A 144179-nucleotide genomic window follows, 5' to 3' on the forward strand; every position below is an offset into this window, starting at 1 on the left:
GACAACTTGGGATCTATCGATCACAGGATGATCACTTTCTGAAGAAATGATAGGAAAATGAGGCATGAGGTTAGTACATGATATAAAAGTGAGGTCAGATCACATTGGCCCCATAAATGGGGATGAGGGGAACTTGGTTACAGATGACAAAGAGAAGGCAACTGTACTAAATGCTTTCTTCTCCTCAGTTTTTACACAGGAAAAGGAAGTGTATAACAATCATGACTATTGTTAGTAACACATCACAGGATGTAACCTTGTGGCTTACAGAAGTCAGTGTCTAGAAAAGACTAGAAAAACTTAACCCAAACAAATCACTAGGACCTGAGAGTCCTCAAGGAATGCAATCAGGTTAGAGCCAGGCCGCTATTCCTAATACTAACAGTAATGGTACCAGATGATTGGCAAAGAGCCCATGTGATACCCATATTCAAAAAAGGGCAGAGGTATATTCCTTGTAACAACAGGCCTGTCAGTTTAACATCAATAGTATGTAAACTATTTGAGGGGATGATAAGGGACTATATCCAAGAATTTGCTGTTGAAAACAGTATCATTAGTAGTAAATCAGCATGGTTTTATGAAAGGGCGTTCTTGTCAAACCAACCTGTTAACCTTCTATGAGAAAGTGAGCTGCCACCTGGACAAAGGTATACCTGTGGAAGAGGTGTATCTGGATTTTGCAAAAGCATTCAATACAGTGCTTCACAAATGTTTAATCTACAAATGGAGGTATGTAGGCATGGACCATAGGGTTTGCTCTTGGATAGAAAACTGGCTACAGGGGCGCATCCAAAGGATGGTGTTAAATAACGTGTGCTCAGAATTGTCTAGCGTGGTAAGTAGGGTACCCCAAGGCTCTGTCCTGGGACCAATTCTGTTTAATTTATTTATAAATGATATAAAAGATGGGATAAATAGGTGAATCTTAGTGTTTGTCGACAACACAAAAATGAGTAGGGCAATAACATCACAGCAGGATGCAAAAACCTTACAAGAAGACCTCAACAAATAAATAGACTGGGCAACTAGGTGGTAAATGAGGTGTAACATTGAAGAATGTAAAGTAATGCAATTGGGGGTTAAAAATATAAATGCAGGTTACTTACTAGGGGGATAAGCTCTGGGGTATTCCAGGATGGGGAAGGATCTGGGGGTCCTGGTAGATGACAGACAAGAATAACATGCATTGTCAAGCTGCGGCAAACAAAGCCAGCAGAATATTAGCATGCATTAAAAAGGGAATTTACTCCAGCGTTAAAACGATAATTCTTCCAATTTAAAAAACTCTGGTTCGACCACATCTGGAGTATTCCGTCCAGTTCTGGTGACCAATCCTCAGAAAGGATGTGCTAGAGCTGGAAAGATTTCCGAGAAGGGCAATAAAATGAATAAGGGGGCTGGAGGACTTCTAATACAAGGAATGACTACAAGCGCTAAATTTATTCTCCCTGGAGAAGAGATGCTTGAGAGGAGATATGATAGTGATATACAAATATCTCAATGGTAATCCCTGTGTAGGTAGGTAATTATTTAGTTTCAGGGAGTGTAATAGGACATGGGGCCACACGATGGGACTGAATGGGAAGCCGTTTAACCCTAAGCTGCGCAGGGGATTTTTCACTATCAGGGCGGTAAGGATGTGGAACTCTCTTCCACAATCTGTGGTGTCAACAGGAAGAATTGATAGTTTCAAAAGACTCTTGGACGTGCATCTTACAGAACACAATATACATGGATTTGATCAAAGATTGTATGGCTCAGAGCAGTGGGCATCAAAGTCTTACTTTGGAAGTTTGCAGTCAGGGTGTCCGAGCTGAGGTCCCCCCCCACACACCAATAGACAAACGGTCATCGAATAAAAGAAGCAGCTGACAACTCCATAACATGAAGCGCATTTATTTTAAAGCCTTCACAGTGAGTACAGTCAGCAGAAGACTAGTTTTGGCGATAAGCCTCGGTCACAGCACTGAAAGTGCTACATTTTTCTGAAACTAAATGTCAGTTTAGTAACAGAAGTGGAATAGCTTATATATGAGCCTTGCCAAAACAAAATAACTTTTTTTACTTGCTTTTATATACTGTATCATATTGATCAACAATCTAAAACTACCAAATGCACATTGCATCAGAGATTGTACTCTAAGCAGTGCCTTTGTTCTCATGCATTACTGTCCAAATAATGGATTCCATCTTCTGATCTGAAGACTTCTGATCTTAAGATTACCCGCTATGATAAAAAAAGAATCCATGTAAGTATCTGTCAGGGCTGGGCTCAGCCCTTCCTTCTCTGAGCTGGCCGCTCAGCTGTTGGCTAATTGCCAGCTCCTATCTCTCCACAGTGACTCACCTGTTGATATCCTGCTCATCAGTCCTGCCTACTTAAGCCATCCAGCCCAGATAACCTCTGCCTTCACCTTGGTCACATCTCTAGAGATGCTCTCCTGTGTTCCTGTTAAAGACTTGTTTGGATGACATTCCTTCTGGCTCCAGTTCCTGCTTGCTGTTCTACTACGCTCATCTCTGGCTCCCTGATGTTTTGGCTTGTCTGACTATCTGTTCCAATTCCTGCCTGTGTTTTGACTACGTTTACTCTGTTTACATTTTTTATTATTATTAAACAAGTGAGATTTAACTTTACTTCTGTCTCAGTCTGAATCATGGTTTCTGAGAGTGGACACAGGCCATGAATTCAGAAGATTCAGACAATACACTTGTTGGTAATATTTTTTCCAGATTGGATGATCAGGATCATCACATGGATCAGTTTGCACAGCTCACCTGGTTACTCCCACTGGGGCTGCTCCGGTACAACCTGTGTTGCAGGCTGTCCCTGCTGCTGCTCCAGTCTCTGTGCAGGCACCCACCTCGAGTATTACCTCTATAAGAGGTATGTCTGGTTCTGCTCCGCTTCCCCAGCAATTTGGGGACTATCCAGTTCAATGCAGAGGGTTTCTAAACCAGGTTGGGATATACTTTGAGATGCTGCCCCAGGCGTTTCCTACGGATAGACGCAAAGTAGGTTTCGTGATATCTTTGCTTTCTGAGAGAGCCTTGCCCTTGGCAAACCCTCTATGGGAGACACAAAAACCTGTTGTCTTGAGTTACCCTGAGTTTGTGGCTTCCTCTTTAAAAGGGTATTTGATGTTCCCACATGCTCCGTTTCTGCTGCCAAGTGCCTCATGTCCATCAAACAGAGCACGAGAGCTGTTGCCGATTACACCATTGAATTCTGTACTCTGGTAACAGAGGTTGCTTGGAACAATGAGGCCCTCGTGTCTGTTTTTTCTCATGGTCTCTCAGCTACCATCAAGGATGAGATTTCAGCCTGAGATATACCCACTGAGTTGGAGAAGTTGATCAAGTTTGCCATCCTCATTGACTCCAGACTCAGGGAAAGACTCTCTTTTAAGGAGCGCTTGAAGAAGCTGAATGTATATTTGTCTCTGAGCTTTGCAGTCCCACTCCTGCCTCCCTCTCCTGCCATGTATCCTGGTACCAAGTCGGTCAGTGAAGATGAATCAATGCACTTGGGTTTCATACATCACTCTGCGAATGAGAGAACCCTTAGGAGGAAGGAGAGATTGTGCCTTTATTATGACCAGGCAGGTCACTTTTTATATTCTTGTCCTACTCGTCCAGGGAACACCTGAACCTTGAGGTCCTGTCACAGACAGACCTTAGATGACGTTGTTTCATCCCCAGTTATGCAGAAGGATAAGCCCTTGGTTTCGGTAACCTCTTCTTGGGCTGAGTCATCCGTCGAGATACAGGCTCTAATCGACTCAGGGGCTGCAGGCCTGTTCATTTATGCTGCCTTTGTATTGAAGCACTCAATTTAGCTGCAGCTGCGTGACACTCCACTTGCCATTAAGGCTCTTGACGGGAGACCTCTACAGCCTGTGACTAATGAGACTGTTCCATTGTCCATGGGCGTAGGGGCTCTTCACCATGAGATAATCCATTTCCAAGTTATTTCCTCACCTAATTTTCCACTGGTTATTAGTTATCCTTGGTTACAGAGGCACAATCCCTCTTTTGATTGGCTCCGTGCTGAGGTTCTCTTCTAGTCACAATGCAGTAAGACATGCTTCCAGAAGGTAGCCAAGGTCCTGTGCACTTCTTCTCTCTCCTCCCTGCCAGAAGAGTACCGCAATTTTAGTAATCTCTTTTACAAAGGTCAAGCCGGTAGTTTGCCTCCACACTGGTTGCATGATTGCGCAATTGACCTTCAACCTGGTGTCATACCCCTCGTGCCCAGGAGTATGTTGCAGACGCACTTTCTCGAGGTTTCATCTGCAAATCCTCGGCTCCTGCTGGTGCTGGTTTCTTCTTTGTGAAGAAAAAGAGTGGTGAACTGAGACCTTGTATTGATTGCAGGGGCCTCAATTGTTTCACAATTAAGAATGCCTAACCGATTCCATTGATTACGGAATTATTTGACTGCCTCAAGGGAGCAACGGTTTTCACAAAGCTTGATTTGAGAGGGGCAAACAATCTCATGATGATTAAGGAGGGCAACAAGTGGAAAACTGCATTTAATACCAGAACAGGGCACTATGAGTACCTAGTAATGCCTTTTGGCCTTTGTAATGCCCTGGCAGTTTTCCAGGAATTTATTAACCATGTCCTCTGAGATTTGTTGCAGTTATGTGTAGTGGTTTATCTTGATGATATCCTCATATTTTTCAAGTCTCTGGAGAGCCATCACACAGATGTCTGTCGTGTGCTTCAGAAACGAAGAGAGAGCTATCTCTATTGTAAATTGGAGACATGCAAATTCCATCGTGAACAGGTTAAATTCCTGGGTTATGTCATTTCCACTGCTGGTTTTTCGATGGACCCAGAGAAACTTTAAGCAGACCTACAGTGGCCCCGACCCGCAGTGTTTTCTTGGCTTTGCCAACTATTATCGGAAGTTTATTCCTCCCTGAGGTTGATGCTTCTGAGACTGAAGTTGGCTCCCTTCTGTCTCAACGTCCTACCTCTGAAAGTGCTATGCATCCTTGTGGACAATTTTCCAAGAAATTGTTACCTGCGGAGTGCAATTACGAGATTGGTGACAGAGAGCTGTTAGTGATCATTTTAGCCCTGAAATAATGGAGACATCTCCTCGAAGGTACCACTGTGCGTGTTCTCATTCTTACTGACCATAACAAAATCCCATTCTTGTCTGAGGCTAAATGCCTCTCTCCCAGAAGGGAGAGATAGGCTCTTTTCTTGTCTAGTTTCAATTACATTGTTTCATTCTTACCTGGTACTAAGAATGTAAGGGCTGACACTTTGTTTCCTCTACTTCCAAGATGGAGTCGGTTCAGGGTTCTGTAATTCCTCCTTCGTACCAGTCTCACTTCTACTTTGGGTGACAAAATTATTGCTGCTCAGGTTCATGCTCCTCCTGAGAAATCCCTGTGACCGCCGATTTGTCCCAGAGAGTCTCCGTACTGCCATGCTCCAGACTTATCATTCTCCCAAGGCTGCTGGCCACCCTGGGAAGAATCAACTCTTTTGGGCCATTCCCAAACAATTCTGGTGGCCTAGTCTACATGCTGATATAACTGCCTTCGTAGCTGCCTGTCCTGTGTGTGCTCAGAGTAAGACTCCACAACACCCTCTGGTGGGCCTCCTACAACCCATACCCAATGGAGAGAGGCCCTGGGCCCCCCACCTGCCTATGGATTTCATTGTGGAGTTACCTGACTCCCAGGGCAACACAGTTATCCTTATGGTGGTTGACCGGTTCTCGAAAATGTATCATTGTATTCCCCAGTTGCCCACTTCTAAGGAACTGGCTTCCATTTTCGCTTACATGGGCTACCCAAGGTGATTGTGGCAAAATGAGCCAATCAGTCCTTGGAGCAATTCCTACATTGCTATATTTCTGATCAGACCTCTTACCGTGGGCAGAGTTTGCTCACAATAGTGCTTTGAATTCTGCCAAGACACTCCTACAACATCTCTAGATCTAGATGGGGCTCAGGTAAGTATTAGGGGGGCTGCTGCACACAGAAGGCTTTTTATCTTAATGCATAGAATGCATTATGATCACAAAAACTTCTGCCTTTACAAGGACCAATAGCTGCAGCATATTTTAACTAATAAGACTGCATTACAGAAAATGCTGTTTGCACGTAACTGTCGGCACTGGCGCATAGCTGTGCATGCATATGGATACATTTTTAAAAATGTTCGTTATGAAAAATACACAGATATGCATGTGTAAACCCATGCTGGTCCAGACAGTTATGCAAGGACAGTGCTTTCCCAGGTGCAACAACAACAAATAGATTTTGCTCTGTATGCCCATATGCTCAACATTACAGCTGTCTACAACAGGCCTGAAAGTGTTACTAAGCCCACAACAGTAAAATCAGTTTGCATATGCAATAAAGCATGCTTGTTATTCTCACTGTGGAGCCTAAGTGGTTAGTCCTCTACATTGTATAAAAAGGCTGTTTGATCCTGTCTTGTCTGATCCTCCCCTTCTTCCACTGTCCCTATTCCAACTTCTGACAGAACAGAGGCTTGGGGGCACTCTGCACATGCTCAGTTTGGTGTGTATTGCTAGAGAGTTTTCTTGGGAGGGTGCATTTGATCCACACAGGGCCAATCAGCAATGTCCAGACAGAGGGTCAGGGGTCATGCAGCCTCATAGGACAGTCAGAGGAGAAAGAAAACTCATCCTACAAGCTGTAATCACACACTAATAAAAGTCACAAGACTGCTATATACTGCGGATGAGAAAAAAAGATATTTAGCAGTTTAAATTTACTAAAATAATTGCATTTCTATGTTTTGTGCACTGTAGAAGACCAGATATAGTGAATGCAGGGTCCTGGGTTTAGTAACACTTTAAAGTGCAAAAATTTTTATGCAAAGCAAACCACAAGTAACACCATGCTTATGTTTTGTATAAAATTGTTTATTTAATGCTTATGAAAAATACAGACAAATCCAAGTATTTAGTATGGCTAGACATCTCAGATCATTCATAACTATTGTGCTGCCCTTCAAATACTTTTTTTTAGCCGTTCTCACTTTTTGTACACCAATATATTATGAAACATATTTACAAGCAGTGAATGTCACAGTCACCAAAAATTCACTGCAGGTGAATCGATCACTGTAAAAAAATGTAGCAGGTAGATTCATCTGCAGTGAATGTTACAAACACTGCTTTAAGTTTAATTGTAATATACAGTACAAAATAGTTTTCTACATTTAAGACAAGGTCATTTTTTTCTCGGGCTCTCCTTGCAAAGCATGAATTCAGGATCATTACATGCGTTGCTTAGTAACGTGTATCTTGGTAAAGCTGTAAAAATGCATCATTTAAAAAATATTAAGATCCAGTTTACACTGGAATGCACATTCCAGTGCTGTCTGTCATTTATCTGAATGGGTTGCAAAATGCATTGGAAAGCAGAAAAAGTATGTAAGCATCAAGTTTTCCAAATGCACAGCACCAAACCGCATAGTATTGTGGTACCGTGGGATTTAGTGCCTGCAAACGTGCTGCATTTGCAAGATGCATTTGAGGAGCCATTAAAAATCAATAAGGCTGGATTCACACCTATGCAATTTTAGTGCTTTCTGCATTTTGCAGATTTGCACAAAAGAACGTATTCCATAGGAAACCATGGTGAATGGAATGTAGTAGAAATCTGCAAAATGCAAAAAGCACTAAAAATGCATAGGTGTGAATCCAGCCTTAGCACCCGCACACGTCACGCAAGGGCAGCGTGTTCCCCTGCGGTGCATTGATTGTGCCTTTCCCACACTGCATTTTAGTGTGAAGAGACCTTGAGGGCCAGTTCATACCAGATGCAGTTCCGTGCGCTTTTTTTCTGCACTAAAAATGCATGCACAGTGTTTTCCATGTATTCCAATGGCTCTAGTTCACACAATGCAGTCAGTGGTCAGTTTTCCGGTCGGTTTCTGCAGACTATATTGGTGCAGAAAACACGGAACTGCATGGAACTGCATGTGGTGTGAACTGGCCCTTAGAGTTTTTTTTTTTTATACCTTATAAGTTTAACTAATAATTAGGGACCAGTTTCATGCATTATTTAACATAATGCAAGCTCCTTACTCAACCCAGAATCACCAACTCTGGTTGTATAATTTGTTTTCAATTTAACTGTTTGCCAACCAGTCGCCATCACTATACTGTGGCAGGTTGGCACGGCTGCACGAATCGCCATAGGAGAGCTCTAGGGGGCAACGCCGGAGCCGATGTGTGTGTCTGGAGGCCGCGTTTGTTCGCCGGTGACCCACGACCGCTTCCCAGAGAGCCAAAATAGGGATCTGTTAATGTAAATAGACAGATCCCAGTTCTGTCAGGAAAGTAGAGAGAGATCTGATATTCCTAGTAATCAGGAACAGCGATCTCTCTCTACTTCTAGTCAGTCCCCTCCCCTCCAGTTAGAAACACCTCCCTAGGGAACACTTTACCCCTTGATTGCCCCTAGTGTTAACCCCTTCCCTGCCAGTATACAGTAATCAGTGGTTATTTTTAGCTCTGATCGCTGTATAAATGTCAATGGTCCCAAAAAAGTGTCAAAAGTGTCGTATCTGTCCGCCGAAATGTTGCAGTCCCGCTAAAAATCACTGATCACCGCCATTGCGTATTTTGCGCAAACCAATCAATATATACTTATTGCAAAACATTTTTTACCAAAAATGTGTAGAATACATATTGGCATAAACTGATAAAGAAATTTGTTTTGTTTGTTTTTTTGGATATTTATTATAGCAAAAAGTAAAAAATATTGGATTTTTTTCAAAACTGTAATTATTTTTATAGCACAAAAAATAAAATCCACAGAGGTGATCAAATACCACCAAAAGAAAGCTCTATTTGTGGGAAAAAAAAATCACATCAATTTTGTTTGGGTACAACATCGCATGACCATGTAATTGTCAGTTAAAACAACGCAGTGCAGTATTCCAAAAAATGGCCTGGTCAGGAAGTGGGTAAATCCTTCCAGGGCTGAAGTGGTTAATGACAATTTAAAGCATAACTCCACTTTTGTAGAGAAAAAAAAACATTCCCCTGTGGGTGATCTATGTACATTAAAGGATTCTAACAATTTTTTTTGCAAATTCCTACATTTTGTTATTCTGAAGAACTGTTTGTTCCTCTGTGCCCCTTGTGTTAAGTGAGTCTAATGGGAGTGGTTTCATAATTATCAACCAGCTGCTGCAGAATCAGGATCCTAATGAGGAAAGTGATAGGATCTGCATCCCTTTAGATGTGATTTCCTATTGGGAGTATCTTACCAAAAGTGACATTTCTGTTGCAGGGGAATGCAAAAAAATCTGATTTGTATCTTAGTGTAGACTTCTGGGAAAATCAGTGAGCCAATCTCACACGCAGGAAATTATGTTTCTGGGGGGTGTTCTGTACACATTATTTGTACAGAACACCTCCAGGTAGCTATATTGCATTGCACTTCTACTACAGAAAATGATAGCGTTGCAGAGTGAAATGGAAAGGTCGTTTTTAATAACATTCAACTACAATATGACTCGTGTCGCAATTCTATATGCTATATTATTTTTGCTTTATTTGCTATTTTTTTTCCCCCTCCATGAAAGTGGCGTTACCCTTTGAAGCTGAACAGCAGATATAGAAGACACATTAATTTGGCTATGAGCACATGTGTATACATATACCCATATACAGGATAAAGATCTTTCAGTATATAATCATTTTATCAACAAATGCTAGAGACCAGTGCCTCTTTAAATACTGTTTGTAGGAAAAAAATTACAAATTTGTGTATCTTTGTATTTATTATTATACACTTTAATGTACGTTGTTTTACATTCACACAGCATAAGTACCTGAATGTTCCCCAGTATCAGCTGTTTGCAATCCCCTGTACAGCAGAGCTCAGACTTGGAGAAGCAAGGCAAGGACCTATTCAGTTATGCTGCAGTGCTTGTGTGCTAATGAGTGAAAAGCTGATAGGAGGAGAGAGCAAAGTGATAGAGGGATCAGCTGATTAGTCTTCTAATTATCTGCTTACTGTCAAATAACAGATTGTAGGAGGAACAAGTCCCTTCCAGGCAGGATTGTGCTGGGTGGATGTTTGGAAAATGGTTCCTGTATAGATATATTTCATCTGTGTATTTATCTGCTTTCAGTTCAGCTTTTGCAGATGTTCCTATTTTCATGTTGCAATAAAGTTGCAGCTCTGCAGTTAGGGCTTTCCTTATGCAAGTAGCTAACAAGACATTTTGAATAAGAGCAGCATTTAAGTTAAAAAAAATAAAAATAAATCAAATACGGAAGAGTTCAAAAAATAAAAAATAAATATGTTACTAAAGGTATAGTTGCTATGAGATTGCTAAATATCACCGTTCATGAAATCATATTTTAAATATTAGATTTATTGCTAAATTTGCCATTGCCTTAGATAAAGAGGACAAACCCAAGACATTACCCTACGAAATCAAATACAAAAATAATATCTGTTTAACAGTAGTTTCATCTTTCTTTTTATAATGAAGTTTTTCACAAGATTGACTTATGTTCAGTTTTACACTCGCAGTGTCTCTGATAAAATTTGAGTGGAGCAATAGCACTCACACTAAGTGAAATAAAATATTTAAAGCAGTCAAAATCTACTGACAATCACATCTGTCTGGTTGGGTCATAGATCTATAATGCAAATGAAAGTCATTAGTGGAATCTTTTGTACAATCTATCTTTACAAAGTGAATGATTAGTGTGCTGTTCCATCATATTAGCTTCTAGGACAATGGGTGGCTAGTAAGAGCAGGTGTTTCGCACACACTGATCACCGGGTAGCAACTTTCACAGTTCTCCCCCATTGACAAGGGGCAGTTCAGTTTGGACCTTTTGGTGGAATGTAAGGAGTTTTTGTAAGACAGAAGCTTAGGTATTGATGTTGGAGAGCTATCAGAAAAGGAGAAACTAAACAGTGAAACCATCCTGTTGTGGTATATGCTTTTCATCTGTTTGGCTGACCGATAAAGGTCTCCCACAAAACAATAACAAATTGGATTGAGGCTGGAGTTGGTGAGTCCAAGCCACTGAGCAAAGGGTCTCAGCTGAAGGATCCATGGTGATGGAGTATCATCTTGGGTTGGTTTTGGGATGCTAAAATCAATCCATATGTCCATCATATAGACAGGAAGCCATGAAATGGCAAAAAGTGACACCAAAGCAACCACCATTTTGGCAATCTTCTTTCTGATCTTAAGTCGGGAAACTGGCAAAGATTGGTTCCTGGAGTCACAGTCCTTAAAATTTCCAGAAGAGCTCCACAGTTTACGTATTGTGAAGAAACAAATAAACAAGTTGAAAAGGACAGGTAAGCAGTACAAGCAGCAGAACAAAAGGAAGTTGTAGGCCTGTTTGAACATAACATGTGGCCAGATCTCTCTACAGATTGGGAACACCAAAGAAGGCAAAGCTGGATCTATCTCAATATCTTCCTTTTTATTCATGAATATGAGAGGCAAGCAAATACTGGAGGATAGAACCCACACCACACCAATGGTGCCATATATTTTCCTTTGGGTAAAAAATGATCTGGCATTCAGTGGATTGTGTACATTATAATACCTGTTTACGCTTATAACTGTGAGACTAAGCACACTGGCTGACACAGATACTGCCTGAATGAAGGGTACTGCTCTACAGAGGAAGTCACCATATACCCAGGCTTTGTAGATCAAGTTCCCAACTGTAATGGGCATGCAGATGCAAACCACCATGAGGTCACAAATCGCCAGATTAATCAGAAGGCTTCTAGTGGCACTCAGACTGGATGTCCTACCAGTTCTTTTCCTAGTCAGCACTTTAATAGACATTATATTTCCAATAATGCCCACCACAAAGGATAGGACATACATGGCAGTAAGGCTGATGGTTACAGGTTCTTTAACAAAGAGGAACAGCATTTTCTCCAATTCATCCATATCAAGCTCTTTGCTGTCATTTCCAAACATTGGCATGGACAGATTAGCCTTTATAAAGAAGTCTAGTGTGGAATAGTTATACACTGGAGAGCCAGTAGAGGAATTCATTGTTTGCTCTAGGCGGAAAAACGACACACTGATAATTTTAGCTGTAGGTTTAATTGGGACAGTTTGGCATCCCCTCTTGCAATTCTACTGTCTTTTCCTGGTTTGTATTGGCTTTGCATGATGCGAGTGAAAATGTCCAACTCTGAAAAAGAAAATGCAATAAACATAGATTAGAAGAGATTTCTTCCCTAAATAAATGAGCAAGAATATATGTACAAGATACATCAAAATAAACTATTTAAGTTACTTGTGTTGTTCATTTACAATGAGTTTAGGCAAATCACATAATGGTCTCTTGTTGGCAAGAGCAACAAAATACTATGCTGGGAGCTATAGATTTAAAAAACGGTGTTTACTTAGCCGAACTCTGGTTAAACCAGCAACCATGATAGTTTTATTTTGCTGGCATCCTATTTCAAGATTCTTGAAATCAGGACTATATGTTTCCCATAAGAGCTAGGATATAGGTAAGAAAAAGATATGTAAATCAGAGCACTTACTATTTTTAACTCTTCCTATGTGCCTGTTGGCTGCATGAAAACACCAGTAACAGTGTTTTCACACACATAGTTGTAAACCTGAAACTCCATTGGGGTAATGTTATGTGGTCACCTTACTGTAGATCCAAAATGTGTTCAGTTCCTTATTTAATAAGGACAAGGTCAGTACAATACAGTTTAGTAACCCAAAGTAACCAATTAGTAAGTCCGGCCATACATGGGTTGAATCCCAAAAGAATATTCTTTCGAAAATCTTATCTAAGAATTTTCGTTTGAATTTCTCACCATTAGTGGGCCTCAGCAACGGATGATTTTTGTGCGGCCATCAAATTTGAGTTATCAGGCATGTTGGAAATTTTTTGACAAACAAACGATTTTATAATCAATGATGGGAGAATCGTGTGAGAAATATAATTCAAAAAGAAATGCACATGAATGCAAGAAAAGAAAATTCCCAGAAAGAAAAGAAGATTCCCGGCCTCAAAAAAAAATTCTGTAGCAACATGAGGTGTAATTGAAGACTTGGTTGGTTACATTTTGAAATCAATAGTGGCACCATCGGATCACAAAACACATAAAATGTCTGATTTTTGAAAGAAAATTAGTTTGGATTCGACTCATGTGTGACCTGCATAACTATTTTTCTTTCTCTGAATGCTCAAATGATCACAGTTAAAATGAGATGAGTTTTTTCTGACCTGTTTAACTTTGTACATTATCATTACTCCCTACCTTATCAAAGTCCAACTGAAGCCATTTTTAACATTTGTATTATGCAGTTAGGCTGCAGAACAAATAAAGAATATGTGTTTCCTTGTACGTGCTAAAAGTGATTTCAAGATATATTAAACTGCCCTGACCTGGCAGCATGCTGGAGGCTCTCTGGCACAGTTCTCCAATCTCCAAACAACAACCCTCTTGTTCCCTGAAATGTGTGGTTGATTGGAGCATCCTGCAGGGGGCATGTTAAACTGCTGGAGGCCTAAACTGTTGTGCTTTGTGTAAGAGTAGCAGTCTGGAAATTCAATGTGCTGTTACCGAAGGCCAGTATAATATAACTTGAAAGCACTTTGAACACAAAAAACACATATTCTTTACTTGTTAAGCAGCCTGACTGCATAACAAAAAAAATAGCTTAAATTGGGCATTATGTTCATTCAAGTGCATCTGAAGCCATCCCTGTAAGCAATTTTTACAATTGTACAATTATCGTTGGGCTTGAAGGATATGAAGGAGCTTGTACATGGATATGTGAATAGGATATGTGAATAGGATATGTGAATAGGATATGTGAATAGGATATGTGAATAGGATATGTGAATAGGATATGTGAATAGGATATGTGAATAGGATATGTACTAAACACTGATTACAGTGTTGATTATTCTCTGTTCCCACCACACAATATAAAATTTGTCATAAAGATAACCAAAGGTGAATTTGAAAACAAAACATTGAAACTCCCCAGCATTCTCCTAGATACACAGAATAATTATTATTGCGGTATGGTCCACATGGATACAACACCCTTCATTACCAACAGTAAACTATACCTCCCTGTAGGTCGCGCACCTTGGAGGGGCACATGCAGATAGGCCCTTGTGTCCTTACCCCCTTTTCCTATGCCCCCAACCTCCCTGCCTTTTCTCTCGCAACTGTCCCACTTATCCCCTCTCCCTACCCCCCCTTTGTAACCGTTCTACTGCATTCTCCTCTTTATTTTCTTGTTGATGGGGGATTTTTTCCTATTCTACTCTTTTTGAAATGGAACTCATTAATTTTCCCTTAACTCACATCGCCACTGGCATTTTGCCAGAAGCCAAACACCCCCTCAAGACACAAAATGTGTGATGTTTTCTTACTAATGCGAAATTACATTTCACCTTTAACTTGGGTGTGACATACTTTGTTAACACTTTTATACCCAGACCCAAATGCTGCATCCGGGGCATATTACTGACTTTATGCAACCTTATTTTGTTTTTACTTTTTAAGTATTTGAATGTGGCCCTGTATTGTTCACTATTGGCATTGACCATTACTTGTATAACCACCCATTCTATTACAAAAGTTGATGTTCTTAAAACCCTTTAAAAATCTATTGAAAGTGAAAAACAAAAACTTGTGTATATTTTGTTAGCCATCTGTGGCCTACAAATGTATCATTAATAGTTAGATTAATTCACTGTGTGGCTCTTGTTATTAAGGCCAATGCTGAAATGCACCAAGATGACATACTGAAGCAATGGAACCCTTTTAGTATGCATACAGTAGCAGTAATTGACCTATTTGACTGGCTGTGTGGCAGCTTGTTGGTGTCTGTTAAATGCTACCCAGGACTTTGAGGGATTCAGAACCCCATATAGTACTCTGATACCTGTAACTCTGTGACATTTTTCAATGTGAAATAAAATATTAAATGAATATAAATACATATTCAGTGATTTGGAACATTGTAATTACTTTTGCAATTAACCACAATACACGTTCATACAGAACTCTATTTACTAATATGTGACTGGAATATGTTTCACATGAATGAAGGAAAAAGTGAAAAGAGAAATGATGAAAACTTTCTGAATTTTCATTGAAAAAAAACTACATTGAAAAGAGGCATAAGGAGCCTCAGCCATGAGGAGAGATTAGCTGAACTCAATTTATTCTCCCCTGAAAAGAAGTGATTAAGGGTGGATGTGATCACTATAAATGGTCCATGTAGTGAACTTGGTGCTATGTTATTTACTTTAAGGTCAAGGAAGCACTCTTTGAGACTAGAGGAAAAGAGGTTTAACCACATATGGAAAGGTTTCCTTCAGGAACTAGTTCGAGCCAGCTCAGTAGAATGATACTCAAGGCATTCCTGAATGCACAGACTATAATTGCCCATTAACATTTTCAAGAAATAATACCAGATATTTTTGTTCTAGGGAATATCCAGTTGCCTCAGGGCATGGGGAAGGAATTGATTTACCCTGATGGAGTAAATTGGACCATGGTTTAAGTTTTTTTCCTTCCTTTGGTACAACTGTGGGCATAGGGTTCTGTATAAGGAGGTATTAAATGTATTTATTATTTTATTCTTTTGTCTGAACCAGATGGACTTGTGTCTTTTTTCAACTTGACCAATTATGTAACTAACTATGTAACATCTATTTAACTTGTATAGATGTATTTTTATTTGCTCCTTTTTCACTTGATTTTCAAGGTGCAATGGAATGTAAACATTTTTTAAGACAGTACAGTACATCCTATAACATAGCCACCCCCTGGCATTCCTATCTATGCATGTTATGGAATTCTGCCTTACTGGGTCAGGAATTATATTTCTGGTTAAATGTAATACTTTAGTCCCTTAGAAGAAGCATTTATAATGCTTTCTTTAGTGCTAAACTCCATCCCATCTAGAAGCTCCTCATCACATCAGCACAAATCCTTTACACGGTAGAGAAGAAGGAATCAAACTGGCTAAGTGTCCAGTAAGATGGGTGAGCAGAAGTGACATTACAAATGTGTCACAGAGATCCTACTGCTTACAGGGGTCCTTTATCATCAAATACACTAGAAAGCTCCCATTTACATGGCTGATGCTGAACCTCATTTCATGTCACTTCTGTTAAATGTAACTTTTTTTCAATAGGCAGGATACTTCCCAAACTGTTAACTCATTGAGAACAAGAGAATCATTCTGGCGGAGGCTGTCTTCGGGATGCATAGGTATTTAATAGTAGCCACTCTTCTGTTCTAGCGCACAAAACCGTTTCACCCTGGACAGGCATTGAAGAGCATCATTTTTCTGTGGGATTGTGTATTGATCAGAAATAGTTCTCCAGTTAAGTGTTCTGTGGTCGATACACATCCTCAGGAAGCCATTCTTCTTCCTCACTACCATTATGAGAAAGGCATAAGGACTTTGTAACTCATGAATGACGCCTGTTTGCTTCAGCTATGCAAATTATTCATGCAGGTCTTCCAGATCAACCAACTTGTTTATGCACATCCTACATCAAATTCATTTTTAAAGATAATCTGGATTAATGTGTTTGATCAGCATTCAGCCCCATAACCTCAATAGAGAGTTAGTAATGTTGCAAACACTGACAGGAATCTTCCCATGACTTTGTTGCAAGGTCCTAGTCGACTACTACAACTTCATTCAGGTATCAAGTCCACCCCTGTGTCCTTTCCCCAAGAATCAGCTTCAAGGACAACAAAGGGCCCTGCTTGATCCCAGTTGAACTTGACTGAAGCTTGTAGACATGCCATTTTCCCTGACTGCAGTATCTTCTCATCGCTTGTCTAGCCACCACAACTTCCGCATTCCTTACGCTGGTGCTTTCTGTTCTTGAACCAAGGATACACTGGATAGTAGTGGATACACTTACCGTAGTATGGGGTTTACACACAGTGGTGTGTCATGCTTGAAGACAAGGGGAGTGAGTAGTCTTCTGATGAGATCAGTGCTTGTTCCTGCTAACAGGGAACTCTCATTGGCTCCAGGTGGACAAGGGCACACAACGGCTTATGTACCAAATGTCTCTGATTGCCCAGCCAAAGAGGGGTCGAAGGTCAACTTGATTGGAAGGTGTCAATCTTAGGGGAAATTTTGAGTTCCAACTTTCCAGCTCTTCCAACTTCAGTATGGGCAGGTGCTTTAGATGTCTGTCATAGAAGTTCTGTCACAGCAGTGTCCCCTGTGTATCCAGAAGGGCCTTTGTGTAGATGCCTTCTACACAATATGAGAAGTTTCAGGAGGTTTGTGTAGACTGATTTTGTGAGGTTGTATGGTGGAAGTCAAGGAGAGCGAATTAGACATTCTCTCAGAAACAGCAGGTGAGCCCTTTGGGCCTCCACTGTAATTTCTTTCTTTCTTTAGAATTGGAGATTTCGATTGGAATGTGGACACTCGGTTCAGTCTTGGTGCTGGCTTTCAGACCTCTGTGGGCTTGTTTAAACTTGTCTGTAGTGTCCCACTCCCCTGCAGTTGAAACAAATTGCTTGGCTTGCCAGCTTTTCAGCAGGAACAGCCTTAGAGTTTGAAGACTGATTGGGCCCTGGAACACTCTTGCCAGGCGATGTGAAAATTGTAATCACCAGCAGAGTCATCATCTCCATTTGATAAGCCATCTGGATTATAAAAAGCTCCATCTCTGAGTTGCAATTGACTGCACTAATCACCCTGACTCCAGCAACAGCTTCTGATCATGTACTCTTTATTATATTTTCCAGAATGGCTTTCTTGTCTCAAACAGTCCTGAATAATTCAGTGTACTTCAAGTTTCCACTATCCACTAAAGTTTTCAGCTGGAAAAATTATAGAGTCTTAGGGTTGAGTTCCCCTAAAACCTGTCACGTCGGGAAACTTCATCTTTTGATCCGGAGGCTATAACTTTCTTCAGCAATAACTAAAGCATTATCTTGTCAAGACTAGCCACGTATTTGGACAGCTTCTCCCCATCATTCTGGTATGTATCTTCAAAAAGGTACACGAGGTCAGATGCCTTCTCCTAGAACACACCTTGAAGGATACTAATGTAATCATAGGCAATACCATGTTTGCTGAGATTCAGGTTGTGAAAAGCTTCTGAGGCAGGTCCTCTTAAGCTCACAGTGATTCTCAGTTTTTTGGTCCTCAAGGATGTCCCATTTAAGGCTTACACTCCTCAAAACTAGTGGCGTTACTGTTTATTGGATCTGCCCTTCAGTTCAGTGGTTGGCAGGTATGTTGACGACCATGCTTGACTCTAGTCAACCATTTTGTTCTTGGTACCACTCAGTGACCGTAGTAGGGTCCATGTTGACTGTCTATGGTTGTTGTCTTGGTTGTCTACACTCAGAACAAAGCTATTGAACACAGAGGAAAAATGGCAATGTTTTAGGAATATATAATAAAAAATGTATCACCGAGTGCATTCCAAGGGGTAATAAATATAGAACAAAGATTAAACCTGGGTGGCTGAACCAAGAAGTAAAATGTCATATGAAGGACAAAAAAATGGCCTTTAAAAAGTACAAAGCGTAAAGGGAAGGTGGTTACAGATGACAAGGAGAAGGCAGCTGTGCTAAATACATTCTTCTCCTCGGTTTTCACACAGGAAAATGAGGGGTATATCGACCAAGACAGTATTGTTAGCAACACACTACAGGATCTACCCTTGTGGCTAACAGAAGCCAGAATCCGGAAAGGATTAGAGAAGCTTAACATAAATAAATCACTGGGACCAGATGGCTTAAAGAACTCAGTCAGAAATAGCCTGACCGCTATTCCTAATCTTCATGGATAGCATACTGACAGGATTAGTACCAGCTGATAAGCGAAAAGCCCATGTGGTACCAATATTCAAAAAAAGACAGAGATCTATTCCTGGGAACTATAGGCCTGTCAGTCTAACTTCAGTAGTTTGTAAACTATTTGAGGGGAGGATGAGGGACCATATCCAAGAATTTGCTCATGAAAACAGTATAATTATCAGTAATCAGCACATATTTACAAAAGGTCGTTCTTGCCAAACCCACCTATTAACATTCTACGAGGAAGTGAGCTGCCATCTGGACAAAGGTAAGCGAGTGGATGTGATATATCTGGATTTTTGCAAAAGCATTTGATACAGTCCCCCACAAACACTTAATCTACAAGCTGAGGTCTGTAAGCATGGACCATAGGGTATGTACCTGGATAGAAAACTGGCTACGGGGGCGTGTCCAAAGGGTTGTGATAAATAACGTATACTCAGAATGGTCTAGGGTGGTTAGTGTTTAATTTATTTGTAAATGATATAGAGGAAGGGATAAATTGATCGATTTCAGTGTTTGCAGATGACACAAAATATGCAGGACAATAACAACACAGCAGGATATAGAAACTTTACAAGAGGATCTGAATAAATTAACGGAGTGGGCTACTACATGGCAAATTAAGTTTAACATTGAAAAATGTACTGCAATGCACTTGGGGGGTAAAAATATAAATGCAAGTTACTCATTAGGGGAAGAATCCCTAGGGGAAGGATCTAGGGGTCCTAGTAGATTAGAAGACAAACTAAGCAATAGCATGCAGTGTCAAGCTATGGCTACCAAAGCCCGCAGAATATTAGCATGCATTAAAAATGAAATTTCCTCACTAAGGATGTGCAGGAGCTGGAGAGAGTCCAGAGGAGGGCAATTAAATTAATATGGGCACCGGAGGACCTCGATTATGAGGAACAACTGCAAGAGACAAATTTATTCTGCCCGGAGAGGAGATGCTTGAGAGGAGATATGATTGCGATATACAGATATCTCAACGGTGATTCCAGCATAAGTATAAAACTTTTCAGTCCCAGGGAGTGTAAGAAGACATGGAGTCATAGGATGAGAGTGGCAGAGAAGCGGTTTAACCTTAAGCTGTGTAGGAGGTTTTTCACTGTCAGGGCCTTAAGGATGTTGAACTCTTTTCCACAATCGGTGGTGTTGGCAGGAAGTATGGATAGTTTTAAAAGACTCTTGGAAGTACATCTTATCTATACACATACACCTACACAGATTGAACTGAATGGACTGTTGTCTTTATTCAACCTTACCAACTATGTAACTATGTAGCTATATCCCTGAATGATGCCCCCACAGGAGCCATTTGGTAGATTCTCTGTTCTTCTGCCTCGACTATGAGAACAACCTCAGCCCCACCAATGCACCAGGTTAAGCAAGTGGATACTGCACTGCAACTGGGAGCACAAATATACCTGTAGATACCCTGCACACAACCAAGGTTCAGGATCAAATACAAACATCAGACTGGTGAGCGGTGAATAAATCCAATATATTGTCACGGGCTGCAGTAAATAGAAGTAGGCACATAAATGAATAAGAAAATGAATAAGTCAATCACAGTTCAATAGACAATATGTTCACTAGGCTAAAGCAGCATAGCATGGCGTTTTATGCAGCTAAATTATAGTAAGCTTTGTAATCCTCAAAATCAGCAATACATAATGGCATTAGAAATACTGCGATAGGTCCTCTGTGAACAGTAGGCTATGTCCACTTTTGAGTGCACAGTATATGAATGGCAGCAATGAAATGTCAGACTTTCTAAAGTGGTACCTCTTACTATGAACAACAGGCAATGCTCTTGTGAAGCAGCTATATGAGTGAGCAATCTTTAGCCTTATTTCTTCAGCCAGTTATTGTTGGTGCCCAGTTTTTTTATGGTGGTGCACATGAGTACATTCCTAGTAAAGTCTGCATGCAGTAAATAATGCTGCTAGTTAGAGGGCCAGTCTCTATGTGGTCAGTCTCTGATAGCAGCAACAGGTTAATGGCAGCAATGTCCTCTCACTAGTCCCAGCGATACAGAAACAGTGGTCCTGTTGTTCAGATGTCACCTCACTTCTGGATCTGCCTGAAGCAACTCCAGTCCTCACTAAACGGCCACAGACTAGTAGCAGGTTGATGTACACACAGGAGCATTGATGTGCACACCTCAGTCTTCTTGAAACAAATAGGAAATCCCTTAGTATTCACCCTGTGAAAATACAACTCTCTCTTTATACCCGGCTCACATTGTAGTCCAGTAGTTCAATAACTGCCATAGTAGGGTTTCTTTCTGGAACTTCATCTCCAATGATTCAAGGCTGCCAACCATCAAGTCAGAGCTTCCACTCATTTCAGATCTACCCCTTAGATTTAGAACGACTGCACTTCCAAGTGCACTTTCAAGTGCACTTGCAGTGCAAAGTGGATTTGGCTTTCGTAAATAACCTCCTTTGTCTCTAGTCAAGCACCTGACTACACATACATATTTTCTAAAATTATCCGAGCAAAATATTAGATTTGAGTCAACTTTGTAATTATGTCTTTAAGGTTATACACTTTAAACTGTTCTGGGAATATTAAAGATAGGCAACTCCTATCATCAAATTTGATCAGTGGTTCGAAATTAATAACTATTGCAGTAAGGAACAGACACAAAAAAAATACATTCAGCATCTTTCCAAATCACTGTTCTGTTTATTTGGTGGAATAGAAGTGTTCTTTTATGCAGATACTTATGTAGGTATCACATTAATATTACAATTGTACTTTTACAATAAGAGGCGTTACTTAGGCAGGCTAATTTCTTACTAGGACTCAAAAGAATGCAAATATGTAATAAAAACATGATAGTGTACATGACAATGAGTGCAGTGTCCAGTGTGCAGTACATAAGCAAAGCATAACAGAATACATTTAAATGAAAATTTACAATTTCTTTCATATGGTTATATCAATTTTTCTTTTTAATTATTAAAGTGGTAGCAAACCTAAGCCTTTAAAAAAAAAAATCCACTGCAAGGCAATGGTATAATGTGCTAGTATGCATCGCATACTAGCACATTGTTAAATGCTTACATTAGAACAAAGCCCTCCAGCGGCATGCTGTCACCACTGACAGGGCTTCCATCTTCACTGAGTCTTCCTTCCAGGTTCGAATGCTCCGGCGTCTGATTGGCTGAGCTGCAATGACATCACTCCTGCGCCAACGATATCACCTACTGCATGCAGTGCGAATATCTCCTAAACAGTATGAGTTTAGGAGATATTCACTGTACCTACAGGTAAGCCTTATTATTGGGTTATGACTAAGGCCTTATAGGCTGAAATGCATCAACTGACTTAATCTGCATTTGTTCACTGTGGCTATTCAATAAAATGAAGAAATTTTAAGAGCAACAACTAGAGCGCAGATCATTTTTTCTACACTACTCTACTCAGCCGACTTAACCGTGGATCGAGCACCTGGGAGCTCTGCTATCTATGTGGTGTATACTTAAGGCTTATTATTGGCTTATCTGTAGGTACAAGTTTAAAAAAAGACTTTGTCACCACTTTAATATAAAATATTTATTTAACAAATAAACACTTATTACTAATTTCCCTTTCCTCTAATTGAAAATTGGGAAGTGCTGAGAGTCACTGTCCTGGCTCCTTTACTTCTGTTTGTAAATGCCAGCATTAGCTACTAAGCATGTGAATAGCAGGCTTCTCTTAGCAGATGAGCAAAGGCTTGACAGGTAAATTTAAAAAGCAGACTATTTTTGTTGATGGATATAAACATAGCTAACATTCATATGTAATATTTAGGATTTATCTGGCAGAAATATAGAAAAGATAAAAAGTAAAAACAGAAATATTTATTAATAATTACAGCATATATTTATATTTAACCACTTCAGCCCTGGAAGTTTTGGCTGCTGAATGACCGGGCCACTTTTTGCGATTCAGCACTGTGTCGCTTTAACTGACAATTGTGCGGTCGTACAGCACTGCAGCCAAACAAAATTCCCACAAATAGAGCTTTCTTTTGGTGGTATTTTGGTGGTATTTGATCGCCTCTGAGTTATTTAATTTTTTTGCGCTATAAACAAAAAAAGAGTGAAAAAAACACAATACTTTATGCTATAATAAATATCTCCATTTTTAAAAAAAAAAAGCAAATTTTTTCTCAGCTTAGGCTGACATGTATTCTTTCATATATTTTTGGTAAAATAAAATCGCAATAAGCCTATATTGATAGGTTTGTTATAGCGTCTACAAAATAGGGGACAGATTTATAGCATTTTTATTATTATTTTTGTTGTTACTAGTAATGGCAGCGATATGCGATTTTTATCAGGATTGAGACATTATGGCGGACACATCGGACACTTTTGACACATTTTTGGGACCATTTGCATTTATACAGCAATCAGTGTTATGAAATGCACTGATTACTGTAAAAATGTCACTGGCAGTGAAGGGGTTAACAGTGTTCCCTGTTTGTGTTTCTAACGGTAGGAGGAGGGGACTGACCCAGAGGAAATGACAGACAGTGGTTCCTAGCTATTAGGAACGCACGATCTGTCACTCCTCACAGAAAAGAACATGGATTTTTTTGTTCTGCCTCTTATGCCAGTGATCGCTCGTGGCCCGACGGTCATCATGACCGTTGGCCACGAGCATCGGCACCCCCGCTGTGCATCGGCGCACGCGACTGCTATCCCAATCCCTCCGGCCAACGTATAGCTACGACGGCTCGCGGGATCGTGCTGACCTGCCACAATATAATGATGGCAGCTGGTCAACAAGCGGTTAAATATTTAAAAAATATATTTTTACCGCTGAGAATCATACAAAAGCATGCAAAACCGCCATGCAAAAACTCTTTGTTTCACTAGCCAGTTATTGTAGCTTAATTGTATTAAACTAAACAAATAAACACACACAAACATTAAAAATAATAAACCAGACAACTAATAGCATCATATAATACAAAAGCAAAACATTTAAAAAGTTCCAGGAGGCAAATTACACTGTTTCTGAAACCCCTGCTCTGAAAGTTTGAAAGCTCCTAAACCCCAGGCAAAGGCTGACAAAGGCTGACAAACTGGAAACATTTTGATGATATTTACTTTGGCACCAAACCATGCAAAGGCACAGTCTGTGAAGTATACAAATCATTCATAAAGTGTCTACATCTGGGGTATCTCTGATATTACACAAAGCTGCTGTTCAGACACTGAAGTATTATTCCTGATACGGAGCAACAAATGCTATTCAAATGCTATTCAATTAGTTCAAGCACAACTAGAAAAATAAATAAATTAACCAAGCAAAGTATAAAAAATAATAAGATTTGTAAATCACCATCTGGTTCTTGATAGAAAAATAAGAGATATGAGAATGAAGAGAATGTAAAAGGGTGGCACAATTATTTTGGGCACACCTTCATGGAATTGCCTCTGCCTTTCCCCAGTTGTTTAAACTAGTCAGAATGGCTTCTAATATGAAATGTATTTTAAGGGACGATGGCCCTTTAAATATTCCTGCTTTCCTGAGGGCAGGTAGGAATGGTCCAATGAGATTTGGTGGAATTCTCTGGAAGCAGTGGTTCTCATTATATAAAGTCCTATATAAAGTCCTAGAATTCTTACTTCCAGTTAAAGGTTCGGATTAAGAAAATAAATAATACCGCATACCTTGTGACATGGAGATGCTCATCAGGCAACTTTTGGAGACGGCAACAGCCAGCAGTAGAGAGAAATGGCTGAGGCGTTGTTTGGAAGAAGCAACGGAAGGCTCCCAGCAGGTTGCTGTGGCAGAAAAGGTCAGCGTATCTGTGACTGTCCCCCAGCCATCCAGGCAACAGCGGAGAGCGGTGACAGCAGCAAGGGGACAACGCCAGTCTCATAGGTTAAAGCGCAGCTGGCCCCCGGAGGGAGAAAGAGCAGCGGGTACAGTGTCGGTATCTGTGGGCAGAGCGGAGGAGCATGGTGTGCGTGACACTCCAGAGAATGGCGCAGTCGGCGCTGAAGAGCTTGGTGCAGTTGGGACTGAAGAGCATGGCCGCCAGGACAAGAGAAGAACCCCATCTCCATCTCCCATCCAAAGCGGCATCAGCAGGCCTGGGGTGAGTGACACTCCACTGGAAAACCGGGCCCTGCGCCCTGGAGCCGAATACACTTCGGCCCCTCTGAGAAGCCAAGCAGGGAGACGCCAGGCACCTGAAGATCTTAATAGGCGGATAGCCAGTTCTCCTGGTTCCCCTGCTGGCTCTATGGGAATCCAGCCTCAGCAGACTGCCAATTAGGGATGGCCTTGCGGTTCGTGGCGAATTTTGCATGTTCGCGATTCGCCAAAAAGGGCGGACTTCTGGCACCGTTTACGCGGCGGACATATGCGTTTACATTGTGAAAGAACTTTGACCCATGATGACACATCCATCATGGGGTACAGGACAGCCAATTGAGACATTTCAGCACATGGACAATTGGACATTCCCCCTACCTTATAAATAGACCTGATCTGACGGGCCATTTTACATTCTGTCTTTTGTCCGTGTAGGGAGAGGTTGCTGTGTGGAGCAGGGACAAACTGTAGTGACACAAATCACTAGCTATTAGGTCCACAAAAGTCCTTTTAAGGACTGGTATAGATGTACACTAGTATATAGGGTTCTGGTGTACTGCTGCTGACTGCTGTGCTGGTGATTGCTGAGTGCACTGCTGACTGATTCTGCAGCTATCTTTTGTCAGTGTAGGGACAGGACGCTGTGTGGAGCAGGGACAGTCAGTTTAAGCACTTGCTATTACTATCAGGTCCACAAAAGTCCTTTTAAGGACTGGTGTAGGTGTACAATATATAGGGTTGTACACGTACAATATACTTTCTTTCAAATATAGAAAGCCTATTATACTTGACTGCTGACCGATTCTGCAGCTGTCTTTTATCAGTGTAGGGACTCTCTCTATCTCGGTGCTGGTGTGGTGTCAGTGCTCTCTATCTTGGTGCTGGTGTGGTTTCAGTGCTCTCTATCATGGTGCTGGTGTCAGAGCTCTCTATCACGGTGCTGGTGTCAGTGTTCTCTCTCTATCTCGGTGCTGGTGCGGTGCCAGTGCTCTCTATCTCGGTGATGGTGTGGTCTCAGTGCTCTCTATCTCGGTGCTGGTGTGAAAATATGACCTGTAGGTTTTTAAGGTTCGCCCTGCCATTAAAGTCAATGGGGTCCGCTGCGAACTTTGCGGTTCGTGAACTTTTGGCCACGTTTGCGGTTCGCGTTCACAAAACTTCCAATCGGAAGTTCGTCCATCACTACTGCCAATGCTACTCTGATGCCAACTGCTGGAGCTCCTAGTGAATTACATATGCTTACCACCTTGTTATCATCTTTATCTAATCTAGCTAGGATTTGTGTGTCAACTAATGGGAATGCTGCTGCTCCTGCTTCTGTATGGTCTGTATGCTGCGGGAGTTAACCCTTTGGCACCTGGGTGTTCCTCAGTAATGTCAATGGGTTCCCTTAACTGCTTGCTGCCCACCCACTTTCAAATGATGGCACCCCTGTGGGGGCACGCAGCACGGCGATCATTGCCGTACTGCATAGCTAGGACACGGTGCAACCCTGTTCTGTGTAAAGAGCCGCATCTATGGCTCTTTAACCATGTGATTGGCTGTGTTCAATCACAGTCGGTCATATGTAAACAAGGAGATGCCGATAATCGTCTCTCCTCGCCTTACACTGACAGAGTGTGAGGAGAGGAGAGCCGATCAGCGGCATCTCCCCACAGAGGGGCATCTAGGGATGTAATCAGGGCCCTGATCATCAGTGCCCTAATTACAATATAGCCATACAGTGTCTCAAAACAGTGCCAACCAATGCCAGCATATAGTGCCCACCAGTGGCAGCAATCAGTGCCCCACCACCGCTCTCAAGTGCCACCACCAGTGCCCATTAGCGATGCAAAAAACATTATTATTTTTTTCAAAATTTTTGGTCTTTTTGTAAAAAATAAAAAACCCAGCAGTGATTAAATACCACCAAAAGAAAGCTCTATTTGTGTGAAGAAAATGATAAAAAAATTGTTTGTGTACAGTGTAGCTTGACAGCGCAATTATCATTCAAAGTGCAACAGCGCTGAAAGCTGAAAGATGGCTTGGGCAGAAAGGGGGTTGTAAGTGCCTGGTAGGCAAATGGTTAATATACCTTCTAATGTTAATTCTTTTTTGAATGTACAGAATTCTGGACCTATTGCTGAATCTCTTGCACATGTTGTGGTTAACCCTACGGTGTTCGAGACCTGTTTTAAGGAAGCATTACCATGCGAGTTATCTCTACTGGGCTTCCATTTATACATGAATGTGAAAGAGAAAATATGGAAAGGCAATTTTTTGTATATATTGTCCCTCTTACCTTCTTCTAAGGAATTTTGAACAAAGAGGGATAGAAAAGCTGAGGACAAGAGGGAAGAGGATAGGCGCAGGCCCATTTTAAGATCATTCAATAATTGGTTACAGGCATACTGTACTGTTTCTAATATTGTAGGGGAAAAGCATTCAGAAAAGTGTAGTGGGCTGTTCCAGCATTTAGAGAATGTGTTGGTTGGTATCAATTCTATGAGTCTTTCAGGCAGAAAATGTCCATTTATCCCAATTTAAAATGGGGCATGAAAGACGTAGGCCTCTGGCTAAATTTAATTGTGCCCCAGAAACCCCCCTTCTCTAAACAGCAGCATTCTGTTAGCAATGTTTCCCCCTACAGAAAAAGTGTATGCTATGCGTTCAATGAAAACTAGTGCAAGTAGGGCGCATTGTGTAAATATAGGCACGAGTGCTCCTTTTTCTCTGGTCCTCACTCAGTTCAGAAATGCTTCAAAAGGACCGATCTGTCAGGTCAACAGCGGGATAGTTTTCAAGCCAAAGGCGTTCACACCAGTGAGGCTAACAAATATGGTTCCATGGTTGGACCATTACCCAGATTGGAGTATAGCGCAGATCTTGATTGAGGGGTTTACCTATGGATTTTAGCTGCCTACATTTTCTGGATTAGGTTGCAAGGTAGTTGACAGTTTGAAATCAGCTGATGAATGCCCAGAAGTGGTTAGGGAAAAAGTGCAGAAGGAAATCTCGGAAGGCATTGAGGGACCTTTCCCACTTCACCCTTTAGAAAAAATATTTTACCTTTAGGAGTGGTTCCTAAAAAGGAACTGAATTTGTTTTAAATCATCCATCATCTGTCATATCCTAAGGGATCCTGCCTTAATGATGAAATTGATGATTCATTCACTTTGGTTTCTTATTCCTCCTTTGAGGAAGTGCTAGTCAAAATCAGGTCCTTTGGCTAGGGGGGTTTTAATTGCAAAGGCTGATATTAAGTCTGCGTTTAGACTACTTCCAGTTTCCCACAGATCTTATAGTTCCTTGGGTTTTTTCTTTGAAATATTTTTCTTTTACAATATGTGTTTGCCAATACGTTGTTCTCATTTTGAAAAATTCTCAAAATTTTTGCACTGGGTGGTTCGTTTTGGAATCAGGTTTTGACAATTTTGTACACTATTTAGATGATTGTTTAATTGGGCTGGCTGATTCCTCAGTTTGTTTTTACTCCTTGAAACCTTTTTCGCTCATTATGAGCCATTTTAGGGATCCCCTGGCAGAGGAGAAGACCGTTTTTTCTTCCACTTCATTGCAATTCTGAGGAATTCACAGGCGAAAACTTTGATATATATTTTTATTAAGAAATGGAAGGTCTTACTGAAATAAATTCAGTCTTTGATAGGGGTTCTAGCTTTTGCGTGTCGCATTATGCCAGTTGGAAGAATTTTTTCTAGGAGAGTTTATTTAGCAACATCAGGTTTAAAGTTGCCCTTTTCCCATATAGGGCTGAATAATGACCTTAAAGCAGATTTGTTGATTTGGTTGAAATTTTTGGATACATATAATGGGAGGTCTTTCTTTCAGGAGGAATTCATAGATGCAGCTGATTTCGAAATTGTTTACGGATTCATCAGGTTTCAGAGGTCTTGCAGAAGTTTGGCATAGCCATTGGTGCTGCAGCAAGTGGCCTCCCTCTTGGATACTTATTAGGGCTATTAAGAACATTAGTTATACACGTAAAGCCGCGCCTATGGAATAGGTCTTGATCAGCAGGAATATGTATAGGTATTGATTTATACCTGTGCCCTTGTGTTATATATAGTTTTTTATTGGTTTACAATTCTTCTATCTAATTTTTGTCTTATTAAAAGATTAAGTATGAACTTTCTTTATTTTATGAGGTTGCTGCCACCCTAATATGCAAAGGCTGCACAAAACAACCTGCATAAATGGAATAATTCTTGATTAAAGGTTATTGGCGCTACCTCCACCCAGTTAGTTCCAATAGCACTCTTTGCTTACTCAAACCTTTTATGTCTATCTATCACCTTAACGTGTCCCCAGGGACTATGTGCATTAAACCCGTGTTCCGTATTTTATCTCAAGAACACCCCATATATCCAACACCTAAAACTCAAGGCAAAAACTGATTGCACCCCACTTTATATCACCTAAGTGAAATAGTGCTACTATAGTTTCATCAGAAAGATATACATACAAGAAAAAAATAAAATAAAATAAATTAAAATAAAAAGTGATTGGTAGAGGCCTCAGCCGTGGAAAAACCTAACTTCAAACAAAAAGCCAAAAAATACAGAAAAAAACACAGAAAAAAACACAGAAAAAAAGGGGGAGAAAAGAACCCCCAACAGTTTTAGTGTTTACCAGTGCCAAACCTCTTCCTAATTGGGGAAGAGAACTATCATATACATTCTTTGTGCTAGTTATTACATATTAAATTCACCAGATCTCCTTATATTAATAAGTGTAAAAGGAGGAAGCACAAGGTTTCCTCATGCAATAATATCCCAAAAAAATTATTATTTTTTTATGCAGTAAACAAAAAATGAAAAAAGACAAAATATGTGAAAAAGTCCAATTATATCCAGTGGTCTATACACCAATCCACAAGCATGTGAGAGTGTAAAAGGGTCAGGTGCGCCCAATATATGTCAAAAATAAGCAGTATAAATATCAGTCCACATTGAGTCTTCTATAACCGTATCAATGCAATTACTCCTCTTCAGAATACAGGAAAGGTGACTTTCGTGAGATTGCCTGCGCTTTATTAGTGACTTTCGTGCTCGTTCCCCCTCAAGGATCCCCACTCACCAGATCCATTCACCCCCTAGGGGGTTAAACGTCTGTAATCTGTATCCTGTTTGTCCGAAGATTCCACCATCCGGTTATATCTCCAATAGGTCCTTCTCAAGGTCTTTTAAAGAGATGCAGGTAAGTCCTTGTATCCAATAGTAATTTCCTCAAATAGAAGAGAATACCCTCATGGTGTAGTATTTTTGATTATAATTGGGAAAGAAGGGATAACAATCTGATATTCTTCTTTAAAAAGCAGGTATTTTTAGTTATGTAGAAATTTTAGGAGGCTAATTTCCACAAAAATATTTTATTACAAAAATATTTTATTACAAAAAACTTTATACAACACTCTGTGCAGAAAAAAAGGGGTTTTTTTTATGCAAGATGCAGTCTAACAATCCATACATCAGCATACACCGTATATAACTTGTGTTATACGGCTCAAAAAGATGTAATATAACAACCCTTTTTTCCGCAAAAACAAGGAGCCAATATAAAATATAAAAAATAATAAAAAGTGAAACAGAACAGATGCAATATAAAGCACTGATTCCGGAATGCAAAAAAAGGTTTTAAAAAGTTCACCAATTATGAAAAAAATATAGAAATAAAAATCAAAAATGAAAAACAGAATCTCCTACGGTCCTTTGCATAAGTCTGCAGAGTATCTGCACTTATTCCCAAAAAACCCTATTCCCCCAGTGCTACAGTCCCCTTACTACCGTGGGGTTAAATGATGGTCTCCTCTGGGGGCCGTATAACAGGCTTAGTTTGGGTTAGGAATGGAGCTCCGTATGTTAGAAAACCAAAAACGAAAAAACGTTAATGTTAAAAGAAATTTTCAGAACGTTTATCGGGCTTGTTCCCACTAATTACAGCCCAGATATTTAACTCGCCGGTCCGTCGTAGAGACAATTCCCCTGAACGCGCGGCGTGCGTTCCAGGCTGCGTTCCAGCGGATCCAGGCGCACCGGAAGTGACGTGTGTGCGTAATGACGCTGTACGCGTTTCGTCAGAGACGTCCTCAGCAGCGATACCACGCACACTCCCACCTCCGTCCTTAAAGGTGGCCACTCCTCCCATTCACAGGTCTCAGCCAATAGCTGATCTGGATGGGGATTACACGTCTGTTTGTTTATTTTCTATCTACGTACACTTTACCATTCTTATAAATAAAATTTATACTCCAACCACCTCAACCAATAGGCTTCACTGTGTGGTGATATACATTATTTTATTCAAAGAGCTTTTTAGAAATCTTTTTAGAAATGAAGGGGAAACCGGAACTTTTTATCCAATACTCCTGGTTCTGGGATGCTTTGTATTAAACCTATAGCGTTGCAAAGACACACATATTTTTATTTTTATTTAAAGTTTAAGCTCATACAGTTCCACAGACCTCAGAGGTCTGTTTCAAGGACAGTTTAGACGTCCCGCACAGATAGTATTTTACTTATTTACCTCTGTCTGATATCTATCAGGCAGAACTAAATTGCACATACCAGATATTATCTTGTAAAATTATCTCCGGATTTTTTTCTTTTAAACCAGTATATTTATTTTAGAGGATTGTTTTACCCAGGCGTTTGGGATCTTACCACGGCCTCAAGTTATGTCCTCCCCGCCTTTCCTAACAGATATTATCATGTAAAACTACCGATAGGAAAAACCTTTATTTTGCCAAGGCCGAAAGTGCAAAATTAAATAATTTTATCTTATTATGGAGGTTGCTTAAATACCTTCCTTAGATGCTACTCAAAAAATGCTCCCTTTGCAAAATTTCTTAAAGAATCAGATATCAGCTTCTCTACCTTTAATTAGAATTGATCAAATCTTAGGGTTGTGTTTGACTACACCCCAGCCAAATCCTATTTATTTCCCAACTGACCATATTCTGCCTTTTTCGGTTTATTTTCTCATGTAAATAAAATTTCTATCCACATCTATATATCCATTTTCAGATTTCTTCCCAAACTTTACGTCCATACTCATACATGCATACATCTAGGGTTAGAAAGCTTATCTAGTTGTTATCTATCGAAATTGGACTTAGTCAATATACAGGCCCAGATGTTACCTCATAGGTTGGACTTAGTCAATATGCAAACCCAGATGTTACCTCGTAAAGGTGATCTGCTAGTAGGAAAAGAATTTTTTCTCTTTTTTTATCTATCATCTGGAGTCTAAAACCCCCCCATGCATGTATATGGGGATCCCACAGGTCTTTTAATTGAAAGATTCTAGATCTATTTACCCTCATTTTTATGGATTTGCTATAAAGCAGTTAAGGTCTATGTCAATATTAAGCCCTTTAGGGGCCAAAGTGTTTAGTCTATATATCCAGCTAGTCTCGTTCTGTGATATAAGAGTTATCATATTTCCTCCTCTCCAATTCGCCTTTATATGGTCAATTCCATAAAAAGTCATTTTGGAGGGATCTCTTTGGTGGAACAGATCGAAATGTCTGGATACATTATGATTAGGGAACCCCTTCTTGATATTATTGACATGCTCTCGTATTCTGACATGTAGTGGTCTGGTGGTCCTGCCCACATACTGCAAATTGCAAGGGCATTCCAGCACGTATGTGACGTATGTGCTCCGGCATGTAATCAATTCTCTAATATTGTATTCTACATGGTCTGTTTTCGATCTAAATGTCTGTCTTCTTCGAGGTTGGGGTTTACTAGCCCTACATCCCATACATTTGTTACACTTGTAGAATCCTTTCAGTTCCTCCAAGAAAGTGCTGTTCTTAGGACCATCAATCACATTGTGTGCTAGCATGTTACGTAGTGTAGGCGCTCTTTTGTAGATGAATTTTGGTTTCTTTGGAAGGATTGTTGCTAAGATTTTGTCCTCCTGGAGGATGGGCCAGTATCTTTTCACTATCTTCTCCACTTCATAATACTGTGCATTATACCCAGTGATGAAAGCTAAATCAAATTTCTGTTTTTCTTTTCTCGATTTCTTAATCAGGGTATTTCTATCTATTTTAGCGACTTCATTTTTTATTTTTGTCAGGTTTTCATATTTATATCCCTTTTCTATGAATTGTGTAACCAGTTTGTCTGCTTGGGAAGAGAAATCTTCCATTGAATTGCAGTTCCTCCTAATTCTTAGAAGCTGTCCTTTAGGGATGTTGGCTTTCCATTTGGGGTGATGACAGCTAGAGGTGGGGATGTAGCTGTTTCTATCTGTTTCTTTGAAAAAAGTTTTCGTATGGAGGCCATCATTATTTTTGAAGATTTCCAAATCCAGGAACTCTATCTTGTGTTTGTCCCATTTGCCACTGAACGTTAGTCCATATTTATTGCTATTTAAATTTCCTAGAAAACTCTCAAATTCTTCCGGAGTGCCATCCCATAGGATCACCAGATCATCAATATACCGCCGGAATAGTTTTATCTGAGATAAATTCCTCGAGTATATATACTCCTCCTCCCACATGTTCATAAGAAGGTTTCAGGAAAGTGTCTAGGTACTCTCCTAGCCTCAAGAACACAGAGTCCATACCACTGATAATTGGTCTTCCTGGTGGTTTGTTTAATCTTTTATGTATTTTCGGATTATAATACATAACAGGAGTTCTCGTAGAATTTGACACAAGGTATGCAGCTTCTTTTTGATTGAGAATGCCCATTTCCTGTCCTCTTTTTACATAGGCTTTCAGCTGGTCAACCTTCTTATGAACATGTGGGAGGAGGAGTATATATACTCGAGGAATTTATCTCAGATAAAACTATTCCGGCGGTATATTGATGATCTGGTGATCCTATGGGATGGCACTCCGGAAGAATTTGAGAGTTTTCTAGGAAATTTAAATAGCAATAAATATGGACTAACGTTCAGTGGCAAATGGGACAAACACAAGATAGAGTTCCTGGATTTGGAAATCTTCAAAAATAATGATGGCCTCCATACGAAAACTTTTTTCAAAGAAACAGATAGAAACAGCTACATCCCCACCTCTAGCTGTCATCACCCCAAATGGAAAGCCAACATCCCTAAAGGACAGCTTCTAAGAATTAGGAGGAACTGCAATTCAATGGAAGATTTCTCTTCCCAAGCAGACAAACTGGTTACACAATTCATAGAAAAGGGATATAAATATGAAAACCTGACAAAAATAAAAAATGAAGTCGCTAAAATAGATAGAAATACCCTGATTAAGAAATCGAGAAAAGAAAAACAGAAATTTGATTTAGCTTTCATCACTGGGTATAATGCACAGTATTATGAAGTGGAGAAGATAGTGAAAAGATACTGGCCCATCCTCCAGGAGGACAAAATCTTAGCAACAATCCTTCCAAAGAAACCAAAATTCATCTACAAAAGAGCGCCTACACTACGTAACATGCTAGCACACAATGTGATTGATGGTCCTAAGAACAGCACTTTCTTGGAGGAACTGAAAGGATTCTACAAGTGTAACAAATGTATGGGATGTAGGGCTAGTAAACCCCAACCTCGAAGAAGACAGACATTTAGATCGAAAACAGACCATGTAGAATACAATATTAGAGAATTGATTACATGCCGGAGCACATACGTCACATACGTGCTGGAATGCCCTTGCAATTTGCAGTATGTGGGCAGGACCACCAGACCACTACATGTCAGAATACGAGAGCATGTCAATAATATCAAGAAGGGGTTCCCTAATCATAATGTATCCAGACATTTCGATCTGTTCCACCAAAGAGATCCCTCCAAAATGACTTTTTATGGAATTGACCATATAAAGGCGAATTGGAGAGGAGGAAATATGATAACTCTTATATCACAGAACGAGACTAGCTGGATATATAGACTAAACACTTTGGCCCCTAAAGGGCTTAATATTGACGCAGACCTTAACTGCTTTATAGCAAATCCATAAAAATGAGGGTAAATAGATCTAGAATCTTTCAATTAAAAGACCTGTGGGATCCCCATATACATGCATGGGGGGGTTTTAGACTCCAGATGATAGATAAAAAAAGAGAAAAAATTCTTTTCCTACTAGCAGATCACCTTTACGAGGTAACATCTGGGTTTGCATATTGACTAAGTCCAACCTATGAGGTAACATCTGGGCCTGTATATTGACTAAGTCCAATTTCGATAGATAACAACTAGATAAGCTTTCTAACCCTAGATGTATGCATGTATGAGTATGGACGTAAAGTTTGGGAAGAAATCTGAAAATGGATATATAGATGTGGATAGAAATTTTATTTACATGAGAAAATAAACCGAAAAAGGCAGAATATGGTCAGTTGGGAAATAAATAGGATTTGGCTGGGGTGTAGTCAAACACAACCCTAAGATTTGATCAATTCTAATTAAAGGTAGAGAAGCTGATATCTGATTCTTTAAGAAATTTTGCAAAGGGAGCATTTTTTGAGTAGCATCTAAGGAAGGTATTTAAGCAACCTCCATAATAAGATAAAATTATTTAATTTTGCACTTCGGCCTTGGCAAAATAAAGGTTTTTCCTATCGGTAGTTTTACATGATAATATCTGTTAGGAAAGGCGGGGAGGACATAACTTGAGGCCGTGGTAAGATCCCAAACGCCTGGGTAAAACAATCCTCTAAAATAAATATACTGGTTTAAAAGAAAAAAATCCGGAGATAATTTTACAAGATAATATCTGGTATGTGCAATTTAGTTCTGCCTGATAGATATCAGACAGAGGTAAATAAGTAAAATACTATCTGTGCGGGACGTCTAAACTGTCCTTGAAACAGACCTCTGAGGTCTGTGGAACTGTATGAGCTTAAACTTTAAATAAAAATAAAAATATGTGTGTCTTTGCAACGCTATAGGTTTAATACAAAGCATCCCAGAACCAGGAGTATTGGATAAAAAGTTCCGGTTTCCCCTTCATTTCTAAAAAGATTTCTAAAAAGCTCTTTGAATAAAATAATGTATATCACCACACAGTGAAGCCTATTGGTTGAGGTGGTTGGAGTATAAATTTTATTTATAAGAATGGTAAAGTGTACGTAGATAGAAAATAAACAAACAGACGTGTAATCCCCATCCAGATCAGCTATTGGCTGAGACCTGTGAATGGGAGGAGTGGCCACCTTTAAGGACGGAGGTGGGAGTGTGCGTGGTATCGCTGCTGAGGACGTCTCTGACGAAACGCGTACAGCGTCATTACGCACACACGTCACTTCCGGTGCGCCTGGATCCGCTGGAACGCAGCCTGGAACGCACGCCGCGCGTTCAGGGGAATTGTCTCTACGACGGACCGGCGAGTTAAATATCTGGGCTGTAATTAGTGGGAACAAGCCCGATAAACGTTCTGAAAATTTCTTTTAACATTAACGTTTTTTCGTTTTTGGTTTTCTAACATACGGAGCTCCATTCCTAACCCAAACTAAGCCTGTTATACGGCCCCCAGAGGAGACCATCATTTAACCCCACGGTAGTAAGGGGACTGTAGCACTGGGGGAATAGGGTTTTTTGGGAATAAGTGCAGATACTCTGCAGACTTATGCAAAGGACCGTAGGAGATTCTGTTTTTCATTTTTGATTTTTATTTCTATATTTTTTTCATAATTGGTGAACTTTTTAAAACCTTTTTTTGCATTCCGGAATCAGTGCTTTATATTGCATCTGTTCTGTTTCACTTTTTATTATTTTTTATATTTTATATTGGCTCCTTGTTTTTGCGGAAAAAAGGGTTGTTATATTACATCTTTTTGAGCCGTATAACACAAGTTATATACGGTGTATGCTGATGTATGGATTGTTAGACTGCATCTTGCATAAAAAAAAACCCTTTTTTTCTGCACAGAGTGTTGTATAAAGTTTTTTGTAATAAAATATTTTTGTAATAAAATATTTTTGTGGAAATTAGCCTCCTAAAATTTCTACATAACTAAAAATACCTGCTTTTTAAAGAAGAATATCAGATTGTTATCCCTTCTTTCCCAATTATAATCAAAAATACTACACCATGAGGGTATTCTCTTCTATTTGAGGAAATTACTATTGGATACAAGGACTTACCTGCATCTCTTTAAAAGACCTTGAGAAGGACCTATTGGAGATATAACCGGATGGTGGAATCTTCGGACAAACAGGATACAGATTACAGGCGTTTAACCCCCTAGGGGGTGAATGGATCTGGTGAGTGGGGATCCTTGAGGGGGAACGAGCACGAAAGTCACTAATAAAGCGCAGGCAATCTCACGAAAGTCACCTTTCCTGTATTCTGAAGAGGAGTAATTGCATTGATACGGTTATAGAAGACTCAATGTGGACTGATATTTATACTGCTTATTTTTGACATATATTGGGCGCACCTGACCCTTTTACACTCTCACATGCTTGTGGATTGGTGTATAGACCACTGGATATAATTGGACTTTTTCACATATTTTGTCTTTTTTGATTTTTTGTTTACTGCATAAAAAAATAATAATTTTTTTTGGATATTATTGCATGAGGAAACCTTGTGCTTCCTCCTTTTACACTTATTAATATAAGGAGATCTGGTGAATTTAATATGTAATAACTAGCACAAAGAATGTATATGATAGTTCTCTTCCCCAATTAGGAAGAGGTTTGGCACTGGTAAACACTAAAACTGTTGGGGGTTCTTTTCTCCCCCTTTTTTTCTGTGTTTTTTTCTGTGTTTTTTTCTGTATTTTTTGGCTTTTTGTTTGAAGTTAGGTTTTTCCACGGCTGAGGCCTCTACCAATCACTTTTTATTTTAATTTATTTTATTTTATTTTTTTCTTGTATGTATATCTTTCTGATGAAACTATAGTAGCACTATTTCACTTAGGTGATATAAAGTGGGGTGCAATCAGTTTTTGCCTTGAGTTTTAGGTGTTGGATATATGGGGTGTTCTTGAGATAAAATACGGAACACGGGTTTAATGCACATAGTCCCTGGGGACACGTTAAGGTGATAGATAGACATAAAAGGTTTGAGTAAGCAAAGAGTGCTATTGGAACTAACTGGGTGGAGGTAGCGCCAATAACCTTTAATCAAGAATTATTCTATTAAGAACATTGTTCTTCTGTAACTTTTTCCAGTCATTGTGGCGCTGGAAATCGGGTGAATTTTTCATTAATAAGCGCATTGTTATTCAATCAGATAATAAAGGGGTACTTTTCACAATTAACTACCTTTCCTCTAAATCCCCTCCTGTTATTAAACTCCTGCGGTATATTGTGTCTTTATGTTTGCGTTTAAATATTTGGGTTAAAGCAAGTTATGTACCTGGGTCCCATAATGTTATCACAGATGCTGTCACGAAAGGTTTCACCTGCTGACAGCACTGTCAGATCTATGGGCTGCAGTACTGGTGTCCAGCAGCGGGTGTTTCCTGGCAGTCTGGAGCCAACATCATCTCCAGCAGTAAGGCATCACCTGAGACTGATCGAAGGAGTTGTATATACATCCGGCAAATGCTGCACACATTTGCCTTGGTATTGTTCCTTGAGCCCTGACCTGAGTTTGCAAGCCTGTGACCCTGTATCCTGATCCTGACCCTGTATCCTGTTAACCTGCTATCCTGTGACCCTGTATTAGTTCCTGGACCCCTGCCCTGCAGCCTGATCCCTTCCTAATGTTCCCGCTGTCTCATGTTACCCTCTCCCTGTCCTGTCTTGTTCCCAGCCCAATCTGCTTTATCTCCCGTGTATGACCCTGGCTTGTTTACATTTACGATTGACTCTCACTCCTGTATATGCTTTTAGTTTAGGCAGTTATTTATTGTGTGTCACTGGGGTTGGTTGCTGGTTAGTCACTGTTTGTCATACTGGAGGTGTGTTTACTTTTGTTTATTTTCTTTTCTTATAATAAATTATATTTTTTACTGTACACATGTTTGGTTCACTCTGTTGCAGTCCACACAGTTCTGATCGCACCGGTTCATGACATAATATCAAGGCCATCTGTGACCACATGTGGCTGCACAGAAGAACCATCTTGGTTCTGATGGTTTAGCTAAGATGCATCCAGAGGAAGTTATTTATTATTCTCTGCTGGTGACAAGGACTGCTGCCATATATTAAAAAGAATGGACCAGTGACCAGCTACTAGAATGTATCCGACTGGCTCATTCCCTAGTTGATCAGGGCCAATGGCTGTTTGGGGATATTCAGCCTCTGATTCAGGTGTGTGCAGAGCTAGCTGTGTCCAGTACTCCAAAAGGCAGTGATGATTTTTCTCCCTCAATTAGTTTTAATCAGGTTGAGTCTCTGGTGTGGTTATTGGAGGATGATCGGTTTATTTCTTTGAGCATTATTCCTCATGTTTTCAGCAGGTGTTGTCAGAGTGTATTAACGCAGTGCAGTCCCTGGTTAGACAGGCAGTATGTGAGCCAAATTTTGTTCAACCTTTACTACAGCCATGGTCAGATCTATTACACTCAGCCTGATTGCAACAGCCCATTCCTGCTGCCAGAGACCTGCTTGCTGTCAGAAACCATGGACCAGACCGAGACAGAAGTACAATTAAATCACACTTGTTTATTAATAAAAAATAAAAAGGTAAATAGAGTAAGCGTAGTCAAAGCATAGCCAGAGTCCAGTAACCGGATCGAGTAGTCAGCCAGGCCAGAGTTCAGTAACCAAATCGGGTATTCAGCCAAGCCAGAAGTCAGGGATCCAAGTAGAGGAACAGCAACCAGGATAAGCAGCCAGAAGGAATGTGAGCAAGCCAGTCTTTAAACAGGAATGCAGGAGATGGTTTCTTGTGATGTGATCAAGGTGAAGGCAGAGATGAAGTGAGCTGGACGGCAACCACAGTCACAGGCCAATATACCCTGCTACCAACTAAATATCAGTATCCTGTTTCCACTTACTGCACCTATCCTGCCTTTAACCCAGATGCCTCCTCTCTGCTGCCTGCAGAAATTCCACAGAGATCCCCCTTAGTAACTGCTCCCTTTTCACCCCATACTTACAGCCCTGCAGTCACTTCAGTGGCTAAACCAAAGAAGAAATGGAAGTTTTTCCCAACCTATTCAATCTTGCCATTATCCCAGCCTGCCTCCATGCCAGCCAATCTGCTCCAGCCGGCTTCCACGCAAACCAATCTGCTCCAGCCTGCCTATACGCCAACCAATCTGCTCCAGCCTGCCTCCATGCCTGCTGATCAGCTCCAGCCTGTCTCCACCGTAGCCGATCTGCTCCAGCCTGCCTCCATGCCAGCCGATCTGCTCCAGCCTGCCTCCATGGCAGCTGATATGCTCCAGCCTGCCTCCACACCAGCCGATCTGCTCCAGCCTGCCTCTACGTCAACCATTCTGCTCCAGTCTGCCTCCACGCCAGTCAAACTGCTCCAGCCTGCCTCCACACCAGCCGATCTGCTCCAGTCTGCCTCCACGCCATCCGATCTGCTCCAGTCTGCCTCCATGCCAGCCGATCTGCTCCAGTCTGCCTCCACACCAGCTGAACCGCTCCAACCTACCTCCATGATTGCCAATGGGGTTAGACTAGCCTCTGATGGTCCTGAACCTGATGACCCACCTAACCCTGCCAACCTTCTGCCAGCCTGATGCTCCAGTATTCTCTGTTCAGCCTAATGTTCTGGTGCCCACGGTCCGGCCTGATGTTCCAGTGCCCACAGTCCAGCCTGATGTTCCAGTTCCCATGGTCCAGTCTGACGTTCCAGTGCCCATGGTCCAGCCTGATGTTCCGGTGCCCACTGTCCAGTCTGACGTTCTGGTGCCGACGGTTCAGCCTTATGTTCTGTGCCCGCGGTCCAGCCTGATGTTTCGGTGCTCACGGTTCAGCCTGAAATTCCGGTGCCCACGGTCCAGCCTGAAGTTCCGGTGCCTGTTTTTCAGCCTGTTAAGCCAGTGCCCGTTTCCCAGCCTGATGTGCTGGTGCCTGTTACCCAGCCTGCTGATACGGTGCTTGCTAAATCAGTTCCTGATGCCCAGCTCTCTGCTGGCGCTGCCCAGCCTGTTGTTCCAGTGCCCACTGTTAAGCCTGTCGCTCCAGTGCCTGCTTCCCGGCCTGATGTTCCAGGGCCTGTTGTCCAGTTTGATGATTCAAAGCCCGATATCCAGCTTGATTATCCAGTTCCTAATGCCCGGCTTGATGTTCCAATGCCCTCTGTCCAGCCTGATGTTCCAGTGCCCTCTGTCCAGCCTGATGTTCCAGTGCTCATTGTCCGACCTGGTGTTCCAGTGTCTGCTGTCCAGTCGGATGACCCGATGCCCGATGTCCAGCTCAATGATCCAATTCCTGATGCCCGGCCTGATGTTCTAGTGTCCGCTATCTGGCCTGATGTTCCAATGGCCGTTGTCCGGCCTGATCTTCCAATGCCCATTGTCCGGCCTGATGTTCCAGTGCCCACTGTCCAGACTGTTGTTCCAGTGCCTGCTCTCCAGTCTGATGATCCAATGCCCGATGTCTAGCTTGATGTGCCTCTGCCTGCTGCCCACCTTAATGTGCCTTTACCCGCTACCCAGCTTGATCTGCCTCTACCTGCTGCCCAGCTTGATTTGCCTCTGCCCACTGCACAGCTTGATGTGCCCCTACTCGCTGCATAGCTTGATATGCCTGTGTTCCAGCCCACTTCTGATGACCCTTTAACTAAAGATCTGCTTTATGTCATGGACTTTTTGCAGCTACGAGTAGTTGGAGTGTCCAGAAGTTGCTCCTTCAAGGAAGGGTACTGTCAGGAAAGGTTTCACCTGCTGGTGGCACTGACAGATCTATGGGCTTCAGTACTGGTGTCCACCAGTGGGTGTCTCCCGGCAGTTTTGAGCCGACATCATCTCCTGCAGTCAAGTGTCACCTGAGACTGATTGCAGGAGGTGTATATATACCAGGCAGATGCTGCACACATTGTCTTAGCATTGTTCCTTGAGTCCTGACCTGTGTTTGCAAGCCTGTGACCCTGTATCCTGAATCCTGTTATCCTGCTATCCTGTTATCCTGTGACCCTGTATCCATTCCTGGACCCCTGCCCTGCAGCCTGATCCCTTCTGCCTGTTCCCCCATCTCCTGTTACCCTCTCCCTGTCCTGTCTTGTTTCCAGCCCAATCTGCTTGATCTCCCGTGTAAGACCCTGGCTTGTTTATGATTACAATTACCCCTCACGCCTGTATATGCTTTTGGTTTAGGCAGTTATTTATTGTGTGTCACTGGGGTTAGTTGCTGGTTAATCACTGTTTGTCATACAGGAGGTGCGTTTTACTTTTGTCTATTTACTTTTCGTATAATAAATGATATTATTTTTCACTGTTTGGTGCACTCTGTGAACACAGTTCTGGTTGCACCAGTTCATGACAGATGCTCTGTCTTGGTTCCAGATGCAAGGGAGGGCAGATCTAGCTGGCATACTTGTCCGGACCATCTGTGGACTTTGATTTGAGCCCCATTAATATGGCTGTTCAGAATTCTGTCACCCCAAAAACAAGGACTGAATATACAGCTGCATGGAGGAGATGGAGATTTTTCAACAATACTTTGGGTTTTTGTTATGAGGTACCTTCTGATAGAACTATTTTAGTGTTTTTATGTGGTTTGAGGAAGCTATATCTCACAGCCAGATATCTAAAATATTAGTGGGTATTTATTTTTTCTTTAAAGTGATGTAGTAGTTTCTTATTGGTACAGCAGGCCATTAAAGGGTATAGATATGGTTTTGGATGACCGTAGGCCCGTTGCATGTTTAAGGCTTCACGACGGGAACCCTACTGCGCATGCGCGAGGCTCCGCTCCTCTCTCCTACTGGCCCGGTGGCCGGTGATAGCAATACCAGCGGCTGAGGCTCCTGGAAGTGGGAACAGGATACCTGTTTTAGACAGGTATCCTGTCCCCCCCAAAAGGTGCCAAATGCGGCACCAGAGGGGGGGAGGAGTACAACGAGCGGAAATTCCACTTTTGGTTGGAACTCCGCTTTAATATTCTAAATTTGATATAAAAAATACCAATAGAACATTGATGGATATATACCTATTCTTTTGTGTAAAACACACACACAGTTACTTCTGTACAAATAATATATTTGGAAAAATCAGTGCTAACTAACTAGGTATGCATCTACCGGAAGCCATATTGATATGCACAGTATACTTTTCCAAAACGAAATGATAAACATAATATATTTAATAAAATATACTGGTAAGTTAAATGTTTTTGCTATCCAATACAAATACTTTCTTGTGCATATGTATATATATATATATATATATATACATATTTTATGCAGGCATGCAATAATCACTCTTTCGCTTTTCACTTTTTTGTCCTCACACAGGCTTCTCGGATGGTTTCCTGTTTTGGTGATGTGAGTGGGGTTTTCTCTTTCTGCCTCCTGGCATGGAAGGGGGAGGGAGGACTCTAGGGTCTGTCTCTCCCATCTCATCTCTGGCATTTGCTGGGGATTCCCTTCCATGTCAGTGGCATTCCATGGCTGACTCCAGACGCCGATGTCTGTCCTGCACATGCGCGGCCACTGCGCGGTCACAGTGTTGGACAGGTTTCCATGGAGTCAGCGGCTATTGCTGGTGTTTCCTCACATATGGCGACCCATCACATTTGGCTACCCACTGGACTGCGCATGCACGACTCTGCCATATGCGTTCCAACACTGGTGATCTGCGCTTGTGCAGAATTTTGTGGCCACACCTCTGAGTCCAGGTTCAAGCTCCGCCTCCCAAGTGAACATAGAGTTAGACTATAATCATGCCAAGTGAAGCAAGGCCATGCCTGAAGTGTGGTGAGCGAAGCGAGGCCATGCCCGAAGCGTGGTGAGCGAAGCGGGCCCGCGAGGGGCCCTGTGGCAAAGTGATCTTACAACAGTGTTGGAACGCATATGGGGGCATTGCACATGCGCACTTTAGCGGGTAGCAAAATGTGATGGGTAGCTGAATGTGACGTGACACTGGGACCCTCCCAGAGCACCGAGGAGGCCACACAGCTGGCCTTTGATTATGTCATGTCTAGGGAGCATGTTATGGACAGGCATGTACTGGCCATTAGGACTATAGGGAGTTTCCCGGTGGGCCGATGGCTCAGTGGGCCGGTTTCAATGACAAAGTAATGGATGCGCGGCTCGCCCTCAACTTCACACAGTGATGTGAGAAGGATGAGAAAAATACAGAGGAGAATAAGTGAAATAATAAAAGAGGTTAGTGAGGACTCCTTATGTTATGCTGCTTATGTTTTTTTGCACAATTGCGTATAGTTTTATATACTGTTTTTGTGCTTGTTTGCAAAATTAAAGTGGGCCGATCTGGATGAAGTCCAGGGCCAAATTTTTGTCCCAGTCCAGCCCTGGTTATGGAGGATGGGGAGGTGAGACAGGTCAGGATAATCAGTAGATTTCAATTGCTTTTTTACACATATTGCAATATGGTTTGTTGATCCTTGGGCCTGTGACAGATGTCCCAGCCCTCTTGATAAAATCCCACCAATCTTGTGATGAACACACAACCTGACATTTGTTTTGATATACTGGATAGACCGATACATCTTACCTGAGACCTACATATGGTCAAACAAGGTAACTACATTTATGGAATACAGCTTTTTCTAAATAGATATATGCTATTAACCCCTATGAGCATGAATATAGACACAAGTACACACTTGTTGGAAATTTATACCCTCCAGGTGATGTATTGAATACTAATATAATGGACAAGGTTTAAAAAACAGCCAAATAGATGTAGCTCAATTTGTTCATTTTTAGATAATATACACTATATGCGCACCTGTGCCTCCCTCCACCACCCTCACATGCTTAATCTCCCTGAAGAAGATTGAATACAATATTAGGATTGAAACGCATTGGGAATATCCTTAACGGCAGCATTCACATATATATTGTTTGTGTATTGTTTAAAGTCGTATTGGACATCTATCATGAAAAATTTTGTTCATCTTTTTTCATGTATTCCCTTTTTTGATATTGCTGTTTTATTTTGACGATAATTTTTTATATCAATTTAAAAGAAAAATATTTTAATACAAAACAAGTACATTTATTACTTGTAAGCTGCGTATAGGCCCCTGGGAGTATTTTTGTTTCTTTTCATATATACTTCACGGCTACTTCATATATAATTCACGGCTAGCAGCACTTTGTCCACAACCAGGGTAGGTGGGTCCCATTTTTTGTTCAATAAATAATTTGCCATTTAAAATATAGACGAGGATGGGCATTGGATTGATCACAAGTTTAACAAAATGAGTGGAACTCCGCTTTAACCAATTTTCTTTCCTTCAACAAAAGCAGGGAGAGAGAACAATTATATTTTTAATAGAAAGCAGCACATAATACACACATTACACTTTTTAGGCACACACTTAACCCCTTGTTTACGCCAAGATGGTAATCCCTTCCCAGTCATTAGTACAGTGACAGTGTATGTATTATCACTAATTTTATTAGTGTCACTGATAGTCAATTCCCACCCAGTGCCAGATTGTCCGCCACACTATTACTGTCTCACTAAAAGTAGCTGATCACCTCCATTACTAGTATAAAAAAAATGATAATTTTTTATTATAATTTAGTATAATAGTTTGTAGACACTACAACTTTCATGCAAACCAATCAATATACACTTATTGGGATTTTTTTTTTTACCAAAGACATGCAGCAGGACTTGGGGGGAAGGGACTGACTGGGATTGACATGGTGTGAGCTCACTCCTCCTGGTCCAGGTGATCACCTGCAGCTTCTTCCAATGATTTTATCCTTTCTGACTTCCCCTACAATGTACTGCAGACCTTTCTGAAGTGGCGCCTGTCGGTAGTGTTGGACGAGCCGGGGAGCAGAATGTTGTGTACAATCGTACCCTGCTAAAATGACTTAGTGTGCCGGGACAGCTGCCTAGTGATCCTTTGGGAATTCTCTGAGTGGAGCAGTGTGAGACATCAGCGAGCAGCCACGATTGGAGACCTGCTGAGAACATACAGACAGAGCCGAGTCCCGCTGGAGTCGAGAGTGGCTGAGATATCCCGGATTCCCCAGAATGCCGGCACTTAGACCTGTGGAGAGTCGAAACCCTGGCGAGATCCACGTGGGAGACAGCAACTTATTGGTCAAGACTGAGGTATCCACAGGCGGACCCAAAGAGGCTCAATTCTCGCTGAGCATTGGGGGGACCGGATAACCCCCTTTTTTCTGTATACCAGAGAGCCATATAAAGGGGAGATATCATAGAGTGCCCTCGGTAAGAAATTTAACAGGAGGAACCGGATCCCCACCGTGCGATAAGTTAATCGACTGGCTGAAGCTATTTTTGATTTGTTTTAAAAAATGTGGCAAGATTCTTGACAAGTACAAACTTTTGGTGGCCAAAGATCAAAGGACAATCTTGGTTCAATGCAAAGTAGGAAGATCCTGATAAATATATTGGGTTAATTCACATTATAATATCAAAAAGTATCAACGGACGGCGTATTAGTGGTTCATAAAGATTTAAGAATATAGGTGAGAGCTATATTTCCTTACTCGAAATATTCTGAACACAATATGCCACCCAAAAGCACCACACTCAAAAAACAAAAAGGGGATCAACAGGGGGCACAGATAAAAATCTGCACAAAAGGCGGACATTAGTTTTTTTTTTTAAACACTCGCAGTCACCACCCCAACAAGAAGGCATGATAACGGCTGAATTGAATTTTTCCTCCCCTAATAGAGATGTAGAGCCTATACTAAAAAGCAGCCCTTGGGGGAACATGCAGGCATACATAAAAGCACTACCGACAAGAGAGGACATGGAAAAATATGTATATAAGCTGGAAACCACATATAAGGTGGAAATACAGGCATTGAAAACATCTTTACTTGATACTCAAAACAAAATTGATGTCATTGATTCTAAAATGACGGTTATCGACGGTTATCGATCAAAAAATGCTAATATTAGAAGAAAAAACTCAGGAACATGATTGATATTTAAAATATATAATTAATGCAACGGACGATCTTGAAAATAGAAGAAGAGGAAATAATATAAGAGTAATGCCCTGTACACATGGTCGAACATTCGACGACAACATTTTGATTTTGATTTTGGCCTAAACTTGTCTTGCATACACATGGTCGCACAAAGTTGTCAGAAAATCTGATCGTTCAGAACACGGTGACGTAGAACACGTACGACTGGACTATAAAGAGGGCAGTAGCCAATAGCTTTCGTCTCGTAATTTATTCTGAGCATGCGTGGAGAAAAGAATGCTGCTTTTTGTTTTTTTGGTAATGTGCTATATGCAAAATGAAAAATAAGAGGAAAATCGATTTAAGTGGTATAATGTGAAAATGCATATGGTAGCAAAAGAAGAATTGTTATTTACATAATATTGCACAATTGAGGTTAAATGGAAAATAGAATGACACAGGGTTTTTCGTTTTTTTTCTCTCTCTATATATATAAATGAATGCCATATAAATGTATGATCTTGATTTATCGAAAGGTTAAAAAAATTAGATGCTATAAAAAAGTGGCATAATGTGAAACTTGAAGAAGCAACACGTGATATCTGTGTTGTATATATTATAACACATTTCTCAGGATTTCACAAGGGTATGGTTTTTGAAAATGGTTTGATGGGGCAATAGGGGGGTGCTTGGGTCTTCCTTTTTATTTATTTTAAATTTTTTGGGGATAGAACAATATTTCACTTATAAACACATGTTTGTTACATTTAAGAGAAAAAGGGGGAACAAGAAGAAAAGAGAGAAAAAGAAAAATCAAAGGTGAATTGAATCAGTGAAATAGTATGACAAGGCATAATGCACTATGGGGGACTTAGGGACTTATTTCACATAGCACAATTAAGAGTAATTGGAAAATAAGATGCTACACGGGTGGGATTGATGAGAGGCCTTTTTCTTCTGGGATAGTACAGTATTTTATTTATAAACACGTTTGTTATATTCACAAAAGAAAACCAAAGGTAAATTGAATTAGTGCAATAGTATGAAAGGGTATAATGCACCATGGCGGACCCAGCACACATTCCACATAGCACAAATAAGAGTAAATGAAAAATAGGATGTTGCATGGGTGGGATTGCTGGGAGTCTTTTTTTTGGGGGGGGGGGGATAGAACAATATTTCATGTATAAATGTGAGTCTGATATATTTAGGAAAGAAAACCAGAAGTAAACTGAAGTAGTTGAACAATATGAAAATGTATAATGTACCACTGGGGATGTATCCTACGCAACACAATTAAGATTTAATGATAAATAACACGTTATATGGGTTGGATTAATGTGCACCTTTGCTTAGGATAACCTCCGCCCGTTAACCCCGCAAATAAAAGGCGCTCAGCATCAAAGAGTATGCTTTCTACCTGGGAGCTGTGGAATTTAAGCAGCTGTTCTAAAAGGTATTAAATCAATAAAACCACTAGAAAACATTAAACAAAAATCTGCGAGGTGAATGGATAAATCAATTCACCCGTAGAAAAAACAGCGCGTAATACTCAATAGAAAAAAAGAAATTATATGTGATTTGTGCTAGTGCGAACTATTGTTCTATGGAAAAAACATGTAAATCTTCCCAAATGTAGTCATACAAACTAGGTATTGTCCATGAACACTGTCCATATATCCAAATTATACTGAGTAATTAGGATAGTTTCAGGAAAAAAAGTTGAAACGGGATATCTATTTCAGTCCATCAACAGAAAACAAAATTAAAAGGCAAAACTGAAACAAAGTGTCCTGGTGCAAATCATAAGGAGTGTACGATGCAATCCTTCCTTAACATGATTAGACTTCCAACAGTAAAATGCAGTGATCCCGAATTTGCTGGGGTGCAATCTCAAGAATGAGGTGACCCCCCTTAGTAATATTCTTACCAGATGTGCCTGGTTACATAGGCTCTCAGATATTACTCCTCATCGGCTCGATCTCATCCGCTTCATAAACGCCAGGTAATACACGATCGGATGTGCTTGGTTACACGGGCTCTCAGATATTACTCATCGGCTGGATCTCATCCACTTCATAAGTGCCGGGTGATTCAAGATCTCCGAAAGAAGCAATTACGGGAAACACACATAGCGTAATACTGTCTTATAAAAACTCAATTTATTTAAATAAAATATTGCACTCACACAAAAATAATTCTTTAAAGCATTGGTTCACTCAGCATGCATAGTTCTTAATCACAGTCTCGGGAGAAGTAATAGCATCAGCCGCTAATGGCCGTCACCACTTAGTAGCTCACGGTTAAAGCTGTGCGTCTCTTCCTCCCTCCTGTCAGTTCCTCTATGCTGCAAACATGTGCTACCACCCTGACGCGTTTCGTCGTATTGACATCATCTCAGATCTTTTCTCTCCCTTTCTTCTTCTCTCATTTTTCTTTCTTTTTTTCTTCTCTCTTTCTCTCTTCTCATTTTGGAAGAATTTTTATATAAATAAATAAACTTGGGCTAAGCATGTCCTATCCAAAGGAGGTCCCTGTACATTACCTTTTTTTTCCTTTCGTCTCTCTCTTCTTCTTTTCTCTCCCTTTCTTCTTCTCTCATTTTTCTTTCTTTTCTTTTCTTCTCTCTTCTTATTTTGGAAGAATTTTTATATAAATAAATAAACCTGGGCTAAGCATGTCCTATCCAAAGGAGGTCCAACGTAGGGAACTTACATAGTAAGGTTAGACTCAAAGGAGTCGAGTAGGGTGTGATTGAATAGAGAAGTGTGTTAGGTTTGTTTGGCTGGGTGAGTGCATAAGGGTGGATTAAGGTTTTTTTTTTCTTTCCCCTTTCTTTTGCCCCATGGGTACTATAAAAATCTGCTCTTTTAACATTAGAGGGTTAGATATAGCAGCAAAAAGATAGCAAGTCCTACACTCTCTTCATAAACAAAATGTTGGCATTGTTCTCTTTTAGGAGACGCATTTTCGTGCTGATCATATACCAAATATACAAAACAGCCATTATTCAGTCTGGTATTATGATACTTATGCCTATTCAAAATCTAGAGGAGTCTCTATAGTAATTCATAAGTCAGTACCCCATCAGGTTGTAGAAAAATGGACGAATCGAGACGGTAGGGCACTACTAGTAAAAAAAATTATATATGGTAGAAAATATACATTTATTGATATATATTTACCTAACTTGGATCAGATTAAAATAGGCACTCAGCTACTAATAGATCTTATGGAAAGAGCCGAGGTGGGATAGTAGTAGAGGGAGATTTCAATTTTGTCTTTAACCGAGATATGGATACTATGGCACCATCAGGGCCCCAGATGAGTAGTGATAAAAGGACATTTAAGGAAATACTAGATAGATACCATTTAGTTGATATATGGAGAGCCTTTCACCCATTGGAGAAAGATTATACATTCCACTCAAAAGTTCATGGTACATACCATAGATTAGACTATTTGTTGATAAATCAATTGGGAGTGGCTATGATCTCCTCAGAGATAGGTAACTTCCTCTGGTCAGATCACACCCCTATATTTCTGGTGATGGACACCCCAAGCAGTAAGAGGCACATGGAAAGGAAATGACAATTTATTATATGATGAGGCATGTATTTCAGAGATTGGGTCAGCAATATTGAATTTTACACAGGATCATGTAAACGATAGTACTTCCCTATCCAACCAATGGGAAACATTGAAATGTATAATGAGGGGTCTCTTTATAAAACATGGAGTTAGGTTAATAAATGCAAAAGGAAATAGATAAGTACAGCTTTTACAAGAAATTGTTCATTTGGAAAAGCAACACAAACAAAACTCAGCACGGGAGATATTAATGGAATGAACAGAAAAGCGACTAGAATTACGAACCTTATTAAATGAACAAACATAAGGATTAGAGATAAAAATGGCACCTTATAATATCAACAAGGAAACAAACCCAGTAAACTATTCGCTAGAGCATTACGCCAGCGAATAAACACTACATCTATTGTTAAGGTTAAGACAGAAACAGGTGATATTGTATAGTTCTAAAAGCGATTTTGAAAGCATTCCATACTTTCTATTCCCGACTGTATAATATACCTAATCAACTAGCAGAGCAGGATCCTGAAATATTTCAGCAGAATATATGACAATATATAAGGGATACTGCTGTACTGACTTTAACACTAGTAGACGTAGAGCAATTAGAAAAATAATTTTCAGAGATCGAAATTCAGAAGGTAATTGATTCATTAATACCAGGTAAAAGTCCTGGCCCGGATGGTTTTACTCCAAGGTTTTATAAGTCATTTAAAGATTTGCTAACTCCAATCATGAAGCTGACCTTTAATTCAGTCTCTTGCTCTCAACCATTTGTTCCACAGGGTATACAGGCATATATATTCACTTATACCCAAAGCAGAGAAGGATCATACACTCTGTGGAAACTGCCGACCAATCTCGCTGACAAATGTCGATCTTCGACTATACTCGAAGATCATAGCCAAGACTTACACCGAAATTGCCGATATATATTAACTTAGATCAAGTGGGGTTCATAGAGGGACGAGAAGCGAGGCACAATACCCTGAAAACATTGACATTAATAGAATATGCTCAGAAACACGCCATCCCATCCTGCCTCCTGGCAATTGATGCAGAGAAGACTTTTGATAGGGTTGGATGGCGATTTTTTGAAGAGACATTAAGACAATGGGGAGTAGGCCCATTTCCTTTTTGAAAAAATAATGGTTCTATATCAGAGTCCAACCGCCAGAATACGGGCAAATGGAGATGTATCTGACATAGTTAATATAGCGAATGGAACTTGACAGGGATGTCCCCTGTCTCCATTGCTATATGTATGAGCCATGGAACATCCGACGATGGCAATTCGAAATAATAAAGACATACAAGGAATAAAAGTGAGAAATTAGGAATATAAAATGTCGGTATACGCAGACAATCTGTTAATATATATCACAAATCTAACAGTGACAATACCAAATTTGATTAAGGAATTAAAATTTTTCACTGAATTGAGTAATTTCAAAGTAAATTATAATAAATTTGAAGCTTTGAATGTTACACTCCCTACGAATACTGTTGAACTCCTTAAAAATAATTTTCCTTTTAAATGACAGAAAAATGCAATCAAATACCTTGGAACACTCATACCTAGGGAATTGGAGAAGCTCCAGGAATATAACTATCTCCCAATAATGCAAAAAATCATTAAGATGCTTCAGCAATACGACAAGGGGATTTTCTCTTGGACAGGCCTAATAAATATCATAAAAATTGATATACTGCCAAAAATACTCTATATTTTCCAGACTATTCCAATATTTCCCTCAACGAATATTTTGAATCTCCTACGAAAGGCCATTGGGAGTTTGATTTGGGCAGGGAAGCCTGCCAGAATCAGCAGAGAATTTTTAACTAGGCTAAAAAAGGATGGGGGCCTGGCTCTCCCAGACTTGTTGGTTTACCTTAGAGCGGTATTTGTCGCTAGGATTGTGGACTGGTTTCATAACGCAGAATACAAACAGTGGGTGAAATTAGAGGAGGAGATTGCGGCCATAAAATTGAAATCATTGCCATGGATAAAGAGGGAAAATAGGCCCCCTAGGGAGGAGATGCCGTTTTTGGTTGTATCAATATTGGAAAGTTTCGGATGGATTGGTAAAGAGGGGATTAGGGTCCACATATGTGGGCCCAATGACACCCCTCCTCAGCAATCCCAAATTTCCACCAGCAAGGGAGACTACGACCTTCCTAAAATGGCAGAAAAGGGATGATATAAGGATAGTACAGACAATGGAGGGAAACACACTTCCTCGGTTGGAAGCTCTAGGAAGGGAACATGAGATGAAATGTATGCAAAACTGGCAACTTCAAAAATATATAACTTCTCTCAGGAAAGAGGGGACATTGGATAGATCACTGACAGCATTTGAATTATTATTTCTACAAGAGCAGAAACCAACACACAGTTTATCTAATGTATACAAATACTCAATTTCGAACAATAAAGAACAAGAGATAAGCTATATAAAAAAAATGGGAGGAAGAGCTGGGGATGGTCATCTCCAGGGCTAAATGGGAGAAAGCAATTACATTAACACACAAGATCTCGATTACAAATAGGCATCAAGAAATTATAAAGTACTAGCCAGATGATACAAATGCCTGATAGATATGCATAGAATTAATCCAGATAATGAAGACACCTTCTGGAGATGTTGGGGGGCAAAAGGCACAATGTCACATATTTGGTATTTCTGTCCAGGGGTCCAGACATTTTGTAATAAAATATATAAAATATATCGGGCTGTGACAGGTGTCAATTTACAACCTGACATTAGTATCTGTATTGTCAATGATTCTGGGATCGGTGAAAACTATAAAAAAAGGTATTACATTTTTTTTTTAACAGCAGCAAGAACAGTTATAGCTAGAAAATGGAAAAATAAGGCGCCTTCTATGATGGGGGGATAGCTGAGATGAGCGAAATGCGTTCCCTGAAAGAGAGGATGACGATCAAAAAAGGTTTAAAAAAACAAATAATAGCAGCATTGCAAGTGTGGGAAGAATTTAGAGTAACTTCGTCCTTACTGTTAGAAATATAGGAGGATAACCCAAACAGAGACAGGAGGGAGAAGAATGGGGGGAAGGATGGGGGTGGGCTTAATTATTTTATTTTTATTTTGTTTATTTATGTATGGTAATGGTGCGTGAATGTTGAGCAAGAAGGGTAAGAATATGGGAGTGGGGGGGGGGGGGGGGTATGAATGAGTAGGAGGTATAGGTTGGCAGGGTAATCCGAATGTATTGTTGGACAAAGAATGGTTTTGCAAATGTTGGATAAGAATAATTGTAAAAAAAGTGTTTTGTTAAATAAAGATCATAAAAAAAAAAAGACATGTAGCAGAATACATATTGGTCTAAATTTATGAAGACTTTTTTTGTATTTGAAACTTTTTTGTGTTTTACAGCAGAAAGTAAAAAAACATTTTTTTTTTAAATGTTCAGTATTTTTACATTTATATAATAAAAAATAAACAACCCAGTGGTGACCAAATACCACCAAAATAAAACTCTATTTGTGCAAATTTTTTTGCAGCCCTAAATAGCAAAAAACGGCCTGGTCACGAAGGGTTTAAAACTTTCCGGAGCTGAGGTAGTTAAAGAATTTCCATAAACATAGTAAGATGATGTCCCTGGGTCCTCTTTATCTTCTTCCTGTAACAGTGGTGTTTAGTTCTAAATGTTGCAGAGAACAGCAGTGCAAGGGTAGGAAGGGAAATTAGTAATAAATGCTTATTTGTTAAAGAAATATTTTAAATTAAAGTGGTAGTGAAGTCTTTTTTTTTAAACATGTATCTACAGATAAGCCTACAATAAGGCTTGCCTATAGGTACAATGAATATCTCCCAAACGTGCACTGCTTAGGAGATATTCACTGCGTGTAGCAAATATAAATATATGCTGTAATTATTAACGAATATTTGTCTTTTTAGCCAGGTAAATTATATCAATGTTGCCTATGTTTATATCCAACCAACAAAAAGAATCTGCTTCCCAATTTTCAATTAGAGGAAAGGGAAATTAGTAATAAATGTATATTTGTTAAAGCGTAAAGCCCCGTACACACGAGCGGACTTTTCAACATCCAAAGTCCGACGTACTGATTCCGTCAGACTATTCGATCGTGTGTGGGCTGCAACGGACTTTTGACTCTTTAGAATATGGAAATCCCCGTACACACGAGAGGACTTATGTCCGACAGACTTCCGAAGGAGTTCTGTCGGAGTTCTGCCGGAGTTCCGACAGAGTTCTGACGGACTTTTCGGCTGAGCACACACAATCACACTAAACTCCGACGGATTCGAACGTGATGACGTACGACTGGATTCGAATAAGGAAGTTCATAGCCAGTAGCTGCCCTAGCGTCGGTTTTAGTCCGTCGGAATAGCATACACACGAGCGAATTTTTCGAAGGGACCGGGTCCGGCGGAGTTCCTTCGGAAAAATTTGAAGCATGTTCCATATTCTAAAGTCCTTCAGACTTTGGCGAGTCAAAAGTCCGTTGCAGCCCACACACGATCGAATAGTTTGACGGAATCAGTCCATCGGACTTTGGATGTTGAAAAGTCCGCTCGTGTGTACGGGGCTGAACATGCTTCAAATTTTTCCGAAGGAACTCCGCCGGACCCGGTCCCTTCGAAAAATTTGCTCGTGTGTATGCTATTCCGACGGAATAAAACCGACGCTAGGGCAGCTATTGGCTACTGGCTATGAACTTCCTTATTCGAATCCAGTTGTACGTCATCACGTTCGAATCCGTCGGAGTTTAGTGTGATTGTGTGTGGCCAAGTCCGCTCAGCCGAAAAGTCCGTCAGAACTCTGTCGGAACTCCGGTAGAACTCCGACGGAACTCCTTCGGAAGTCTGTCGGACATAAGTCCTCTCGTGTGTATGGGGCTTAGCTCCACTTTTTTTGAGAAAAAAACATTCCCCTATGGGCAGGGCCGATCCTAGGGTTACAAGCGCTCGGGTGCAGAAATATTTCTGGCGTCCTCACATGGGCGTGGTCATCTTACTAACCCCTCCCCTTTGGCGGGGGTCACAGTGGCACTATTTGATGGGCACAGTGACAGCATTTGAGGTGGCACTATTAGATGGGCACAGTGAAAGCATTTGATAGGGCACTATTTGATGGGCACAGTGACAGCATTTGATGTGGCACTATTTGGTGGCCACAGTGGCAGCATTTGATAGGGCACAGTGGCAGCGTTTGATGGGCACAGTGGCAGTGTTTCATAGGGCACAGTGGCAGCATTTGATGGGGCACAGTGGCTGCGTTTGATGGCACAGTGGCAGCATTTGATGGGCACAGTGGCTGTATTTGATGGCACAGTGGCTTTATTTGATGGCACAGCGGCTGCATTTATGGGCACAGTGGCTGAATTTGATGGCACAGTGGCTGTGTTTGATGGGATCAATGTCTGCATTTGATGGCACAGTAGCAGCATTTGATGGGCACAGTGGTTGCTTTTGATGGGCACAGTTGCTGCGTTTGATGGCACAGTGGCAGCGTTTGATGGGCACAGTGGCTGCATTCAATAGCACAGTGGTGCAGTGCAGTTTGAAAAGGAAAGGTCATTTTTAATAACATTCATTTACAATATGACTTGTGTCGCAATTGTGAATGCTATATTATTTTTTCTTTATTTGCTATTTTTGTTCCCATAAAAGTGAAGTTACCCTTTGAAGAAATATTTTATATTAAAGTGGTAGTAAAGTCTTTTTTTTAAACCTGTATCTACAGATAAGCCTATAATAAGGCTTACCTGTAGTTACATTGAATATCTCCTAAACTTGCACTTTTTAGGAGATATTCACACTGCATATAGCCGCCAATGTCACCGGCGCATGTTCTCTGAAGGGACGAAATATCTGTGCCATCCCCTCAGAACTCTGTGCCACAACCGTGACTTCAGCATGCGAGTGATGTTATCACTGCTTGTCCAATCAGAGGGCCAGAGCATGTGAACCCGGAAGGAAGACCAGGTGAAGATGGAAGCCCTGTCAGTGGTAACAGCACACCACTGGAGGGATTTGTTCTAAGGTAAGCTTTCATAATGTGCTAGTATGCAATGCATACTAGCACATTATGCCATTGCTTTGCAGGGGATTCTTTTTTTTTTTTTGGTGGAGGTTTGCTACCACTTTAGTAATAAAAAATACTGATATAAACATTGGTTTTATGAAGGAAATTGTACATTTTGTACATAACTCATCATTTTAACCGCTTAAAGACCGCCTCACACCGATGTACGTCAGCAGAATGGCACAGCTGGGTACAAGCACGTACAGGTACGTTGTCCTTTAAGTGCCCAGCCATGGGTCGCGAGCACGCCGCCAGCGGCACACTCCGTGACCGTGGCCGTGGGACCCGATCGCCACCGGTGTCCCGCAATTGGGTCACAGAGCTGAAGAACGAGGAGAGGTCTGTGTAAACAAACCTCTCCTCATGCTTCCTACTGAGGCTGTCACTGATCGTCTGTTCCCTGTTATAGGGAAAGATGATCAGTGACGTCAGACATCAAGCCACGTCCCCCTACAGTTAAAAAAACACACACATACACACACACTTAACCCCTACACTGCCCCCTAGTGGTTAACCCCTTCACTGCCAGTGACATTTTTACAGTAATCAATGCATTTTTAATTGCACCGATTGCTGCATTAATGCCAATGGTCCCAAAAATGTTTAAAAATTGCCAAACATGTCCGCCATAATGTCGCAGTCACAATAAAAATCGCTGATCGCCGCTAATTACTAGTAAAAAAAAATTATTAATAAAAATGCCATAAAACTATCCCCTATTTTGTAGACGCTATAACTTTTGCGCAAACCAATCAATAAACGCTTATTGCTATTTTTTTACCAAAAATATGTAGAAGAATACATATCGGCCTAAACTGAGGAAAATAAATGTTTTTTTATATATTTTTGGGAGATATTTATTATAGGAAAATGTAAAAAAAAAAATAGTTTTTTTCAAAATTGGCGCTCTTTTTTTGTTTATAGCGCAAAAAATAAAAAACGCAGGGGTGATCAAATACCACCAAAAGAAAGCTCTATTTGTGGGAAAAAAAGGACGTCAATTTTGTTTCGGAGCCAGGTCGCACAACCGCGCAATTGTCAGTTAAAGTGATGCAGTGCCGAAACGCAAAAAGGGGCTTGGTCCTTTAGCTGGAAAATGGTCCTGGGCTTAAGTGGTTAATGAACATATAGGAATTCTGGGAGTAATTAATTTTATCTGGTTGTAGAACAGGTGTCAGATTTATGGTTGGTTACATTGACGTAGATCTTAGCGACTGATCATATCTAGGACAGATGGCTGAGATAGGCTTGTAAAAGGGTATGTAAATGCAAGCTCTACAATTGTTAGTCAGACAAGTCAGATAGGAGCTCATAAAGCTGAACTCTGTGTATGCTGCCCTATTGCAAGGGTCATAGAGGTCAGAACCAATGGGCAAATATCTGTTCGTAACTTGTTTCCTCATACGAGTCAGAGAAGACTTCTTAACTGGTTCCAGAGTGTGGTCTCAGGTGAATTTCCCCCACGAACTTGGTTCAAGCTGGAACCCAGAACTCTGTGAGGGGACCAGACCACTGGTCGATCGACTGGTCCCGATCAGGTGACGGGTTCCCAAGAATTGGTAGAAAAGACCCATTCTGGTTCAAGGTGAGAACAATTCACAATTGTTTCAATTTGGTTGGAGGATAAGAATATCTATATCCAATATGCTTGCATTGTAAGAAACTGTATAAATTAGACCTGTATCTTGTAATACTTTGAACATAAACCTGTATGTTACCAGCTGTTAATAAACCTGCATTGCTTAAGTTCTGCCTGGTTCGAAACTTCACTATTCTACTTCAGGGTTTAAGGGTTTAACCCTCTGCCCCTTATTTTTTATTTCAGCATCTACTCCCAATGTCAGACTGAATTCAGATTTAATTTACAATGCAATGATGATTAAAGATTTAAATAAAAATTCCTAATACAAAGTGTGGTTTATAAACGTACTGGTTCAGTAAATATACAGTACATCTGGAATAAATGGGAATTGTTTCTTAATTTTGAATTTGCCTTGGTGTCTTTAAATATTAAAGAGCTCCTGTCACCTCTACGCACCAAGGTCATGCATTATTGTTAGTTGAATCAACATCCCAACTATCAGTTCATTAGCTGTCCTAAACAACATGAGATACTTTGAAAAAGTGCTGTCAATTTAATTGCATTTTCTAAACTCCTGGTTTGGCCTACAGATTGCTGAGTCTGTTGCATATGGGTAGAAGGATGACAGTATTGGATTTCTGAAATAACAGTTATAATTTGGATAAAAAATTACTACTTTACTAGTCATTTTCTAGAACAGGGATATGCAATTAGCAGACCTCCAGCTGTTGCAGAACAACAAGTTCCATGAGGCAAAGCAAGACTCTGACAGCCGCGAACATGACACCCGGAGGTAGAGGCATGATGGGACTTGTAGTTTTGCATCAGCTGGTGGTCCGCTAATTGCACAGTGAACCACGGAGCACAGTGGGGTATGAGAGCCTGCAGGGTTCGCTTGGCTGAAGGTGATGTCCACTTGGCAGTGACAGGAACAGGCTCGGAGCAGCAGGCCGATGCGCCCAGATGCAGGACTGTAGGCAGGTGCGGCAGTAGGCAGGTTCGCACGGATGCAGGACTGTAGGCAAATGCACACAAGCGCAAGGCAGCAGGCAGAAGCAGGGTCAGTCAAGTCAGGTCATAACAGCGGATCAGACAGGAGCGGCAGGCAAAGAATAGTCAAGTCCAGGCCGGTTCGGCAACAGATGATCAGACAAGCAGGTACACAGAGCAAGTCAAAGGCAAGCCAAGGGGTCAAGATTGGAGATAGCAGCAAGATCAGGAGAGCGGGTAAACACTTGAGCAGATGCGGGTTCAGGATCAGGTTACAGGATGAGCTGCAGATCAGACAGCAAGGGTGCATTCTGAAGAGGCCCCTTTTAAAGGTCATCGGGCGCCAAAGCCGCGTTACTGTGCACGTGTGCGCGTGTACGCATGTGTGCGCTCATACGCATTCGCACACGTCTATTCACCACTGGATGCCTGTGAGCTGGAACACATCTCGATGAACCCATGTGCCTGTGACCAGTGGCAGCGTTATGCGCAGTGCGTCCATGACAGCGGGAGTCTCCCTGATGTCAGAACACAATGGCTCAGTGGGAGTAATTCCCCATCTACCTTGAATGTGTGGATGGGGGAATTGTGCCCTTTTTATTTAATTTGACCTGCTGGTTGAATGAAAAAAAAAAATGACACGTATGGCTGCTTAACCACTTTCAGACCGGACCATTTTGCTGGTAAATGACGAGAGGTCTTTTTACAATTTGGCACTGCGCTGCTTTAACTGGTAATTGCGCGGTCATGCAATGTTGTACCCAAACAAAATTTGCGTCCTTTTCTTCCCACAAATAGAGCTTTCTTTTGATGGTATTTGATTGCCTCTGCGATTTTTATTTTTTGCGATATAAACGTAAAAAGACCGCAAATTTTGAAAAAAAATGATATTTTCTACTTTTTGTTATTAGAAAAATCCAATATACTCAATTTTAGTCATACATTTAGGCCAAAATGTATTCAGCCACATGTCTTTGGTAAAAAAAAAGTCAATAATTGTATATTTATTGGTTTGCGCAAAAGTTGTCACATCTACAAACTAAGGTACGTTTTCTGGAATTTACGCAGCTTTTAGTTTACGACTGCCTATCTCATTTCTTGAGGTGCTAAAATGGCAGGGCAGTACAAAACCCCCCCAAATGACCCCATTTTGGAAAGTAGACCCCCTAAGGAAATTGATAAGTGGCATGTTGAGCCCATTGAATATTTATTTTTATTTTTTTACACAAAGTTGTCACTAAATGATATATTGCTCACGCATGCCATGGGCATATGTGAAATGACACCCCAAAATAAATTCTGCTGCTTCTCCTGAGTACGGGGATACCACATATGTGGGACTTTTTGGGAGCCTAGCCGCGTACGGGGCCCCGAAAACCAAGCACCGCCTTCAGGCTTTCTAAGGGCGTAAATTTTTGATTTCACTTCTCACTACCTATTACAGTTTTGAAGGCCATAAAATGCCAAGATGGCACAAACCCCCCACAAATGACCCCATTTTAGAAAGTAGACACCCCAAGCTATTTGCTGAGAGGCATGTTGAGTCCATGGAATATTTTATATTTTGCCACAAGTTGCGGAAAAATTACAAACTTTAATTTATTTATTTTTTTTCACAAAGTTGTCACTAAATGATATATTGCTCACACATGCTATGGGCATATGTGAAATGACACCCCAAAATAAATTCTGCTGCTTCTCCTGAGTACGGGGATACCACATGTGTGGGATTTTTTGGGAGCCTAGCCGCGTACGGGGCCCCCGAAAACCAAGAACCGCCTTCAGGTTTTCTAAGGGCGTAAATATTTGACTTCACTCCTCACTACCTATTACAGTTTTGAAGGCCATAAAATGCCAAGATGGCACAAAACCCCCACAAATGACCCCATTTTAGAAAGTAGACACCCCAAGCTATGTGCTGAGAGGCATGTTGAGTCCATGGAATATTTTATATTTTGCCACAAGTTGCGGGAAAATTACAAACTTTTTTTTTTTTTTTTTTTTTTCACAAAGTTGTCACTAAATGATATATTGCTCACGCATGCCATGGGCATATGTGAAATGACACCCCAAAATAAATTCTGCTGCTTCTCCTGAGTACGGGGATACCACATATGTGGGACTTTTTGGGAGCCTAGCCGCGTACGGGGCCCCGAAAACCAAGCACCGCCTTCAGGCTTTCTAAGGGCGTTACAGTTTTGAAGGCCATAAAATGCCAAGATGGCACAAACCCCCCCCAAATGACCCCATTTTGGAAAGTAGACACCCCTAAATTTAGGGGTACACTAGTGAGACTAGGTAATAAATGGCGGGTGCCCTGAAACTATAAAAAAATAACTAACCAACCAGCGTCACCTGTAACAGTTATATGGTGATCACTGGTGAAAGGGTTAACTAGGGGGCAATCAGGGGGCTTTATGCGGTAGTATATGGGGGTCCCTGGCGCTATAAAAAGCTGCGGCGAACCTAAATACCTACCTGCCTAACTAGCGTCACCTGTGACACTAATACAGCGATCAGAAAAATTATCGCTTATTAGGCTGGGTTCACACTGGAGCGATGTGGGAACGCCACGAATGCGCGGCGGGTTCCCGCATTGCATGCCTCCCGGCGGCAGTTCACACTGCCCTATGCGAACTGCTGGGAGGGTCAGTGAAATGTTAATGACACCCCCAGATCAGTTCGCATATCGCAGTGCGATCTGCAAACTCGGATCGCATGGTGTGAACACCCATGCGATCCGATTCTGCTGCGGACCAAAAAAAGGGTCCCGTGCGAGTTTGCGGCGGGTGCGGCGGGTGCGACATGAATTCAGCCATACTATCTGTATGGCTGAACTCGAATCGCACAGAGATCGGATGTGATTTGCACTGCAGTGCGGTGCGAATCACATCCGTTCTCATAAACCGCTGCAATGTGAACCCAGCCTTAGTGACACTGGCGACGGGGGGTGATCACGGGGTTAAACCTTTATTGGGGTGGTTAGGGGGGTACCTTAGAACTAAAGGGGGCTAACCCTAACTGCCCTAACAGTTATTACAGTCACAAATGACACCCGCTGGGTGATCAGGGGGTTAAACCTTTATTAGGTAATAAATGGCGGGTGCCCTGAAACTATAAAAAAATAACTAACCAACCAGCGTCACCTGTAACAGTTATATGGTGATCACTGGTGAAAGGGTTAACTAGGGGGCAATCAGGGGGCTTTATGCGGTAGTATATGGGGGTCCCTGGCGCTATAAAAAGCTGCGGCGAACCTAAATACCTACCTGCCTAACTAGCGTCACGTGTGACACTAATACAGCGATCAGAAAAACGATCGCTTATTAGACTGGGTTCACACTGGAGTTATGCGGGAACGCCACGAATCCACGGCGGGTTCCCGCATCGCATGCCTCCCGGCGGCAGTTCACACTGCCCTATGCGAACTGCTGGGAGTGTCAGTGAAATGTTAATGACACCCCCAGATCAGTTCGCATATCGCAGTGCGATCTGCAAACTCGGATCGCATGGTGTGAACACCCATGCGATCCGATTCTGCTACGGACCAAAAAAAGGGTCCAGTGCGAATTTGCGGCGGGTGCGGCGGGTGTGGCGGGTGCGGCGAATGGCTGAACTCGAATCGCACAGAGATCGGATGTGATTTGCACTGCAGTGCGGTGCGAATCACATTCGTTCTCATAAACCGCTGCAATGTGAACCCAGCCTTAGTGACACTGGCGACGGGGGGTGATCACGGGGTTAAACCTTTATTGGGGGGGTTAGGGGGGTACATTAGAACTAAAGGGGGCTAACCCTAACTGCCCTAACAGTTATTACAGTCACAAATGACACCAATGCAAAAAAAAAAAAAAAAAAATGACATTGGTGTCACTGTGACTGGGGGGCAGGGGTAATTGGGGGGGTGATCGGGGGGGGGTGAGTGTGCCTGGCATGTTCTACTGTGTAGTGTCGTGTTGGTGCAACTCACCGATCCTCTCTCCTCGGTGTCGGAACGAAAAATACCGACACGGAGGAGAGATTACATCACTTCCTCTCCTGTGTTTACATTACAGGAGAGGAAGTGATGTCACGGAGCATTTTCATTCGTCGGGAGCGATCGCGAGGGGGTGGCCATGAATGAATGGCCGTCCCCTCGTCCGGGATCGCTCCCGAACGAATACCGACCGCCGCGGGCACCGGGCGGGGGCCCGATCGGGCCCCCGACCCGCGGGAAGGCAGGGACGTACATGTACGCCAATATGCCTGCCCGTGCCATTCTGTCGACGTACATCGTCGTGCGGCGGTCGGGAAGTGGTTAAATGCAAAAATTATCCTATGGGTGGCCAGTGGGTACTGAACCTATACATACAATACAGACAACATTGCTAATGTGTTCATTGGATAGACGACATGCGGTAAACACATTGGGGTTGATTTACTAAAACTGGAGAGTGCAAAATTTGGTGCAGCTTTGCATAGAAAACAATCAACTTCCAGTTCTTTTTTTGTCAAAGCTTAATTGAGCAAGCTGAAGTTAGAAACTGATTGGCTACCATGCACAGCTGCACCAGATTTTGCACTCTGCAGTTTCAGTAAATCAACACCTATGTTTGCTAAAGCGTTGTGTATTATAAACACTTACCAAGCCTTTTTTTCATAAAATAGCATTTTTACCTTTTTTATGCATCTTTGTATCTTTGCAAAACTTCTCTTAGGGCCAGTTCGCACCATGTGCAGTCCAGTATGTTTTTCTTTTTTATGCATAACAAAATGCATGGAAAGTAGGTTATATGTAATAGTTCACACCAGTACTTACAGTTCCAGTGCATTCCAGTTCCATAAAAAAGTAGAACATGCTGCATTTCTCCTGCACTGGACTGTACTGGAATGCTGTAAAACGCATCAAAAATGCACTGCAACACACATGTACTTATTTAAGCTTAAGAAAAAAGAATGGGAAAAATGCACTGGACTGCATCAAAAATGCACTGGAAAGCATCAAAAACGCGCATGCAGAAAAGCATCTAAGCATCTGGATGCGTTTCTATGGTATGAATTGGCCCTGAGTCACTTTCTGTCTACATGCGTGACATTGGGAGTGACAACCATCCTGTTGAGGGCGACACACCCTCCATTGGTCTCTCTTTCTCCTCTCCCTATGCTGGGCATTTTGGACAATGGCTATACTATGTAATATTGAGTGAATATGAGTTAATTCACTTTTGCTTATTGTCTTTTTCCTGTTATCCATTATAGGAGTGACAAATATTATTCCCTTGAGGACTTATGCCACGTACACACGGTCGAACTGTATGACGTACTTAGTCTGGCGGAAAGTACGCCAGACTGTCCGTCGGACTTTCCGAACGGGCTACTTGTCCACACACGGCACTTTTTGAGCGGACTAATACGGCGTACTAAGTCCGCCGAACTGTCCACCCTACTTTTGAAATGAACGAACTCGCCCACACACGCGGAGGAATGTCCGCTCATTTCGAGCGCGTCTCCAGGTAGGAAGGAGACGTAGCTGGCCCCGCCGCCTGGTATGAACTTAAAGGGGAACCCCAACGCCGAAAAAAAATCGGCGTGGGGGTACCCCCCAAGTCCACAGCAGACCCTTGTCCGAGCACGCTACCCGGCCGGCCAGGAAAGGGGGGCGAGCGAGCGCCCCCCCCTTCTGAGCCGTACCAGGCCGCGTGCCCTCAACATGGGGGGGTGCCTTGGGGAAGGGGGGGGCGCGCGGCCCCCCACCCCAAAGCACCTTGTCCCCATGTTGATGAGGACAAGGGCCTCTTCCCGACAACCCTGGCCGTTGGTTGTCGGGGTCTGCGGGCGGGGGGCTTATCGGAATCCGGGAGCCCCCTTTAATAAGGGGGCCCACGGATACCGGCCCCCCACCCTATGTGAATGAGTATGGGGTACAATATACCCCTACCCATTCACCTGTAAAATAAAAGTACAAAAAAAACCACAACACACGAGATAAAATACTTTATTGCACAGCTCCGGGGGTCTTCCGTCTTCGGGGGTCTTCTCGCCGGACTCCTCCGCTATCTTCTTGTAGCTCTTTTGCTAGCGGAGGAGTCCGGCTTTCTTCCACGCCGCCGGCCTCTTCTCCTGACTTCGGGGGTCTTGTCCCCCTCTTCGGTTCTTCTGCCGGGCCACCGCGCCTTCTTATAGCTCTTTTACAGGCGGTGGCCCGGTCTTCTGTCGCCGCCGCCGCCTTCCGTTCTTCTTCTTCTTCTTCTCCTTCTTCTCCAGGAGATGTTGACTCAACGCTCTCTCCGGCCACAATGCCAGGGACGCGCTGCGCGGCCACTTATATAGGGACAAGGGGCGGTGTCACATGGCTTTATGTCACATGGGTTGGTGTCACATGGTGACCCCGCCCCCTTACGATGTCATAGTCCCCATGTGACATCAACCCATGTGACCAACCCAAGCCTTTTTGGTGACGTCTCCTTCGCGGGCCCCGCCTACCTGGATACCCGCTCGAAATGAGCGGACTTTTCTCCGTGCGGGAAAAGTCCGCTCATTTCAAAAGTACGGCGGACTGGCATACACACGGCCGGATTGTCCGCCGAAATGCGAGTACGACGGACAGAATTTCGAAAAAAACGAAATTCTTAGTACGCCGGACTGCACGCTGAAAAAGTCCGCTGAAGCCCACACACGAGCAGACTGTCCGCTGAAATGTGTTTCGGCGGACTAAGTACGCCATACAGTCCGCTCGTGTGTACGCGGCATTACTTTACTATGGTTCTACATCCTTTATATTGTCAAATTCTTTCTCCCAGCTCTAGGAACACGATCACTCATACACTCCCCATCCCACTTTTGGTTTTCAAGGTCTATCCATTCTATTTTGCAATATATTTTCTTTTCACATTTGCATTGTGACCCACTAACTTCTGCTCCTGAGGAAGTGGAGCGAAGTCCAGGAAATGTGTTGAGCCTGTTGATGCAAATTTACCATAACCATGTGTTTCTACAATTTATTGTATATATATATATATATATATATATATATATATATATATATATATATATATATATATATATATATATATATGTATATATATATATATATGTATATATATATATATATATATATATATATATATATGTATGTATATGTATATATATATATATATATATATATATATATATATATATATATATATATATGTATATATTTGTCTATCATATATTCTTGTTTGTTGACATCTATAACACACATAAGTTCAGTATGTTATGTGTTATGATCCAGTCATAGCCTAGGGAAACAATTTATCTGAGATGAACTTTTTAACTATGTAAATATTTTATCATTTGTCGATTAGTTTTTTTTAAATAAATGTGCTCTCAACGTTACCATCTCAAAATATGTCATCATTTCACTTGTATATATATATATATATATATATATATATATATATATATATATATATATATATATATATATATATATGTATATGTATATATATATATATATATATATATATATATATATATATATATGATTTTTTTTAGGTAACCAGATGTACTTATCCAATACCCACTGAAAGTCACACATCTCATTTAAAGTTCCAATTCCCCTTCTTTTCTGTCTACATGCAGTCACTACTGCACATCATTCCTCTGGACCTGCTTTTCGACAATGGTGAACGATGTCTTCACAATGTGTGTCAGTGACACTACCTGTAGTCCCCGATAGGGTGACATCCATAACAGGAAGTAGTAGAACAACCACCATCATCACCAGGTATTTTTTAAGAAAAGCTGTAGGTTTAAAGTAGAATTCCAGGCACCACCTACCTGAAATAAATAAAAAATGCTCCCTCCCCATCCTAACACCTATTATGACTAACCTGTAACAAAGATCTGTATACTTACCTGTGGTCCGGTTATGTGTTCTGGCTCTCCTGTGTCAGCCAGCGCAGCTGCAGGGAAGAGAAGGGAGTGCCAGCAACAGATGGGCCATTGAGGGCTAGGGAAGACATCGCCACTGCAGGCTTTACTAGCTTTTGTTGGAACGCTCTCTCCCTTCCCCTGAGAACTAGAGCTGGCTGGCTGTCAGGGCTGGGCTCAACCCTTCCTTCTCTGAGCTGGCCGCTCAGCTGTCGGCTAATTGCCAGCTCCTATCTTTCCACAGTGACTCACCTGTTGATATCCTGCTCATCAGTCCTGCCTACTTAAGCCATCCAGCCCAGATGATCTCGGCCTTCACCTTGGTCACAAGACTCTAGAGATGCTCTCCTGTGTTCCTGCTAAAGACTTGCTTGGCAGACATTCCTTCTGGCTCCAGAACCTGCTTGCTGTTCTACTACGCTCATCTCTGACTCCCTGACGTTTTGGCTTGTCTGACTATCCGTTCTGGTTCCTGAACTCTGTGGCTATGTTTTGACTACATTTGCTCTGTTTATCTTTTTTTATTATTAATAAACAAGTTTGATTTAACTGTACTTCTGTCTCAGTCTGATTCATGGTTTCTGACACTGGCACAGGGGAGATCATATGACTGTACCAGAGTGGCTTGAAAACAAATATACAGATCTTTCTTACACAGGTTAGTCAAAATCGGTGATAGTAGGGAAGGTAAAATTTTTAGGGTTAGTTAGGTGGTGCCTGGAATTCCACTTTAAAAAGACTGAAAACTATTGGAATAATGTTAATATGTTAAAGCTTAAATTAGATTTTGGGGATTGGGCATATATCTACTTTAAACCTGAACTTCACCCAAAAGGCTTTTTAACCACTTTCAGACCGGACCAATTTGCTGGTCAAAGACCAGACCACTTTTTGCGATTCGGCACTGCGTCGCTTTAACTGACAATTGCGCGGTCGTGAGACGTGGCTCCCAAACAAAATTGACGTCCTTTTTTTCCCACAAATAGAGCTTTCTTTTAGTGGTATTTGATCAACCCTGCGGTTTTTATTTTTTGCGCTATAAACAAAAATAGAGCAACAATTTTGAAAAAAACACATTATTTTTTACTTTTTGTTATAATAAATATCCCCCAAAAATATATAAAAAAACATTTTTTTCCCTCAGTTTAGGTCGATACGTATTCTTCTACATATTTTTGGTAAAAAAAATCGCAATTAGCGATTATTGAATTGGTTTGCGCAAAAGTTATAGCGTTTACAAAATAGGGATAGCTCCCGTGCCATTCTGTCGACGTACATCGTCGTGCGCTGGTCGGCAACTGGTTAAAAAAGGTTTTAGAAATAATGTCCATATAACATCCTGTCTATATACCACCCTGTCTATATACCACCCTGACCTGTCCATATACCACTCTGGCTATATACCACCCTGGCCTGTCCATATACCACCCTGTCTATATACCACCCTGGCCTGTCCATATACCACCCTGTCTATATACCACCCTGTCCATATATGTCTAGATACCACCCTGTCTATATACCACCCTGGCCTGTCCATATACCACCCTGTCTATATATGTCTATATACCACCCTGGCTATATACCACACTGGCCTGTCCATATACCACCCTGTCTATATACCACCCTGTCTATATACCACCCTTTCCATATACCACCCTGGCTATATACCACACTGGCCTGTCCATATACCACCCTGTATATATACCACCCTGGTTATATACCACCCTATCCATATACCACCCTGTCTATATACCATCCTGTCTATATACCACCCTGGCTATATACCACCCTAGCATGTCCATATACCACCCTGGCTATATACCACCCTTGCCTGTCCATATACCACCCTGTCCATACACTACCCTAGCCTGTCCATACACTACCCTAGCCTGTCCATATATTATCCTAGCCTGTCTCTATACTATCCTAGCCTATCTATACACCTGTGGACCAAGGCTGGTGTAAAAAAGAGAGCTGGTGTCGCCACTATTTGTCTTCAAGCTGGGTCCAGAGGTGCAGGTACGTGCCTGCAGACCATGGCTTAAGAAATAGTGGCAAAGCGCAGCAAAAATCTCCACCGTATATATGAGCAAGGAAAAATGGGTAAAGTCAGGGACGGAGCCAAGGGGAGGGAGAGGCAAAAGGCAAAATTAGGTTTCGCCTAGGATGTCAAAAATCCTTGCACCAGCCCTAGACAGGTAAGCTTTAACCTTCCTTATACTGACATTAACAGCCACATTTAGCAAGGAAGTTCAAAAATCATCAAATACTCTATGTACAAAGTGCAGGAACACACTAGAAGCAATCAGGTTTAATTTTGCTGTATTCAGTTTAGGAGAATACAAGCCCTAATTTTGTGCTTCCAGCACTTTGCATGTAGTTTCTCTTTGCATTGCTTTAGTAAGCCAGTGAAAAAGATTAAAGGAGCATGATTAGATGATTTAAAATGCTCAGTTTTCTGCTGGTAGGGCAACAATGCCCCCCAAAAAGGTTGACTATCTGTCATAAAATGATTTGTAATGAAGGATCACTATCTCTGCTTCTGAATCTTAAAAAAATATGGATCAGGATCCATCTGCATTTTTAACAGTGGCCATGGCATCTTTATAGTTATTCATTTCATGCAATTAAATACATGTGTACTAAAATTTTAATCTTTTAATATTATAGTTATTGAAACCATCTCATCACGACTGATACAACAAAAACGAAACAAAAAACAAATGGCTGTCACCTATAAAATGCACCTGTCACAGTTCAAGCCCCTCCATTACAAACAAATACGTGGCCTTTCTGATTTGCCAAGTTCAGGCATATAAAGTGATTGTAAACGACCTTGTAAAACAACCCACTCTGTTTAAAATTGAAATTAAACTCAAACATTTATGTATAGATATAAAAAAAAATTATAAATACCTGTGTTCCCTTTTTTTTCTAAGTGATCACATTCCCTCTGTTCTTAGCTGCATAACAGTTGGGGGGAGGAGAAGCAACAGCGCACGGAGCTTCCCAGTGAATGGCTGTGCAAGGGGGGCAGGGATGTCAGGGCAAGTCTGATCATTGGAGCAGCCTGAGTTCCCAGCATAGCTGGAGAACTGACCACGGTGAGCTCTCCTGCTTACCATAGTGTGGTCATTTTTTACAGGAAAGCAGAGGGACTGGCAGGAAAACCAGGGATTTCACATAAAGGAAAGAAAAAAAAGAACAGGAGACTTTCTAATACAATTACATGGCACAGCAGGCACATATCAGGAATTTGAAATGTTGAGGTAACACACAGTTTGATGACAGTGTGAAAGTTTACCTATCGCTTTCTAACTTATGTACAAGGGTTCTTCAAAACGTTCCCTCACTTTTTTAAACTCTACTGAATATAAAAAAGTGCAGAAACCTTTTGAAGACCCCTCATACAATCAAATTGGCCAGTGAGGCCACCCAACAAAGTGGAAATGTATGCCCATTCAGTTAAAAAAAGCATTTCTGGGGTCAGGCACCGACGTTGCATGGGAAGACCTGGCTTGCTATTGATGTTCCAATTCAACCCAAAAGATGTTCAATATGGATGAGTTCAGGCCACTAGTTCCTCCTCACCATACTCATCAAACCATGTCTTTATAAGCCCTGTCTGGGTCTACATGATAATGGGGCGATCACAGCACAGATCTGACCCATATCTGATTGAAATGGGCTCCTGAGTGCCAAAGTCCAGTATAAAAAAATGGTTTGTCCACCCCTGGTTCTCAACCAGAGGCCTCTGGCACAGAATGAAGTGCGTATGCAGGAGGTTGGGGGTTAAGAGCTAAAGGGGTGTTAAGGGCTTAATTTAAGTTTAGGAAACTGAACTTCAGGCACAAAACTTGTATTTAAATATGAAAAGAAAGAGAGCGAGACCAGGGAGAAAAGGGATTATTGCGGTGCCAAATTCAAAAGAAGAATAGAAAGAAAACCATAGATTATATTATCACAATTTTTAAAAAATATCACACAGAATAAAAAAGTATAACAAAACATTTTTTGGGGGATTATTTGAGGGGTGGGGGGATGGGGGATGGATGAACTGATGTTTCTAGGTCTATGTCGTTGGCCCACATGTATTGTGCAATATTCTTGTTTCATATATTCTAATCAGTATATGTTTTTTTTTCTTCTTTTCGGTTTGTTTTCCCTTTTCTTTTTATATTCAGTTTTTTATAGAATTTCTACTATCCTTCTTGGATTTGTTTTCTACTCACCCCTGAGGAAGCCATCAGTATGGCGAAACATGTAGGGAAAGATTGATCAGACAGAATCTAAAGGCCAATACCATCTGTGCCCAACATGCTCTATATTTAAGGCTGTCTGATAATTGGATAGAATATATACATTGTATGTTTTAGTATGTCACTGTATCTTTGTCTATGTTGGATTTATATTGTCTATTGTATTGTTATACTTTTTTATTCTGTGTGATATTTATTAAAAATTGTGATAATATAATCTATGGTTTTCTTTCTATTCTTCTTTTGAATTTGGCACCGCAATAATCCCTTTTCTCCCCGGTCGCGCTCTCTTTCTTTTCATACAATTTGGGGATGAGGTGCAGTATTGGCTAATTGACTCCTTGCCACGCACAACCACACAATTGTATTTAAATATATTTCTCAGTAGCCACAATGGATATACAGTTGTGCTCATAAGTTTACCTACTCTGGCAGAATTTATGATTTAGTGTTTGGCTGAAGCCATTTATTATGAAACAACTGTGTTTACTCTTTTTAAATCATAATCACAACAGAAACTACCCAAATTACCCTGATCAAAAGTTTACAGGGGTTTGAATGACTATTAAAGGTAACCATCCTCACCTGTGATGTGTTTGCTTGTAATTAGTGTGTGTGTATAAAAGGACAATAAGTTTCTGGACTCCTGACAGACCCTTGCATCTGTCATCCAGTGCTGCACTGACATTTCTGAAATCTGAGTCATGGGGAAAGCAAAAGAATTGTCAAAGGATCTGCAAGAAAAGGTAGTTGAACTGTATAAAACAGGAAAAGGATATAAAAAGATATCCAAGGAATTTAGAATGCCAATTATCAGTGTTCAAACTCTAATCAAGAAGACTAAAATTTCAGCTACAACTGCAAGGAAAATTGTTTGGGATGCAAAGAAAAACCCACAAATAACTACAGGTGAAATACAGGACTCTCTAAAAACATATGGTGTGGCTGTTTCAAGATGCATAATAAGCACTTGAAGAAAGATGAGCTGCATGGTCGAGTCCCTAGAAGAAATCCATTACTATGCAAATGCCACAAAGTATCCCGCTTAAAATACGCCAAACAGCACAGAGACAAACCTTCTGGCACAAAGTCACTTGGAGCGATGAGACCAAAATTTAGCTTTTTGGCCACAACCATAAACACTTCATTTGGAGAGAAGTCAAAAAGGCCTATGATGAAAGGTACACCATTCCTACTGTGAAACACGGAGGTGGATCACTGATGTTTTGGGGATGTGTGAGCTACAAAGGCACAAGAAATTTGGTCAAAATTGATGGCAAGATGAATGCGGTATTTTATCAAAAAAATACTGGAGGAACATTTGTATTCATCAGCCAGGAAGCTGCGCATGGGACATGCTTGGACATTCTAACATGACAATGATCCAAAACAAAAGACCAAGTAGACCTGTCATTGGCTACAGCAGAATAAAGTGAAGGTTCTGGAGTGGCCATATTAGTCTCCTGACCTCATTATCATTGATCCACTCTGGGGAGATCTCAAATGTGCAGTTCTTGCAAGACAGCCCAAGAATTTACAGGAAATAGAGGCTTTTTGCCAAGAGGAATGGGAAGCTTTACCATCTGAGAAGATAAAGAGCCTCATCCACAAATACCACAAAAGACTTCAAGCTGTCATTGACGTTAAAGGGGGCAAAACACGGTATTAAGAACTGGGGTATGTAAACTTTTGATCAGGGTCATTTGGGTAGTTTCTGTTGTGATTATAATTTAAAAAGAGTAAACACAGTTGATTGATAATAAATGGCTTCAGCCAACCACTAGCCATGAGTTAAAGAAAAGTTTTTGTGTCATCATTTCTATTCTCTGAAAAATGGCCAAGAAATCATAAATTCTGCCAGGGTATGTAAACTTATGAGCACAACTGTACTATGCTATAGCAAACTAAATGTCAGCAGCCTAGTAGTAAACCCCTAACATTGGTGTCAGCAGAAGTAGTAAACATATTCTAGCATTGGTGTCAGTGGGAATATTTAAACTACCCAGCATTGTTATAAATTTAGAGTAAAATTAGAGAATAAATTTAATCAAACATCTAGTGGAAGAAGGTTTATAGCAATCAGCAGCATGTCAGTGACCCTCTAAGATACGTCATCATGAGTTAACACAGGTCAATAGGCCATCTGGTTATGAATCATCATCTTCTCCCAGACAAACAAACCCACAACGATATATATACAGTGGTGTGAAAAAGTGTTTGCCCCCTTCCTCATTTCCTGTTCCTTTGCATGTTTGTCACACTTAAGTGTTTCGGAACATCAAACCAATTTAAACAATAGTCAAGGACAACACAAGTAAACACAAAATGCAATTTGTAAATGAAGGTGTTTATTATTAAAGGTGAAAAAAAATCCAAACCATCATGGCCCTGTGTGAAAAAGTGATTGCCCCCCTTGTTAAAACATACTATAACTGTGGTTGTCCACACCTGAGTTCAATTTCTCTAGCCACACCCAGGCCTGATTATTGCCACACCTGTTCACAATCAAGGCATCACTTAAATAGGAGCTGCTTGACACAGTAAGGTCCACCAGAAGATCCTTAAAAGCTACACATCATGCCGAGACCCAAAGAAATTCAGGAACAATTGAGAAAGAAAGTAATTGAGATCTATCAGTCTGGAAAGGGTTATAAAGCCATTTCCAAAGCTTTGGGAATCCAGCGAACCACAGTGAGAGCCATTATCCACAAATGGCGAAGACATGGAACAGTGGTGAACCTTCCCAGGAGTGGCCGGCCGTCCAAAATTACCCCAAGAGCGCAGCGACGACTCATCCAAGAGGTCACAAAAGACCCCACAACAATGTCCAAGGAACTGCAGGCCTCACTTGCCTCAGTTAAGGTCAGCGTTCATGCCTCCACCATCAGGAAAAGACTGGGCAAAAATGGCCTGCATGGCAGAGTTCCAAGGAGAAAACCACTGCTGAGCAAAAAGAACATCAAAGCTCGTCTCAATTTCTCCACAACACATCTTGATGATCCCCAAGACTTTTGGGACAACATTCTGTGGACCGATGAGACAAAAGTGGAACTCTTTGGAAGGTGTGTGTCCAAGTATATCTGGCGTAGAAGGAACACTGCATTTCATAAAAAGAACATTATACCAACAGTAAAATATGGTGGTGGTAGTGTGATGGTCTGGGGCTGTTTTGCTGCTTCAGGACCTGGAAGACTTGCCGTGATAAAAGGAACTATGAATTCTGCTGTCTACCAAGAGATCCTGAAGGAGAATGTCCGACCATCTGTTCGTGTACTCAAGCTGAAACGAACTTGGGTTCTGCAGCAGGACAATGATCCTAAACACACCAGCAAGTCCACCACCGAATGGCTGAAGAAAAACAAAATGAAGACACTGGAGTGGCCTAGCCAAAGTCCTGACCTGAATCCTATTGAGATATTGTGGTATGACCTTAAAAAGGCCGTTCATGCTCGAAAACCCTCTAATGTAACTGAATTAGGACAATTCTGCAAAGATGAGTGGGCCAAAATTCCTCCAGGACGCTGTAAAAGCCTCATTGCACGTTATCGCAAACGCTTGGTTGCAGTTGTTGCTGCTAAGGGTGGCCCAACCAGTTATTAGGTTTAGGGGGCAATCACTTTTTCACACAGGGCCATGATGGTTTGGATTTTTTTTCACCTTTAATAATAAACACCTTCATTTACAAATTGCATTTTGTGTTTACTTGTGTTGTCCTTGACTATTGTTTAAATTGGTTTGATGTTCCGAAACACTTAAGTGTGACAAACATGCAAAGGAACAGGAAATGAGGAAGGGGGCAAACACTTTTTCACACCACTGTATATATATATATATATATATATATATATATATATATATATATATATATATATATATTACAGTGCTTATGCCAGCATCTCTCTAAACATTGTTTGATTGTTGCAGATTTAAGCCACCTTGTATTCTGAAAAGGACGAGCATGTTTTGGGCATGTTACTAGGGACCCCGCACTGAATACTAGGGACCCCACACTGAATACTAGGAACCCCGCGCTGAATACTAGGAGCCCCACACTGAATGCTAGGTACCCCGCACTGAATACTAGGAACTCCGCACTGAATACTAGGAGCCCTGCACTGAATACTAGGAACCCCGCACTGAATACTAGGAACCCCGCACTGAATACTAGGAGCCCTGCACTGAATACTAGGAACTCCACACTAAATACTAGGAACCCCGCACTGAATACTAGGAACCCCACACTGAATACTAGGAGCCCCGCACTGAATACTAGGAACTCCGCACTAAATACTAGGAACCCCGCACTGAATACTAGGAACCCCACACTGAATACTAGGAGCCCCGCACTGAATACTAGGAACTCCGCACTGAATACTAGGAACCCCGCACTGAATACTAGGAGCCCCGCACTGAATACTAGGAGCCCCGCACTGAATACTAGGAACTCCGCACTGAATACTAGGAGCCCCGCACTGAATACTGGAGCCCCGCACTGAATACTAGGAACCCCGCACTGAATACTAGGAGCCCCGCACTGAATACTAGGAACTCCGCACTGAATACTAGGAGCCCCGCACTGAATACTGGAGCCCCGCACTGAATACTAGGAACCCCGCACTGAATACTAGGAGCCCCGCACTGAATACTAGGAACCCCGAACTGAATACTAGGAACCCCACCCTAATGCCGCTAACACACAATCGGAATTTCGGCCAGCAAAAGACCAATGAGAGCTTTTCATTGGAAAATGCGACTGTATGTATGCTCCATTGGAATTTTTCTGCCTGAATTTCTGCAAGCAAAAGATTGAGAGCGGGTTCTCAATTTTTCAGACGGAAAAAGTTTCTTTCGGAATTCCGATTGTGTGTATGCAATTCCAACATGCAAAAACTCACGCATGCTCAGATTCAACTACGAGACGGAAGCTATTGGCTACTGGCTATTGAACTTCCTTTTTCTAGTCTCGTCGTACGTGTTGCACATCACCGCATTCTTGACGGTTGGAATTTGGTGTGACCGTGTGTATGCAAGACAGCTAGAGCGAAATCCCGTTGGAATTCTGTCGAGAAAACCATCAGAGTTTTTTCTGACCAAAATTCGTATGGAGCATTATACTATCACCAACACCCAGCACTGAAACAAGTGTATCAAATATGAATTCTTTGTATAATTTCACTATGCGTTTAAAGGCGGTAGAAGTAACATCTGCTGAGAGAAATGTTCAGTATTTGTTTGTTTTTTGTAGCCGTGTTGTCTACAGCAGTTTATCATAGTCTACAGGTAATAATGAAACACAGTGTAGAAAAGCAATGTTGCCTCTTCATTTCTCATTTACGGCAATGTGCAAATTGTGATTCTAGACTTCTAGACTCCTTACGTACTTGTTGCTTTTTCTCCTCTGCTATGTGCGTCTCCAATTTCCACATGCTGACGTGTATGCTTAATCTGGACTGACACAGAGTATGGTCCTGCTATTATTTATTTCATGCTCAGTGTACCAAATTTAGCAGCATGTATCAGCCAAAGCTTTGCATATGCAATAAGGTATCTTTTGCATTTAACATGACACAAAGAAGACAGCACATTACTCAAGAATACAACAGCAGTGAAGGTCATTCTGCTTCTTATGCTGCGTACACACGATCAGACTATCCGGCGGACAATCCACCGGACTTTCCAGCGGAGGTCTGCTGGACTTTCCGAACTAGCGGACTTGCCCATACATGGAGTAAAGTCCATTCATTTTGAATGTGACTTGAGGTACAACGGGACGAGCAAAGGAAGTCAATGTCGCCGCCTCCATTGGCGAGACACCTTGCTAGCCCCGTCGCCTGGTATGGATTTAAAGGGGAACCCCTACGCTGTAAAAAACGGCGTGGGGGTCCCCCCACAGTCCATACTAGACCCTTATCCGAGCACGCAGCCCAGATGGTCAGGAGCGCCCCCTCCCCTGAACCGTACCAGGCCACATGCCCTCAACATGGGGGGTGAGTGCTTTGGGGAAGGGGGGTCCCCTGTGGGCCCTCCCACCTCAAAGCACCTTGTGCTCATGTTGATGAGGACAAGGGCCTCTTCCCGACAACCCTGGCCATTGGTTGTCACGGTCTGTAGGGGCTTATCAGAATCCGGGGCCGCCCAACGCCGGCGCTGGCAAACAAGAAGACCGGGCCAACGCTAGCAAAAGACCTGGAAGAAGATAGCAGAGGAGCCCGGCAGAAGAACCGAAGAGCAGGACAAGACCCCCGAAGTCGGAAGAAGACCCCTGGACGGCTGCAACGACGAAGGAGAAAGCCGGCTCCTCCGCTAGCAAAAGAGCGGTAAAAGAGCAGAAGATAGTGGAGTAGCCCAGTGAGAAGACCCCCGAAGTCAGAAGAAGACCCCCGGAGCTGACTAATAAACCACTTTAAAAACCTGTGTTGTGTGTTTTTTTATTGACACTTTTTCCCCCAAATGAATGGGTAGGGGTACGATGTACCCCATACTCATTCACATAGGGTGGGGGGCCAGGATCTGGGGGCCCGCAGACCCTGACAACCAACAGCCAGGGTTGTCAGGAAGAGGCCCTTGTCCTCATCAACATGGGGACAAGGTGCTTTGAGGTGCCTTTCCCAAAGCACTCACCCCCCTATGTTGAGAGCACGCGGCCTGGTACGGTTCAGGAGGGGGGGGGGCGCTCGCTCGTCCCCACCCCCTTTCCTGGCCGGCCCAGCTGTGTGCTCGGATAAGGGTCTGGTATAGACTTTGGAGGGACCCCCATGCCATTTTTTTGGCATAGGGTTTCCCCTTTAAATCCATACCAGACGACGGGGCTAGCAAGGTGTCAATCTCGCCGATGGAGGTGGCGACATTGATTCCTTCGCTCGCCCGTCATACCTCAAGTCACGTTCAAAATGAACGGACTTTACTCCATGTGTGGGCGGACTAGCACAGAGACGGGCGGAGTTGTCCGCCGGACAGCCGACTTTTGGGACGAAAAAGTCCGCTGGAGCCCACACGCGGTCAAATTATCCGCCGCATAGTCTGATCGTGTGTACATGGCATTAGAGTTGTCTAACGAATGGATAACATGCAATAGGGTGGATTTACTAAAGGCAAATAGACTGTGCACTCTGCAAGTACAGTTGTTCCAGAGCTTAGTAAAGGAAGGGAAGCTCTGCTGACTTCAATCATCCAATCAAGTGCAAGAAAATATGCTGTTTCTTTTTTCTTGCATTTGATTGGGTATCCTTTGCAAAGTGAAGCTTCATCTCATTTACAAAGCTCTAGAGCAGTAGTCTTCAAACTGCAGCTCAGGGGCCAGATGCAGGCCTTTGTTTTTCTTTATCCAGCCCTTGGGGCACTTTTCCTCTCACTGATGCAAGACAATATTCTGCTCACTGACACCATCAATGGGGCATCATTCCTGTTACTGACATCATCGGGGCATCAACGGGGCACTATTTCTCCCATTGAAACCAGTGATGGAACACTATTTCCCCCACTGATGCAAGTGACTGTTCCTCCCACTGACGCTAACGATGAAGCCTTATTCTTCTACTGACACCAATAATTGGGCACTATTCCTCCCCTGAATGCCAAACATACACTGTTTACTCCTACTGATTCCAGGATAATTTTTACTCCCAATGGCCACAGCCTGCCCCCTTAAAATCTGAAGGACAGTAAACTGGCCCTTTGTTTAGAAAGTTTGGAGACCCCCACAATAGAGCAACTGCACTTGGAGAGCACAACTGCACTTGCAAAGTGCACAGACCTTTAGTCATTAGTAAATCCACCCCAATGTGTAGTCCAATGGAAACTGTAGTTGCCTTTTTTAAAGCTTATACCTTTTACATTAAAGTTGTTGTTTCACATCTTCCAACGTGTTATACACAAAAGATTCCGAAAACACTAAAAGTTACTTACAGAGACAGCAAAGCTGATTTAAAAAGCTTGCTGGGCTGTCTGATAAGGGATAAGTCACTGCTGTGAACTACCAGCTTCTGTCAGCATAGGATGAAACATGAAACAGCTGAATTTATAAAAAGGTGATTAGAGTTCCATCTGCTGGCTAAATGGAAGAGTACATACAGTGCCTTGAAAAAGTATTCACACCCCTTGAAATTTTACACATTTTGTCATGTTACAACCAAAAACATTAATGTATTTTATTTGGATTTTATGTGACAAACCAACACAAACTGGCTCATAACTGTGAAGTGGTGTCAGAAACCATGAATCAGACTGAGACAGAAGCACAGTTAAATCACACTTGTTTAATAATAAAAGTAAATAGAAAAAAAATGTAGTCAAATCATAGCCAAAGTTCGGTAACCGGAATGGATAGGCAGGCAAGCCAGAAAGTCAGGGAGCCAGGAATCAGCGTAGTGGAACAGCAAGCAGGATCTGGAGCCAGAAGGAATGTCAGCCAAGCAAGTCTGTGACAGGAGCACTGGAGAAAGTCTATGTGATGTTGACCAAGGCAAAGGCAGAGAATATCTGGGATGGACAGCATAAGTAAGCAGGACTGACGAGCAGGATATCATCAACAGGTGAGTCACTGTGGAGAGATAGGAGCTGGCAATTAGCCGAAAGCTGAGCGGCCAGCTCAGATAAGGAAGGGCTGAGCACAGACCTGCCAAGTGGAAGGAAAATGATAAATGGTTTTCCAAATTTTCTTACAAATACACATCTGAAAAGTGTGGTGTGCATTTGTATTAAGCCCCCTTTACTCTGATACCCCTAATTGAAATATAGTGGATCCAACTGTCTTCAGAAGTCACCTATTTAGGAAATTGAGTCCACCTCTGTGTAATTTAATCTCAGTATAAATACAGCTGTTCTGTAAAGCCCTCAGAGGTTTGTTAGAGAACCTTAGTGAATAAACAGTATCATGAAGGCCAAGGAACACACCAGACAGGTCAGGGATAAAGTTGGGGTGAAGTTTAAAGCAGGGTTAGGTTATAAAAAAATATCTCAAGCTTTGAACATCTTACGGAGCACTGTTCAATCCATCATCCGAAAATGGAAAGAGTATGGCACAACTGCAAACCTATGTAAATAAGTTGAAAAACCCACACTATGGAGACAATTGTAATTAAAAATAAATACCCGTGTGAATATGTGGTTAGGGCTGCTGCTGTAGCGCAAGGTAAAAGACCCCAAGTTATGAAAAATATGAATGTTATACTCAGTGCTGCTCCAGTAAAAAAAATAAACACTAATACAATATATAATAATAAGTACCTACATTAGTATAATCAATAACATGATATTACTTAACAGTATAACATGCTCAGTCCAAAACAAATAAAGTGCAATCATATAAAGTCCATCCATATAGTCATATGGTGTCTTTAAAGGGATTGTAAAGTGATTTTTTTTTTTTAAATAACAAACATGTTATACTTACCTCCACTGTGCAGCTCGTTTTGCACAGAGTGGCCCCGAACCTGCTCTTCTGGGGTCCCTCGTCGGCTGTCTCGGCTTCCTTCCGCAGGTACTTCTCACGTTCATGCGAGCTCCCTCGCATGTTGAGAAGCACTTGCGGGCGCGCTCCCGTGATACAGCCAGCGGCTAGAGCAGCTCGCTGTATCACACGGCCCCGCCCCCCGGCGCTCCGCGTCAGTGGATGTGATTGACAGCAGCGCGAGCCAATGGCTGCGCTGCTTTCCATCCATCCACTCCAGCCAATTAGCGCCCAGGCTGAACGGTGGAAAGGACGACGAGGGCGAGCGTGGGAATTTCAAGGGGTGAGGTAAGTAAAACGGGGGGGCTGGGGACGCAGGCAATGCATTAAGGTGAAAAAACATTTACCTTTACAACCCCTTTAACTTGTGCACTCTTTTCTCTCCTCCTGGGTCCCCACTCACCAGCAATAATCTTGAAATGCTACTGTTATTCAATTTAGAATGGTGTCAATGGCTAGGGCTGTTGAATGTGATCAGAATATGGGTGAGGATAACACCTTCCTTCCACTGATGTATTAGAGACATCTGGTATATGCTACATCCAAATATAATTATCACCTTCCCAACTTTCCTGGTGATTGGATATACATTTTAGATGTATGGCAATAAAGAGAAAATTAAATAAAGTGTAATACAATGAAATGCAATCAATCAATAATGCAATCAATAATAATAATCAATAATAATGCAATCAATAAATACAGTGTTGTACTCTACGTGTCAATGTCATGACATGAGTACAACACTGTACAACGTTGTATTTATTGATTGCATAGTCCCAATCAGGGAATTGTTTCAATGTTGTTCATATTAGATCAAACAACATGTGTAAGACAATATAAAATAATTGACAAACATAATATGGGTATACTGAGGAGATAATTTGTTGTGTAAATACCACATTAAGTACAACACACATATAGGATGGCTTTGAGTACTAGAATGATGGCATTCACATTTCCTGTGAATACAGGAAGTGGTAATATACAAGATAGTTACAGCAGTGGGTGTAATGTCTCAAAAATGAGTCCTAAGATGGCGATATGAGCACTTCCTGCGGAAACAGGAAGTGATCTCATACTACTCACACATGTAGTTGGATGTAGTGAGGCCTAACAGGAAGCCACAGAATACTATATATAAATCCTCTGACTGAGTCCATGGGAGTACCAAGATGGCGGTGACAACACTTCCGGTTTCGGTGGAAACAGGAAGTGAGGGAAATTATTACTGCACACTTAGTGAGAGTAATAGGAGTTACCGGGTGTAGTAGGCGGGACTTAATGCATAAAAGGCAACTTCTGAAGATGCTCAGTGGGAGGGGTGAAACACATCAAGTTGAGGAGACCTAGTGCCAGTTGTTTGCATGCCAAGGCGGTGTTTTTCTGCATGATTTTAAAAGTTTTGATGTAAGTGTAATGATTTTGGATTTTTATGAATAAAATTAGCAGTATTACACTATTTATCCTTTTCTCTTCATTGCCATACGTCTAAAATGGATATCCGATCACCAGGAAAGTTGGGAAGGTGATAATTATATTTGGATATAGGATATACCAGATGTCTCTAATATATCGGTGGAAGGAAGGTGTTATCCTCACCCATATACTGATCACATTCAACAGCCCTAGCCACTGATGGGAGACACCATTCTAAATTTAATAACAGGCGTATTTAAAGATTATTGCTGGTGAGTAGGGACCCAGGAGGGGAGCACGAAGTGTCACCACCATCTACACTAACTGCATATTTTGCACAAGTTCAACACACCATATGACTATATGGATGGACTTTACATGATTGCACCTTATTTGTTTTGCACTATAATTGCACTGAGCACTTTATATTGTTAAGTAATAACATGTGATTGATTATACTGATGTAGACACATTATTATATATTGTATTAGTGTTTATTGTTTACTTGAGCAGCGCTGAGTATAACATTCATATTTTTCACAACTGCAAACCTACCAAGACGTGGCTGTCCACCTAAATAGGCAGGAAAGGAGAGCATTAATCAGATAAGCAGCCAAGAGGCCCATGGTAACTCTGGAAGAGCTGCAGAGATCCACAGCTTAGATGGGAGAATCTGTCCACAGAACAACTATTAGTTGTGCACTCCACCGATCTGGCCTTTATGGAAGAGTGGTAAGAAGAAAGCCATTGTTAAAAAAGAATCATAATAAGTCCTGTTTGCAGTGTGCAATAAGCCATGTGGGGTACACAGCAAACATGTGGTCGAGAAAGTGTTCTAGTCAGATGAGACCAAAATGTAACCTTTTGGTCTAAAAGCAAAGCACTATGTGTGTGGCGGAAAACTAACACTGCACATCACCCTGAACACACCATCCCCACCATGAAACATGGTGGTGGCAGCATCATGTTGTAGGGATGCTTTTCTTCAGCAGGGACAGGGAAACTGGTCAGAGTTGATGGGAAGATGGATGGAGCCAAATACAGGGCAATCTTAGAAGAAAACCTGTTAGCGTCTGCAAAAGACTTGAGACTGGGGTGGAGGTTCACCTTCCAGCTGGACAATTACCCTAAACATACAGCCAGAGTTACAATGGAATGGTTTAGATCTAAGCATATTCATGTGTTAGCATGGCCCAGTCAAAGTTCAGACCTAAATCCAATTGAGAATCTGTGGCAAAACTTGAAAAATGCTGTTCACAGATGCTCTGGATCCAATCTGACAGAGCTTGAGCTATTTTGCAAACAAGAATGTGCAAAAATGTTAGTCTCTAGATATGTAAAGCTGGTAGAGACACCCAACAATACTAGCAGCTGTAATTACAGCAAAAGGTGGTTCTACAAAAAATTGACTCAGGGGGCCTGAATATAAATGCATGCCACACTTTTCACATATTTATTTGTAAAAAAAAATGACAACCATTTATCATTTTCCTTCCACTTCACAATAATGTGTCACTTTGTGTTGGTCTGTCACATAAAATCCCAATAAAATAAATTTATGTTTTTGGTTGTAACATGACAAAATGTAGAACATTTTAAGGGGTATAAATACTTTTTCAAGGCATGGTAATATTAAAATGTAATATTTAAACATATACAGTTTGGTGAATGTCATATTCACTGCTTTAAAAAAAAATACCCCATATTAAAGTAATATTTGTTTATGTTTATATCTATACATTTTCCCTAAATATATAAACTTTTTTTTTTATCAAATTATTTTTTGATTTTTATTATTAAACAAAATATGTCAAGTTAATCCATTAAGTATCAAGAAATAAGAAAGAACACACACCAAACAATCCTTGCACCTCAACATAACTTAGCATATAATAAACAAAACATAATAGGTGCATGAACACATTTTACTCATCAAATTGAGCTCCCATAATATCAATCATCAGACTATGGCAACTTCCTATATGCAGCATCAAATTATCATCTCATCTACTCCTCACCTCTCTACCTCAGCTCTTTACTCCCATCTATCTCCTCTAACTTTACTCTTCTCTACTAGATAAACCATCATATAATTCATTTCTAGGTTCTATCCAGCATGACCATATTTTACCAAACCTTTAGGGTGTACCTCTATGCTTATATGTTACTTTTTCTCTTTTAAGTATATAGTTAAGTTTCTCAACCCATTGTTTATGGGTTGGAGGATCAGCACATGACCATTTTTATAAAATAACTCTACGTGCTAAGTATAGGGATCTTATCCACATAGTATGCATCTCTACTGTATTGCTCCATCAGGTATTTTTCCCAATAGTGCAAGTTTGGGCGTCCCTGTTATCTCAGTGGAGCATTAAAAAATTAAGGTTATAAATATTTTTTCCCAGTAACGATGAAGCTTTGGGCATCTCCAGAGCATGTGGAGGAGAGAACCATTAAATAGAAATCATCATGGGCATAACGGTGTTGTATATTTTCCCCAAGCATAGAGGTTTTTTGGGGTATAATGAGCTCTATGTATGATAAAAAGCTGAGATAGCCTTTGAGAGGGTGAGAGAGATGTCCTGAGAAGTGTTTCCAAGGCTCGTGTCCAGTTCACCTCATCTAGATCTTCTATGGCTCCTTGCCACCGGGCAAAACTATTTTTATGTTTTTCAGTGTTCTCTATTATTTGTAAGTTGGAATAAAAATCTTCTATTAATCCTCATTTCGTACAGGCAACCAAAGTTGCCTTTGTTAGAATGTTAGAGTGTTCACACTGTAATTGGATTTTTTAGCATTGAATTTGTAATGCATGACGTATTTGAAGATATTGGTAGAAGTTATTGTTCGTTAACTGATAGTGGTCTTTTAATATATTAAAAGGAAGTAGAAAATCTTCTTCATATAACTGGTACAAAAATATTATGCCCACCCTTTTCCAATCTGAAAATTTGGCGTCTATTCAATTCATAAAGGTAAAAGTTATCCCATATGGGCATATGTTTTGTATACCCCTTATGCTGAGTACTATTTCACACTGCTTCCCATATGATATGAATCAAGTAGAAAGTAGGGAACCTTTTTTTATTATAAAAATGGTTAGCTACTATTAGTTGAACTAAAGTGTATTTTTTAAATTGAGATGCTATTATCTTCTGTGCAGGGTCCTTCGTGTCCATTACCTCCCAACCATGCCAGTGTTGTAATTGTGATGTGATAAAGTATAATCTTGCATTTGGTAACGCAATTCCCCCCTTATCTATAGGCTGTTGTAATATTTCTAATCTAATTCTAGGTTTTGTACCCATCCACACAAAATCCCTAATGACCGAATTAGTAGTCCTAAATAATCGCAACGTCAACCACACAAATATGCAATACATATAACATCTGGGGCATCCACACCATCTTCACCAAATTCACCCTCCCTTCCATAGACAATAGAAATTTACTCCATGTTTTACTCAATTGTCTGAATTTGGCAATAAGAGAGAGTATATTCCTATCTGTATATTCTGTAACATTCGGTGTAATTACCCCACCCAAATATTAAAATATTTATTACAATTATTATTTATTACAATATTTATTACAATTATATTACATTTAATATATAATTAAATTTACATTTAATAGTAAATATACAAACTAATGATAACTAAAAAAAAGAAGATTAAAGCGGAGGTCCACCCTAAAGTGGACCTTCCGCTTATTGGAACCCTCCCCCCCTCCGGCGCCACAATTGGCACCTTTCAGGGGGGAGGGGGGTGCAGTTACCTGGATAATCCAGGTAACTGCACCCACTTCCGGGATAGCTCTCTGCGGAAAGGGGCGTAGATCTACGCCCCTTTCTGAAAGTCCCCCGCTGCCTGCTGGGAAACACACAGATCCCAGAGGCAGCGGGTCCATCCTTATTGCACAGCGCGATTCGCCGAAAGGCTCCACTTCCTGATTCCCATACCCAAGATGGCGGCGGCAGCACCCGGGAGACGATCGAGAGATCGGCTTCGGGTGCCGACATCGCGGGCGCGCTGGGCGGGTAAGTGTCATCATTTTAAAAGTCAGCAGCTGCTGTATTCGTAGCTGCTGGCTTTAAAAAAAAAAAAAAATGGCGGACTCCCGCTTTTACCTTGAAAACAGCACATACAGTATATTAACTGGGTATATAATACACCCATATTGGTTTGTAGGTATATAAAGACTTTAAAAATGCAGCAGGTTAATGCCCAGGAAAAAATGAGAAAGGGTCAAACAGAGTAGACCCTTACTAGTGTAGAAACCTCTTATATGGTAGATGCTGGCCTTACCAGTAACACATACACAAGGGGTCTCCTTTGCTTGCCTTTATCCGACCCTTGGGGCACTTTTCCTCACACTGACACCAACAATGGCGTAAAATTCTTGTTACTGACATAAACAACAAGGCACTGTTCCTCCCACTGACACCAACAATAGGGTACTTTTCCTCACACTGATACCAATGATGTGGCACTATTCTTCCACTGACACCAATGATGCAGCACTATTCCTCCCACTGACACCAACAATGGGGCACTATTCCTCTCACTGGCACCAATGATGGGGCACTATTCCTCCCGCTGACACCAACAATATCTTCTCCCTAATGCCAAAGATGCAATGTTTACTCTCCACTGTTGCCAAGACAATTTCTCCTCTCAATGGCCACAGTCCAGCCCCCCTCAAGTCTGAAGAACAGTAAACTGACCTTCGTTTAGAAGGTTTGAAGACCCCTGACATACACTATACAGTGGTGAAAATAATTGTTTTATCCCCTGCAGATTTTGTACGTTTGCCCACTTACAAAGAAATGAAGGGTCTATAATTATTACCATAGGTGTATTTTAAATGGAGATAGAATATTAACCAAAAAATCGGAAAAAAACACATGATACAAATGTTATAAATTGAGTTGCACTTCAGTGAGTAAAATAAATAATTGATCCCCTACCAACCAACAATAATTCTGGCTCCCATAGACTAGCTACAGTAGGTGCTCATGTGGTAAACAGATTAGTCCTTTCAATTTAAGAAGGTGCTCCTAATGGCAACTCATTATGTGTTTTAAAGACACCTGTCCACAGAATTTTTTTCTTCCATTCAAACCTCACCATTATAGGCAAGACCAACAAGCTGTCAAAGAACATCAGGGTCAAGATTGTAGACCTGCACAAGATGGAATGGGCTACCAGACCATCGGCAATAAGCTTGGTGAGAAGAAGACAACTGTTGGATCAATTATTCGCAAATGGAAGAAATACAAAATAACCATCAATTGCTCTCAGTCTGGATATCCATGCATGATTTTGCCACAGGGGGTAAGGATGATCATGCAAAAAGTGAGGGATCTGCCCAGAACTACATGGGAGGAGCTTGTGAATGATCTCATGATAGTTGGGTCCACAGTCACCAAACAAGCCACTGGTAACACAATACGCCGCCATGGATTGAAATCCTGCAGTACCTGCAAGGTCCCCCTCCTCACAAAGGCACATGTACAGGCTCATCTGAAGTTTGCCAACATCTAAATGATCCAAAGAAGGATTGCGAGAAAGTGCTGTGGTCAGATGAGACCAAAATTGATCTCTTTGGAATTAACTTGACTCCCTGTGTTTGGAGGAAGAAAAATGCTGACTATGACCCTAAGAACAGAGGTGGGGACATTATGCTTTTGGGCTGTTTCTCTGCTAAAGGCACAGGCCGACTTTGCCACACTGAGGAGCCAATTGATGGGGTCATGTATTGTAAAATCTTCGATGAGAACCTTCTTCCCTCAGCCAGAACACTTAAGATGGGTCGTGGATGGGTCTTCCAGCATGACAATGGCCCAAAACATACCGCCAAGGCAACAAAGGAGTGGCTCAAGAAGAAGCACATTAAGGCCATGGAGTGGCCTACTCAGTCTCCAGACCTAAGTCCTATAGAAAATGCATAGAGGGAGCTGAAACTTCAAGTTGGCAAGTGACAGCCAAGAAACCTTAAGGATTTAGAGAAGATCTGTAAAGAAGAGTGGACCAAAATCCCTCCTGAGTTGGTGGTTACCAACTACAAGAAACGTCTTACCTCTGTGTTTGCTAACAAGGGTTTCTGCACCAAGTACTAAGTCATGTTTTGCTTGGGGATCAAATACTTATTTTATTCACTGAACTGCAACGCAATTTATAACATTTGTATTATGTGTTTTTTCTTTCTGGATTTTTGGTTGATAATCTGTCTCTATCATTTAAAATACACCTATGATAAAAGATTATAGACCCTTCATTTCTTTGTAAGTGGGTAAATGTACAAAATCTGCAGGGGGTCAAATAATTATTTTCGTCACTGTATATGCTGAGGAAGTCATGGAGGTGAACCACCTCAAGTCTCTCATGTTTCCAGTGTTCTGATATTCCCTCTACACAGTGCTTCAATCAACAGTGCACACAGTCCCTAAACTGCTGCATAGTGTGTGACAGCAGTCATCCAACTCTGCAGTGTTTTCTCTGCACTGGGTACTGAGTGCTGCAGTAAGTAGAAAAAAAAAAAAAGCATAAAATATTAGAATAATTACCACTGTATATGAGCTCTGCTAGTTGCTACAGATATTTTCCTAACATTCCATCTATAAAATATATATTTATAAAAAATTATATAAAGAATTTAAATAATGGCCATACACATGGTGATTGTCATGCAATTTCAACTACAGTACTTTCTATTCTTGAAAGATTATGTTTAATAACATTTTTTGCAACGTTACTATATAGAATAATAGAAATACAGATAACAGAACAGGGGTCACCGTCACCCAAAAATCAGGGCCCAAGGATATATGACATGACATATAGATTAAAAAATCATGGACCCTAACGGAAAGGACAATTGTGTCAGCAAAGGACAAGTGTTAAAAAACATACAATAGTTATGTTGTAACAGTGACCCAGTACTGAAGGTGTCAGATACTGTCCTGTGGGAGGAGGAGAAACAAAGATATTGAGACAAGTGGAAAGCAGAAAGTAAGAAAGATGAAGGGAAGAGGAATGCAGAATGGATAGGAAAGGGAAGAGAGGACACACGACTATAATGAGGAAAGTATCATAGATTTAATGACACCACTAGCATCTCTCAGAATGGGTCTGTGGTACAGTAATAAATCCAGGGACTCTAGATGTCATATATGTGAGTATGTGGATCATATACAGTAGGTTCACTATATATTTTTTCATGTACTTCAGGTATTGCATCTCATCCACCCATTCCAGGGAAGGCATGGTAGCAGACTTCCAAATAACTAACTCAACCAGCTTTTGAATGCAAAAATAAGAAATGGGTCAATGCTAATTATTTTCAAACAGGTTCAACTTGTGGCCATGGGCTGCTTCAACTTTGGTAATTTTTTTACAGCTAGTTGAAAGTGTCTGAAATTGCTTGAAAATAGCTGCGTACATCTAGCATTAGAAAGGGTTCAATCAACATGATTCCGAGTCTAGAAGCCACTCTTCTTCAATGAGTCAGCCTTGGATACTTGGATATGGTTGTATATTTTGCATTAGACAGAGTTTAATCAACATGACTCCAAATCTAGGAGCTATTTTTCTTAAGTGATTCAGAATCGAATAGGGTTGTATATCCAGTGTTAGATGGGGTTCAACCAACATGACTCAGAGTCTAGGAACTACATATTATCAAAGAGCCAACAAATTACCAAGTACATGTGCCATGCTAATAGGAAAAGCAAGGATGTATTGCTGTAGTAAACATAAGATCTCATTCTGGACAGATGGATAATAAAATAACCTGGGGATCAGATATTTGACAAAATATTAGAGTTTCTGGACTGAAGCAGCAACAATTCCATACAAACAAATAAAAGCGTTCCCAACTAATCTTACATAGGATCTAGGCATAAGATAATAAGAATAAATATGGTTTGCAACATATAGTTGCCTTTAATTCAATGGAAAGTACTGCATCACAGGCAGCACAGTGGTGTAGTGGTTAGCACTCTCACCTAGCAGTAAGAAGGGTTGCTGGTTCGACTCCCAACCATGACACTACCTGCCTGGAGTTTGCATGTTCTCCCTGTTCCTCTGGGTACTTCAGTTTCCTCCCACACTCCAAAGACATGCAGGTAGGTTAATTGGCCTTAGTATATGAATGGGAACCTTGGATTGTGGACTTCTTGAGGGTAGGGAGCAATGTTCAGGGAGAGGGACAATTGTAGACACTCAGGTTGGACTGGTGTCTTTATTCAACCTTACTAACCATGTAACTATCACACCTGAATTTTGCAGGAAAAGTATTTTCGACATCCAAGAGGAGAATATTTTGCTGCTACATCTTTTTGATCAAATTCATCATGAGGAAATCCATCTTTAACGTTCAGTAATATTTCAGCTTGACAGCATTTTACAGAAACAGGTTTGTAATATGCTCTATGATGGATAGGATCAGCACTAAAAGCAATACATTTATAAAAAAGTAAGTATGAAAAAAATCAAGTGCTCCTGTTGTGGGTGGTGAAAACCCCACATTTGTAAATCTAGGTTCAATGAACACTGGTAAACACACAGCTGAAATATCCATGTGAGCTTTCTTACTTGCCTAGATATTTGTAATTCTGTTCAGCCAAATCTATTTCACAGTATGTTTGGAATTATGGTTTATCTTATATAATTTTCATAAGCACATCCTTTTTTTTCTACGTTTTCAAACTCGAGTACAACTGCAATGGAACAGATGGGCACTCCACCAACAGCGTTAAGAAACATTGCTCAAGAGATGTTAAGCCACTTATGTTACTGTAAGATACTTGTTTCTCCATTGGCCCTGTGGCAGTCAATGTCTGGTTCTCCTTTTCAAGTTCTCTACAGAGCTCAACTCTGTTGGTTCCTCCTGATATCATCATCACCTTCTGCTGTACCAGGTCTGGAGACTCCAGGTGGCATTCCATTGGCTGACGAAGGGGATCACTAGGACTTTCCTTGTCTGCCTCTGCTGCGTGATCATTGCCATGCCTCTATTATTCACATGGCGCTACCCTCTCAGGGTGTACCTTGTAGAGGAAGGCCAGACAAGCCCTGCACTGAGCTTAAGGTGACATCTTATGGATGAATTCCCCACAGTCGCCACATACCACCATAATTTATGCTACTCCTGTCTTGTGGACTGCAAAGCCTCTCCTGGTGGTTACCTATATCTCCATATCCAGAAGAATCTCATTGTAGTGGGAAGCTGTAAAGCAGGGTCTCGCTACCCTTGCTGCAGAATAACATTCAGAGTACACATTTACACAGAAACAGCACATTATGACTAATGAATGCACCCAGCACAGTCCAGAGGCACGTCCTGCTTTCACACCAACTCTTGCTTCCCGTCCACTCAGAGAGGTTGACACAACTTTACAGGGGGAGGGGTAGATCCTGTCGCATATGCCAAAAATGTAGGGGAGTCATGATTGGGCAGATGTTGGTGCCAAGTTATACCAGTCCCACCATGTTTCTCCTGGGATAGAGCACTGATGCCCCTGCCCTTGTACCAATCATATTGTAAACATGTATCCTGGCCAGAGGTCCACACACACATTCCTGGCCTGAGGTCTAACTCTTCATACAAAGGTATGAACACACAGACACATTTTTAGCACTTTACTGCAACTTCACATCTTCACATTTGACATACTGACAGAGGTTTCAGCGCAGAGTGCCACTAGTATGAATATACATCCTGCAGCAGTCATTTCAGTGCCTTACTCTACTCTTTGGGAGCACCATAGGTTTGGGACCATTTCCCAATCTATAGTAAGCTAACTGCCTTAGGCTATCCATCTCAGAGTAACAGGACCCCGTGCTGAGGGTCGGGGGGGGGGGGGGGGCAAAATGCCTCCATTAGTATACCAGTCTTTTTCAAAAGTCTGTTATATAGCTCTTTCCCAGATGCACACACTTTCTGATGACATCTATTCCTAGGTTTCAGCTTCTACTCACATAAAAGGACTCAGTTCCAGGCCTCCACAAAAGAGTGGTCAGACTTAGCAAGTACCCTTGCCCCTTTAGATACAGATTGATCTGTGTATATTGACTTGATTCGTAGCCATTACGACTCATATCACAGAGTGTACATTAATGCCAAACATGCTCCTGGTTAATGGTAAACCAGCATCCACTGGGAAAATGGGTGCTGGTTTACCATTAACTAGGAGCATGTTTTGCATTAATGTATATTCTGTTATATAAGTTGTTATGATCTGGAAGTTGATATACACAGGTCAATCTGAAAACGTATAAGGTGACAGTATAATGGTACAAGGCATAATATTTGGAGCGGTGATCTAAATTGAAAAATCAAACATCAATGTAACTTGTAGGATTTGAACCATTTTTATGTTGTATTATCATAAAAATAAATGATTTCATTCAAATAGATTTTTTTGTGTGATACCTGCAAAGTTCAACCTCTTTTGAACTATTATTATGCAAACAAGGATGTGGTTCCTATCCAACCCATATTCTTAGGTACACTATATAGTTAATGGTAGATCTAAGCCTCATGCACACTAAGCATTAAACCCTGGTGACTCCATGAGACTCCAGCATTTAGGTGTGGGTAGAAGGAACCGGTGCACCGTCCAGTCCACTGAAGGCAGCCTGTAAAACTCTGCCATATCCCTGTATGTTGTGGTCATTCAGGTGCTTATCTAATAGTTTCTTGAAACTATTAATGCCCCTCGCTGAGACCATCACCTGTGGAAGGGAATTCCACATCCTTTCCGCTCTAATGCCCCATACACACGGTCGGACATTCTGACCACAAAATCCATCAGATTTTTTCCAACGGATTTTGGCCTAAACTAGTCTTGCAAAATCCGATCGTTTGGAATGAGGTGACGTTGGTAACGTATGATGGGACTAAGTAGAGGCCAGTATCCAATAGCTTTAGTCTCCAAATTTTTTTCTGAGCATGCGTGGCACTTTGTGCGTCAGAATTCTCTACATACGATCGGAAAACGTCCGATCGTATTTTGACAGAAAAAGTCAGACAGAGCCCACACAGGATCGGATTTTCCAACAACATAATCTGATTGGACTTTTCCCCTCTGAATTTTTGACCGTGTGTTGGGGTCATTACAGTAAAGAACCCTCTATGTAGTTTAACCACTACAATACAGGGCTCTTTCGCCCCCTTCCTTCCCAGCCCAATTTTCAGCTTTCAGCGCTCTCGCACTTTCAATGACAATTGCGCTGTCATGCTACTCTGTACCCAAATGACATTTTTATCAGTTTGTTTGTGCAAATAGAGCTTTATTTTGGTTGTATTTATTCACGGCTCCGTATTTTATTTTTTGCGATATAAGCGAAAAAATAGCGTAAATTTTGAAAAAAAAAATATATTTTCTTCTTTCTATTTTAAAAGAAATCCAATAAAATCGAATTTTGTCATAAATTTAAGCCAAAATATATTCTGCTACATGTTTTTGGTAAAAAAAAATCCGTTAAGTGTATAATAATTGGTTTGTGTGATCACGGACATACAGTGCCTTGCGAAAGTATTCGGCCCCCTTGAACTTTTCAACCTTTTGCCACATTTCAGGCTTCAAACATAAAGATATAAAATTTAATTTTTTTTTGAAGAATCACCAACAAGTGGGACACAATTGTGAAATGGAACAAAATCTATTGGATATTTTAAACTTGTTTAGCAAATAAAAAACTGAAAAGTGGTGCGTGCAAAATTATTCAGCCCCTTTACTTTCAGTGCAGCAAACTCACTCCAGAAGTTCAGCGAGGATCTCTGAATGATCCAATGTTAGCCTAAATGACTGATGGTGATAAATAGAATCCACCTGTGTGTAATCAAGTCTCTGTATAAATGCACCTGCTCTGTGATAGTCTCAGGGTTCTGTTGAAAGCGCAGAGAGCATCATGAAGACCAAGGAACACACCAGGCAGGTCTGTAATACTGTTGTGGAGAAGTTTAAAGCCGGATTTGGATACAAAAAGATTTCCCAAGCTTTAAACATCCCAAGGAGCACTGTGCAAGCGATCATTTTGAAATGGAAGGAGTATCAGACCACTGCAAATCTACCAAGACCTGGCCGTCCCTCTAAACTTTCAGCTCAGACAAGGAGAAGACTGATCAGAGATGCAGCCAAGAGGTCCATGATCACTCTGGATGAACTGCAGAGAACTACAGCTGAGGTGGGAGAGTCTGTCCATAGGACAACAATCAGTCATACACTGCACAAATCTGGCCTTTATGGAAGAGTGGCAAGAAGAAAGCCATTTCTCAAAGATATCCATAAAAAGTCTCGTCTAAAGTTTGCCACAAGCCACCTGGGAGGCACACCAAACATGTGGAAAAAGGTGCTCTGGTCAGATGAAACCAAAATCGAACTTTTTGCCCACAATGCAAAACGATATGTTTGGCATAAAAGCAACACAGCTCATCGCCCTCAACACACCATCCCCCCTGTCAAACATGGTGGTGGCAGCATTATGGTTTGGGCCTGCTTTTCTTCAGCAGGGACAGGGAAGATGGTTAAAATTGAGGGGAAGATGGATGCAGCCAAATACAGGACCATTCTGGATGAAAACCTGTTGGAGTCTGCAAAAGACCTGAAACTAGGACGGAGATTTATATTCCAACAAGACAATGATCCCAAACATACAGCAAAATCTACAAAGGAATGGTTCACAAATAAACGTATCCAGGTGTTAGAATGGGCAAGTCAAAGTCCAGACCTGAATCCAATCGAGAATCTGTGGAAAGAGCTGAAAACTGCTGTTCACAAATGCTCTCCATCCAACCTCACTGAGCTCGAGCTGTTTTGCAAGGAAGAATGGGCAAGAATTTCAGTCTCTCGATGTGCAAAACTGATAGAGACATACCCCAAGCGACTTGCAACTGTAATCGCAGCAAAAGGTGGCTCTACAAAGTATTAACGCAAGGGGGCCGAATAATTTTGCACGCCCCACTTTTCATTTTTTTATTAGTTAAAAAAGTTTCAAAAATCCAATAGATTTCGTTCCACTTCACAATTGTGTCCCACTTGTTGGTGATTCTTCCCAAAAAATTAAAATTTTATATCTTTATGTTTGAAGTCTGAAATGTGGCAAAAGGTTGAAAAGTTCAAGGGGGCCGAATACTTTCGCAAGGCACTGTATGTAAGCAAATGATCATGTACATATGTGTGCAGGTGATCACAGACATGTGTTTTTATTATTGGGGACATGTGTTTTTATTATTTGGGAACATGTGTGTTTTGGGGACATGTGTGTTTTGAAGACATGTGTGTTTACAATGTGTTTTACACTAGGTTGGTGATCAGTGAGTAAAAAGCTGTAAAAAACAGCTCATACTCATTGATCACCAGCCGGCTGCAGCGATCTGCTCTCCTCTCCTCAGAGACGACTTCCGTGGGAGGAGAGGAGAGCCGATTGCCTGTTTGTTTACATCACATGATGGCTGTGATTGGACACAGCCATCATGTGATGAGGAGGGCCAATCACAGAGCCCTCCTGACGATCCGAGATGCGCCGTGTCCGGGTGACATGAGCGCATCGGGATTGCGCCGCTGAACGTCCAGTCAGGAGTAAGCTGTATATATACATTGGCCTGGTGGGAAGCAGTTAAGGTTAAACCTCTTTTCTTCTAAAATGAGTGGCCACGAGTCTAGTTAAATTCCCTTTTGCGAAAAAGTTTTATCCCTATTGTGGGGTCACCAGTATGGTATTTGTATATTGAAATCATATCCCCTCTCAAGCGTCTCTTCTCCAGAGAGAATAAGTTCAGTGCTCGCAACCTTTCCTCATAACTAATATCCTTCAGACCCTTTATCAGCTTTGTTGCCTTTCCTTGTACTCGCTCCATTTCCAGTACATCCTTCCTGAGGACTGGTGCCCAGAACTGCACAGCATATTCCAGGTGCGGTCGGACCAGAGTCTTGTAGAGTGGGAGAATTATGGTTTTATCTCTGGAGTTGATCCCCTTTTTAATGAATGCTAATATTCTGTTTGCTTTGTTAGCAGCAGCTTGGCATTGCATGCTATTGCTGAGCCTATCATCTACTTGGAGCCCCAGGTCCTTTTCCATCCTAGATTCCCCCAGAGGTTCTCCCCCCAGTGTATAGATTGCATTCCTATTTTTACCACCCAAATGCATTAGTACAGTAAACGTTTATGGGGAATTGTGTCAAATGTGTCAAATGCCTTTACAAAATCCAGATACACCATGTCTACGGGCCTTCCTTTATCTAGCTGGCAACTCACCTCCTCATAGAAGGTTAGTAGATTGGTTTGGCAAAAATGATTCTTCATGAATCCATGCTGATTACTGCTAATGATGCCGTTCTCATTACTAAAATCTTGTATATAGTCCCTTATCATCCCCTCCAAGAGTTTACATACTATTGATGTTAGGCTAACTGGTCTTTAATTCCCAGGGATGTATTTTGGGCCCTTTTTAAATATTGATGGCTTTTCTCCAATCAGCTGGTACCATTTCAGTCAGTAGGAAAATTAGGAACAATGGTCTGGCAATTACTTGACTGAGTTCCCTAAGTACCCTCGGGTGCTAGCCATCTGGTCCCGGTGATTTATTAATGTTAGGTTTCCCAAGTCTAATTTTAATTCTGTGTTCTGTTAAACAAGGAGGTGCTTCCTTTGATGTGTCTTGAGGATAAACACTGCAGTTTTGGTTACTGAAGCCCCCTGATTCCCTCGTAAAGACAGAGAAGAATAAATTCAATACCTTCGCCATCTCCCCATCCTTTGTAACCAGATGTCCTTCCTCATTCTTCATGGGGCCAATACATACTTAAAGAATTTCTTGGGATTTCTTTTGCCCTCCTCCGCTATGTTTCTTTCATGTTCTATCTTAGCCGTCCTTATTGCACCCTTACATTTCTTGTTCCATTCTTTATAAAGTCTGAATGCTGATGATGATCCCTCAACCCTGTATTTTTGAAGGCCTTCTCCTTTGCTTTTATATGCATTTTTACATTGGAGTTAAGCCATCCAGGACTTTTGTTTGCTCTTTTAAATGTATTACCCAATGGGATGCGTTTGCTAATGCCCTTATTTAATATGCTTTTAAAGCAAACCCATCTCTCCTCCGCGTTCTTTGTTCCTAAGATTTTATCCCAATTTATGCCTTCTAGTAAGGTTCGTAGTTTAGGGAAGTTGGCTCTTTTGAAATTCAGTGTCCTTGTATTCCCCATGTAACAACAGCTTATGTTTACCATTGCCACTTTTTCCTAACAGAACTGTGGGCAAACTTGCATAAAAACAAATATCCCCCCAAAAAATCTAAAATAACCGTTCCAGTGTATAGCAGTGGCGTAGTTGGGACACAGAATTTCAGAGGTCCTGGAGTGACATTCTGATGGGAAAAGGGTCTCCACTCCTGACCACAGGGACTCCAGTTCTCAAAGAGTTAAGAGTCTCCAGGAAGCATCTCTTAAAATAGGTAGTATTAGGTGTGGTGGGAGTAGGAGTTGTGGTGAGACACCTGTTGGGAGGGCTGCGAGTTTGCTGGAAGCTTCCAAATAGCCTGACAGGGACCGGGCTACACCCTGGAGTAAAGACCAGTCCATGAATTGTATGTGCCTTTGTATTTTTGCTTTGTGCTGAAGATAAGTGGACTTTATTTTGTGTTTCATTCATGTGCTGCTGCTAGAAGCATTTCTTTGAAAATAAACACCTCTTTGTTTAAATTTATCAACCTTTGCTCTTGGTCTTGTCGAGCTACATAACCCCCCGCCCCCCCACAAACTTTATGTAGCAAGGTCCCAGGCCTACGTCGGTCTAATGAGAACCTCCAGGGCCAGAGATAGCTGACATTATTCTGTATATAGTGGGTTGTAAGGCATAGTGGGTGTAATGCATGGTAGATTCATTAGGCACCAGACAGATTTTTATTTCTCTTAACAGAACTTTGGGAGAGAGGGTTAGGGCCAGGATACCCTTAGGTAGTTGTAATGTTAATTGGCAGACTCCGAGACTTCAAAAGGAGAACAGCCATGCAGGGAAAGGCCTTCAGCAAGACGCCACATCTCCATGTGTAGGAATGCTGTCTCCTATGGACACAATCTTTAACAGTTTCTAAAAAAAGGTGTAACAGTTCCTTCACATCCACTACAATCACTTCTTGTAGTTCTTAAGCCCATTGAGCTCCCAGTCTCTCTCACTAGACTAGATGATTCACTGCCACTGAATCTTGTGAGCTCCTCCAATCTTCACTGTAGTATCTTCCTCAAGTGTCACCCTCGCTTCTCTGTTTGGTCCCTAGCTTGGCACTCAATATACTTCTCAAGCTTCATTCCACTGGCCTGCTCTGTCCCTGGCTTGACACAAAAGGCTGCTCTGCAAGAGTCACCTCCGCTGGCTTGGTCCCTGGCTTGATACCCACTGAAGTTTCCCGATTCTTCACCGTCCCTGGTTGGTGAGAATTCTGCTCTGGTACTTAAGCTTCAACTACTCACTGAGGTCCCTGGTAATAAGGTGGATGGTCCCTTAGTGGTGACAGTTTCCCCTACACCTACGACCAATGACAGGTTCTCCGGCCAGCAAAACCATCACTTTTGGTTGGACTTTAAGCCACAATCCCAACCCTGTGCTGCTCTATTGCTTCTGGATAAGCCCTCAGACAGCCTAGCAGCCAGATGTGCCCGGGATAAACCCAGCCTCCAGCCTAGCAGCCCGAGCAATACAACACATGTCCATCCAGACAGCCGCCCAGGTAGCACAGAACAGCGATCATCTGACTCAACACAAATATATAGGTTCTCCCAGCAGGCCAAAGGATTTAAGCAAACCCTTGCCCATTGGCTGGGATACCCCATATACCCATAATCTGACCTTGCATTGCCCTTTTCATATCTAATGCCACCAGGCACCCGGCGACCTAGCGACAAAAGAGAGAAGTGCAGCAATTACAGAATTAAAGTGAAATCAATTGATCCCTAACAATGGGCCAAGGTAGCTATACCTGGCAGGTAAATTTAGGAGCAACCCTACCTAAACACCAGGGTGCTACATTTACAATATATATAATTACCACTTTACTTGCAAAAGTTGCAGCTTTTCAGATCAACGTCCTGTAAAGTAGACAAAGGTGATGATCTTTATTCATTGTCCAATGAGAAAGCTGAAGCCTCTGCAAATACTCTATGCAAGTACTGACCATGCTCTGCTGATCAGTACCTGCACATTGCTAGGCAAGCACCTCTCTTCCTATATGACACACATAGGTGTGCATACCGTTTATATAAGGGTGTGCATCCCAAAGCCCAAACACACATGCCCTTCTCTGCAGCCTCAGCTTCACTGGACAGTGAATGAATGGGAAGTGCTCTGTGCTGAGCGGCTTCCTGTTCATTCACAAGCTGAAGAATAGTAAAGGCATACCCTCTGCACATGCCTATGATGGCATACATGGACCAGGCAACTGGCAATGTGCAAGGAGAGGTGGAGTGTTATGTGCTGCCCCCTTCTTAGAATTACCAAAGTAACTGAAGCACTGCATCTAAAAAGAATGGTAAAGGTTAAGTTAAGGAAGGTACTGTCTATACATTGGGGGTATTTTGGGGGCAGGGGTTGTTTTAAATAAAGGTTTGCTTTAAAGCTTGGATTAGATATAAACCCAGTGTCTAGCAATGCTGGTCACCCAAAACTCTGCCTATGATGTGCCTCAGCTCTACTATACTATCAGGAGAGCAGAAAAAATATTGGGCTTATTTTACAATACAAATTACAATAATTCCAATGGTTTTTTATTATAGTTTACATTTAAACTGTGATTTAGGAGTCACTCATTTTACTATATTTTAACTTTACAGAAGGTGTTTAATTCTTTTAATAGTTTTTTTTTGTCATCTAGTATTTGACTTTAAGCAAGAAAAATCATCAATTTATAAGATTACAACAATTACAGAAAATGTACATCCCAATGCTGTATACTTTTAGTATGTAAAAAAGGTTTGTCACAGTAGTTTTGCACTTGAAATGTACATTAATGGGATTTTCTCTTCAGTAGCATTGCCTGACCTTCCAGCCACTGATGTATCATGACTGAGTACCTCTCATAAACAGCAAATTACCACAGCAACTAGCCAAGTCAGTACCACAGCTTAGATTTCTTATTTTGGGAAAAAAAAGTGATAAAAAGGCAGGCATAGTGGCAGTGCCATCTGGAGGCATAAGCTGTTTTTGATTAAGAGATTTTGCTTGGGGGGGAGGGTAATTTTGACTTTGGGGAGATTTTTTTTTGAGGGGGAGGGAGGGGGTCAGGTTCTTTTTAACCATGTTCCTTTAAGTCCCTCCTACTTGTATTCCAATGCGGCCACAGCAATACAGTCTGCATAACTGCTTTTCCAAGAATGACCCATATCTTTACAATCCTAGAAATGCCCCTGCATAGCTATCAATTTGAGGTTACCTCTTAAGGAACCCTGTCAAAAAAGTATTATGGAAGATGCCATTGCAGCCCTCATTTTAAAAGTGCCAGTTGCCCAACTGTGTTCAGCTTCAATAACTGAGTCACAGTCCAGGAACAAACATGCAGTCAATTCTATACTAATTCAAGGTCAATAACTCCAAAGTTATTGATATCAGTCTTCCCAGACCATCAGTACAACAGTATTGTAAAAAATTTAACTGCGCTAATCCTAAAGTGCTTATAACATTTTTACCACTTTGCATAGCACACAGTATCACTATGTAAATATATAGTGCAAATTATCAAGTTCCAAATATCAAACACCAGGACATAGTTTTTTTTTTGATGACAACATTTTACAAGTTTTCCTGTTATTCCCACCCTACATTTTCCCCACCCTTCCCTCCCATATTACATTTCATTATATTATATATCCACTATTTTTACCTCACTATTTATATACTGCTTAGGGGTTATCACTTAACTGGGGGCATTCCTTTTTTGCAACCAAGGGTTCCATATTTTGATAAACTTGCCCTAATTCCCTTGTTTAATTAAAGTTGCTTTTTCTAACCATACTACTTTGTTTATAGTTTTCTCCCAGTCTTCCGGGGTCGGAGGAGTCAGTGATTGACATTTTTGTGCAACTAGTTTTCTTGCCTAATACAGGCTTCTTACTACCGCTATCAATGTACATGTTGGCCCAGCTTCTTTTCTGACGTGGTCCAGTACACATGCTCTGGGTTCCAAATCAAGATTCACCCTAAATATAATATTAATTATTTTTACTATCATTGTCCAATATCGAAGCAACTTTGGGCATCTCCAAAACATGTGTATAAGGTCTCCCGTCTCAGTACATCTGGGACACTTGTCATCTGAGCGGCGGCCAAACATGCACATTTTCTTAGGTATATAATGAACTCTATATAGAAGGAACAAATGAGATACTTTTACGAAGAGGAAACCGATACTAATGATCTGGAGCTCTAAAATCCTTGCCCATTGCTCTGCTGATATTTCTCCCATGTCCTCTTCCCATTTTTTTTTTTTTAAGCAGACTTTTGTTCTTATTTTTTTTCCCATTATTTGCGAATACGCCATTGATATCAGTCCCTTGTTAGAGTCAGCATTAATTATTCTCTGGAGAAGGGGAATCTCGCACTGATCCAGGGTACCATTGTTAAACTGCTTGCCCAGAGCGTGTCTTATCTGTGAATGACTGTAAAACACCTTATTTGGTATCTCATATTCTCGTCTCAGTTCTGTGAATGATTTTAAACTATTCCCCTCATAGAGTTGGATTACCTGTCATAGTCCATATTTTCCCCATTCCTTATTCTTTTCTATGTTGAGGAGTTCTTGCAGATTTTAGTTTTTCCAAATAGGTGAATATTTGGTTACTCCCTTATACCCCATTTTTCTCTTAGCTGTTTGCCATATTTTTGTCATCAATTTTGAAGTTGGTCGCCTACAATTCAGAGAACTTGCCTCTAGTGCCTCTACTATAAAGCTGTGTGGGGAGTCCAACAACAGCAATTTATTGCTCACCTTCCCCTCTCCCACTATAGCGCTTCCTCCTAGGTGTTGCAATTGGGCAGCCAGATAGTAAATATACGGTTGGGGGACAGCTAGGCCTCCCTCGCTTATTGGGCTTTGCAGGGATTTTAAACTGATCCTAGACTGGCCTTTCTTCCAAATTAATTCTCAGAAAAGTGATTGTATTTTTGAAACACTTTTTCCCCAATTACAATTGGGGAATTGAAAAGCAAATAAAGCAATTGTGGCATCCAGATCATTTTAATCAGATTGGCCCATCTGGCCACTGATAAAGGAAGCCTGCTCCAGATGTCACATTTCTGTTTAAATTTTTGAAGTAGGGGGACTAAGTTGTCAGCAATATATTGATTCGGGTCCTTTGACATCACTATCCTGAGATATCTATTTTTTTTCGACTATTTTTAACTGGGGTATCCCTATTGGAATGGGGTTAATTGGTAAATCAACTGGCATAAGAGATGACTTCTAACAATCCCGAAAATCTACCAAACTCCTCCACTATATGCATTACCTTAATTAATGACCCCCTCAGTATCCCCCCAGAAAGAACAGGACGTTGTCCGCATACAGAGCTATCTTCTCCTCCTCACATTTCCTTTGGAATCCATGCAGCACCGTTGAAGATCTAACTGTGCATGCCAGGGGTTCCATCGCTAATGCGAACAATAGAGGTGACAACAGGCACCCCTGTCTCGTCCCTCTCTCTAGCGGTATCCTTTCCGAGTACTCATTATTAATTTTTAACTTTGCGCTTGGATGTTTTTAGCAGTTGTATAAATTGCTCGCCAAATCTGAACCTTTCCAGGACCCGCCAGAGGTAGCCCCACTCAAGGCTATCAAATGACTTGGCTGTATCCAAGGACAAGACAGTTCTCGAGACAGCGACCTCTGTCGGGACCTGGAGGTTCGTATAGACCCTTCTTATATTGACACTTGTAGATCTTCTTGGGATGAATCCTGATTGGTCCTCGTGGATAAGCGTTGATATACATTTATTCAACCTGGATGCCAGCACCTTTGCCACTATTTTAATGTCAGAACACAGTAAGGATGTCTGTACGCAGATGCTTCCAAAGAGTCTTTTCCCTCCTTCTGTAAAACTGTAATAGTGGGCTCCGACATCGATAGTGGCAACCTCCCCCCCTCGACTACCCACCTTAATATCTTTAGAAGTTCTGGGAGCAGAACCCCCCCAAATTGTTTGTAAATTTCCAATGGCAACCCATCAGGGCCATAAGATTTACCATTGGACATACCAGCTACTGTCAGTTCCCCCAACTCTATCGGAGAATCAAGCATATTCCTGTCATTCTCCGAGAGAGCGGGTAGTTCTATTTTCCCCAGGAACCTCTCCATCCCTCTGCTGTCTGAGTTCTGTCGTGACTTATACAGTTCCCCATAGAACTCTGAAAATGTGTCCATAATCAGCCCAGGGTCGGACATAACTTCTCCTCGGAGAGTCCTAATCAAGGGTATACCCGGAGAAGTGGAGTTAGTCCTCACCAGAAGGAATAAGGCGACCCGTTTTTTCCCCTTCTCCAAAGGAATTCTGTTTCCAAAAAAGTCTCTTATTTTCAGCATTTCTAGTTATGGCCTCCCTATATTCCTGCTGCTTAACTAGCCATTTTTTTTTGCTTCTCTGGGGTTGGGTCTAACACATATTGTCTCTCTAGCTCCAGCACTTCCTTTCTTAGATTTTCTTCCCACACCTTAGGTTTCTTCTTAATTCTTGCGACCTGTTCTATTAACAACCCCCTAAGGAAGGCTTTAGAAGTGTCCCAAATCACCCCCACTGGTGCTGTCCCTTCATTAATTTCCATGCATTCCTTTAAACTCTGTGTTATTTCTTCTGGCTTCTCTATTAATTCCAACCAAAGTGGATTTATATTCCACATTGTTGGCGTGTTCCTGACGTTTAAATTTACAGTAATAACTAGGGGAGAGTGGTCCGATACTCCCCTTGGCCAGGACTCTATGTTTTTTATTAGCTGAGATGCTTCACTATTACCTATTGCCAAGTCTATATGGGCGAGTGTATGATATGTGCTGGAGAAACAAGAGTATTGACGTGAGTCGGGATACCTAACTCTCCATAAGTCCCACCAGCCCACTTCCTCCAAAAATTAGCTCAAACGGCCTTCCGTTGGCCTAACTACCCTATTCCCTGGTGGGAATCTATCCTGACTATTATTAAGGACTGCGTTGAAATCCCCCATAATTAATATCGGTATATTCACCTTATCCTCTACAAACTTTAATATCCAATATAGAATCTCAAGTTTGAACGGAGGCGGGATATACACATTAGCTAAAATATGGTTTGCTCTCTATCAAACAATCCAAAAAAATGTAACAACCATGTGGATCTATACTGACATCTCTACAGGAGAATGACACCCGTTTCTTAGCCAATATGCTCACCCCTCTAGAATATGAGGAGTACACTGAGAGATATTGACTTATAAACCGCTTTCTAAGTGTGTCTCCTGTAGACATATCAGTCCCACCTTCTGAGCTTCCAGTGCAGATAGCACGATGACCTTTTTAATAGGATCGCCCATCCCCCGAATATTCCAAGAACCTATATTTAAAGTTTTTGACATCATCTTATAAATATAGTAAACAAAAAGCAATACTGTTCCAATTTTTCCCCCGTAACTAAAGCAAAAACACTCCAAACCATAATATAAAGAAACTTAAACCCCAGACTGATAAAAGAAGTCGTATAGTCAGGAAAGAGGGGCCCTTTTTGTGTGCTTATTTGCCATGCTTGCTCTTCCCCCCTTTTCCCTTTTCCCAAATTTTTTTTTTTACCCTAAGTGCAATTTTTTTTTAACCAACTTTAAATCAAAATGAACATTCCCTTCTGTATTTATACTGATACTCTACCTCTAAACAAGTGCCCAATGTGCCCAAACTTAGTATTTGACTTCCCTTTCTTAGTGAATCTATTTTTATTTTCCCCTTCTCCCTACCCCCCCTATGTATTCCCCCTCCCCTTTACCCCCCCACCTTTCCACCCCCCTCCCCTTAAGCCTGCTTAGGCTAACCCTTGGGGCATAATATGTGGCCTCTTCACTCAATCCTTCCCCACTCCACCCATCCAATCTAACATCATGTGAAAAAAACATACTATTCCTTCGGTGTTTATACTCTTTATGTACATATCTCCCCTCCCTCTTCCACCCCCCTCCCCGCTTTGTTGCCATCAACAAAAAAAAGAAAAAAACATTTACCCAATACCCGCCATCCTCTCATTTACCCAACTGTCCTCACTCTCCCCTCCGGCTCCAAAAAAATAAAAAATAAATAAAATTCCATTATTATAGGCTGTGACTAAACATTATATACTGGCCTCCCAATATGCCCCTATATGTCCTTCTTGTTCTCTTCCATCTATTTCGTGGCTCCTCCAGCAGTGTCAAAAAAGTGGGTAGTGCCCAAAGTCGTAATACGTAAATGGGCTGGGTACAGTAATGCATATGTGATCTTGTGGTCCCGTAGGCTACGTTTGATATTAGAAAACTCTGCCCTGCGTCTTTGTCTTTCTCTTTTGTCTTTCCTGGATCCATTATAAAAAATGTCCCCCATTTCTCTGGCTTTCTGCAGCATAGCCGCTTTGTCCTTGTAATTAAACACTCTCATTATTAATGATCTAGGGCGTCCACCTGATGTACAAATTCTGGTTGGGACCCTATGAGCTCTCTCAATTGCAAAGGAATGTGAGAATTTCTGCCCCAAATGTATCCCTGAGCCATTTTTCCATAAATTCTACAGTATGGGTGCCCTCGCTGCTTTCTGGCAAGCCTACCACCCTTACGTTGTTCCTTCGGAGCCTATTTTCCTTTTCATCCATTTTAATTTTATAAGTATCCAAATACTGTTGCATGGTTTTAAGCTCCTGTTTCATTGGGTATAAGCTGCCCTCCACCTGACTTAGCCTCTTCCTTAATATCTTTTAATTGATCGCACAGGCCGCCCAGCGAGCTTTTACAAACGTTAACAGCAATTAGCACATCTTTAAGTGTTGGTTCCATCTCATTTAGTACCAGCATTGAGTCTTTCCAGCAGTGTATTTTTTGGGTTAAATGATACAATTGTGAATATCACTTTGGGGACTATTGTTAAAAACCTAATGTCCTGGTGTTTGATATTTGGCATTTGATAATTTGCACTATATATTTACATATTGATACTTTGCACTATACAGTTATATAGCTTTGATGACTGTATTTGTGCACATTTTGTAGACACCGTTTTAGTGGTAAAAATTGTATAAGCACTTTAGAATTAGCACCGTTACATTTTATGCAATACTATTTTCTTCCCTAAACAGTTATAGGGGACTCTTAACTGCAGCAGTTCTAAATATTTTTTAGCTTTTAAATATTATTGTAATTAATTAAGCACTACTTTTTGCGCCAGTGACACACTTTTTTTTACCTTAATTCATCAGTGCAACAGCCAATAATTTAGCATTCTACTTAGTAGAGTTTAAAGATGAAAGCCTACATATTTTTTACATATTTTTCTCAAGGCAGGTTACCTATAGGTTTTAATAATAAGGGCTGGTTCACACCTGAATCACACAGTGGTAATGTGGTCCACATTCCTGTGTGACTCCGTGGTTGCGATTTTCAGTTCATTCATTTGAAAAGACTGAAATTGCACTGGATCACACAAAAAGTACCTTATGTATTACTTTTCAAAAATGCACTGCACCAATCTGGTGCAGGCAAATGTACTGTGTTTGTAATATGAATTTGGGGTGTCATTAAGACTATGTTGGCTCCCACAGCAGATCATACGCCCAGTATGTTTTGAACATGGTGCAGGAAATGTGCACAGAATGTTCTGGTGTGAACTGGCTCTTTATATCAGTTCTCTAAACATGACTAATATTTCCTGTTTTTCACCCATTTTCAAAGCATTGTGTTAGTGGCACCTCTTCTGTTTTTTTTTTTTATGTTGACATATACCTTTTACCTTATGGATGAAACTGTTGTACTGACAAATGTCTTTTCTGCAAATGTCAACCAGTAATATTCTCCTATAACTCCTACTCCTGATGTGGGTTTCATGTACACGTCCTACATTTTAAAGTTTTACACAGACATAGAGAAAAAGCCTTGTATAACATTTCATTTATGTTATTGGCCTACATGGTGTACTGAGCCAAATGGCAGAGATAACACAATTACTTAGTGAGCTGTTTGCTTTCCACTTGGAGGCATGACGCCATCATTGTATCTCAGGCTTCGACACTGCAGTGTTATATTAAGCAGGACCTCCTGAGCAGGACAACAATGATATTTCAGCTGACACAACAGTTTAAAAGGTAAGCATAACTTAGCCTGTGCACTGGGCACAGACTCTATGTATACTTAGCCTTAGAGAGCCAATCCATGACCAATAAAATAAAGAAATTAAACACACTAAACGATTATTTATTTATGACATTTGGACAATGTTAAGTTTTATAATGGTAATCTGAATTTATGAACATTGAATTAAAAATCAGAGAGATTATCTCGTATACACTATATGGCTAAAATTATGTGGGCACCAGTTTTTGATTGTCCACATAGCTTATCTGGACACCAATTTTTTGAGTTCAGATGTTAACACTAAACATTAATGTTAATGTTACAGCATACAAGGACATTTTATACAATTGTGCTCTTCTAACCTTGTGGCAATAGTTCCAGCATGACATACCCTTGTGCATAAAGACATAGTTTGTTGAGTTGTGTGTGGAGGAACTTGAGTGGCATGGACAGAGCTCTAAACTTACTGTAACCCTACTAAACAATTTTGGGATGCAGTAAAATGCTGATTGTGAGCCAGGTTTTCTTGTCCAACTTCAGTACCTGACCTCAAAAATTCCAAACGGGGCCAATTCCAAGGTAATGCTCATGGGTTTGGAATTGGGCTCCCAACAAGCTCATATAGGTGTTCACAAAGGTTTGTCCAAATAGTGTATTTGAAAATCTATTTGGGATTATACACTGATCAATCCTACATTCCCTGGAGAAAAAGAAGCAGACCTTTTACTACATGTGAGCCACATACATTTATCAGCAGAATATTTAGGCAGATAATGATGGCATGTCAAACAAGATTTAACAGACCTCTCACAGAACAACTTTGGCCAGTCCAGCAGACTATTGTCACATTAAAAGCCAACAGCAGTTGGCAGCAAATACTGCCAGTCAAACATTTGGGAAAAGTATCTTCTGGTCAAGTTGTCCATTTAAATATAACCTATAATATTTTCTCAATATTGGTGAGAGGTAAGGGCATCTACTTCAGTAGACATAAACATGGATTCTAAGGAGTTTCATGCATGCATGCACAAATAACATGGGTTTTAAGTGTCCAACTGCTGCCTAATTCCTTTGGCAAGATTTACTATTTTTTATTTTTTTTATTTGATGCTCTGCATATGGCTTTATGGAGTACTCATGAATATACAATGTGCTAATTTCTGCATTAGCATGACACAAAGGAGACAGCACAATCCACAAGAAAATGTATAATGTAAAAACACACTATAATACAAGATGAAGAACATGCCTCTTTTGAGATGCATAACATACATATACTACATAGTGACACTGAATGGACTACATACAATACCTATTATCAGGGAACTAAGTATTGCAATCCTTCTATATAGAAGAAAATTGCATTGCAACAATGCTACGAAACCGTATATGGAGTAATTTGTGGCCATTTTGCCAGTTTTGCTTTAGAAAACATGCTTTCAGACTACCACACTTTGCCCCCTAATTATTCCACCAGTGATGTTTTCTACCCATCAGCTTTTCAAAACTTCTTGTTTGGATAGTAAGAGGAAAAATGTATTCCACTTTGATCCATATGTGTCAACATCAAAGGAAATAACTGTATAAACATGTATGTGTTTAGGTGCGGCCTGTGAAAAACTTTTGCCTCTTTCTAAGCTGCATGAACCTGTTTCAAGCTTCTTTTGTGTTTCCATTGACTTATATGTGGAGAGCAACAGTTCTGACATGATCAAAAGTCCATGTACCTAGGCCCTCATCCATTGCACCCATGAAATTGGTGTCACAGATTATTAGTGAGTTTCTTAACAACAGATGCATTTCCCTTTACTTCATTGAATGCTGGGTCTGCCTCCTGGAACACGAGACAGTGCATATGGGGGTGATGTATGCTGATGATGTGGACTTCCCAGGGTGAATCTGTGAGGCCCTGGTTAAATCACCATTGCCTCACTCAACCAGGAAGTGGAAAAACAGTAATTGTAAGTAACTGTTTAACTAATGAGTGCATTTGGTGCATTGGTCAGTGTGATTTTTTTTTCTTTTGGGGGGGGGATCCATGTTAATATTAGCATGGCAAAATATGTAAAGGAACCTAGAGCTCCACCCACTGGCTGCAAATTGCATGCAATATTTTATATTTACCTAACTAAAAAGTAAGGCCTCGTTCATACAGGCAGAGGGTCACAGAACAAAACAGCAATTTATGTTGTGGTAGCGACACCCAAGTCTGTTATTTGTCTTTACTGCTGAATAGGGCAGTTCAGTCAATCACACGTTTGTGTCATTTTGTGATAGTTCTAGTAGCTAAGCATTCTGTGCTTTGTTGCACCTGTCAAATGCATTAATTAAAGTCAATAGGACCGCGTCACGACCGCATACCAAATGCAGCTGTGGCAGATGTATCATGGTATTAAATGTAAAATCCCTATTGGGATAAAAAAAAAAACGATGGTTAGGAGGTAGAAGTACCACCTTTTGTTCACCAGTAAACTGACTCAAAACCGCAATCTGAAGTGATCCAATGTAGGTTGTGTTTCAAAGCCTGCCCCCCATGTGAAAGAAGGTTAACAAAATATAGACCTAAACATCATAAAGAAAGAAACGCTATATAAATACACTACAGAGACTTTTCATTTTAAATTTATGTTTTTATTTTTTCATGAGATTGGGGTTCTTCTTTAATGGTAACCTATGCTAAGAGAAATGCCATAGATAAACAGGGTCTGTCTGGCTTTAAATTCAAATTCTGTATTTGTCCTTTACCTCCCAATTACCTTTATCTTCAACATGTCTCCAGGCTAGTCACGCAATGCGGTAGGTCCTCTTCACATTTTCTATGTCAATGGGTGGCCCTGATGAGGCAAAAAACAGCACTGACATAGTGTCAGGGCCATTCGCTGCATCGGTATACTGTGAGAAAAAGGGTATCATGTTTACTTCCCGCAGGCAGCAGGATCTTCTCAGTCTGGCAGTCAATCAGCCTGGAATACTGAGGACATCTTGTAGTAAAAAGACAACACTGCGGGCTGAAGGTTGGTATTGCATCCAGCTGACATTTTTAGATGGAGAGGTATAGAAATGTAGCCCCTGCATAACACACAACATGGGTTTTCTTTAAGCTATTTGATGCTAATTCTAATGCTCCAGGCATGATGTGTTTTAGATTACTCTCTGGCAAAACTGTCAGAAATATTCAGAAAGAGCAGTTGCACAATGGTTATCAGTTAGTGTGGGAATTTACATTGCCTCCTCTTGTATCAGTTGGCATCAAAAATGGCCAAAGGGGACCTTCATTCCTAGACTACAGTTAGGATTTTCATGTCCAGAGGCAAAGATCCCACAACTAGGAACCAGACAGCATGTTCATAAGCAATATTGTTCTAATGGGGTGACATGAAATAATAATAAAAAAAAATTGCCTTAATGCCTAAACAATACAAATAGCATGATAACTAACAATGTCTGCCAAGATCTCAGATCCCTTCTTCTCTGTGAATATCATTTCACCATATAGCTAATATAAACAGTGCTGGATTAAATCCTGTGGAAGCCCCTAGGCAGTCGAAAACCTTGGAGGCCCTCTTGCAAGTTTTTGGAGGTTTCTAGTGTGCGTGCTTCAGTGGGAAAATACTGAACCAAGTAGTGTGTACATCGGCTGTTAGATAGAGATGACCATCACTACTGTACATTACATGTACATAGATTGCACCAATATTTTTACAAACTGACAGCTGTAAGTGGATGCAGAAGACACAAACTGTAATGTGAGCTTCATGTCTATGGTTTAAGTACTTTAAAGCGGGAGTCCGCCGGGAGTCCGCGTTTTTTTTTTATTTTTTAAAGCAAGCAGCTACAAATACTGCAGCTGCTGACTTTTAAAATAGTGACACTTACCTGTCCAGCGCACCCGCGATGTCGGCACCCGAAGCCGATCTCTCGATCGTCTCTTCGTCGATCGTCTTGGGTATGGGAATCAGGAAGTGGAGCCTTTCGGCTTCATTTCCCGGTTCCCTACTGCGCATGCGCGAGTCGCGCTGCGCAATAAGGATGGACCCGCTGCCTCTGGGATCTGTGTGTTTCCCAGCAGGCAGCGGGGGACTTTCGGAAAGGGACGTAACCTACGCCCCTTTCCGCAGAGAGCTATCCCGGAAGTGGGTGCAGATACCTGTACTGTACAGGTACCTGCACCCCCCTCCCCCCTAAAAGGTGCCAATTGTGGCGCCGGAGGGGGGAGGGTTCCGATGAGCGGAAGGTCCACTTCAGGGTGGACCTCCACTTTAAAGTGGATGTGAACCCCAATCATGAGACCTGACCTGGGTCATATATCTGTGGTGTTTACTTATCTCTCTCCAAAGCCCTAAGTCCCATGTCTTTCTGCTGCTCCATTCCTATGTTACCAGCAAGATAACTGCTGACAAGCTCTCCGACACAGGAGATAAAAGCAGCTGAAATTTTTTTCCGGGGAGGGAACTTATATATAGATAAGATGAGAGGTTGTCTATTCACAGCACAGCTCTGCAAGTGGGGGGGGGGGGGTTTCTCCAATCAGCTCTCACACAGTGTATGCCCAGACTCCACACCCACTGCTGAAACAGGAATAAAAAAATTCTAACTGTGTGCACTTTCTAAAGAATGTAGAAAGCTGAAGACAGCAGATATACAGTGGTGTGAAAAAGTGTTTGCCCCCTTCCTCATTTCCTGTTCCTTTGCATGTTTGTCACACTTAAGTGTTTCGGAACATCAAACCAATTTAAACAATAGTCAAGGACAACACAAGTAAACACAAAATGCAATTTGTAAATGAAGGTGTTTATTATTAAAGGTGAAAAAAAATCCAAACCATCATGGCCCTGTGTGAAAAAGTGATTGCCCCCTAAACCTAATAACTGGTTGGGCCACCCTTAGCAGCAACAACTGCAACCAAGCGTTTGCGATAACGTGCAATGAGGCTTTTAAAGCGTCCTGGAGGAATTTTGGCCCACTCATCTTTGCAGAATTGTCCTAATTCAGTTACATTAGAGGGTTTTTGAGCATGAACGGCCTTTTTAAGGTCATACCACAACATCTCAATAGGATTCAGGTCAGGACTTTGGCTAGGCCACTCCAAAGTCTTCATTTTGTTTTTCTTCAGCCATTCGGTGGTGGACTTGCTGGTGTGTTTAGGATCATTGTCCTGCTGCAGAACCCAAGTTCGTTTCAGCTTGAGTACACGAACAGATGGTCGGACATTCTCCTTCAGGATCTCTTGGTAGACAGCAGAATTCATAGTTCCTTTTATCACGGCAAGTCTTCCAGGTCCTGAAGCAGCAAAACAGCCCCAGACCATCACACTACCACCACCATATTTTACTGTTGGTATAATGTTCTTTTTATGAAATGCAGTGTTCCTTCTACGCCAGATATACTTGGACACACACCTTCCAAAGAGTTCCACTTTTGTCTCATCGGTCCACAGAATGTTGTCCCAAAAGTCTTGGGGATCATCAAGATGTGTTGTGGAGAAATTGAGACGAGCTTTGATGTTCTTTTTGCTCAGCAGTGGTTTTCTCCTTGGAACTCTGCCATGCAGGCCATTTTTGCCCAGTCTTTTCCTGATGGTGGAGGCATGAACGCTGACCTTAACTGAGGCAAGTGAGGCCTGCAGTTCCTTGGACGTTGTTGTGGGGTCTTTTGTGACCTCTTGGATGAGTCATCGCTGCGCTCTTGGGGTAATTTTGGGCGGCCGGCCACTCCTGGGAAGGTTCACCACTGTTCCATGTCTTTGCCATTTGTGGATAATGGCTCTCACTGTGGTTCGCTGGATTCCCAAAGCTTTGGAAATGGCTTTATAACCCTTTCCAGACTGATAGATCTCAATTACTTTCTTTCTCAATTGTTCCTGAATTTCTTTGGGTCTCGGCATGATGTGTAGCTTTTAAGGATCTTCTGGTGGACCTTACTGTGTCAAGCAGCTCCTATTTAAGTGATGCCTTGATTGTGAACAGGTGTGGCAATAATCAGGCCTGGGTGTGGCTAGAGAAATTGAACTCAGGTGTGGACAACCACAGTTATAGTATGTTTTAACAAGGGGGGCAATCACTTTTTCACACAGGGCCATGATGGTTTGGATTTTTTTTCACCTTTAAAAATAAACACCTTTATTTACAAATTGCATTTTGTGTTTACTTGTGTTGTCCTTGACTATTGTTTAAATTGGTTTGATGTTCCGAAACACTTAAGTGTGACAAACATGCAAAGGAACAGGAAATGAGGAAGGGGGCAAACACTTTTTCACACCACTGTACATGTAAAACATATGTAGGGAGATTTATTTAATCTCTGTGTATTATCTGAGGGTTTACATCCACTTTAAGTTGTTATTGGGTACATTATTTCCTATACAGTATTTTATCTATAGAGTCTTTCATGTAAAGTCTTTATTTCTTTGAGTTGATTACTTTTTTTCTATATTCTGTAAACAATTTAACCATTTCATAACCAGGCTACAGTCAAAAGATGGCTACAGTGTGGCTCTGTTGTTCCAGGAGGGCGTCTATGGACATCCTCCCGGAATTACACCCCTTTGTACACCCTTGGGGCATGCATCTGGCGTGCTCTGTGATCAGCTGTGTCATGGATCGTAGTAAAGGGCCAATCCCAGTGGCCCTTTACCATGTGATCAGCTGTGTCCAATCACAACTGATCACAATGTAAACAGACTTGCAAATTATCGGCAGTGCTTTCCTCATGCGCTCTTACAGCGCAAGGAGAGCAGAGCTGATAACTGGCAAGTGTGACAGAGGAAATGTACACAGATAATCAGGGCCCTGATTATCAGCGCTGCCTCATCAGTATCCATCAATGCTGCCCCATCAGTGCCAGTCAGTGCAGCCTCATCAGCGCACATCAGTGAAGGAGAAAAACAACTTATTTGCAAAATGTTATAACAGAAACTAAAAAAAAGTAGTTTTTTTCAAGAATTTGTGGTCTTTATTTCGTTTGTTTAGCAAAAAATAAAAAACCCACCAAATACCATCAAAAGAAAGCTCTATTTGTGTGAAAAAAATTATAAATTCAATTTTTAGGTAGAGAGTTGCATGACTGCACAATTGCCATTCAAAGTGCAACAGCACTGAAAGCTTGAAATTTGGCTTGGGCAGGAAGGGGGTGAAAGTACCCAGTAGGCAAGTTGTTAAGAAAGCTTCATTATAATTTTCTCTCAAGATGAAATCAATATAATTTTGATCCATTGTCACAACTTGCTTTCATTTTGGACTGGATTAGATCTTTCACTCAGGTGCATATACAGATTGCATATAAGCCTGCATTTATAAAGGGGTTTACCGGAAATGTATGAATATTTTCTCTTCTACCTAGATAGCTCAAATATCCAAAGTGGTTAAAGAATAATTTCACCTTTTCATGAAAAATAAAAAGGTGAACTATCTCCAACATCCTGGCTTTTCCTGCAGACCCTGCTGCTCATAGCAGCCTGATGCCATCATAATGCTTGCAATGGCATAGCCATGTAACCATGCTGACCAATGAGAAGCACATCAGAGGCGTTTTCTTCCAGTAAGGTGTCCCAGAAGAAAGAAGTGATTCTTATTGTGTAGACCGGTCAAGAGATTGTGCTGACCAATGAGCCCTTGCCATTGTGGCTATTATGTTAGATACTTGCTCTGGGGCTAGGTATTGGGGTATATGGTTCACTACATAAGTAGCATGAGGCATCATGGCCGCTTGGTGCAGTGGAGTGCAGAGGGGTGCTTAGTACATTTGGATTTAGCTCACTTTTTTACGTGAAAGTGTATACTTGCCCTTTAAGACTTAATGCAGGAAGCTGTAATAGTGTGCCACTTATTTTTCCAAATTGAACTAAAATGAATGTCTTCGTATATACACTAATTTGAATAAAAAACATGTATTTTTTTAGTAAAAAAAAAATAAAGTTGAAAGAAAGAATTGGCAGTTTGACTTTAAATCCACTTTTACTCTTAAGAATCAACGACAAACAGTAGTACAGTTATGAGTCCCTATATCCTCACAGCACACTACATTGTACCAAAAAGTCAGTAATTAACACTTTCACCAATTCCTGGACCTAGACAGCATCTCATTCTAACAATTAATCAAAGCAAATAATAATGAGGCTTTAATGACACTGACAAATGAAGCAAACGTAAGTTCCTTGAGAATCCCAAGTCAAAAAGATGCCTTTGGGCACCAATGCTGGCTGTGATTCATGCATAATTTAATATGTATGTGTGATGTATCTAAAAGGCGTTCGCAGTTGCATGGTTGGATTGATGCAAATTACTTTAAACAAACCACCATACATCAAGATATAAAATCGTTCCTTTAATTCATGAAGCTGCACTGATAGATAAGAGTAATGTATTCTTTTTTTTAAGATGACTGAACAGATCACACATTTCAACAGTTGTAGTTCTTTCCAAACAGCTAAGCGTTAACGAGTCATAGGCAGGCATTCTTTGCATTAGTAATGCAATTAAAGAGAAGATAATGGGATTTGTTTTTTAAAAGCATATACCAAGGTTTGGTCCCGATACAGTTCCTTCAATATTGCTTCTTTGTGATTCACCCCAATAGCATATATCCACAAGCGGACTTGCATCTTATATGCTATGGCAACTCCAGCAATAGTATCTCTCTACCTGGCTCGGGCTCTCTAGGCGAGATGCAGAAATCCTTTGGCTGAAATTTCAAAGTAGGATAAATTAAACAGCCAAAAGGCAGAGGCAAACTCCCTTGGCCATAGCATATCGGTGGAGCTGAGAACAATTTTATTTCCAAAGTTCAGAAGGGATATAAGAAGTTGGTAGGTGACTCAATCTGCCAGCATCTATTCAAAAGTAATATTATTTTTGGGTTGGCTGACCCTTTAAATAGAAGCAATGCTGACGGCTGTTAAATACAAAAATCATTTGAGAAATCAAGAGATAAAAGTTCTTAAACAAGCAATTTACATTAAGATTATCTCTTACAGTGGCTCGCAGATCTGGTCCTTGAGGGAACCAATGATAGAGAGAGAGACCAATCTATCAAACGGAATAAGAATTGCAGATGCTTAACACAGCAATCAAATGATAGCTAGCTATTATACTGAATAGTACATTTGAAAATACAAAGAAGAACTTGACCGGTTGCTAAGGACAACAACTTCACATGCACAAAATTTAGAATTGATTGCAGAATACTGTATAATTGCATGTTTTACAGCTTTCCCACAGGTGTATTCAGATTACTTTACTAATCCCAAGGGAAATAATTATTAATCACTATTAAAGAAAATACATCAGTTCTGTTATCTGTGACTGCTGATAAACAATAAAGCACCCTTATGACATACTATATATTCATAACTAAAGATATATTTGCACTTACACTTCAATTTGTTTTTCGCTTTTATATATAAACTCATTTGCATTTAGGATAACGGATCCTATATTTTTCACACTGCATTTTTTAAGCCATGCATCTACATCTGGAAACATGCACTCTTTAAGGATATAAAGCAGTTTATCATATTGTTACCACATCACCATGGTAATGGTTATTGATATATAACAAAAGGCTGTATGATGGAGTCTATAATAGACCCTAAATTATGGACCTTTCACCCCATAAGCTCATCCGGATCTTCTATGCAAGCCCCACTTTTAATGAGAATAAGCTCTGCCTTTTAGTGATAAAGAAAGCGGAGAATGTATGCAAATATAAGCTTTGTTATCATACAAGGTTGCTGTCTTCACTAATATTCTATCTAGACACATGCCTGGTTGTCTTTAAATACAGGGTCTGTATTGTGCTCTCTCTTGTCCTTCAGATGTTAGTGTTGTCATGGCATGCTGTGTTAAAGTGGAATGCCAATGCATGTCAATAGGATGCTGTCCATGGTGCTGAAGGGGCATCTGTGCACTTTCCTAAGGACAGAGCCAACTAAGATCACATTTCTCTCATTCACTAAACATAGCAAGTTTGTGCAGAAAAGAACTTACCTCTTGATGTGAAATAATGAGAAGTCCTGTTCTGTTTTCTAAACTGTGCCTTTTTCATATAGTTCACCGGTGAAGCAGAGATCAGTCCATGCTCTGTAAGGCAAATGCTGCTCTATACATCCTCTCTTGCTGTGCTGTACTCTACTTGCACTTTCAATAACACATGTCCATTCTGCTTGGATGCCCACAAAGTGATCCCTCCAACAACCAGCTTGTTACTTACTTTGTGTTGCTGGTTGACTTGTGGTTAAATGAGGATCTGTGTCATTAATCCACCTTCTTGCTCCTGATCTGTGAAAAGTCAAAGGCTGACTGTGCAGCTCCTAGTCCTGTCTGAGCCTCAGTCCAATGCCTGTCAGATCAGCAAAGTGCACATTTCATGCTTAGAACATAAAATTGCCAGCGATGCTGAAGTCTAGAAGCAAGCTGCCTTGCTGTGATCATTGCTGTCACAGTTTTAAAGGTCCAGCTATGAATGGGGACTGTGCTCCTCCCAACAATAAAGGTAAGCTATTGAGCACTAGGCTTAGCTTATGATGGTCTGCATATATGCTGGAGTTGATTTACCCAAAGCAAAAAAAAAAAGAGCCATGCTGAAAGAACTAATCAGTGCTAGATTTTTTAATTTTTTTTTGGAAAGAATAAAGAAAATATTTTATATATAAAAAATATGCTGCTCATTTAAATGCATTAGATTTTATGTTGCACTCCTCTAGGGTAATGCTGTGAATAATGGATCTATTTTGCTTCAGTTTATATATTTTTTGTTGGCCTGGTCAATGAAAAGCAATTTGGTTGCTACAGGTGACAGCTAAATTGTTTCTTAATTTTCTGTTGCTTTATTTTTGAGCAATCACTCTAGATGTGTCTCTGTGATGTACTGTATTCTCTGCATTTTCCTTTATTTCTGTTAAAAAAGGCAAAAAAAAAAAAAGGGTTGGAAGCTGTGCTTTTTTCCATTTTTATAAAAAGCCATAGCACAACGATTGTGTTTCTACTGGAAATGATTCATTGTTCGGGATTCCTACTGGAAGATGTACCAGGAATGTGTCAAGCAAGTATAATACAAAAAGAATGAGCATTTGGGTCAAATTATTTTAGCAGGATAGTTACACAGTGATACCTTCTAGGGGCTGATTAAGGTGCCAGTAAATAATAAATGATCCATGCTCATTTTCTGCCCTCTCATCATGAACATAAGAGAGGTTGAATGGATTGTTCAGGTAGGCTTACACACTAATGATTTTTAAATTTTATTTAATAAGGTTTTAGTACAATAGCAGAAAGTGTAAAATGTACAGCGTAGTTGACAACAAGATTCCCAGGCACATCTCTTGACAACTAAACAAGAAGACGTATTAAAGGGGTTGTAAACACTCAAGGTTTTTCACCTTAAGGCATTCTATGTCTTAAGGTGAGAAACCTTCTGTAGTGCAGCAGCCCCCCCCCCCCCGAAACCCCTCTTTTACTTACCTAAACCTGATCGTTCCATTGACGGGGATGAGCACAGCATCTCATCTGCTCTCTCGGGTCCACATTGGATAGATTGATAGCAGCAGGAGACAATTGGCTCCCACTTCTGTCAATCAAATCCAATGACACGGTAGGCGGGTGCGGGGCCTAGTCCAGCTGTCTGTGTCAATGGACACAGCAGCAGGACTTGGGGGGCAAGCCTGCACGGGTGCCTCCATGGAAAGCGGCTTTCCGTGGGGGCACTCGAGAAGAGAAGGAGCCAGGAGAGCTTCTGGGGGACCACAGAAGAGGAGGATCGTGGCCGCTCTGTGCAAAACCCTTGCACAGAGGAGGTAAGTATAACTTGTTTGTTATTTAAAAATAAAAATAAAGAAAACCTTAACAACCCCTTTAAGGTACAACATGGTGTAGGATGAATATCAAAGGGTAGAACTATCCCCTTTAAAGCCTAAGGAAGGAATTGGTAACAATGTTCATGCCAAGGTGGTGGGTTCTAGTCCATAGTGAATATGAATCACAACCAATCACCTGCTTGTGTCAAACATAGATCCATATATATATATAAATTTGAAAAAAAAATAGGGGACAGAACAGGTGGACCACATGTTTTTTTTTTCTGCTATCACTTTTCTCTGTTTCTGTGTTTCTAAATGCCTGTTGATTGGTACCAAGTTAGATTGTAATTCTATTCTAAGGGTCGCCTAAGATGTCTGGAAAGGAGAAACGAGTGTAGCAAAGTCACCAGAGAGAAAAAGAAGGAGAGCAGAAAAAGAAGTACAGGCAGTCTTCAGGTTACAAACAAGATAGCTTCTGTAGGTTTGTTCTTAAGATAAATTTGTATGTAAGTTGGAACAGGTACATTATTTAAGCGTAACGCCAGCCAAAAAAATAAATGTTTACGTTTTTTTTGGATAGCATAGGGAAAGGTTAACACCCCTGTAACATTTTTTTTTGCTGTCTGTGTCCCTGTTCAGAAGATTTCACTTCACTTTCTGTCCCTGTGAAAACTGGATTTTGAATATTTTGGGTTGTCGTAGAAACAAGAATTGGTGATAAAGCTTCAGTGGAGCCACCTTTTTCCTATGCGAACGCTTAGCCCTTGTACACACGGTCGGACATTCTGACAACCAAATCCGTTGGATTTTGTCCGGCGGATTTTGTCCAAAACTGTTGCATACACACGGTCGGACAAAGTTGTCGGAAAATCCGATTGTACATAGCGTGATGACGTTATTTCGTTACGACGGCACTACGTTCAGGCTAGGAGCCAATAGCTTTGGTCTAGAAATTTGATCTGAGCATGCGTGGCACTTTGTCCGTCGGAGTAGGCTACACATGATCGGAGTATGTCCGATCGGAGCATGTTGTCGGAAAATTTTATAGACAAGTTGGAAAACTTGGTCCGTCGGATATTCCAATGGAAACAGTCTGATGGAGACCACACACAGTCGGATTATCCGACAATACGGTCCAATCGGACACATTCCGTCGGAATCTCCGACCGTGTGTACAAGGGCTAACAGGAGTGTAATTCCCTTCTTAGAGGTATATTTCCTCTCACTTACTGTGTTCTTCCTCTGTTTGTAAGTGTGAGTCATATATAAGCTGGATGTTTGTAATTCAGGGACTGCCTCTATAAGAAAAAAGGGCTTGGCGTGCATCCGGGAGAAGGAGAAAGTACAAGTTGAAGATTACACCTAGGGAGTAGGTTTCTTGAGTCAAGAGTCAGGAGTGACTAGGATTAGTAAGAATGGTTTTAAACCGGGCTGTGGAATTTAAAGATTCATTCCTTGATTAATCGATTATTTTTTTTGATCTATCAAAATTCTTTTGATCGGTACTCACCTCTGTGCCGGCTTCCAGGTCTTCAGGGAGTTCCGTCGGAGATCCGGTGATGTCACGGACATTGACGTCACTGGACTCCTCCCCCCTTCCCCAAGTGCCTCCGTCTGCTTACAAAGGGAAGGGGGAGGAGTCCGGTGACGTTGAAGTTCTGATTGAATGTAACGTGTACGGGGAGGGAGCTACGCATGACGTCACCCGCTGCTGCCCTATGGAACTAACACGATTGTCGGCTTTGCATGCTGTGTTTTTATCATCTTTATGTGAGTAGTTTGTGTTTCAACACAAAAATTTAATCTTATACTTAAGCGGTGAGCACTTAGATCTTTTCTTTCTACCCATAACCTGGCATCCTTGCTGAGATCTAAGGAGACGTGAGAGAAGTTTATGGTCTGTGTTAACCCTTTTGATACCCCCTTGTATGACCACCTGTTTGCACAGGGGTCCATGCCATAAGGTGAGAGTGATTAGTTAGACCGGAGGTGGAGGGATTGTCACGCTACTGTGGATTTAAAACGTATTTGTGTGAACTGTGAAGTTAAGTCATGGATTGTGAAAACTAGTGTCGGGTGATTGTATATAGTGTATACCACATTTAACACTGACTAATGCAGAGTTGCAATGCAAGGAGATAAGCTCAAAGTAGTTGGATCTGTATATGTGTTATAATTAATCAAAATTAGTTGATTAATCGATTAAAAATAAAAAACAATGAATCAAACACAAAAATTTTAATCTGTAACAGCCCTAGTTTTAAACTATTCTAAATCCATATAATTGATCAAAGGACTGTCTTTAAATAAAGTTCAAGTCTACGGTGTAATTGTGAAATCTCTCCATTCTCATGATATGACACATCTCTCACTATATAGATATTGGTGAGTTTTGCTGATTTAACTTGAAGCACCCTCCTAGGTAGGTGCTAAGATTAGATAAGTTAGTATTAGTTGTGTTTTGACTGTAGTCAGTGTGGCTGTACTTGGTTTTGACAGGCAAAAGCACAGCTTAACAGGCAAAAGCTGTAATCTGCTAGTCAGGCCTGTTCAGTGTATTCAGCTGCTGTCTGGTCTTTAGCTTTCTATGTATCCAGGAGACTTGAGAAGTTTCTGGATAGTAGGGGTGAAACTATGCAAGTAGCAGCACAAATATGGATACAACCCCAGCCTATCCCAGAAAGGCAGGTTCTGATGGCATGCTGGGAGACTGTATTTATTCAATGAACACACTGAGCTCTGGGTCTTGTTCCAGAGTAAATGAGTCCAGCCAGAGAGTGGCACGCTACCCTCTCAGGCACAGGCTGCCATATGGAGGCCTCAGGTGGTTGACCTGAGGGAGGAAAGCAGAGACCCGGGTACTTAGAAGAAGCTAACTGAGGGGAGCTGTCTGCCACATCACTGGAGGGCATCGCTTGGAAGATTGGAAAGAGGCATCCATCTTTCCTTTGGCCTTGTGAGTACAGACGTTGCTAGATCTTGGGAATCTTGGGGTCAATTCACTAAACGTTACAGCATGCAATAAGGGTAATAAGAGTCCGACAATACACATAAAATGTAATTGATAAAAACGGCATGGGATTTCCCCACAGCGGAACCCTGAACCAAAATGAAAAAAAAATGTGTGGGGGTCCCCCTAAATTCCATACCAGGCCCTTCAGGTCTGGTATGGATATTAAGGGGAACCCCATGCCAAAATAAAAAAAAATGGCATGGGGGTCCACCTCAAAATCCATACCAGACCTGAAGAGTCTGGTATGGATTTTAAGAGGAACACCGTGCCTAAATGTAAAAAAAAAGGCGCGGGGTCCCCCCAAAAATCCATACCAGACCCTTATCCCAGCATGCAACCTGGCAGGCTGCAGGAAAAGAGGGGGGACAAGAGAGTGCCCCCCTCCTGAACCGTACCAGGCCACATGCCCTCAATATTGGGAGGGTGCTTTGGGGTAGCGGCCCCCCCAAAGCACCTTGTTGATGGGGAGAAGGGCCTCATCCTCACAACCCTTGCCCGGTGGTTGTGGGGGTCTGCAGGCAGGGGGCTTATCGGAATCTGGAAGCCCCGTTTAACAAGGGGACCCCCAGATACCAGCCCCCCCTGTAAATTGGTAATGTGGTACACATGTACCCCTACCATTTCACAAAAAAGTGTCAAAAGGGTTAAAAAACACAAGAGATGGTTTTTAACAAGTCCTTTATTAATTTCGTCTTCCTTCAGTGCAGGGGCGTAACTAGAAATCACAGGGCCCCATAGCAAAATGTTGTATGGGCCCCCTCCCCACCAAAAAAAAATTAACTAATGCCATTGAACAACAGACTACCACACCCATGTGGCACAGTACCCAGGCAACAGCTTATATTAATTTTGAACAACAAAGTATGCAGTATACTGTATGCAGCCCCTGAAGGGAACACATTGCAGACCTCCAGGCCTTCTAACCAATTTCTGTTCTGTTATATAAAATGAAATAGTTCAACTCACCATAATGCAAAATCAGTGGGATCCCTGAGCGTGTCACTTGCCATCATCGCCTGCCACCAGATGCAGATTGTAACTTGTCACACATTGCGGAATGTCACCTACCACATGTTGCGGATTTTCCGCTTGCCACATCCCAGATTGTCACTTGCCAAGTCACCTGCCACACATTATGGATTGTCACTTGCCACGTCCTGGATTGTCACTTGCCACACATTATGGATTGTCACTTGCCACGTCCTGGATTCTCACTTGCCACACATTATGGATTGTCACTTGCCACGTCCTGAATTGTCACTTGCCACACATTAAGGATTGTCACTTGTCACATCACTGGCTACACGTTGTGGATTGTCCACTTGCCACGTCGCCTGCCACCAGATGCAGATTGTCACTTGTCACACGTTGCAGAATGTCACCTGCCACATGTTGTGGATTGTCCACTTGCCACGTCTCGGATTGTCACTTGCCACGTTACCTGCCACACATTACGGATTGTCACTTGCCACGTCCTAGGTTGTCACTTGCCACGTCCCGGGTTGTCACTTGCCACGTCACCTGCCACACATTACGGATTGTCACTTGCCACGTCACCTGCCACACATTACGGAATGTCACTTGCCACGTCACGGATTTTCACTTGCCACGTCATTACAGATTGTCACTTGCCACATCCTAGATTGTCACTCGCCACACATTATGGATTGTCACTTGCACATCTCGGGTTGTCACTTGCCACGTCACCTGCCACACATTACGGATTGTCACTTGTCACGTCACGGATTTTCACTTGCCACGTCACCTGCCACACGTTATGGATTGTCACTTGCCATGTCCCTGGTTGTCACTTGCCACGTCGCCTGCCACATATTATGGATTGTCATTTGCCACGTCATGGATTTTCACTTGCCACGTCACCTGCCACACGTTACGGATTGTCACTTGCCACGTCCCGGGTTGTCACTTGCCACGTCGCCTGCCACACATTATGGATTGTCACTTTCCTGCTGTGTCACAGAGTCAGGCAGCAGATTATCAGTCAGGCAGCAGAGAGATAATGTCATCTCTCTGCTTCCTGGCTGCCTGCACAGTGAGGGCAGAACTGCACTGCAGGGATGCAGGGCGGCGAGAGATGATGTCATCTCTATGCTCCCCTGCCCGTCAGCTCCCTGATTGGCCAGCCTTCTCACGCCCACTCTCTCACCAGCTGACCGGCCACTCTCATCCGCCTCCCACTATCACCCGCGGAGCCTCTGACCGCCCGCTCTCACCCACGGAGCTGCCCGCGGACCACCCGCTCTCACCTGCGGAGCCGCCCGTGGACCAGCCGCGGACTACCCGCGGACCGCCCGCTCTCACCCGCGGAGCCGCCCGCGGACCACCTGCGGAGCCGCGGACCGCCCGCTCTCACCCGCGGAGCCGCCCGCTCTCACCCGCGGAGCCGCGGACTACCCGCGGAGCCGCCCGCTCTCACCCGCGGAGCCGCCCGCTATCTACCGCGGAGCCGCGGCGCCTGTCCTCACCGGGCCCCACTTAAATGCGGGCCCCATAGCGCCCGCATGTGTTGCTATGGCGGTAGTTCCGCCACTGCTTCGGTGTTCATTATAGCCCAGAGTAGTTTTAACCACTTGCTTACTGGGCACTTAAACCCCCTTCAGTCCCAGACCAATTTTCAGCTTTCAGCGCTGATGCACTTTGAATGACAATTGCGTGGGCATACAACACTGTACCCAAATGAAATTTTTATCATTTTTTTTCCCACAAATAGAGCTTTCTTTTTGGTGGTATTTAATTACAGCTCGGAGTTTTATTTTTTGCTAAACAAACAAAAAAAGATGCAAAAAAAAATAAAAATAAAATCATGTTTAATAGTTTGTTATAAAATTTTGCAAACGGGTCATTTTTCTCCTTCATTGAAGTGCGCTGATGAGGCGGCACTGATAGGCTGCACTGGTGGGCACTGATGGGCTGCATTGGTGGGCACTGATAGGCTGCATTGGTGGGCACTGATAGGCTGCACTGGTGGGCACTGATAGGCATAGTTAAGGCGGCACTAATAGGCACAGATAAGGCGGCACCGATGGGCACAGATAAGGCGGCACTGATGGGCAAAGATGGGCACAGATAAGGTGGCATGGATAGGTGGCACAGATGGGTGGCACGGATGTGGGTGGCACGGATGGGCACTGATGGGTACCACTGATAGATGGGACTGATGGGCACTGATAGGTGGCACTGATAGGTGGCTCTGATAGGTGGCACTGCTGGGCACTGATGGGCGGCACTGCTGGGCACTGGTAGATGACACTGATGGGCACGGATATGTGGCACTGGGGTGCAGCACCTTTGTTGAGGCAGATTGTGGGCACTGCTGGGTGGCACTGTGGGCACTGCTGGGTGGCACTGCTGGGTGGCACTGTGGGCACTGCTGGGTGGCACTGTGGGCACTGCTGGGTGGCACTATGGGCACTGCTGGGTGGCACTGACGGGGGGCACTTACTTTTTTTAATGTGGCACTGGCAGGGGGCAGGTGGGCACTGGCAGGGGGAAGGTGGGCACTAGCAGGGCTGGCCATGATCGGGACTGATGTCCCGATCACGGCCGCCGGTGATCGGCTTTTTTTTTTTCTCCTCGCGCTGAGGACAGCCCATCACGTGGTGTAAACAGAAGCCGCTAATCAGCTTTTTTTTTCCTCGCACTGACAGCGTGATAAGAAAACAAAAGGCAATTACTAGCTTGTGTAAATGGGACATCGGTCCCGAACATGGAGAGCCACTGCCGCCTCATTAGTGCCCACCAGTGTCCATCAGTGCCACCTACCAGTGCCCACCAGTGTCACCTATCTGTGCCCACCAGTGCTGCCAATCAGTGTCCATCAGTGCCACCTACCAGCGCTGTCCATCAGTGTCACATACCAGTACCCATGACTGCCACCCATCAGTGCCACCTATCAGTGCAGCCTCATCAGTGCCTCCTAACCAGTGCCCACCAGTTCTGCCTCATCAGTGGCTATCAGTGCAACCTCATCAACGCACATCAATGAAGGAAAAAAATTACCTGTTTGCAAAATTTTATAACAAACTATGAAAACTGTTTTGTTTTGTTTTATCAGTCTTTTTTTGTTTGCTTAGCAAAAAATAAAAACCTCAGTAGTGATTAAATACAACCAAAAAACCCTCTATTTGTGTGAAAAAAAAGATAAAAATGTAATATGGGTACAGTAGCATGACTGCGCAATTGTCATTCAAAGAGTGACAGTGCTGAAAGCTGAAAATTGGTCTGGGCAGGAAGGGGGTTTAAGTGCCCATTATGTACATGGTTAATATCTATATAGTTGGGGGTCCTCTATATGACTGCTCTGAAAACAAACAAAACTATATCACTAGAGGAATTGTCTTTAATGCCGCGTACACACGGGCGGACTGTCTGGCCTACTTAGTCCGCCGAAACACATTTCAGCGCACAGTCTGCTCGTGTGTAGGCTTCAGCGGACTTTTTCAGCGTGTAGTACGGTGGACTAAGTATTTCGGAATGTTCGAAATACTGTCCGTCGTACTCGCATTTCGGCGGACAATCCCCCCGTGTGTATGCCAGTCCGCCGTACCTTTGAAATGAGCGGACTTTTCCCGCCCGGAGAAAAGTCCGCTCATTTCGAGCGGGTATCCAGGTAGGCGGGGCCCGCGAAGGAGACGTCGCTGGCCCCGCCGCCTGGTATGGACTTAAAGGGGAACCACAACGCCAAAAAAAATCGGCGTGGGGGTCCCCCCCAAGTCCACAACAGACCCTTGTCTGAGCACGCTACCCGGCCGGCCAGGAAAGGGGGGGCGAGCGAGCGCCCCCCCTCCTGAGCCGTACCAGGCCGCGTGCCCTCAACATGGGGGGTGCCTTGGGCGCGGCCCCCCCACCCCAAAGCACCTTGTCCCCATGTTGATGAGGACAAGGGCCTCTTCCCGGCCCTGGCCGTTGGTTGTCGGGGTCTGCGGGCGGGGGGCTTATCGGAATCCAGGAGCCCCCTTTAATAAGGGGGCCCCCGGATACCGGCCCCCCACCCTATGTGAATGAGTATGGGGTACAATGTACCCCTACCCATTCACCTGTAAAATAAAAGTACCAAAAAAAACACAACACACGAGATAAAATACTTTATTGTACAGCTCCGGGGGTCTTCTGTCTTCGGGGGTCTTCTCGCCGGACTCCTCCGCTATCTTCTTGTAGCTCTTTTGCTAGCGGAGGAGTCCGGCTTTCTTCCTCGCCGCCGGCCTCTTCTCCTGACTTCGGGGGTCTTGTCCCCCTCTTCAGTTCTTCTGCCGGGCCACCGCGCCTTCTTATAGCTCTTTTACAGGCGGTGGCCCGGTCTTCTGTCGCCGCTGCCGCCGCCTTCCGTTCTTCTTCTTCTTCTTCTTCTTCTTCTTCTTCTCCAGGAGATGTTGCCTCAACGATCTCTCCGGCCGGAATGCCAGGGACGCACTGCGCGGCCACTTATATAGGGACAAGGGGCGGTGTCACATGGCTTTTTTTGGTACTTTTATTTTACAGGTGAATGGGTAGGGGTACATTGTACCCCATACTCATTCACATAGGGTGGGGGGCCGGTATCCGGGGGCCCCCTTATTAAAGGGGGCTCCCGGATTCCGATAAGCCCCCCGCCCGCAGACCCCGACAACCAACGGCCAGGGTTGTCGGGAAGAGGCCCTTGTCCTCATCAACATGGGGACAAGGTGCTTTGGGGTGGGGGGGCCGCGCGCCCCCCCCTTCCCCAAGGCACCCCCCATGTTGAGGGCACGCGGCCTGGTACGGTTTAGGAGGGGGGGGCGCTCGCTCGCCCCCCTTTCCTGGCTGGCCAGGTAGCGTGCTCAGACAAGGGTCTGTTGTGGACTTGGGGGGGACCCCCACGCCGATTTTTTTCGGCGTTGGGGTTCCCCTTTAAGTCCATACCAGGCGGCGGGGTCAGCGACGTCTCCTTCGCGGGCCCCGCCTACCTGGAGACGCGCTCGAAATGAGCGGACTTTCCTCCGCGTGTGTGGTCCGTTCATTTCAAAAGTAGGGCGGATAGTATGGCGGACTTAGTACTAGTCCGCTCAAAAAGTGGTGTGTGTGGTCAAGTCCGTTCATTCGAAAGTATGATGGACTGTCCGTCGGATTGTCTGACGGACTAAGTTGGCCAGACAGTCCACCCGTGTGTACGCGGCTTTACATTGCAATGGAAGAGGCAGGGGACCCCCTAAATTCTTTGCTATGGGGCCCCATCACACAAAGTTACAGCATTTTTAAAGATTAATTCCAGAAACGTGTTGAAATAATGCAATATTGAATACGGGCCATTCTGAATCACAGGTAGTCACATCAAGGTCACTGTACTAAATAAAGTGGCTGCTCAGTAAACATAAGCTACATGCCATGTATGTAATGTATTACAAAATGATTCAAATGATAAATGGATAGTGCACTATGTGTATGGTTATTGCAATTGTATTTTTGTTATAACATATTGGCACCCTTTTCAGGACATTCTGGCTTACAGCAGTTATTAATATAGAGCAGGGGTCTCTAAACTTTCTAAACAAATGGGCAGTTTACTAGGAGGGATGGACTGTGGCCGGTGGGAGTAGATAAAGCCTCAAATGCCCCATCAATGCCCCACCATTGGATTTAGTGGGAGCAATAGTGCTCCATTGTTGGTATCAGTGGAATGAATAGTGCTCCATTGTTGGTATCAGTGGGAGGAATAGTGCCCCATCATTGGTATCAGTGAGGGGAATAGTGCCCCATCATTGGTATCAGTGGGAGGAATAGTGCCCCATCATTGGTATCAGTGGGAGGAATGGTGAACCATCATTGGTATCAGTGGGAGGAATAGTGCTCCATAATTGGTGTCAGTGGAAGGAATGGTGCCCCGTCATTGGCATCAATGGGAGTGCCCTTTTATTGGTATCAGTGGGAGGAATGGTGCCCCATCATTGGTGTCAGTGAGAGGAATGGTGTGCCATCATTGGTGTCAGTTGTGGATGGAATTGTCCAGGAAGGGTCAAACAGAGGCAAGCAAAGGGCCACATTCAGCCCCAGGGCCGCAGTTTGGAGACCACTGATGTAGAGTATATGGTGTTGAATACATTGATCACCGTTCATTGCATTCTGAAATTATTTTGATGGACTTGGAAGGGTTGATTTACTAAAAGCAAATAGACTGTGCACTCTGCAAGCGCAGTTGCTCCAGAACTTAAATAAGCAGAAGCTCTGCTGACTTCCATCATCCAATCATGTACAAGCAATGAATGTCGTTTTTTTTTATTTCCCTTGCTCATGATTGGCTATTCTTTGCAAAGTGAAGCTTTAACTCATTTACTAAGCTCTGGAGCAACTGCACTTGCGGAGTGTCTGCCTTTATGACAAATTTGTTGGCGTTTACTTTGGGGACTATTCCTTAAATTGGTTATAAAGTGGTTATAAAGTTTAAACATTTTTTACCTTTAAGTATTTTCCCTCAAACCTCCTTTTACTTTCCTAAGCCCTCATTTGTTCCAGTGCTGTCCCCATCAGCAGCTCTTCTCTCCCCTCCCTTACTGGTCTGACATGCTTTGCTGAAGCAGCTGAAGCCATTGATGAGGCAGTGGGGGAGGGATCAAGTCTCGCCGCCTGTGTCAATAGAGCAAGTGCAGACGAGTGCCCCCAAAGGAAGCAGCTTTCTATGGGGGCACTCGCCATAAAGGAAGAGCCAGGAGCGCCATCAGGAGCAGAAGAGGTTTGCAGCCGCTCTGTGCAATTCAATTGCACAGAGCAGGTAGGTATAAACCTGTTTGTCATTAAAAAAAAAAGCACATTAACAATCACTTTAAATAGAACTAGTCAACAATGGACATCTGTAATAATCTGAATCCTCACTCTTTAGCTACCGCATTCGAAGGGATCATTGGTGTTCACATTTATTTGGAAGGATATACACAAGCTTTACACTAACAGAGCTTGTCTAGGGCTGCCCAACTAACACATTTCACCCATAGGGCAAATGTTCACTAAACCCCATGGGTGAAACATATTAGAGGGGAGTTACTGAATCAGGGATGTCAATGTCAAGCTTGTAGTTATCCTTTCTAATAATTGTCAACACCAGCAATCCCTCCGGTGTGCATTGACTTTCTCTTTAACCCTTGGTCTGTTTGCAGAGATAGCTTGTACATCCTCCAACTCCTGGGTTTAAAGTGGCAGTGAGGAGAAGCAGAGAATTTTATGTTCAAGCACCAATACTTCAACTGTTATAAAGGTGCAGTCCCCTCTGGTAGTGATTCTCTTTCATAAGGAAGAAGACAGGGTAGTTTCCAAGGGGGGTTTTCGGTTAATGCTGGGCTGACATTTCTCCTCTGACAGGGAGAGAATACAACTGAAACTAGCTCTAATAAGTAAGGCTGCACTAATAACAACTTAAAGTATATGTAAACCCTGACCTTGTAAAACAACCCATGGTATCCTTGATTTTCTGAGTGGAACCCCCCCCCCCCCCGCATAATACAATCCGCATGGACATTTGAAAATATAAATTGCATACAGTATGAATTATTCATACCCATGGGCGTAGCATCAGGGGTTGCAGGAGTCAAGACTGTGACCCGGCCCTTAGCTCCAGGGGGCCTACAGCTCTACTCCCTGCTGTCATATTACATTTGATTTCCTTCACAAAATCCCAGAACTGGAGTCCAGCTCCAGTCTGCCTTGTTTCTCCCAGGGCCCCAGCCAATTTCTATTTTGAATTACCTCTTCAATATGTACATACATCTCTTAAATAACTCTTTAGCCACTTGGAGTATCTTGGCGCGTAATAGGAGTATCTTGGCGCGCAGCGGAAGGGGAGGGTAGTAGTGGGGGGCTCCAGGACAAAATTGCCGTTCACAGACACTCTCCATCCAATCTGACAGAGCTTGAGCTATTTTGCAAAGAAGAATGGGCAAAAATGTCACTCTCTAGATGTATCAAGCTGGTAGAGACATCCCCAAAATAAATTGCAGCTGTAAATTGCAGCGAAAGGTGGTTCTACAAAGGGCTGAATACAAATGCATGCTACACTTCAAATATTTATTTATAAAAAATTTAGAAAACCATTTATCATTTTCCTTCCACTTAAAAAATATATGGCACTTTGTGTTGGTCTATCACATGAAATCCCAGTAAAATACATTTATGTTTTTGGTTGTAACATGACGTGTAAAATTTCAAGGGGTGTGAATACTTTTTCAAGGCACTGTATATACTCTGACATGTATAAAACCTCTTAATACCAATAGATTTTCCTCACTGGGGATGTGTAAATGAAGTGCCCTTGATTATACTGCAGCAATTTTCACAGGTTAAGCAGCGGAAGGAGCCATTTCTCTTAGGACCTAAAAACGTAGGTCCTCCCGTCACCTTCTCACTCTGAAACTCTGACTTAATAATCATATCCCTAATGGTCGTCACCACTGATAGGATGGTAATGGAAAGGATTCAAATTCCTCAACATCAGGGAAAGCTTCTCTAAGCCCTTGTACACATGGTTGGAGAACGCGACGGAGTGTGTCCTATCGGACCGTTTTGTCGCATATTCCGACTGTGTGTGGTCTGCATCGTACTGTTTCCGTCGGAAAATATCCGACGGACCAAGTTTTCCAACTTGCTGGTAAAATTTTCCGACAAAATGCTCCGATTGGACATACTCCGATCATGTGTAGCCTACTCCAATGGACAAAGCGCCACGCATGCTCAGATCAAATTCCTAGACCAAAGCTATTGGCTACTAGCCTGAACGTAGTCCCGTCGTAACGAAATAACGGCATCACGTTATGTACAATCAGATTTTCAGACAACTTAGTCCAACCGTGTGTATGCAACATCATTTCTGGACCTCTTCCGGAATTAATTAAGATCAGAATTTTGAAAACATTTATGGACTTAAAAAGGGAATTTGATGTACCGCAAAAGACATTTTACCGATATTTACAGCTCCGGCATGCCCTGACAGCGCAGTTTGGCCCACAGATACCTGAATAGGACAAGACATCCTTGCCCCAGGAGATAATTAAAATAGATAAATCCCGGGGAGCTATATCCACCCTTTATGAATTATTATGTAAGGCTCCTGAAATAGAACCGGGCTTAGTTAAGTAAAAGAAGAAATGGGAGGAGGACATAGGTGAAATCACAGAGGAACAGTGGAAGAGAATACTGGAACTGGGACCATGGGTATCGGTCTCTCCATCACAGAAAGTGTCGCATTTGATGTTGATATATAGGGCCTATTTCACTCCTAAGAGGCTGCTCTTGTTTGGAAGGAGGACGGATGCCAACTGACCCAGATGCCGAGGATATGGGGATCTTATGCACATGATGTGGAGGTGCCCAAAGTTGTTTCAATACTGGAAGGAATAGTAGAAGTCATAAATAAAACCTTTTGGACTAAGTTGGAACTAGATCCTAAAACCTGTATATTAGGATATAGGCGGGAGAACAGAAAAACACTACGCTTGCAGTTATACGTTGCTTATTTCAAGCGCGGAAATTGATTGCGCAGAAATGGCAGTCCGAGAGAGCGCCTCTTTTGAGTGAATGGACCCAGGTCATTAATGACTTAATCTGGAAGGAGAAGACTGTATACATACGTAGAGGAAATTTTAGAGGGTTTGAGAAAATATGGAGGCCTTGGCTGAATGAAATAGGGTACCCACTTGATCAACAATAGGAGTAGAGGAAAAAGGTAGATAAAGGATAAGGTAATTTAAAAACTATGGAGGGTAAGACTGGAAGCTAGTGTTCAACCTGGAAGAAAGGCAGTTGGGGGTGGGGGGGGGGGGGGGATGGGTTGGGGTGGGAGAGGAGGAGGGAGTAATAGAATGCGGGTTAAATTAAAACAGAAGATGCTGAAGCTAACCAACAAAAAAAAAAAATTTTACTGTCTTGTATATAATTTGTTCTTTATATTATGAAATTTTTGTATGTTGGAAAATAAATAAAGAGAATTTAAAGTTAAAAAAAAAGGAGTGCAACCTGAGATGTCAGAGGGGTTATCAGGCTTTTTGCAAAGTCAGGGTAAGAACAGATGAACTACTACTATCAGCAGCTCCTATGGGGGTAGAGGAAGGAGGAACAAAGTAGAAGAGATCATGGAACTGGATAGGTAATGAATAGAGGGAAGGGGAATGACTGTTTTACCAGTTACTCTGAGATAAGATGTACAACTTCACATAAATGTCACCAGATGAAGATAAAAATAATAAATGGGATAATACAAAATGTTGTCTTTGTGACCAAGGAAGGTATAGCTGATGATCCTGATATAAAAAAAAAAGCTGTAAAGCAATTGTCAAGCAAATAAAATTAATGTTAGTCAGTAAAGGGACATACTGTATGTTGGAAGGGACAATGTGTTGGAGAATCTCTAACCATTATTTTCGAAATGATGACACTGATATTCCTTACTGTTTATCCAGCGACAGCAGCCAGAGGGAAATTAAGTGCTTGAAGAGTGGCCTGATTATTACAGAGGTTAAAACTCTCTAAAGCATTGTTGTGGGTTGTATGATTTATATAGCAGAAACGCCTTGTGTAGTGTAGTACTCTGGAATGTGTAACATGACAGTGCCTACCTACAGAACATAGTGAATATGTGCCACAGAAGTAACTGTGTGGAGATCTTCACAAAGTACATTTACAAACTTAAAGGATTAGGCTAGAAATAAAAAAAAATACAATGTGCAAATTAATATATGATTTTAACTTCTTCCAGACCAGCCGCCGCAGTTTTACTGCTGCCGGTTGGCTCACCTCTAACTATACGTTGGCTCGCATGGTTCGGATAGCAGGCGCGCGCCCTGCACAGCGGGGGTGCCCATGCTCGTGGCCGACGGTCGCGATGACCGCCGGCCATGAGCAATCATGAGCTACAGACACAGAACAGGGACGAGTGTGTGTGTGTAAACATACTCTTCCCTGTTCTGTTCTGAGAGGAGTGACAGATCGTGTGTTCCTATTAGCTAGGAACCACGATCTGTCACTTCCTGTAGTTAGTTCCTCCCCTTCAGTTAGAATCACCTCCCAGGGAACACAGGTAACCCCTTCACCGCCCCATAATGTTAACCCCTTCACTGCCAGTGACATTTTTACAGTAATCAATGCATTTTTAATCGCACTGATCGCTATATTAATGTCAGTGGTTCCAAAAAATGTGTCAAAATTGTCTGATGTGTCCGCCATAATGTCGCAGTCATGATAAAAATTGCAGATTTCCGCCATTACTAGTAAAAAAAATAATAATTAAAAATGCTATAAATCTATCCCCTATTTTGTAGATGCTAAAACTTTTGCGCAAACCAATCAATATACGCTTATTGAAATTTTCTTTTACCAAAAATATGTAGAAGAATACATATCGACCTCAACTGAGGAAAAAAAAATGTTTTATATAATTTTGGGGGATATTTATTATAGCAAAAAGTAAAAAATAATGCGTTTTTTTCAAAATTGCCGCACTTTTTTTGTTTACATCGCAAAAAATAAAAACTTAGGGGCGATCAAATACCAACAAAAGATAGCTCTATTTGTGAGAAAAAAAGGACATCAATTTTGTTTGGGTACAACGTCGCACGACCGCGCAAATGTCAGTTAAATCGACGCAGTGCCGAATCACAATTAGTGCTCTGGTTAGGAAGGGGGTAAATTCTTCCGGGGCTGAAGTGGTTAACAGCCACAGATACATTTTAAACCATATAACTAATGAAAATCCTAAAGGATAAGTTCACCTTCAGCAATATCTTACAACCTACACCTATATTTAGGATATAACGTGTAACATGTTGCTAATCACAAGTGGTCCTCATCCCCACCACGACAGGCAAGCAGGGGTTCTTTTCCCACACATCACTGTCACATTTATACTAAGCATTGCTAAACAGGGCTTCACCCCCACAGCTGGATCATTATTCACTTTTTATTCTCTGAATAAATTAATAACAAGTCCCACCTGCCACCACAGCAGAAGGACTTATAGATTTCAAAGGACTACAAGCATGCTGATCAGCACACTCTTAAGCCTCGTACACTTGGTACGATTGTTGGCCAATCAAACGTCTGATTTTTGTAAAAAGGATGAGTGCCAGGATCTTGTCTTGCATACTAACATTACACAATTGTTGTGCCACAAACACGAACATAGTGGCGTACTACAAGGAATTTCAGCTCTTGTGCGCCACCTTTTGAGCCTCTTCTGCTAATTTCATGTTTGGTGAGCATTGATCCCGAGCATGCATGTTTGTATATGCGACTTTTGTGTGACGGATTTGTGTACTGACCCTACGAAAATCAGATGTCAAGCTGTTGTTCGCTGAAAATTTACTAGCCTGTCATCCAACATTTGTTGGCGGAAAATTAGACAACATTTGTCAAAAGAAGCGTACTAGCGGTAAGATTTTACAACAAATCCCCTGCCAACCTTGTGTACGAGGTTTTAGTACATTGACAATTCCTGCAGCTCAGTAACTGTCTGGAAGAATTCTCTGCCGAAGCCTGACATTGCGCCCACGATCCACTGATCGAGGGTGCAATACCCTGCAGGCTCCCGTAAAAAAAAAAAAAAATGTTTTACTTGCAAAAATATAATAATAATATTTTTACAATATTTTTAAAGGTAAACCTTTAAAGTAGAAGTGTGGTAATGCATAAAACAAACATACATACTCACCTCCATGCTGCAGCGTCAGTTTGATACTGCAGCCAGTTCGGGGACAAGGTCCTCTAGCACCCCCTTCCCGGAAAACATGCGTGAGCATCATGTGTTAGCAAAATCACCCCTCCCAAAAAAAAAGCCAGCACTGATTTGTACCCTTGAGGAACTATGGGAGCCCATTTATTTGAATAGAAGTCGCACCAGAAGTCGGATAAAGATGATCAGACTTGCGCTGCGACTTGTGTGCTGAGAATCTTGAAGAGGAAACCGGCAAAATGTAAAAAAAAAAATTTGCGTGAGGTCCCCCCCCAAGACGATACAAGATCCTTCGGTCTGGTTTGGATCTTAAGGGGAACCCCCGAGCCCAAAAAAAATTGTATGGGGGTCCTCCCAAGATCCATACCAGACTCTTATCCGAGCACGCAGCCTGGCAGGTCAGGAAAGAGGGGGGAGGAGCAAGCGAGTGCCCGCCTCCCCCCGAACCATACCAGGCCACATTTCCTTAACATGGAGGGGTGGGTGCTCTGCAAGTATGATTGGGTGTTCATTTTTCCATCCCTTTTCCCTCCTCCTCCTATAGACAGACCCACTACAATATTCTCCAACTTATAGTAATCTTTAATATTTTTATAGACTCCTATCTAACATCTTCTCCTGAAGAGTGTCAGTAGCCACAAAACGCGTTGAACTATTAGATGCCCCCCTTGTTTATTTTTCAAGATTGTTACTTATATTATACTGACTACACTTTACTGGAGTGTACCAACTCAATCAAGATTATGGTTTTTACTGTGGAGACACACATTAGTTTGGTATTTTTATCCAAAAATTTTTACAATATGAATATGTTACTATGTTACTATATTATCATGTTACTATAAATTCTGTATGAAACTAATCCAATGTATTATATTTCTTTGTCATGCATTATGCTATTATGTAACATATGTATTTCCATTTTACCAATTACCCACCAGACATACTTTTGTTGTGGCATCTCCCTGGCTGCATGCTTCATATAAAGTCTCAAACTTTCCCCATATTTTTTTATTTTATTTTGTACAGATATTTGTGCACTGAAGTTTATTCTATGCCAGTGGTGCAGATCAAGCTCTCTGCAGATCAAATGTATGAATGTAAAAAATACTGCAGTATGGCCACTAGATGGAACAGATGAGCACACTTATTTCTGATAATACTCAGCACCATCTAGTGGCCATAAAGTGGTATCTTCCCCATTCACACATTTGATCGGCAGAGAACATGACATTTTTCCCCATTCGCACAGAAAGAATTTACATCCAATTTGGATGGATGAACAGCTTTGCAAGTCTTTTATAAAGACACCCCTTAGCATTTTTTTTTTTACAAAAAAACAGTGATATAGAAACTGAAGCTGTGACCCATACTAACCAATGAAATGTCAGTTTAATAGTGCAGGTTATGTAATAAAATAAACATTTGATTGACTGATCATCATTAACTTTTAAGAGTTCTGTATTACATAGTGCCATACTGTACCCTATAGCAGCAATCATTTTTAGCCAAGCTGAGTCAATGTAACGGAGTAAAAAATGGCTAAACCTGGAATTCAGCTTTAAGGTATCAAATTTGCCAAAGAAAACTTGAAATTAGCCTTTAAATCAGAAGAGGCATGATCAAATCGGCATGTATAAATGGTCCTTTGTGTAATACTTTCAGAACGAACCATTAACTAAAATAGATGTGTGATGCTTTTAATATCATCAGGGCCGGCGCTACCACTAGGCGGACTAGGCAACCGCCTGGGGCGCACTGCCGCCTAGGGCGCCCGGCCGCTGGTTATTTTATTCCTGGCTGGCTGCACTGTCCTTGCTGCAACTACTACTGTGCCAGTGCCAAGCAACAGCGCCATCCGCCCTCCCACCCCGCCCCGCCCCGCCCCGCTCTGGCTTTCCAGTACAGTAATCCTCTCTTCTGTTATAGTATCACCTCGCCGATCCGCCCCTCCTCCTCTGATCCGCCCCTCCTCCTCCGATCCGCCCCCCCTCCTCCGATCCGCTCTCTGTCAGTCTGTCTCTGTCCGCTCTATGTCACATTAGCCATGATGATGATGACACGCAGCAGCTGATGAATCATAAGTTCATCGGACTAACAGAGAGTGGAGGAGAGGGGGGGGGGGGGGGGCGGACGGCTGCTGTGCCTGTGTGTTCTCATGAGTTATATGTCACAGATCATCGGACTGACAGAGAGTGGAGGAGAGGGGGGGGGGGGGGGCGGACGGCTGCTGTGCCTGTGTGTTATCATGAGTTATATGTCACAGATCATCGGACTAACAGCGAGTGGAGAGGAGGGGGGGTGGGGGGGGGGCAGACGACTGCTGTGCCTGTGTGTTATCATGAGTATGTCACAGATCATCGGACTGACAGAGAGTGGGGGGGGGGGGGTCGTCATGATGATAACACACAGGCACAGCAGCCGCCCCCCCTCCATTCTCTGTCAGTCCGACGGTCTGTGACATTACTCATGATGATAACACAGGCACAGCAGCAGCAGCCGTTCTCCCCCTCAGTCCTCTGTGACATGATAACAGGTGTCATTTGATAGCACAGCACCCCTGGCCCCACCCCCACGCTCTCCTGGAATAGAGGATGGATGGAGGATGGATGCAGCATGCATCATCATGGGATACAGCAGGGCGACGTCGGCGGTGTGGCACTTGAAGGCCACTCTCTGAGCTTGGGGTCAGGTGCGCGCAGCCTGGGCTAGCTGGAACAGGAAGAGAAGAGGCACCACTCCACACGAGGCAGGTACACAGGCTGGCAAATACAGTTGGTGCCAGCAACAGGTTACTGGTGTGACCGTGAGGTAAGCAAAAAACTGTTGCTTTCTCTCTATTAGGCCCCTTTCACGCTGGGGCGGTTTTCAGGTGCTACAGTGCTAAAAATAGCACCTGTATAGCGCCTGAAAAAATCGGCCCCTTTCACTCCAGTGTGAAAGCCTGAGGGTTTTCACACTGGAGCGGTGCGCTAGCAGGACGGTGAAAAAAGTCCTGCTAGCCGCATATTTGGAGCGGTGAAACCGCTCCTACCTATTGAAATCAATGGGGGAGCACGGCTATACCGCCGGCCAAGCGCCACTGCAGCGGCGCTTTGTGGGCGGTTTTAACCCTTTTTCGGCCGTTAAACGCAGACCGCCGCTAAAACAATGGTAAATCACTGCTAAAAATAGCAGCGCTTTGCCGCCGACGCCCACACCGCCCCAGAGTAAAAGGGGCCTTAATGAGAATAACATTATGTGAATGTGATGACCATGACATTTAATTTTAAAATGTGAGTGTATATATATCAATTATGTTGACTGATCTGCCAAATGTCCCCCCAAGTCTGCAATTTATGGGCACTGGTGAGGCGGAATTGTTGAGCGCTGGTGAAGCGGTATTCTGGGGGTGGAGTCAGGGGCGGGGCCAATGGGGGGCGGCAAAATGAGGTTTCGCCTAGGGTGCCAAAAATCCTTGCACCAGCCCTGAATATCATATGCCAGTTCTGCTATCATAAAATTAGATCTATAGTATAAAACATTTCTGCAGAAAATAACTTTAATGATATATTTTGATGAAGATAATTTGCATGTTTCTGTAAAACACATATTTTAACATTTCTTTTCATTGGATTGTAGAGATATTATAAAATGGTTTATTCATAAGGAACACTAGCTGGGGCTCTGATCGCTAAATATATCCTTGGCTTGCCATCATTACTGTAGCTGTGGGAGGAACATTTTCATCAACAATGATCAATTCCTGTTACTTTTAAAAACAAAAGAAAAATCAACAAACAATTATATACTGCGCTGCATAAAATTAGATATAGTTTATTGCTAAGAAGCAAATTATTATACAAAAGGAAACTGAATGCATATAATTATTCCTTTCTAGGTGTGTTCTGCTTAGTACAATGTGCACCACTGTGGTCAAGCTAGCGTTTTCTGAAGGCATTAAATAGGCTTATCCAATGGCAATGTGCAGCTGCTGGATAATAAGCATAATGGAAGGGGGTCTGTACAGTAATATCTGATCAGTTGCTGTAATAAAAAGAAGGTTAAAGTGGAACGATAGGCAAGATAAAAAAAAATTACATACAGTGCATTATGCATTCTTCCAGGAGCATTACTGCAGGGCTTTTAGGGCTGTGAAAATTAAAGATTAATTCCTCGATTAATCGATTCATTTTTTTGATCGATCAAAATTCTTTTGATCGGTACTCACCTCTCTGCCGGCTTCCGGGTCTTCAGGGAGTTCCATCGGAGATCTGGTGACGTCACGGACATCGACATCACTGGACTCCTCCCCCTTCCCCAAGTGCGTCCGTCTGCTAACGAAGTGGGGGGGAGGAGTCCGGTGACGTTGAAGTTCTGATTGGAACATAACGCGTACGGGGGAGGAGCTACGCATGACGTCACCCTCTGTCACACAATTGTCAGCTTTACATGCTGTGTTTTATCATCTTTATGTGAGTAGTTTGTGTTTGAACACAAAAATGCAATCCTATACTTAAGCGGTGGGCATTTAGATCTTTTCTAACCGTCCTTGCTGAGATCTAAGGAGATGTAAGCCCACGTACACACGGTCGGAGATTTTGCCAACCAAATCCGTCAGATTTTGCCCGTCGGATTTAGGCCGACGGATTGTGTCCGAAACTGTTGCATACACACCGCCGGGCCAAGTTGGCGAAAAATCCGATCTTTCAGAACGTGATGGCGTAATTTCGTTACAATGGGACTACATTCAGGCTAGTAGCAAATAGCTTTGATGTAGGAATTTGATCTGAGCATGCGTGGCACTTGGTCCGATGAAAATGCTCTACACATGATCGGATTAGGTCCGTCCGGCCCAGTTGGTCGGGAAATATTTCCAACATGTTGGAAAATTGGGTCGGATGGAGATTCGGACGGAATCAGTCTGATGCATACCACACACAGTCGGATTATCTGACGACACGGTCCGATAAGACTCATTCCGACAGATTCTCCGACCGTGTGTACAAGGGCTGAGAGAAGTTTATGGTCCATGTTAACCCTTTTGATACCCACTTGCATGACCACCTGTTTGCACAGGGATCCGTGCCATAAAGGTGAGAGTGATTAGTTAGACCGGAGGTGGGGGGATTGTCACGCTACTATGGAAAAAAATTACTTACGTCAGTGCTACAGTTTGAATTTAAAATGTATTTGTGTGAACTGTGAAGTTAAGTCATGGATTGTGGAAACTAACTAGCGTCGGGTGATTGTATATAGTGTATACCACATTTACCACTGACTAATGCAGAGTTGCAATGCAAGGAGATCAGCTAAAAGTAGCTGGATCTGTATGTGCGTTATAATTAATCAAAATTAGCCGATTCATCGATTTTAAAAATAAAAATCGATTAATCAAACACGAAAATTTTAATCAGTAACAGCTCTAATTTTTTCCCTCTAACGCAGTGTTATCACGAGTTGATCCTGCAAGTAGATCCATTCTTTTTCCTGTTTTTTTTTTTTTCTATGTACCAGAGTGACAATGCTATTTGTTCTACAGTGATAATTGCACATCAGCATCGTCACCCTGTGGACAGGGTAATGTTAGTTTCCATATCATTTTAAAATGGACTCTCTTATGCCTCGTACACACGATCGGACTTTCCGCCAACAAAACTGTGGAATTTTGTCCGAAGGGTGTTGGCTCAAACTTGTCTTGCATACACAAGGTCACACAAATGTTGGCCAACAATTACGAACATAGTGAAGTACTACGTGATTTTTCAGCTCTTTAGCGCCACCCTTTGGGCTCCTTCTGCTAATTTCGTGTTAGATGTTTGGTGAGTGTTTATTCGCGCTTTTCTTTTCGCGTTTTTCATTTTGTGCTTTTTGGTTCGTTTCTGAACGTCTGTTCATCAACCAGACATGTTGCGGAATCGGAGGAGATAACGTGTTATTTATTATTGGACTTGGAGTTATTGCTTTGACGTTTTTTTTTGGTTGAATAGTTATTTGATTTGGTATATTTTTTATATTTTTGGATGCATAGAATGCACTTTTTTGTTAAGTTCTATTGGCAGATAGCATGTCTATTTTTTTTTTTTTTGTAATACACAATAAAAAAATTGTGGAGAATAATACTTGGCTATGTGTTTTACTTCAAATGACAGTTTGGGAGTAGGCAGTTACATTTTAAAAAATACAATGTAAAATTGACAAGGGATACCAACATAGTTGTACCTTTGTTCTTAAAAACTACGGAATAATGGTGTTGTGGTAACTTAAAATAAATAAAAAGAATAAATAAATAAAATAAACAAAAAATTAAAAATAAAAACATAATAATATTATTCTTGATATCACTAGAAAAAAAGCTTCTGAAAATTCATTTGCAATAACTCCATCAGTATCACCAGCAAAGCAGCTTCATTATTATCCCATTAAAGAAGAAGAGAATTGTGCGCTGCATTTGTAGATTTCATAATTTGCCACATCACGGATGTTAATTCTCCATTGTAAATGCTAGTTTACAAGACGGACCGCTTCTGCTTTTGAGCATGCACGTTTGTACTTTAGACTTTTGTCAGACGGACTGGTGTACACACGATCGGAAAATCCGACAACACAAACATGTTGGCGGAAAATTTTAAGACATGCTAGCCAACATTTGTTGGCGGAAAGTCTGACAACAAATGTCCGATGGAGCATACACACGGTCGGATTTTCTGCCAACAGCCTGACATCCAACATTTCCCATCGGAAAATCCAATTGTGTGTACGGGGCTTTAGAAAGAAAGAAACAAATTAAAACCGTTACAGCAACAATTATTTTCAGGAGTAAACCATATGAATAACACCATTGTAAGCATATGTTATGTAAGAATATGTCACCTCAGCATCTCCTATCCCTGATATGTGCCTGCTGTACCATGTACTTCTCACTGAAATCAATGTGAGCTGAAACTTGCAAAATGCCCATTTTCTGATCAGTGGCGTGGCTATCTGGTGAACATTGAGCTGACATACACGGAGCTGGGAAGGAGGTACAGGACTAAGTGAACTGAATCATCTGATCTGAAGGCGCCTTTTTCGAACGGACCTGCTGTGTGGGACCAGGCGGGACGCACGAGGAGGGGTGAGATTAAGTGATCCAGTACCGTATCTAATAAGTCCGCTGTGACCACCAATGCCCCGACGTATTCAGAATGCTGTTGTGGAGTGGATTTGTGAAGCAAGTTTCTTTATCCTTTTGAAGTGATTTTACCCTTTTAAGTTCATGTGAGTGCATAAAGAGTGCGATTTTTTACATTAAAGAGTGATTGCAGTATTACACTATTGGGGTCTCCCTCTGTGATTTTTCTTTGAGGTATTCATATATACACATTGAAGTACGCAATTGGAGAAGATAAAATCGGATGTGCTGATATCCAAATTACATCTTGAGAGATCTGTTGCAAGCCCTTTTGCCTCACACGAGAGTGTAAGGCTTAGCATTTGGTGAGTTTTTTCACGAAGGGGGGTCATTAAGCACGGATGGTGTGGTGAAGGAGTCACGTGTATAAGGAGACTTAAACACTGGAGATTTGCTCACGCTTTTATAAAAAGACTCTCTATTATTTGGATATTATATATAATTTTTTTTTGGTTTATTTTTATAGATAATATATTTTTCTATACATTTTAGATTTTTTTTTGGTATTTGGCGGATGGACTATATTCACGTTTGTTCATTTATGTCACTGTACACTTAATCTAAATGTAAATTTGGGTATTTACCTAAGTGTTTATTATTTATCACATTTTGTATGATGTGGGATATGATTTTCTAGAAGATTAGGGAGTGTTGACTGAAAGGCACACAGGTAACAGCGCCACGTGCAACTAATTAGTTAATTATATTTTTAGCACTAGTTTTGTATGCACCTTTATATATTTTGACAGTTTGTAACAAGTGGCAGCTAAGGTGTAGAATTTGTGTCATTTAAGCGCTGTGGTGATACACTAGGTAAAGGGTTCGGTGTGTGTGTATCTTTAATAATTTGTACCATGTACTTGTATGAGAAAGTCTCCTGTTCTCTTTGTATTGCTTCCTTTATGTGACATATCAGGTGGTCCTGCCAGTCCCTCTTCTTTCCTAATAAAAACTAGCCATACTAGATATGAGAGCCCAGCGTGATCAGTTTTCTGGCTGTGCTGGTAACTCAGCCTGTTCTCCTTCAATGATCAGACTTGTGCTGACATGCCCTCCCCACCAAAGCACA

At 41.8% G+C, this 144179-nt stretch overlaps 1 protein-coding gene across 1 annotated transcript; it reads right to left on the reverse strand.

Annotated features, from left to right (window-relative positions):
* Positions 1 to 6926: 6926 nt before the first annotated feature.
* Positions 6927 to 117910, reverse strand: LOC143924719 (galanin receptor type 1-like). The gene is made up of 2 exons (XM_077449147.1): positions 117456 to 117910; positions 6927 to 12205 (listed from the first exon to the last, which is right to left on the reverse strand). Exon 2 carries the CDS (start codon positions 12061 to 12063, stop codon positions 10762 to 10764), a length of 1302 nt encoding a protein of 433 aa, XP_077305273.1. The 5' UTR covers positions 12064 to 12205; positions 117456 to 117910; the 3' UTR covers positions 6927 to 10761.
* Positions 117911 to 144179: the final 26269 nt, after the last annotated feature.

This window comes from Lithobates pipiens, unplaced genomic scaffold (assembly GCF_037356315.1).
Source record: "Lithobates pipiens isolate NorthernLeopardFrog02 unplaced genomic scaffold, aLitPip1_a1.2 Scaffold_22, whole genome shotgun sequence".
Taxonomy (NCBI): domain Eukaryota; kingdom Metazoa; phylum Chordata; class Amphibia; order Anura; family Ranidae; genus Lithobates; species Lithobates pipiens.

Bases quoted from the DNA above. Each gene is read 5' to 3' on its own strand.
- LOC143924719 (XM_077449147.1), bottom strand. From the start codon at position 12,063: ATGAATTCCTCTACTGGCTCTCCAGTGTATAACTATTCCACACTAGAC.